Source organism: Myxocyprinus asiaticus, chromosome 45, assembly GCF_019703515.2.
Source record: "Myxocyprinus asiaticus isolate MX2 ecotype Aquarium Trade chromosome 45, UBuf_Myxa_2, whole genome shotgun sequence".
Classification (NCBI taxonomy): domain Eukaryota; kingdom Metazoa; phylum Chordata; class Actinopteri; order Cypriniformes; family Catostomidae; genus Myxocyprinus; species Myxocyprinus asiaticus.
In genome coordinates this window covers 22,495,530-22,622,747 of record NC_059388.1, presented here as the reverse complement: position 1 = coordinate 22,622,747, position 127,218 = coordinate 22,495,530, and the positions used below count along the sequence as shown (strand labels likewise).

The 127,218-nt window shown below is 38.6% G+C and overlaps 1 protein-coding gene and 1 long non-coding RNA gene across 4 annotated transcripts; both read left to right on the top strand.

The window, feature by feature from the left end:
- Positions 1–15,444: 15,444 nt before the first annotated feature.
- LOC127435490 (uncharacterized) lies at positions 15,445–46,938 on the top strand. 2 transcript variants are annotated; one of them, XR_007896238.1, is made up of 4 exons: positions 15,445–15,519; positions 31,873–32,024; positions 44,839–44,880; positions 44,973–46,938. It is a non-coding gene; the product is annotated as an uncharacterized LOC127435490 (long non-coding RNA). The 2 variants fall into 2 exon arrangements; XR_007896237.1 differs by lacking the exon at positions 15,445–15,519 and adding an exon at positions 28,177–28,324.
- Positions 46,939–53,922: 6,984 nt separating this feature from the next.
- LOC127435162 (neuroepithelial cell-transforming gene 1 protein-like) lies at positions 53,923–88,706 on the top strand. Of its 2 annotated transcripts, XM_051688392.1 has the most exons (11): positions 53,923–54,179; positions 64,776–64,842; positions 72,648–72,710; positions 83,895–84,170; positions 84,676–84,738; positions 84,926–85,022; positions 85,103–85,179; positions 85,271–85,528; positions 85,630–85,800; positions 86,123–86,309; positions 86,585–88,706. In XM_051688392.1, the coding sequence occupies exons 1-11, from the start codon at positions 54,058–54,060 to the stop codon at positions 87,013–87,015; spliced, it is 1,812 nt and encodes a 603-aa protein (XP_051544352.1). In that variant the 5' UTR covers positions 53,923–54,057; the 3' UTR covers positions 87,016–88,706. The 2 variants fall into 2 exon arrangements, with proteins under 2 accessions (XP_051544352.1, XP_051544354.1); XM_051688394.1 differs by lacking the exons at positions 53,923–54,179; positions 64,776–64,842; positions 72,648–72,710 and adding an exon at positions 80,898–81,162.
- The last annotated feature ends 38,512 nt before the right edge of the window (positions 88,707–127,218 follow it).

The following is a 127,218-nucleotide window of genomic DNA, read 5'->3' as shown; positions in this document are numbered from 1 at the left end:
TAACCATGTCATTTTGAAAGTCCTTAGTCATGGTGACTATTAAGTAGCTCAGTAGATCAGCCCTCGTTCTACATTTCTGGCTGGCAGAGATTATCCTCAGGCAAGCTTTAACTAGAATTTGAATACCGTGCTGCGATTTTCCAAAACCTAATGTCACCTTATGTATGATTTGCTTAAAGGGCCATATTTGTGTGGCTCCATTCTATTCTAATGAATAAGTGCGTCAAGAACAGGCTTCTCTGTGACAGGCTGACATTGAGTGATGTAACGAGCGAGTGCTGGGGGTCATTTAAGTTTGTCTGAAAGAGGCCATCTCCACAGTGTAGCATCTCCATGGCAACTTCATGGAGGTCTGTGTCTGGAAAGATTAGCATGAATCATTTTTTATTCTAAATGTCCTGTATTGTAAATTCCTATAATGATCGCAAACATGGGTGAACTAACAGGTTGTATTGGGACAAAGAAGAAAAATACTTAAAGTAAAATCATTATTTGTGTGTGTGTAACATACAAATAGACATGCTTTAAACTTGCACTCTTAAGTTTACAGTTCAAGTGGAATCCTTGACCTTTGGCCTGCAGTATATCAAAACCAGAAGCAGTGTATATGTTATCAAAATTTAAAGGAATCAATTCACTGAAATAATTAGACTTCCCAATGCCACTTGAGAGAGAGTGAGAAACATTCTGGAGGAGCGAGTTTTTGTGAGGGAATGTGTATTTTAGATTCTGATATATATATATATATATATATATATATATATATATATATATATATATATATATATATATATATAAAGATTCTAACAGCATTTTGTCATGCAACACTGCTATTTTATTTGAAAACAGCTGAATTACTGTCATACTACTGAAAAATGCACAGTAATTAAGTTTGTAGTTTCGCCACTTTTAGTTGGCTACCCCCAAACTGGTAGTAAACCAAAGATTAGGACGTTTAACTTGCTCAGAGAGAGGGTGTGCAATATCAGTAATAATACGTCTTTTAGCTGGTTTCGCAGTGGAAAACATAAATTGTTAAGATGTTTTTCATCACACTGCCCTCTGGCTTCTGAAGACGCAGTGATGTGTCTTTTCTCTTTCTCCAGAATCCTCCAGAGGCTGCTGTACATTAGCTGTGAATGAAAATGAGTCGTGACAGCAGAGAGGGGAAGTGACCGTATAATGTGACTCACAGCCAGTCAACACCCATTTTACACAGTCTACATAAAGTTATTCCATAAATCCCCCCCTTCTTACCTTCTGTTGCGCACACTCTCTCTCTCTCTCCCTCTCGCTATAATTTTATGCTGTTCAGTTGATCTAAAGTCACCATCCTTCCTGGAATAAAAATGGCTTGATGGTTTAATTTAACCAGCTGGGGAATTTCCAACAGCTAGATTCGATTACAAATCATTAACTTGACCTCTGAAACACTGTACACCAGAGCTCATTAATTTTGTGTTGTAAATAATAGCCGACACCCCCCGTTCGGAAAGGACACGATTTTGAAGCTTAGTACAGTGGTACAGTTTGGAGACTGCTCCTATTTTAGAAGCTGTAACAGATCAAACAGATTTTTGGACCATTCAACAGGCAGACATGGGACAATGGTAATCAGTACATAGATTCAGAATTTATAATGTATAGTTTTATTTTAACATGGTTGACAGTGATTGGATGATGCTGGCCATTACTTTGAAACAGAATTAATTGTGCTAATTTCTGATGTAATGTATTTAATGTCTCAAAAACATGAATAACCAACACTCCTGGAAACATAATAAACAATTTGATTAAAAAAAAATCTTTCTATAGCTTGTAATTATTTCAAATTTCACAACTTAGTCCTGCTGTCCACATTTTTTGCATAGGTGCTATAAGTTACAAATCAAAAAGGGAAATGTAAAATGCACACAGCTGTCACACTCGAGTCTCAGGAGGTTAAGATCAAATAAGAATTAAGATTATCATCATGACCTGCATTGGCCCTACAATACGTAAAATTATGTACTATTATGCATATGACTATTGGGTGAATAGAAAAGTTTAAAATTTAGTGACAAAGTGTGATTTACCAGCCTAAAACAAGGAACAAACACTGGGGAAAATGTTATATTAGTATTAACCATATTACCAAGTGACTTGCTCCAAAATACCACAGAGTTTAAATTGGACACAAAACCTTTGACGTCAACAACAACAGATGTGCAAAGTGTTTTCTCCTCCCTTTAAAAAGTTGATAAGCCTGTTTGTGGCAGACAAGCCTCTTGTTCATCGGGAAAGGAGGAAGCAGGAACCACAATTAACAAGACTTTAATTATAATATAAAACACTGAACTGGAAAATAACAACAGACGTCGATGACACACACCATGTGTGTGTGTGTGTCTCTCTCTCTCACTGGCATCCCCGACTCCTCCTCTTATCTCTCTCCCACTGATTGGGCTACTCAGCACCAGACATGCACCCTCATGGCCCGTCCATGCCCTCCTCCTCATCACATACACCCACATATGCCGAGGAAAGCTCCGGACTGACTTACTCTCCCCTGGAGGGGAGGAGTTGCCCCTTCGGCCATGTCCTCACCAGCTGGTTTTCCCCGCCTCCTGGGTACCTGGGTAGGACGAGGGGAGGGGAGAGGAAATGAGGGAGGGAGAGACAGAGAGAGAGAGAGGGAGAGAGAGAGAAAAGAATAAAACCATGCCACCATTCGGTCCTTGGCCAGTTGGGCAGCGGTTCTCCGCGACGCCGGGCGATGGCACTGGACCTCGCCTCCTTGCGGATGGCAGCGAGCTCCCCTGCCTCCTGGCAGACATCAGCGGCTGCTTCACTTCCTGGCGGACGGCGGTGAGCTCCTACGCCCCCGGTGGACGGTAGCGGCTCCTCCGGCTTCTCCACTTCTTGGCGGACAGCAGCAGCTCCTTCGTCTCCTGGCAGATGGCAGCGGGCTCCTCCACCTTTGGGCGAACCGCTGGAGTACCACCATAACATACCTCCTCGGCGTCGCGATCCTCCATCAGTGGCGAGGTCTCTCTGATGGCGCGTCTTCCTCCATTCCTGCGTTTCGGCACCAGTGTGGCAGACTAGTCTTGTTTATCAGGAAAGGAGGAAGCAGGAACCGGATTCACAATTAACAAGACTTTAATTATAACATAAGACACTGAACTGGAACATAACAACAGATGTCGACGACACACACACACAGCTCCGTGTGTGTGTCTCTCTCTCACTGGCATCCCCGGCTCCTCCTCTTATCTCTCTCCCACTGATTGGGCTTCTCAGCGCCAGGCATGTACCCTCATGGCCCGGCCACGCTCTCCTCCTCGTCACACTGTTTAATTTGGTATCCTAACAAGACTCAATTAGATTGTTAGTTGCATTTCATTACTTGCATTTACTATTATTTTTGCCCTGCTGTCTACAATCCTATCAGAACAGACCTGCGATGCATTTTTGGGTCACAACCCACAATTTTGAATAACTACACTCTTGTTTACAGGGATTAAATGGGCACTCCTTATCTTTCTTCCATTCTAAACACTTAAGTGAACAGGTTGTCATGGAGATGAAGTGAATGTATAAAGTTCCTGTCTGTATGATTCATTAATCAGAGGCCATTGATCAGACTGCATGCGTATGAATGTGTGTATATGTGTGTTGCCACGGTTACACTTTAAAAAAAATCCTGTTAAATTTATGGTAAAAAAACTGGCAGCTGTGGTTGCCAGAAATTCACTGTAAAAAATACGGTAACCACGCTTTACGGGATTTAATTTTGATGCCTGTATATTTTACGGTGCATTATCGTTTATATTATTAAATTATATAAATGTAATACTTTAACCTTCTGAAACTGTAAAAATCTGCTTTTCACTGTGTAATGTATTGTTACTCACCGTAGTATTTACTGAAAACACATGTTAACATAAAGTTCATCAATAGTGGCCTTTCCTAGAGTAATGACCAATAAACATGTAGAGACAGTGCTCAGTGTCACTCACACAACACTAACACCATCAGGGTAACACATGTGAAATTTAAATAATGCAGTAAACATTAACTAAACTACATAAGATATAACACAGAACACCCCAATATAGATCAGTGATATTAAAAATAAGAAGAAACATAACTATTCACATTAAATATGATGAAATGTATTGGGTCATGCAGGCAATTCTGGGAATGCCCGATTATTGTTTTTTACCGTAATTTTAACAGTAATTTACCATAAAAAGTACATGTACTCTGTTGATAAACATAATATAAATTTACCATTAATTATACGGTAAAATCTTACTTTTCACATCTAAAAAAATAAATGTTTACAACATTTTACTGTAAAATTACATGTATTGTCTTTTTAAATATATTATCATTTTTACCGTATATTTTAAGGTAACTACCCATTTAACAATTAACATTTTTTACTGTAACATTTTTACAGTGTAGAAATAATTTGCCATAAATGGTAAGTTGCAACTGGTTTGAAAGACAGTCTGCTCTCATTTCAAGCAAGCTGACAGCATTAAATAGATGCAGCCTGATGTTAACTGTGGAACCCCCTTTGGACGGTTGTTGAGAGACTCAATAAGAAACCTGTCGAGTCAACACACTCAAACCAAGACATCAACTGTCAAATCAGTGTGGCTTTATGTGACATTGTGGATGGTTTCTCGGTATGTATCAGAAAGTAGATGTCGACTAAATAAGGATTGGCTGCATGATTTGAGTGGTGTTTGCTAAGGCAAGTGTCACTATTACTGTTGCCCAACCCTAAGTACTGCATTAAACTTAAAATTCATAACATAATTCATTGCTTCCTTTTGTGCTACAGATACATGAATTGTACCTGAAATTGTATAATTTATTGAGGAGAGTTTTCAAAGCAATCTGGCTTTTGCTTAGCAGATGGGTGGGGGAAAAATCATATAGACTTCCATTAAAGGAGGGACCCGAGCTATATCTGGGGACTAGAATGGAAGTTATCTCTTTTGACTTGTGCCAGTTAGCAACCACCAAGCAACCATAACACCATAACAACTGACAAGCAACACCCTGGCAACTGTCAACAATACCCTAGTGTCATGGCAGTGAGTTGTGCATGGGCAAGTAACACATTTGCTTCAGAAATGAAAGAAAGAAAGAAAGAAAGAAAGATCTCCAACAGATCTAAGAATAGCTGTGAATAGAAATGTCACAATCATTTCTAGAACCCGATTTGGCTGGTTTAGTGTTGATTAACGTGTGAAGATTGCAGTGTGGGCTGTGGTAATTGAACATACAGGGATTTTACAAAGCCAGTCATATCTTAGGCGTAATGAAAAGAGTGGTCAGCATGATGGATTTTTTTGCAGCAGTGTGTAGCTGTTAAAGTTGTGGGTTTACTAATATTTTTTTTTTTCACATTGTGTGTACCAATTCTTATTTATGACCATTTGACAGAATTATGGGTGTGTTTGTTAAGAACAATAGTAAATCTCACATCGAGCACCATTAGCACCATTCTGAGTAAACTTTAGAGACTGTTGTGTGTGAAAATCCCAGAAGATCAGCAGTTAGAGAAATACTCAAACCAGCCCATCTGGCACCAACAATCATGCCACGGTCGAATTCACTGAGATCACATTTTTTCCTCATTCTGTGAACATTAAAGGTGTCATGCATAGAATTTTGTTCACTAAGGTACACTTATAATGTTAGCAAGATTTTTTCATAAAAAATAGTCATAATTTAGAAATAATTGTCCATTTTCTATCCTGTTTTTTGGCCCTCTGATTAAAATGCTTTTGGGTCGTGTCTCCTTTAAGACTTCAGTGTAAATGCCCACTGCTATGATTGGGTAACATCTTTGCAAATAAAATAAGTGTCAACACCCCTGCCTTTACGTGTGTGAAAATGTTTTTAAAAGTTTGTAAGTGGTAAGCGTGGTAAGTAATCACTCTAATGTATATTTATTCCTTGTCTATTTGTGTAATAGGTATTACTTTTTATTCTCGTTTAAACAAAGATGCGACATAACGGTGTTTATCTTGTTACATAGTTGGAGCATTTTCCAATGGTGAAACATTTCCATGTTTTACAAATGCTTTGTAACTCATGACAGTGCCAACTAAAGTTTAAACACTCAGTGCTAGCACATTTATAACTGTCAAAGGATATACTTAACGGTGCAACATGTAAACGTATACAGGATAAAACTTACTGGTGTTTGTTGCACTGTCATTCTTCATATATTCATCGTTCATCATATATTTAGTGTAGTGACAAATGCATACGATGTTCATTACAATGAGTCATGTTTTCATTAAAAAGTAAAGAGATTGTCTAAATAGATTGCTATCAATACTCTATAGGTGCATCTGTAGCACCCTGAAAGCAATATTTAAGTAAAACAATGAGAACATGCTACAGGCAATTATTATTGAAAGCTTAAAACTAATACACATGTTCGACTGAAATCACTAGGATCAAATCAAAAGAAAACTAAACAACCTAAATCCAGCGAATAGATTCCCATGAATAGTTCTAATATGAATTTAGGACATTTTGGTGAAAACGTTCAAATACTCAGTACATATTTAACAGTCTGTAACATATGAAGCAATACAATTAATATGGATACTCACACTTCTCTGTTGTGACATTACTGTCAGGTCCAATATAGTTGGCACTGCATCAACTTAATTTAAGTCTCTCTGCAAAGCCTGCGTTGAACTATATCTTGTTGGAAATAGAATCCACAGTAAAATGAAGCAAACAAACAAACACTGTCTTACTGAAGCGATCTGGGACTTCATTAAAAATAAACGTCATCCCCTCATTCCTAATGTTAGGATTATTAGGAATAAAATGCAAAGAGTCTATTTTTCCACAGCCTGGCACTGCACAACATTTTGAAAACTTTGCAGGCATCTTGAACCTCTTGTTGCTCCAATAATCCCTGTGTTTATCCCTGCCGTGCCGACTCCCGTCTCATCACCGCTCTAACCGCAAACCTGTGGGTGGGCCAAAGAGGCAATGATGAAGAAGTATTGACCTGTTTATGCAGAGGCAGACTTGTGCTGATGTATTCATCTCTATTACGTAATACAGACGAGGAAGTAGAAAACGAGTCGTTTAGAAATATTGGTTTCAATAAAGCCTTTTTTTGGACTAACGAATACGTTTTTGAGTTCTGAAACTTACAGTATGTTTTTATAGTACTATGACCTCTTATATGTCAAAAGATCAAGGAAAATTAGATTTCTCAACTCATGACCCCTTTAACTGAAGGTCCTGACCCATATCTGTATGATTTTATGCATTGCACTGCTGCCACACGATTGGCTGATTAGATAATTGCATGAATAAGTAGGTGTACAGGTCTTTCAAATAAAGTGCTCAGTGAGTGTATATGTATGTGTGTGTGAAGATATTTATGACCATTTGACAGAATTATGTGTGTGTTGTGAAGAACAGTAGTAAATCTCTTATCACTGCTAACAAGTCAAACTTTGAAACACATAGGTCCTATTCACAAATATGTGATGTGGAACCTAACATATGCGCCACTTGTAGAGATTTATAACTTTCTCTGTTGTGTAATATTGTATATCAGAATTAGTATGAAATATCTGGGTTGAGGTTGAACCTTGAAGTCAAATTTAAATCCTCATGTTTATTAAACGAATGTGCTGTGTTGAATACAACTTTAGCTCTTTGACAGCATCTGTGACACACAGAAAATAATTTCTATCAGGAAGACTCGCAGACTTGAGTAAAGTTTTAGATGACATTTATTTGATGAATATGAAACAGGAATTGTAATGACTCTCTTTGGCGTAAGCCCTGTCTGGCGGTCCGAAGAAGTTGTACTCGGAACCAACAGATCCTGCCGGAGATAGGAGGCAGGGGTGAGGAGCCTACCCCCGTGCTGGACGGGACTCAACTGGTGGTGGTGGGGTGGTGGAGGTTGCCGTGTTAGCACATTGAAACAGCAATGTGATAGACTGTGAGCAGACTTCCAAAGCAATGGCTGACGTGATTGGCTAGGAGCTACCAAGCTAATTGTGCGATGATGTACAGCTGCTAGTCTTCCTGCTAGAACTACGCTGCACTTACATTTAGTCTCATCATTCAGTTTGTAAAAACAAGCAAAAGTATTATGTTTAGTAATGCACTTACATACTGTAGGAAGGACTACTGATCCAGGCAGACAAACTTCTGGTTTTTGTATTTTTGTTATATGTGCTTGTGTGTATGTCTGCTGTCTACATCACAAATTGCCTCTTGAGGACAATAAAGCTTGAACTTGAACTTGCATGAAAGTTGCCAAATTTATTGGCATTTCATAAGCAAATTGTGTCATGTATACATTTCAGGTCTTGTGGCTATACACAGTGGTGTACAGTGTGTATTTTAACGTTTTTGCTGGTGCAGTATGTTGCCCAATTGGCTTCCAAGCATTAAAAGCATTAATGCAAATATGATTTTTGCTTGTTTTTACAAATTGAGGGAAGAGGCCACTTTGAGACAGAAGAGACATATGTTACAGATGCTGTTGATAGAGCTTAAATTGTTTTGAACCCGGAACATTCCTTTGACATATCCATTATGATCCTAACTGTGAAACAGTGTAAATACCCTTCGTCAAGTAATAAGGCTGAATATGAGCACAGAAAGTTCCTAAAAACTTTCTTAGAATGCCCTTCTCGAATTTTGTTTTCCCTCTTTGACTGTTGTTGTTGTTTAAACATGACATTAGATTGCATCACCCTGTCCCAAAACCAACATATTGGCCAATATGAATCAGAATCAAATTACTCTCCAAACTCTTATGCCATCACATCCGATTCTATCCCACGCCACACATTCGAGTCTAAACACACAAACAAGACTGAGGAAGTTTCAACATCTGTGGATCGCTCCTGTCTTATGTTTGCCAGGTAAACCAGCTGAAGCAGGCTCAGAGATTAGGGGCTGTAGGGAGGGAGGTTGATTCAGACAGTCTGTCAGTTTTCAGGATGTTGAAACTCTTGATGCCTGATGGTATTTGGTATTTGTGTGTGATGCAGGCTGGTTTGTGATTTTCTGTCCTAAATGAATTTGTCTTGTTTTTCAGTAAAAATATTTAAACATCCTTAAAACAAGGACAACATTATTGAGAAGCAAAATCATATCAAATAGAAGAAGAGGAAGAATCGAGAATCTTGAATTAAGTTTGTTTTTCTTACCCCATTGAGAAATGGTTTTTTATCTTGTTCTAAGCACAACCATTTCTTTTTATTTATTTTTTTATGCTTACAACAAGTAAAAGTATAATATGAAAACAAGTCTTAATATGTTTTTTTTATTATTTTTATGTATCTTGGTTTAAAGATGTTCAGATTTATTAACAAGACAAGAATTATTATTAGTTTTTTTTTTGCTGATTAAACAGAGGTTCCTCCTTCATAGCTCAGGAGACTTTTCAGATGTTTCTCCCACAATTCCATAGGAGAAATAAAAATAAAAACATATGAGACCATTATTAACTTAGGCTCTATTTTCGTGAGTGCGCAAAGCACAGCGCAATGCACTACGATCGTACGCAACGTCTTATCCAATTTTCGTGACAGCACAAAGCACGAATGGGTATGGGTGGGAGTGATAGCGCTACTGTGGGTGTAGGTGCGCTGTGGGTGTACTGTATGTAAATGAAGTGGCGCAAAGCACAATTTGCTATTCTCCTAAGAATTTGGTTGTTGCACTTAGACGTTTCAGTACCACCTCTTATTTCAGCACAAAATCCAAATTCAGTTCCTGCATTTGCAGTTTGGAAATTTCAACAGCAAGCGGTAATAAAGTTCATGTCCAAATTCTGAAAGTACAGAACATCAAATAATGTCCTTGACAATCACTGTTGAAGCCGTTTGTTGAATCAAAAAATTATGAGATTTGTTTTACATTTTCTAGAGGTCATGGTTTATTTTTTCAATTATTATTATTGTTATGTTTAAGTCACTGCAAAAGGTTCCGATGGAAGAAGGAGAGAGTTAAATGTTTGGATTTGGTATGATTTTTATGACCACTTCGTTATTTTGATTATATTTTTGTTTTGTTTGAAGTGTAATTTGAATTTAGAAATATGTTTGGTTTAATTTTTTCACGTATCAATAAACTAATTTAATTCTTCAAAATCAATGTCGACCGGTAGATGTGAAGTGCATGCCGATACATTCACTGTTAATACTTGCCAAGATTTGTGTTTCAGTAGATGAAAATGATTCATAATACTTACATTCTTTGTAATTTAACGGAGCGTACATCCATATCCTGAACCACATTTTCCATGCGTATAAAAGGAACGTGTCCCATTTAACAAGGATGCACAAAATAATGTAAATCCATATTTTTATTCTTCTAATTAATTGCATACAGTCCATTTACACTACCAACTTCTTATGAATGTACTGTCTTTGTTTATATTGCTGGTGCTTGACAGGGAATGGACTGTATAAAAGGACATAGACGGTGCTGGAGAAGAACCTCCATTGACCCGATTAGCACCATTCATGTGTGATTTCGCCAAACCCACTTGCGCCTACACTTAGCGCACGCTTGCACGAAAATACCAATACTTCATGGCCATTGACTTTGTGCTTATGAGTTAAGGCATTGTGCTGCGCATAGCACTTGCATGCTTAAAATAGGGCCCACAATGTAAGATAAATTAATAATAAAATTAGAAAGAATTTGATGAGAAATGTTTGATTTCATAAAGCAATACTGTTGATTGCAGACTGGTATTAAATTTGAGCACAAATTGTGACACTGTTAAGATATTTTCTGAAACTCTGGAAGAGACACGTGATAATCGTCTTGGTTACTTTCGTAACCTCCGTTCCCTGATGGAGGGAACGAGACGTTGTGTCGATGTAGTGACACTAGGGGTCACTCTTGGGAGCCCCAAACACCTCTGCTTTTTTGAAAAAAGGCCAATGAGAATTGGTGAGTGGAATTTGCATGCCACTCCCCCGGACATACAGGTATATAAGGAGCTGGTATGCAACCACTCATTCAGGTTTTGTGCTGAGGAGCCGAGACCAGGTCCCGGCCATTTCAGCGGGTAGTTAAGCATTGTGGCAAGAGGGACACAACGTCTCGTTCCCTCCATCAGGGAACGGAGGTTATGAAAGTAACCAGGACTTTCCCTATCTGTCACTCACTCGACTTTGTCGATGTAGTGACACTAGGGTTCCCTATACAAAACGCCACAACTAGCTGAACTGTATTACGTGAACTGGCGGTGTGTGACGGGCAGACTGCTGTGTGCCCCGTAGCCAGCGCACCAGGCCATCACGTAACCTCCCCCAACGCTCTTATGAGCGTCGAACGGTCCAACAGGAACAAGTCGACTGCCCAACTACAGGGACAGGCTAGCCTAGCCGAGGCCTCTTTTCCCACTCTTTTCTCCCCAAAAAGAATAGAATTTGTTAACTGACTGGGAGCCATAAGTGTTTGCGTTGGGGGTGTCCCTCCCAAGGGGAAGACACCCCGGAGACCACACCCCACCCAAAAGGGGGGGGTATTTTGAGTGGAATACATCACATGGTCTTACCGAGTTTTGTCGGAAGTATGTCATGTGGAGTGGTCCCATGGTAGGAGGAGTTTCTACAAAGCATTGCGACCAGGGGCAGAGAGGCCTCTGCCCAAGGAAGACGCAGTTTACTGACAGGGAAACGATTTTGTGGAAGATATCACATGGGGTCACCTTCGGGGAACCAGCACATGTGTAGCACCTACCTCAGTACAGGGGCTCATTAGCGCCCGTACTGGGCTGGTCAGCGAGTTTCTCCACAAACTCAACTGCCAGAGGGCTAAGGAGGAATGTCATCCAGGGATTACAGTCTGTGAACACGACTGGGAGTCAAGAGCGCACGTCTTCACCTCAAGAGAGGGGAAAGGTGCTATTTGCAAGCAGTACACCCGGCCAGTTGTCCCGGAACTTACCTGCTTGTGCCTGCCAATACACGGGACGAGACCGGCACAACCCAGAGATTGTAGAACCTCGCAAAGGTGTTGGGTGTTGCCCAGCCTGCTGCTCTGCAGATGTCTGCCAAAGAGGTGCCACTGGCTAGGGCCCAGGAGGCCGCCACACTCCTGGTGGAGTGGGCTCGTAACCCTGCAGGGGGTGGCAAGTCCTGAGCCTGATATGCCATCGTGATGGTGTCGATGACCCAGTGGAAGTATGGGTCATCCCTGCGGACGCCCACTTCCCTTAGTGGGGCAAGGGCAGCCTCTGCGACCTTCGTGAAGACGTGAGGGGATAGGGACAGGCCAAAGGGGAGGACCTTGTACTGGTATGCCTGGCCTTCAGAGGCAAACCGCAGGAAGGGTCTGTGTCAAGGTAAGACCGAGATGTGAAAGTACGCATCCTTCAGGTCTACCGCCGAGAACCAATCTTGATGCCAGACGCTCGCTAGAATGCGTTTTTGTGTCAGCATCTTGAACAGGAGTCTGTGCAAAGCCCGGTTCAGTACTCGCAGGTCCAGGATTGGTCGCAACCCACTGCCTTTCTTCGGTACGAAGTAAGGGCCGTAGAACCCTTTCTTCATCTCGGCTGGAGGGACAGGCTCTATCGCGCCCTTGCGCAGAAGGGTAGCGATCTCCGCATGCAAGGTAGCGACGTTCTCGCCCTTCACCAAGGTGAAGTGGATGCCGCTGAACCTGGGCGGGCGCCTGGCGTACTGAATTGCGTAGCCGAGTCGGACGGTCTGGGTCAGCCACCGCAACAGGTTGTAAAGCGTGAGCCACACGGCCAAACTCCGGGCAAGGGGGACCAAGGGAATGATCACGTCAGACGTACTGGCAGGTGGGGCCTCGCGGCGGGGCGGAGCTCGAGGTGCCACGTCGAGGGGATTCGAGCCCCGTGGCCGTGCTGAGTCCAGGGACATCAAAGCACTTACCTGACTCCTACTGCCCACCATAAGATTGGCCAAGGAGGGGGGAGGAGGAGTCTTGTCCCCGTAGTCCACCGGACCCAATCCCATGTGGCTGTGTTTGTGCCACAGCTGGGCGCACAGGGGTGGGTGGACCACTGCTGGAGCACCATACCTGAAAAGATGGGACGGTGGTCGTGACGACAGCCGTGCGCCCCAAACATGTGACCCAGGGAACAAGAAAACTGCTCTTTTGTTGAATTTTTGGGTACCACAGCCTCTTAGATATGCGGCGAAATTAAATGAAAACGAAACAAAAGATTATCCTCCCGGCCCTCCACTGGGGGATGAAGTGGTTTGCTCACCAGCTCCGGAGAAGCGGGTCTCCTTGCCCCTGGGTTGCCCATCTCAGGGGCGCTTCGAAACCTTCCTCGGGTTCTTGGCGGCCGGCCGTGAGACGGGTGGCACCTGCTTCCTGTGCTGGGCTCCACGCCGGGGCCGGGCCATGGGGGTGGGCTGCGACGGAGCCGGTATTGTAGTTGCAGAAGGACACCATTGGCGACGAGCAGACAGGGTGTGGGGTCTTGAGCTGCGCCGGGGCAGGATGTGTTGTATGGCATTTGTCTGCTGCTTCACCGCCGAGAACTGCTGGGCAAAGTCCTCGATGGTGTCGCCGAATAGGCCAACCTGGGAGATGGGGGCGTCAAGGAACCGTGCCTTGTCAGCCTCGTGCATCTCAACCAAGTTGAGCCAAAGGTGGCACTCCTGGACCACCAGGGTGGACATCGCCTACCAGAGAGACCGCGCCGTGACCTTCATCGCCCGGAGAGCGAGGTCGGTTGCCGAGTGTAGTTCCTGCATCAATCCCGGGTCAGAACTACCCTCATGCAGTTCTTTTAGCGCCTTGGCTTGGTGTACTTGCAGGAGAGCCATGGCGTGCAGGGCGGAGGCGGATTGTCCAGCAGCACCGTAGGCTCTAGCCGTCAGGAAAGACGTAAACCTACAGGCCCTGGATGGGAGTTGCACAAGTGCACTGCGAGTGCCTTATCCACCTGGGGGATCACCGAATACCCCCTGGCCGCTCCGCCATCGAGGGTAGCGAGAGCGGGGGAGCTGAAAGACCAGGACCAGGCAGTAAAAGGTGCCTCCCACGATCTTGACAGCTCCTCATGCACTTCCAGGAAGAAAGGAACGGGGGCGGGGCATGGCCGTGGGCAGCAACCTGAGCCCAGGAACCAATCGTTGAGCCGCGAGGGTTCAGGGGAGAGTGGAGGGTTCCACTCTAGCCTGACGCTCGCGGCCGCCTGGGAAAGCATGTCCATCATTTCCGCGTGGTCGGCCTGGGACTGGGCGACCATTCCCGAAGGAGGAAGCCCATTCGAAGCCTCTGCGTCCAACTGGACAAGCCCGCTCTCCGATGCTGCGCTCGATAACTCGTCTTCTTCCCGGGCTCCGAACGAGATGTCGAACTCGCCCTGAGACGAGCCAGAGATGTCGTCTGTGTGCCCGATTGGGGCAAGTGAGCGTGCTGGGGAATGGGAGGTCCGTGGAGGGATGCCCAGCGGAGGTGGTCCCATTGAGGTCCCCAAATCGCCCCCAGTGCTAACCGGCATGGCCTCATACCCGTAGGTAGAAGGGCCGAGGTAGGGAGCTGCTGGGGTGGCTTGCTTTCTTACGAATACAAGCCGTGACCGCAACGTTGCCATGGTCATGTTCTCGCAATGAGGACAAGACCCATCCACGAACGATGTCACCGCATGGGCAGCGCCCAGACACGTAAGACAGCGATCGTGGCCGTCAGAAGCGGAGAGATAACAACCACAACCAGGAATAACACACAAACAGAAAGGCATCTTTAAAAAGATCTTTCGTGTGTGCCGCTCTTTTAGAAGGAAAATATACTCTTTTTAGAATATACTCTTTTAGTTGTTTCTAAACATTGACACAACATCAAGTGAGTGACAGATAGGGAACTCATTGCTGTAGAAACAATTGAGATATTAAAAGCGATATCATTGGTGATTCTTCTCTCTCTTTTTGTCTCTAACACACCTTTTCTTGCTTTCTCTATCTTCTAACTTTTCCATCTTTCTGTCTGTGTAGGAGTAAAGTGACCCATCGTCATGCTTACCGTTGTATGGGTTTGTGTGTACAGTATATGTGTGTGTCAAGGTGTGTATCTCTGTGCTTTGCCTGGTTGTGCAACTAGCGTGAATCACAGTGCCACAGGTCATTAAATAGTTACTCAAAGTACAACAACGCAGACACTGGACTTTGGAGATTACAAGAGAGGTTGCACAGCTGTACCATTGGCTGTGGGTGTATGTGTGTGTCATGCATTGGATAGTTTCATTACCGGGAGAAATAGATACAAAATGGTCAGTTCACAACTGAAACAGAGAGAGAAAGAGAGAGAGAGAGAGAGAGAGAGAGAGAGAGAGAGAGAGAGAGAGAGAGAGAGAGAGAGAGAGAGATGTGAGAGCTCCTTTGAAGAAGGGAAACAGTAACACACACTTGTATCCTCTTTATTCTCTCTTTCTAGCACCTGTTCTTCAGTGTGTCTAGATAGTTTGAGAGAGAGAGAGAGTCAGAGCCAGAGAGAGAGAGAGAGAGAGAGGTGAGTACACATCGTTTGCACACATTGTTTTGGTTGGCCGGTCTGTTTTTTCCATCTAAACTTTATATTTGCTTTTGTTGTAGTGTTTATATGTCTGGGACATTTACATGGGTCGACACTCCTGGCTTCCTTGAGGGATTTTTGTCTTTAGACACAATAATTGTATTGAAAATAAATAGATTTGTGCAAGTATACAAACTGCTCAAGTTGGCAAAAGTGTTGCTTTCCTTCGACTCTTTGGGGCTTGGGACAGATTTTTTTGTTTTGTAATGTTTGTGTATTATGTAAAATAGGATTTTATTATACTCTGTTGAGTCATACAAAAGTTTCCTGGACTTCAGAGCTCATGAAAGACTTCATGACCATTGTGACATTGTATTCCTGGTTATGTCATATATCAAGTTATGTCATGTTTACATATTAACCAGCTGTTGAAAGCTGATAAAAATAAAAAATAAACATAAAGATTTGAAAACATTATTTATCCACTGGTAAGAAAAAACACCAATTTGACTTCTCAATTACATGAAGTACAAATGGAGATTTTTGCTGAAGTTTTGATTATATTTTTAGATCTTTCTGCTTAGATTTTTCTCCTGATAAAAAGACTTGTAATCTATGCAAGTCTCCTCTTGAGTTTTAGAAGAGATCTAAACATCACAAAGGGTGATAAGATTTGCAAAGATATCAAAGTATGCAATCAAACGTCAGAGATTTCAATACGAACTCGTGATCAAATTATTCCGAAACCAAATTATTTGGACTGTCCTAGCCACATTCATTTTAAAGCAAAATGTTTTTATTGTATGTCGAAAATTGTATTATTTGTTTCTATTTTTATTTCTCTTTAGGACTGAGAAATAAACCCAGTCATAATTGTCCTAGTAGCTCACAATGAATGTTCTTATAAATATGTAGTGGAGTAGATAACATCACCACTATATGTGTGTGTGTGTGTGTGTGTGTGTGTGTGTGTGTGTGTGTGTGTGTGTGTGTGTGTGTGTGTGTGTGTGTTTAGGACAGCATGCACAGTCAGAATGGCAGAGGAAGGGTTGTGACAAGAGTACTTCTGAAATTAACATATAGCACTTCTGAAGTCACAATAGGCTGGCTCCTGGATGACTGAGTAAAATGACTGGCTGATTGACATGTCTGTCAAAGTTATTTAGTTTTTGGTAGGACAGCTGGTCCTTGGCTGACTGCCAGACCTCCTGCGGGGATTTTACTGCTTTCTTAGGAAAGAGTTGTGCTGCCTGGGGTTTCCGGGGGACTGGCCTCACTACAGTTGTGCGAAAGAATTGCTTTTGAATCTCGCTGCACGTTACGAAAATGTCCCACACTCAAAACCAGATCAGAGGTTTTAAAAGCTGTGACACATTTAGTCAAAAAGATATATATATTTCACTTTTATCTTTCTGAAGGGTTTTGAATTGAGTTTTTAAAGATAAATGAAAACTGCAAAGAAGTTGCAAAGGTGAGGTGCTTTGCGGTGAAGAAAAGTGGTCCACAGCAGGAAGAAATAGATATGAACAAAGTGAAAACATTGAATGAAGTAGAGCGAGCGGAAAGAGAGATAATATGGATCATGAATAGATATGGATATGAATCTTCAGAGAAAAAGTTATGAGATACTAATTATATTATTATGATATTATTAGTGGTTCTTGTTAAAGTGCACTAAAAAATATTTCTCATTAAAAAAAGTTGTACTCCTTAAGATTTAAATAGCAGTTTTGAAACGTATGTGTAAAATCATGACCACACATGAGATGAAAACTCCAGTCATATCAGTAACCTTATAAAAGCTGTTTTATTCCACATGGAGAGGATCCCCTCATGGGGACCGCCATGTTAGAATCACATGACCAGCTGAATACTGCTAGCTTAATCTCAGTAACAGTCCTGTTATTTGACACTTTCACCCACTGATTAAATTAATCATGGCTGACTGTTAATAGTGAATTTATTCATTGGCATCGGTAACTGAGAACTTTTGCATTTGAATGATGCTGCATCCACGCCACTAGGTGCCAGTGTAAGTCCAAGACGATATGCCTAAAGAAATTACTGAGTGCACTTTTAAGGCAAGCATCAATATTACTGTTGCTCAGATTTAGGGTTTGGGATTTTTCAAATTTACTGCTGTTACTTTTCTCTGACTTGGGCTGCAAGCAATCCCCTAGCAACCACTCAGAACACCTTAGCAACCACCTAGCAACACCTTAGCAACCATGAACAACACAGTAACAATGCCCTAGAAACCACTTATATTTCCACATACTGGGAAAGTTATCAGGCCAATTCCAGCATTGTGATGGCGAGTTTTACGCTGGATATCACTTTCAGAGAATATAAAAATGTCGTTTTTATAGATATAAGGGAAAGAAGCAGATAAGAGAGGAATAAGGAAAGAAAGATGGAAGCCAAGAAGATAAAAGAAAACAAATAGTGACGAAGGGGACACCAAAAAAGAACATTCTTTGGCCAGGCTAATGGTTGTTGTAAAAAGATCTTCAAGAACACAATGTTCAGCTCTCTGTTTGCCAAGAGGCACAGCGATATTAAACAAGGATTGCATGTGTATGGAAAATGTCACTGAGATCCTCCAAAAAATGGTTCATTTCCTGTTATACACTCTTATTTTGTGATTGACTCCTTCTGTGGCCGCTATGTGACAGCAGTGCCACCTCAGGTCGTGAACTGTCACACAAGATGTGTCTGGCTTGTAGTCTAGACTGACTAGCACAATTTTACAGCAAGCCACAGTATCAGTCTTCAGACTAGAGACTTAAAGGGATAGTTCACCCCAAAATGAAATCTCACATCATTTACTCACACTCATATTGTTCTAAACCAGAATGACTTACTTTCTTCCATGGAACACAAAAGGATATGTTAGGCAGAATTTAACCACAGTCACCATTCACTTTTATTTTATTTTTTGCCATACAATGAAAGTGAATGGTGACTGAGGCTAACATTCTGACTATCATCTCCAATTACATTAAGGGAGGGACATGAGCCTAGTTTTTAATGTTATGTAATTTTTTTTACTGACCACAAGATGGTAGTGTTAGCACTCTGTCAGGCTCTGTTTCCTAAAACTGCCACTTAAAACTGTGCAATTATGTTCCTCAAACTAACTCTGGTGAGTTCCCGACCAAAATCATTAATTTAGGACCTGCAGGCTGCTCAAACCCAAACGTATTCATGCTGTTTGCATTTCCAAACTCTAGAACAAAAAGTTCAGACAGTTTCTGAGACTTAATGCCAGTGAGAGTGACAAAAAATTTATTTAAAAGAAAACATGATGGTGGGCATGTCTGTGTGTGATCTACTGCTGCAGTGTCATTACCTAGAGCTGGGGGACCATTCAGCAGTGGCAGGCTTTTTAATGAGGCTATTAAGAAAACAGCGAAGACCAGGCTAACAGCGGATACAGCACGCCCTGGGGAGTGGCTACTTTTGGCAGGCATGCAGGGTTGGTGAGGGTATGTGGATTGGATGTGTGGTTGGTTGGTTCGGTCATAGGTGGTTACAACTGGCATCTCATCAGCATACATGCACACACAGAAACAAGATGGGCGTTTTCTGTGGCTGTGGTTTGGTAATTGCTTGGAACACCAAAAATGTTGTTTTACAACCATCTGGCACTGGCTGGGCAATTCAGTTAACCACTCGTGTGGGCTTTATGTCAGCAAAGTCATAGGCTCTGTTTTTAAACCTAATGAGCTGCCTCGCTGCCTACTGCCTACACAAGCAGCTGCCTTCAGGCAGGATCCTAACACTATAGACAGCAACTTGACATGCAACTTGACTCCTCACTTGAAATGCACAGGAGATTTGACACACAATTATGTTAGAACTGGGTAAAAATATAGATTTTCCAATGACTTGCGATACTTATTCCTAAATCCCAAGATCAATCTTTCACCCTATGCAGAAACCCTCAACAATGCGAGTAATGCAACCTACAATGCGACCAAATTTTGTGCTATGCGACTAAATATGTCTGTGATTAGCCACTAGCTAGTCCACGTTTCGAGATCCACACAATCCATTTGTCATTGAATAATGGATCTTTATATATGTAATATTAATGTATATATATATGCAATTTCAAGACATATTTATTGATGGAATTCATGGACTTTTACATCTTTAAAAAGCTAAAATGCGACAATTATAATGAAAAACTATTAATTTTACAAATTATATTTTATCACTAATGTACATAGTTTGAAGGCCCCTGAATAATTAACAGCATTAGCTGAAATATAATTTTATATATTATTATATCATAGATACAGTTGTGCTCAAAAGTTTGCATATTCTTGGAGAATTGGTAATATATGTACTATTTTTAAAGAAAACATGAGTGAGCAGGCAAACACATTTCTTTTATTTCTTATGGGATTCATATTCAACTGTAGGTTATAACAGAATGGCACAATCATAAAACAAAACATAGCAACAATGAAAGAAATGAAATGACCCCTGTTCAAAAGTCTGCATACCCTTAGTTCTTAATACTGTGTATTTCCCCCTTTAGCATCAATGACAGCGTGCAGTCTTTTGTAATAGTTGTCTATGAGGCCCCAAATTCTTGCAGGTGGTATAGCTCCCCATTCATCTTGGCAAAATGCCTCCAGGTCATGCAAAGTCTTTGGTCGTCTTGCATGAACCACACGTTTGAGGTCTCCCCAGAGTGGCTCGATGATATTAAGGTCAGGAGACTGTGATGGCCACTCCAGAACCTTCACCTTTTTCTGCTGTAACCACTGGAGGGTCAACTTGGCCTTGTGCTTAGGGTCATTGTCATGCTGGAAAGTCCAAGAGCGTCCCATGTGCAGCTTTCTTGCAGAAGAATGCAAATTGTCTGCCGGTATTTTCTGATAACATGCTACATTCATCCTGCCATCAATTTTCACAAGATTCCCCGTGCCTTTAGAGCTCACACACCCCCAAAACATCAGTGAGCCACCACCATGCTTCACAGTGGGGATGGTATTCTTTTCACTATAGGCCTTGTTGACCCCTCTCCAAACAAAAATCCATTTTGGTCTCGTCACTCCAAATTACAGTGTGCCAGAAGCTGTGAGGCATGTCAAGGTGTTGTCGGGTATATTGTAACTGGGCTTTTTTGTGGCATTGGCGCAGTAAAAGCTTCTTTCTGGCAGCTCGACCATGCAGCTCATTTTTCTTCAAGTATCGTCATATTGTGCTCCTTGAAAAAACCACACTGTCTTTTTCCAGAGCAGCCTGTATTTCTCCTGAGGTTACCTGTGGGTTTTTCTTTGTATCCCAAACAATTCTTCCGGCAGTTGTGGCTGAAATCTTTCTTGGTCTACCTGACCTTGGCTTGGTATCAAGAGATCCCTGAATTTTCCACTTCGTAATAAGTGATTGAACAGTGCTGACTGGCATTTTCAAGGCTTTGGATATCTTTTTATATCCTTTTCCATCTTTATAAATTTCCATTATCTTGTTACTCAGGTCTTTTGACAGTTCTTTTCTGCTCCACATGGCTCAGTATCTAACCTGCTCAGTGCATCCATGTGAGAGCTAACAAACTCATTGACTATTTATACACAGGCACTAATTGCAATTTAAAAAGCCACAGGTGTGGGAAATTAACCTTTAATTGCCATTTAAACCTGTGTGTGTCTGTAACAAGGCCAAACATTCAAGGGTATGTAAACTTTTGATCAGGGCCATTTGAGTGATTTCTGTTATCATTATGATTTAAAAAGGAGCCATAGAACTAAGTGATGATAAATGGCTTCATATGATCACTAGCCTTAAATAAAAGACAGTTATTTTGCATGATCAGCCATATTTTCAAAATCAATGCCAAAATTTCACAATTTCTGCCAGGGTATGCAAACTTTTGAGCACAACTGTATACTACATATTCTAGCAGATGTCACTTAACCAATCTGCTTTATAAAATTCAAGTTGTAATAAATTCTGTGTGCTTAATATTTATATTATGAAGTAATCATTTTATAAAAGCAATTATGCTCATGAGGCCTTTCTATATTGTGTACATAGTCAGCTGCATGTCCAAGAAAGCCCTTAATTTGTGACTATATTCACAATATTAAACAAGCATAAGCTGGTCTTAGCTAGTTTAAGGTGGTCTGTCAACTTGGAGAAAATGGTCTAACTGGTCTCCCAGCTTGACCAGCTAAAAAGTGCCCAAACCCATCTAAAACCAGCAAACTGGCCAAGCTGTAAGACCAAGCTGGTTTAAGCCTGTCTTAACGGGTTTAAGGTGGTCTGCCAGCTTCACCAAGCTGTTCTATCTGGTTTTCCAGCCTGACCAATTAAAAAAATCTAACTGGTTTTCCAGCCTGACCAATTAAAAAATGCCCAAACCCATCTAAAACCAGCAAACTGAGCTGCCTGACCTGGCTGCGAAATCAGCAAACCTGCGTAAACTTGTCAAAACTTCAAAAGAACTTTCTTGAGAATTCTGCAGTCATTCCGTGCAGGTTTAGTCATTTTTAATAATCTACATTGATGCATTCCTCATGATTAAATCTCATAAATATTGCCTAATGCATTTAACTCATTAATACTGTGAAGTTTATTATGAGTCTCCGGGGGTCTCGCATTTGCAGAGATGAATACCGATTGCATTGGTCAATCCATATTTAGTAATATCTTTTGATCTCGTATTGACTCTGCATCCTCAGAAATAATGTCTTGACTAAGCGACGCAGCGACCAAATGATACTGAGAAATGTGAAGGGGGAAGGTGTGGAGATTATCTACAGTGGGACGTTCATTAGGTAAACTCATCGAAATGGTGACAGATTGCCATGGTGATGAGACACTGATTCATCACATTTATGGGACTCAGCAGCACAATGGAAAGAGTTGGCCTCTTGGGAGGAGAGCCATTCATATTACTGTATGTCAAGTGCAAGTCTTTGCAAGATACAATATGTGTGTGACTGAATTTGTTCACACATGTGGAACGGCAAGGTGCACTGTTGCATATTAAAGTATGACTGACATTTTAATAATAACTCAGATTACACAGCATTGATGCTCATAAACGGCAGAAGAGCATTAAAATTACAGCTTACACACAGTGGCGGGTTACTTGTAAATCTGAAATGGGGGGGTTGTAGTTATGTGTTTGTATGTTTTTGCACCAAACATAATTGCAGTTATTATTAGTGGTGCTAGCTAAGGCAAACCTCACTATGCTTATATATTTTTCAAAACCCCTAACCCTCAGTGTTAAACTTTGGCATGTAACTCATCTTACACTGTTTGTGCTACAGATGTGAATGATACCTTAAATCTTGTGGCTTCTTGAGGAGAGATGTGGTATTATTTTTCAAAGCAATCAGACTAAAGATTTTCGATTTTAAAACGAGGACATTTTGAAAGAGGGACTAGAATATCATAGAGATTTGGAGTTGGGCTTTTTTTTTTTGGGTGAGTAAACACAACCAAGAACACTCAAGGAACGCCCAAGTAGACACCTACAACACCCTTGCATTGTAGCATTACTTTTGCACAGCTGAGCACCACTCACTTTTTCTTCTGAAAATGTAAAAATATATTTTTTTCTCTAGCTTGTCTTTTCAACATTGTGAAGGACAGGTGTTTGAGAGCTCCTTTGTTAGATCATGAAGATTTGCTTTAGTCTTGGTGGTTTAATATGCTGCTGAAATTCTAACGTATTCAAAAATATATCTCATACTTCACTGTCATTTTAAATTATGCATATTCGTATGCCTTTATCTCTATGGTAACAGATGGTTAAACATCTCAAAGCCTAAATTTTTAAACAAAAGAATATCTAGAAGGTTATCTGATGTTATGTTATGTGAGTTATGTAATCTCTTGGATAATAAATGTCCTGGATCTTTGACACAGGAAATATTTAAATATTGCCTTTCAGACAAGAGTGTTTCTCAGTTAGAAGTGGAGGTTTACGTCTGTGAAAATATATTGAAAGAATAGTGCACACACAAAAACGAAAATTCGAAAAATCATTAACTCACCGTATTGTCGTTCCAACCTTGTAAGACTTTGTTTCTTCTGTGGAACACAAAAGAGATGGTAGGCAGAATGTCAGAGACTGCCACCATACACTTTTATTGTACAGAAAAAAGATGCAATGAAATCAAATGGTGACTGAGGTTAATGTTCTGCTGAACAGCTCCTTTTGTGTTCCACATAAGAAAGTAAAAGCAAGTTCAATTTTTGGGTGAACTATTCTTTAAGGTAAATGTTTAATCAATGCTAATAGTAGTTTGTCAAATAGCTTGTTTGGCAAGGTAAATTATGCGTGAATGCAGTGTGTGTGTGTGTAATGGCTGAAATTTAATGTGCTTGATGTTAATCGTGATCTATGGGGTCAAGGGTCACTGTGTAGTGTGTCGCGTGGGTGATTCTAACAGTACCTCTGCCAACAGTGATGATAAATGCCCCTCTTACATGCATCTGTTCAAAGTCATCTTTGTTTACCTGGCATGGGGAATGTTAGGAATGTGTGTGTGTGGGCGAGTGTTTGCGTGATGGTACATGTTGTGAAACCTGGCCAAAAAGGTTTCTGTCCCACACCACACATACCGCACTGAACGTTACCTCTAATGAACAGCAGTTGAGAGAGTACCAAGAGCCGACAGAAAATTTCTACTGATCTGGGTCTTGCTCTATCACATAACCTTAAGAGGGCGACGTTTTCAAAAATAAGAGCTGAACTGATCTCAGAACAGATCATTGATGCATTTGCCGTTTCCTTAGTCAAGATACACTATATTGCCAAAAGTATTCGCTCACCCATCCAAATAATTGAATTCAGGTGTTCCAATCACTTCCATGGCCACAGGTGTATAAAATGAAGCACCTAGGCATGCAGACTGCTTCTACAAACATTTGTGAAAGAATGGGCCGCTCTCAGGAGCTCAGTGAATTCCAGCGTGGTAATGTGATAGGATGCCACCTGTGCAACAAGTCCAGTCGTGAAATTTCCTCGCTACTAAATATTCCACAGTCAACTGTCAGTGGTATTATAACAAAGTGGAAGCAATTGGGAATGACAGCAACTCAGCCACGAAGTGGTAGGCCACGTAAAATGAGCGGGGTCAGCGGATGCTGAGGCGCATAGTGCGCAGAGGACGCCAACTTTCTGCAGAGTCAATCGCTACAGACCTCCAAAGTTCATGTGGCCTTCAGATTAGCTCAAGAACAGTGTGTAGAGAGCTTCATGGAATGGGTTTCCATGGCCAAGCAGCTGCATCCAAGCCATACATCACCAAGTGCAATGCAAAGCGTCGGATGCAGTGGTGTAAAGCATGCCGCCACTGGACTCTAGAGCAGTGGAGACGCATTCTCTGGAGTGACGAATCACGCTTCTCCATCTGGCAATCTGATGGACGAGTCTGGGTTTGGCGGTTGCCAGGAGAACGGTACTTGTCTGACTGCATTGTGCCAACTGTGAAGTTTGGTGGAGGGGGGATTATGGTGTGGGGTTGTTTTTCAGGAGCTGGGCTTGGCCCCTTAGTTCCAGTGAAAGGAACTCAGAATGCTTCAGCATACCAAGAGATTTTGGACAATTCCATGCTCCCAATTTTGTGGGAACAGTTTGGGGATGGCCCCTTCCTGTTCCAACATGACTGCACACCAGTGCACAAAGCAAGGTCCATAAAGACATGGATGAGCGAGTTTGGTGTGGAAGAACTTGACTGGCCTGCACAGAGTCCTGACCTCAACCCGATAGAGCACCTTTGGGATGAATTAGAGCGAAGACTGGGAGCCAGGCCTTCTCGTCCAACATCAGTGTCTGACCTCACAAATGCGCTTCTGGAAGAATGGTCAAAAATTCCCATAAACACACTCCTAAACCTTGTGGAAAGCCTTCCCAGAAGAGTTGAAGCTGTTATAGCTGCAAAGTGTGGGCCGACGTCATATTAAACCCTATGGATTAAGAATGGGATGTCACTTAAGTTCATATGCGTGTAAAGGCAGATGAGCGAATACTTTTGGCAATATAGTGTATGTTATATCTTGCAATATGCTGTTCAAATTATAAGAGGGCACAAATTTTCAGAGTTGAACTGTTTTTAACTTGACACGCATGTGTAGCCCATCAATTGAAAAATAGCACAGGTAGAAGGCAAAAACATGTTCTGCGTGAATGGCCCATAATGGAGATAGAACGATAGTTGACCAAGGTTTAGCGATAAAGTCAGACATCAACAAAGATCAATTGACATAGTAGAAGACAAACGGTGCAAAGTCTAAGATTACAAAAGACTTTAAATTGTAAGTTACATTAGATGAAAAGCTATGGACAAGTGTATATTTTCCAATAAGCAGGTTAAATGGATTATTTTCTATTTCAAATCGATTTCAGGGGGAACGACACAAAGGAAATGTCCTTTTATGTCCAGATGTCATTGACTACAGTGAAACTGAAAATGGTTTGGGATCAGCAGGTGACATTTATGCACATTTCTGTGGGAGGTCTTTTTGTGATAAAAGCGTGTCGAGATGAGGGCTGGTTAAAGAGCAGGAGGACTGAAGGAAGTGGCCATTTTTGGCAGATTCCTACAGAGAGAGTTGCTGGTGGGATGTGGGTAGTGACTGACAAATAAAGGGTGAGTGAAATTGAAGGATCAAGTGACTCTCTTGCTTGTGAAGGGATGCAGTACTAGGTGAAGGGTCAGTAAAGGGAGTGTAGAGGAGTGTATAACACGCTAACACACACTCTTGAGTTACTTACCCTCACATTCTTGTGTAATGAGTAAAATGAACATAGTATGAGTCCACTGTCCAAGCCTGTGATCTCGTCGCAGTGTGGCGCCAGTGTTGACTCCGTCTGCCCTTGTGTGTATGTCTGTGTGAGGTCTGCCTATGAATTCCTATGCACTGAGTGGAAAAGGGCACCTGTAACAGTGGCTCCCATCACTAGATCTATTTTGTGGTTGTGATGAGCACATGTGGAATTCCCCTGAATAACAAAAGAGTCAGAGACAAAGTGAAAGAGTTGGACTCCTTCATGTATACAGCTATTAGACTTTCAGTTTCACTCTTAGAAATAGTTTTGCTAGGGCATTTGTGTTTGTTCATCTGCTTCGCATTATTGGTTGTAATTAAGTTTGTTTTGAGTTGCATTTTTGCAGGGTTTCACTATATACATGTGATATGAGTAAGTATTGTACTTGTGTAACCAGCGAGCAGTAAAATCTCTCTCTTCAGATGTAAATCTAAGGTCACATCCACACTAATTCGTTTTTGTTTGAAAACTCTGTTTTCGGTTTCCTAACATTTTCGTTCATGTTGCGGTAATAGAAAACATTTTTGAAACGGTCAATTTTTGGTGGAGAAAAACTGTGTTCTGGTGTTGATGAGAGATGTAAACGTAGCTAAATTAATGCATTTTCGAATAAAATGTATTAGTATGGACATGGCCTATGGTTTTATCCCAACTAACTGTGACCGCAGCAAGCAATGAGCAAAATAATATTTTGCCAGTCGCTTTTTGATGTTAAAATACTTTCTCTTATACCTTAATGTGTGGCAACAACTCTTAAGTAAGCCATTTGTAGGTTGATTTCCCCAAAAAAGTGACTCCAAAAAATTGCTCTGTTTGTTTGAAAATCCCGACCAGCCCGACACAGAAACATTGGCTCAACCATTGACGATAGTTTGGGGAAGATCAGGGCAGTGTTCAGAAGGCCTGTTTGCAAAACGTTTATTTGGTGATGCTAGTGGTGCAAAAATGTCTTTAAACATCAAATATGTTCTGATTTGCAACGATTATTTCGCGTCAGGCTTTTTATGTTGCGTCAAGCATTTTAGCATTTTTTGTGAGGACAGACAAATTATTTGTTGCTAGAAACTTGTCTCATCGTGCTTGGTAAGAAAATGTTTGTAGCTTTTTGTCTTTTGAAATTTCGGTATTGTAAGCTAGCCTATATTTTCAAATATGTATTGTGAGTCTCAGCATGGCCACAGTAAATGCGTGCATTTTGGGTATCACAGACACATTTTTTTTTTTTTACAAGAATGTATGCTTGTTATCCTCGGAACTACAGCTCATTTGGTTTTACTGAAGCAGTGATGTTTATCTTTGAACTATTTTGGGCAGAAATCTCCCTCGCACCGTCCAGATGATTACAAGATGCACGCAGTGTGAATAAAAAACAGAATTTTTCTTCAAAACATCTGTTGCGGTGACAAGTTGTTTTTTTATTGAGCTCATCCACTTCAGTTGGCCCTCCCTTTTCCTCTCAGCACAACCTCAAAACAACGTATCCGCAACCACGAAACAACACTCCAGCGTAACCACCGCTCCTGATGCATCTTGTTTTTGAAATGGCCTGAATTGTTCGAAACAGCACAGCCAAGTGGTCACATTAACAGCACAGTTAAGGATGACTCAGTGCCTGATAGATGACACATGAAGCATTTACTGAAAGAGAGGCTGTGAAAAGAAGGGGAGGTAGAAAGGGGAGAGAGAGAGAGAGAGAGAGAGAGAGAGAGAGAGAGAGAGAGAGAGAGAGAGAGAGAGAGAGAGAGAGAGAGAAGACTCACTTGGCAGGAGTCACTTGACTGGATGTGTTGTGTATGACTGTGCAAAACACACTCACACACATACACACAGCACACACACATACACCATCAGTGAAAAGTAAAAGGAGACGCTGCTCTGGATCACTCTGTTCGGGAAAGTAGTACAGCAAGGTTCCCTTGCTCAGGATTGTTTTGAATTCTCAGGAGTTGAGAAAGTCAGGAAGGGTGGTCTATGAAGTCAGGAGATTTCGGCATGACAGTGAGTGTTACATTTGTCTGTAAATCATTAATCTGTGATTCTGAACCTGTGAATTTTACTGAGATGTGTGAGAGTGTCCGTTTCTGCCCAGCCAGTGTCAACACAGTGTTTCTCAAGGAAATGAAAGCCTTCAGCACACAGGTGTACTGGCATTTGAGTAAGTAGCTCTCCTGCGTTTACAACTACTGGATAAATAGAACATTTTGAATCAAATTGAAATTGATTTATGTACCATGCACTTTTATCCGAAGCAACTTACAGTTCATTCAAGGTATACATTTAACAATATTGTGTTTCAGGGAAATCAAATCTATGATCTTAGTGCTGTTAGTGCCATGCTTTAGCAGGTGAGCTACAAGAATACAAATTGAAAATGCTAGAATGTTTGGATGTTTGTAATCTACAGAATGTGACTTTTAATGTTAATAACTTGTCTGAACGACCAAACTTATTAAACATTATTTTGACACAAGTCATTTTATTGTATGGGGAATATAGCTTGGTTAACCCTAACCATTGTGAACAGGTAGTAGTTCACAAAGTCTAATTTAAGAAGTATGAATGGTGTACATTCCCATAGCCTAAACACTTTCAAGCACTGTACAAATTTTAAATACAATTTATGGCTTGGAATGATTCCACCAAGACTGCTGAATCACTTTCATTTTTACATCTCTGTTGCTCTGTTTGTTCCCTTTTGTCTTGTCATGCAAACAACTGCATTTTATTCATTATATCTGTTTATTGTTTTGTTTTTTGTCTGTATTGTTCACCCACACTTTGGCTCTTGGTTAATGCAGCTGAAAGAAATGGGTGTGGCTGCGGCGCACCTTGACCTATTACATCCAACTGCCCACTTGTTAATCTTTATCACCTTTATTACCATCTTTATCACCCACCCACATATATTTCATTTTGTGTGTACATCAGAATAGATTGTTCTGCAACTATCCCTGTTGAAAGACTAGTATTGCTGGTCCCCAGCATGGGATGCTGGTATCCCTACCAGGCTTCTTAAAAGGATAGTTCAGCCAAAAATGAAAATTCTCTCATCATTTACGCACCCCCATGCCATCCCAGATGCGTATGACTTACTTTCTTCTGCTGACACAAACAAAGATTTTTGGAAGAATATCTCAGCTCTGTAGGTCCATACAATGCAAGTTAACAGGGACCAAAACTTTAAAGCTAAAAAAAAAAATCAGCAGCATAAAAGTAATCTTTAAAGGGATAGTTCACCTAAAAATGACAACTGTGTCATCATTTACTCACCTTCATGTTGTTCCAAAACCGTATGACTTTCCTACTTCCGTGGAACACAAAAGTAGAAGTTAGGCAGAATGTTAGCCTCAGTCACCATTCACTTTAATTGCATCTTTTTTCCATATAATGAAAATAAATGGTGACTCAGACTGAATATTCTGCCAGACATCACATTTTGAGCTCCAAGGAAGGAAGTAGGAAAGTCATACAGGTTTGAATCAACATGAGGGTGAGCAAATGAGTTCAGAATTTTCATTTTTGGATGAACTATCACCTAAATATCCCCTTCATGTATCAACATACAGTGCTCAGTTTATTGTCAAACTCGGTGAGTGTGCTAGTGTGACTGCGCAGTTGAAAGTGTGTGTTTGTGTGTGTGTTTGTTTGCATATTTCCATACAGTAGGTTTGTGTGCGTTTGCATTCTTGAAGGCCTTATTCTGTTCTCTGGTGCTGATTCATGGCAGGAGGATTTGAAAAGTTCACACTCATTAGCACCACGTTAGCTCATCCTTTAACGTTACTATGCTTCCTAATCAGCGCCAGCTCTAATGAGGCTCGCACTGACGCAGACAGGTGATGTCACAGCCCCTGAAATATTCTAGGTCAGGCCCGAGATTAATCAATAATAGTTTTAATCTTGCAAGATCTGGATGAATATGTTGCAGGTCAGTGATTTTCCACTGTACATGGAATATGTATGTCAGTTTAAAGGGATAGTTCACTCAAAAATGAAGATTTTGTCATCATTTACTTACCCTCATGTTGCTCCAAACCCATTTGAACACAAAAGGAGATGTTAGGCCTCAGTCGCCACTCAATTTCATTGCATTTTCCCCCCCTCATAAAACGGAAGTGAATAGTTACTCAGGGCTAACATTTTGCCTAACATCTCCCTTTTGTTTTCTAAAGAAGAAAGAAAGTCATAGGTGTTTGGAACATCATAAGAGTGAGTAAATGATGACAGAATTTTCATTTTTGGGTGAACTATCCCTTTAATACAAGTTAAAAGTTAGGGTCAAGTGTGTGTGTGTGTGTGTGTGTGTGTGTGTGTGTGCACAGTTGGATGGAAGAGGGTTGCCCGGGATAAGGGGTGAATCAGACTTCCTCTCCTCCTCGGTCTCCACGGTAACAGGTCTGGCCACCACACATACAGTTACTCAATGTTTGAGTGTCAATGGAGTGTGTGACCAGGTCGACATTTAAGCACTGGGATGTTTCTCAGCATTCAAAGCTGAATGACTTTCAGGAATAAAAGGGTGAATTTCTCATATGACAATTTATTGCTAAGAGGTTGCTCTTCCATAGCTCGGGAGACTCAGTTGTTACATTTAAGTATCAACTTAATCTCAGTTCTTTAGGAGAAGACAAACAGACACAAATTAGACACGTGTTGACATGCAGTAAGAGTGAAGAGCTATAAAACTAACAATGAATGCATCCCGCTAAAAAAAAAAAATCTTAAAATAGCCTAAGCTGCTTTGCTGGCCTCCCAGTCTGGTCAGGCTGGTCTGTTGGCTGGTTTTAGAGGGGTTTTGCACACTTTTCAGCTGGTCAGGCACAGAGACTAACTTAAATCAGATAAGACCAGCAACCATCTTAGACTGTTAAAGCTATTTATTTATATTTTCAGCAGGGATAAACTGGCCTTGGAGGAATTTCAAAATAAATGTTTGAGTTCATATTAAAATCTCTGACTTTTGATTGCATACTTGGTATCTTGGTTACTCTGAGCACAGTTTGAGACTCTGCTAATATACTCGATGAGACCCATGTGAGATTACTGGGGTCCTTTTCTCTTTAAGCAAATGTCTATTTGCTTTCCAGTCAATGAGAAACAATTGCGATATTAAAGAGATCTCATTTGTGATTTTTCTTTCCAATTGTCATCTGAAAGCGTAGGAGCTGAAATGAGGGTCTTGTCGAAGCTGATCTGACTGTTGTAAAAAAAAGCATGAGTTGCTTTTGCCCAAATGTAGGCCTAAAATCTCCCTTTATTCACACACACACAAATGTAGCCCTCCTCTTGGCTACACACCTTAAAGTAAAGTTGACACCATGAACTCTTGGATTTTGCATGGTGTTTGTGCAGGTGTATATGTTAGTATGAAACGTGTACCACTACCAGAGAGAGGACTCTCACTAGGAGCACCAGGTTTCTGATTTTCTTTCTCAAGGATGTGCACTTCCTTTTTCATTTTTGTGTGTGATTGGGAGGGCTTACATTCACACACCCTCTGTTTTAGAGCAAGATCTTCATTTGCATACTCTTTACCTCTTTTCCAGTAGTGCTGTATTGGTGGTCCCGGGACAGGTGTGGTTGTAGGTTTGGAGGGATACCTGTACATCATTAAATGCAGCTCTGCAGTCCAGGAAGAGCAGTCAAAGTGGTCTTCACTGTGAACAAGCACTGTCTAGGGTACATTATCCAAATTAAGGTAAGCTGTAATCCTAAACTGACAGGTATTACCAATATGAACCATATGCTGTTGTAAGCAGTGTTTCTAGAGGTACAGCCTATTTATTTATGCGAGTGTCTGAAAATTTTCTTTGGCTCTGCTCCAAAACCTGTGAGCCGCCTCGCTGTCTGCTGCCCACATAGGGAGCTGCAGTCTAAGGCAGCATCCTAACTTAAATAAAACCTCATAAGTGATTTGGAATGCTCTGTGTGACACATAAATAGCCACACAGATCAATCTACTTAAAAAATGGATGATTTCACCTAATATTTCTAGATGCTCACATCATTAGCATAGCAACATGCTAACATCAAATGCTATATCCTCACATGGAATGCTTGGGACTTGACTCACAATTGACAGCATTATAGTTATGTTGCTAAGCTAATGATGTGATACTTTACAGGCATAAAAATACATAGCATTTAAAAATATTGGGTAAAATCTTAAACTTCTTTATAAGATTGAACTGTTTTGGTGATATTTTTAATATTGAATGAAATTCATTTGCCAAATTGAGGTACCTTTTGAAACAGCCTTTGCGTTGGGAGCGCACCATTGCTGCTCACTAGGTTTAGAATGGAGCTACTGTATTGTGTGTTGGAGAAAAGAGCTTGAAAGTGTATTTATGTGTGTCTGTGTGAGAGAGAGAAACAGAAACTGAGAGCTGCAAGTACGTCAAAAGGAAGGTAACTCAATCTGGGCAGCTGTGGACCATTCCACTGCAGTGCCACGTCTCAGTGGATTGACGTAGAGAGAATACCTGCTTCGGCTGTACACTTTTGTGTGACAGCAGAAATAGTGAAGGCTAAACATCATGCCAGTCCCATATGAAGGTGAATAAAACTGATCCAAGGTGTAAAGCTGTGAGATAGAAAGAAAAAATGAAAAACATTATCACAGTCTTTGACGTACGTGCACAGTTTGAAAAGATCAATGTGCCAAACCTCTGCTCCCATGTGCTCTTGGGCAAATAGTAGTGAATGTTTGTGCCCTGCGGTGCAGACAAATCGCGCCCCCGGGAAGATCTGGGTTTCCTGGTAGCTATGGTATGCCACAGGTGGAGGCTCCAGGCTTTAGCTCTGTATGTCTGGCAATCCTACTGAAGAACATGGAGGATTACAGCACAAATATAGTAAAAAATGTAGTATACATTCCAATTACAAACTTACTGTGTGCATCTTATTTCCATGTTTGTTTTTGTGCCAGAACATTTAGGCTATTGATTATGCATAACTAAAGTTTTTATGTGACCTCCAAAACATGGACTTATCTTGTTTAAGGGGATGTTTTGTAATCACTTGATGTTAAAATACTATCTCCAAAAGTATAAGTAAGCCATTGGTAGGTTTATTCCCTATTGCACTGTTTGCTTGCATCTTGACCAGCCAGACATAGAAATATTGGCTCAACCAATGGCATTAGTTTAGGGCAGCCAATCAGCCAATCAGAACATTTTATGTTCAATAGAGCGCAACATTCTGGTTCCGGAAGTAGAAATCCCATAAATGTTTTCCATAGGGGAATTTATTTTTAACAATAACTTATAAACCTTTAAAGACAGACAGAGAAAGACAGACCAAGAAAGACAGAGAAAGATCCACTAATGGGAGAACTGCAGCAAACAAATGATGCACTGTGAAGGATGCAATTCAGCCAGTCTCCCTACACTATCAAACTACTTTAAATATTTGTATATATCTGAATATTTTGCAATAAATGTAAAAAATAAAAATACTATCATCATTTACTGGATGTGTAAGATTTTCTTTCTTCTGCACAACAACACAAACAGTGATTTTTAGAAGAATATTACAGCTCTATAGGTCCATACTATGCGAGAGAATGGAAGCCAGAACATTGAAGTTTCAAAAAGCACATAAAGGCAGCATAAAAGTAATCCATATGACTCCAGTGGTTACTCTTCAGAAGTGATATGATAGGTGTGGGTACAAATCAGATCAATAGTAAGTCCATTTTGACTATAATTTCTCCTCACTGCCCAGTAGGTGGTGATATGCACGAAAAATACGAATCACCAAAAACAAAAGAAGAATGTGGAAGTGAAAGTAAAAGTAGAGATTTATAGTAAAAAAGGACTTAAATATCTATCTGTTTCTCACCCACACATATCATATTGCTTCTGAAGATATGGATTTAACCACTGGAGTAGTATGGATAACTTTTTTGCTGCCTTCATCCGCTTTTTGGACCTTCACAGTTCTGGCCATAATTTACTTGCATTGTATGGACCACAGAGCTGAAATATTCTTCTAAAAATCTCTGTTTGCGTTCAGCAGAAGAAAGAAATTCATACACATCTGGGATGGCATGAGGGTGAGTAAATGAGTAGAGAATTTATTTTTGGGTGAACTATCCCTTTACAGTACACAGTCTTGTACCTTTGTCTTTTTGTCCAGTTTTCAAATACTTATGTAATCAAATGAAAGCTTATAATCTTGTGATTCACCTCAGAGCTGGTTGGTTTGGTTCGTGGCTTAGAACGCCTTTATGAAGACTTTTATGAAAACCCTATGGGAAAAATTAATGGGAAAAACACTGACACACTCTGTTGTGCTCTATATATGTATTTATGTGGAGCGGAATTTTGTACCAATGAGATTTCACTGTGGTCGGGGCGGCCCAATGCAACACCATAGAAAAACAAGCATCCAGATTTGATAGATGTTATCGCTTGTTGTGTCACACCTGGTAGGACACAGTGTTTATTTGTGAAACACACCCTGTGGAGGTCAGTAGGTAGCTGGGACAAGAGTGGGTTTGGTTTGTTCAAACCTTCACTGAGGTTAATATTGGCCATATCAAACCATGACATCATTGTTCTCAGGCATGTTGAAGGCTATAGAGATAGATAGAAATACAATCATAATTTAATCTTGGAAACAGCCAACACATTCTTGTTGTCATTTTGGACTTAATGCCAAATTTTGTCCTAGTTTGCAATGGTTTTAGTGATATTTCATGTCTCATTCGATAAGTTCCACAATGAAAGACTTTGCCCCCTCATAATAACATTCAGTTATACATAACATTTAGGAAATTTTGTTTTAACATGCACATTACGTGCCAATGGATAAGTACATTACAGTGACAGTCCATGGTTGGCATGGTGCCCATGCTTTCTTAGGAAAGCTATAATAATTTGTTTGCCATTACAGATCTCCTTCTCTCTCTGCTTAGATTGTTCAAGCAGTTTTAAATAATTTGGGTGGTTTTACATTTAGCACAGACATACTCTGCTTTCTAACACACAACATTTACAATCATTAAACAACCTCACATTCATTTATTGCAGGGAAGAGGTATTGAAAAACTGACCTGTTTCATGGCGCTATTGATTCTGTAAAATCATACGGCTGTAAAGTTGTTGAAGCAAGACATAATAGTGGGACTTGGCGCTGAAAGAAATCACTTAGAAAAAAAGAAAGCAGGGGAGGACTATCTAAAACTAAGACTCATCATCACTCTAGAGGATTAAAGACAGGTTTCAATTATCCAGAACGAAATAATGGTTCAGGTGGTCATTCTGTTTTATATTACATGTCTCTGATCTTGTGTATCCCTGGCAGATTTTGTTTCATACAAGCTTGGGAGATTGTCAGGCAGTAGTAATGTAACATGAGGTAGGTGGTAAGCTAATGCACAAAAATACCCAGCAGCATCATCATGTCAGAACTGTTTTGGGCTTTCAAGCACTATTTAACAAGAGTTTCTAACTGGAGAACAGTCGCATTGGCATTCAATTCTCAGTATTTAAGAGACTGACAGGCTGGAACTGTCTTAATGGTTAATATTGGTTTGGATAAGATACACGATGGAACAATTGCAGTAACTGAAGCATACTTGAGTTACGAACCATTAAGTAGTTTCGCACACTTGCATACTCAAGAGTTTAAAGCAATAATTTGGCCAAAAATGGAAATCTTGTAATTTGATCACCCTTTAGTCTTTCCAAACCCAATTTGATGTTCTTTCCTCCCTGTAATGCAAAAGGAGAGATATTTTGAACAATGTTAATGCTGCTCTTGTCAATAAATGAAAAGCATATAGTGACCAGGGGATGTCAAGCTCAAAAACAACAAAAAAAGCACCATAAAAGATAACATAAAATTAAGTCCTCATACAGAAATCTGATATATGGCCTTATATGAATATATACAGTATATAATTATAGTCCATATATGTGGGCATATATGTACATATTTCCAATTTCACTGTTTGCTTGTGACTTATAATATAAAAGTACATGTGGAACCATGAATTGGACAACATGCTTTTTATATTTTTAATATTTGTAAATATTACATGTAATTATTGTAACATTTTAAAATATATGTTGCATATGTATAAAGAAGTTACATTTTTTATGTCAGTGAAATACGTAACTCCCCCCCCCCCAATAATCAAAACAAGCAAGTACAACCCCCCCATTATTTATACCATGATCAATGGAAACATGGGTAAATGCTTCACGCTGCAACGTCCCCCCCCCCCACCACCACCCATATGATTTGTGCACTATATTCCACGTTTTCCAAAGCCATAACTTAGCTTTTTGTGAGGAACAGACTGAAATTTAAGTCGTTTTTCACTAATTAAGTCATTTAATCAAGTCTTGCCCTCTGCCATAGGTCTCAAATCTCATTTGCATTTCTACATATTCAATTTTTTTTTTTTTTTAATTACAAGACATACAAGAAACAGTGGTGTTTGTTGTCAAGTCATATGGGTTTAAAACAACATAAGGGTAATTCTTATTATTAGGTGAACTATTCATTGATTTGCATGGGTTTCCACACACAATAATAAGCTTGACTGAGCTTACATTCTGCCCTCAATCATACAATATAACTCTTTGTACAATATATCTGGTGTGTGTGCTGGACCATAACGTCACCCAGGACTCACACAGGGTTTCTGGGAACAAGAGTCACGTTTACTGTAAAACTTTTGTTTTTTCTAAAGCACTTCCACTATTGGGAAGCAGCCTTGGCCCCCCTCTGTGAAGGGATCTCTGCTTTATGACTCGCTCCTGCGGTTAGCTAGGAGGCCAAGCCCATGCCGCTGACAAGCCATCAAAGCAAAGATTGTGTGACCAACATGCAGCTGACTGCAGTAGAGTTATTTTCTTCCTTCCTGTTAATCGCCGCAGAGATGGGGCTCTGACAGATGATTTGATTCAAGGCCTGTTTGCGGCGTGAGTCAGAGGAAGTGTAGTTCAGCGCAAATGCAATGAAATTAGGAACAAATATGCTTTCCAAGGGAGGGGATTAATGGAACGCAGACATCTCTATGGGTTGGGGGGGGGGTGACTCACGCAGACATTAGCTAGCGGCTAAATGCGAGTCAGCTAAGACTCATGCTACTTTTTCAGTTATGCATACAGTACAGTAATATTAGTTGCTATAAGACTTCCAAGGAGCTATTCCCTCGTAAACAGGAATGTGTCATTTCTGTTTACACTACTCTTTTTATTTATTTATTTATTTATTTTTTATCCCCTTTTCTCCCGAATTCCCACTACTTAGTAGGTCTTTGTGGTGGCGCGGTTACTCACCTCAATCTGGGTGGTGGAAGACAAGTCTCAGTTGCCTCCGCTTCTGAGACAGTCAATCTGCGGTTCTTATCATGTGGTTTGTGACTTACCACACTCCCCACTGAGAGTGAGAACCCCTAATTGTGACCACGAGGAGGTTACCCCATGTGACTCTACCCTCCCTAGCAACCGGGCCAATTTGGTTGCTTAGGAAACCTGGCTGGAGTCACTCAGCATGCCTTGGATTCGAACTTGCGACTGCAGGGGTGGTAGTCAGCATCAATCCTCGCTGAGCTACCCAGACCCTACACTACTCTTTTCTATACAATGAAAGTAAATGGGGACAGAGCTCCTAAAATGACCAAAAAAACACACCATAAAAGTAACACATATGACTTGTGCACGATATTACAAATCCGTTGAAGCCAATTCATAGCTTTTTGTGAGGGACAGACTGAAATTTAAGTTCTCACAGACAATCTCCCCTTCTGCCATGGTGCTTTTAAAATCTCATTCGCACTTTAGTATATTCAAACATGCCATGCTTCAACCAATGCTGTTTGGCATCATTGACGTCAAACATGTCTCAATGTGTCCTCATGTGCCATAATAAATAAACACAAAAACAAATATCCACTTTCATTGTACAGAAAAGAGCAGTGTGTTCCTTTTGTGTTCCAGAGAAAAGAAAGACGTCATAATGTACATGTATTTAAATCACATGATGGTGAGTTAAGGTTGCACTAGGGCAATTGTACCTGTAATAAGTGTACTTTAAGTCACTTTGGATAAAAGTGTCTGAAAAACAGTTGCTTATCTTTTTACTAGTACAGCTCTGCAATGGTATCAGTGTGTTCTGTATGAGCAGACAGCAGGTGCAACAGTGGTTTAGAGGTTATCAGAGAACGGACATGCGTAATATGCTGCACACTGCAGTGAGGAAATTTAGAATTACTGTATTGCGCAGTGATGTTTCTGTTGGCAAGCCCATTCCTGATGAATACAGTTTGGGTTTCACCGGGAGTGCTTCTCAGAACTGCTCATTTAGTTTGGGACTTTATTTTGTAGTCACAGGTCAATGTAATTTCCATCCTTTGTTACAAGCCACTTGGTAAAATCACTTGTTATTTGTAAGGTTCTGCTGAAGCGGTATACTTTAATAAACTAACACTTATCATAGTACTGTGGACAACAATATAAACAGGCTCTTGCCCAGTGTTTAGTATGACTCAGGTTAGCGTCACATTGCCTCAATCAGTCCACTCACATCATAGTGTATATTAATAAAACCTTCAGAGGATAGATCTACTGGTCCTTTAAAACAGTGGTTCTCAACTGGTTTTACTTCAGGGCCCAAATTTTACAAGCAGTGACCCAACACTGTACCAAAATTGGTTATTGTTAAAAGTAACAAAAATGTCAACTCTGTAATGTATTATCACATGACATTGGCTGAATAGTAAAATTGACAATTTTGTGAATGCTTAAAGGGATAGATCACCCAAAAATGAAAATTCTCTCATCATTTACTCACCCTCATGCCATTCCAGGTGTGTATTCCTTCTGCTGAACACAAACAAAGATTTTTAGAAGTATATTTCAGCTCTGTAGGTCCATACAATGCAAGTGAATGGTGGCCAGAACTTCAAAAAGCACATAAATGCAGCATAAAAGTAATCCATATGCCTCCAGTGGTTAAATCCATATCTTCAGAAGCAATATGATAGGTGTTGTTGAGAAACAGATCAAAGCATATAAAAGCAGCATAAAAGTAATCCACATGACACCAGTGGTGAGAAACAGATCAATATGCAAGTCCTTTTTTCATATAAATTCTCCTCCCTGCCAGTAGGTGGCAGTATGCACAAAGAATGCAAATGGCCAAATACAAAATTAGAATGTTAATGTGAAAGGGGAGATTTATAGTAAAAAAAGACATATATTGTTCTGTTTCTCACCCACACCTGTCATATCGCTTCTGAAAATATGGATTTAACCGCTGGACTCATATGGATCACTTTTATGCTGCCTTTATGTGAAATTTCTGGCCACCATTCACTTGCACTGTCAAATTCTGAGTTAGTATTAGCTATATTAGCAAGTGACTGGTGAATTGTGTCCAATCAAAACAGAGTTTGATTGGACACATGGCCTTTGACGTCAACAACAAAAGATATGGGAAATGCCTGTTTACTTTGCTATTCTAATGATGTATGATTATACGGTTTGTTTCATTTTATTATTTGCATTTAGCATTGTTTTTTTAACCTGTTGACCAGGACCTTACCAGAACAGACCTTCGATCCATTTTTGTTTAGCAACCCACTAATTGAGAACCACTCCTTTAAAAAAAAACCTCATTTGTCTGTCTTTCCCTCATTCCCTCTATCTTTTCCTCTCTTTCCTTTCTGTTTTCGTAAGGTGTTTACTCAGGCTCTAAGTTTAGCACACCCATCTGACAGGGTAGTTATGATTGTTTATCTGTTTTTGTCCAGAAAAGAACATTCTCCTGTGGCTATGTCACACTGCGCATGCTCAAGTGGGCCAAAGTTCAGCCTTTTCTCGTAAATAGATCAAAAGAAACAGCCAGATGTCTTAAATTCCCTACAAATTCTCCAGAAATTCTGGACAACTTGCACATCAAGATCGATACACTGCCAAAAGTGCTGTGGATAATGCCAGGGGATAAAGAGGGAAAAACATAGTTTGGTTATTATGAAAGAAATATGCCGTGTTATGTATGCTTTGTGTGGGGACGGGTTTGCTTGTGCATGTACATATAATGCTTCTGTAGAAATGTACAGTGGGATCATTCAAAATCTAAAAAGTTGCAGGATTTTAAGTATTTTAAAACAAATATACATTATGACAATGTTGTAATTGAAAAAATGAATACATTAGGAATGTAAATAGAGACATTTTCCCACTTCTTGCATGTTTGTTTGTGAAAAGATTAGTTCATGCAAAAATCTTCTGCTGAACACAAAGATTTTTAGAAGAGTATCTCAGCTCTGTTGGTCCATTTAATGCAAGTGAATGGTGGGCAGAACTTTGAAGCTCCAAAAAGCACATAAATGCAGCATAAAATTAATCCATACTAATCCAGTGGTTAAATTCATGTCTTCAGAAGCAATATGATGGGTGTGCGTAAGAAACATATCAATATTTAAGTCCTTTTTTACTGTAAATCTCAGTAAAAGAGAGTTTTTGTTATATAAAATATTATTTTAGTTTTTATTGTTTATATTAATGAATATAACATCAAGTTGAACATATACAGCAAATTTATACTTAAATATGTTCAACTTGATTTCACCCTAATTTGTTTATTGCCAGCCTTATTGAACGTATAACTATCAGGTGCTGTTATTTAATATTTTTAATATTTTCTTCGTTAAATTGCTTTAATGTAGTTAGCTACTTTTTGCTAGTAACTTGTAAAAAAATAAAAAATAAAAAAAAATCAGTGCAGAAAAAGTGAGAAAAAGACACAGACATATAGACCAGCTTATACAGTAGTTTTCTGTTACCCATCATGTCTTTAACCAGCATTGCTCTGCTCTCATCTAAGTTAGCTGCTGTTCCAGGTAGTGTACTATTTAATTGAAGGAACCATTTAAGACCCATTTACAGGAATTAATAAATGCTATGGCATCAGTAAATTATTGTTTGTGCCTGTGTGAATTTGTGTTTTTACTGGACTTGTGTACATGTCACAGTTTGACGGGATTAAAATAAAACACCTTGCCTCTTATGATTCACATCTGACTCATCAGGTAAAATATTCATCCGTACAAACCTCCTTCTCCATCTCCCCCCTCCCTCCTGAACTCTTTCCCTGATAGTACCATGCCACATTAAAGTTAATTTAAAAAAAGGGTAAATCAGCTGTCCCATGAAGGAATGAGACCGGGAAATAGAGCCGTAATGAGGACAAGGAAGGACAACACTTGTTCCTGTATGATGGTATGTGTTACAAGAACAGTACTGAACAGTGTCACAGCAGTGAAGTGTAGCACTTATTTATGGCAGACTCAGTGTGTGTAATAGAAGTGTTAAATATGTTTCTATGAGCTGCAGATGTGATGAGTCACTATCCCCGAGGGCAGTAAACAGATTTGGGTTTTAAATGTTTGATGGAGAAATAACTACACTTCCATTGAATTTGTTTCGGTGCACTTTATATATTTATAAATGAGAAATGAGTCCTGTTTAGTGGTGGGCAGATTCTTGTGATATTCCAATCTCCCATCCTATACCACCCCTTTGACGCACATACAAATAATGTGACTGTTTCCGTCCCTCCTGCTTCTCACCTTTTTTATTTTTTCTTCTATCAGCCATGCATTTTCAAACCACAGTTCAGTCTCTTTAATATACTGTAAAAATGTCAGGTAACCTAATGTGCTTCAGTTAAAGGTGAAGTGAGTCATTTTTTCCATGCTTACTTTTATACCTGCTTAATATGAGACCGCTATAAGAAAGCCATTTGATAGTTAATTTTCCTGTAAATTGTAAACACTGTGGCGCTATCAATACATTTCTCTGTTTGTTTGAGCATCCAGAACAGCCCGACAGAGCAACACTGGCTAAACAAGTGGTGTGCATTTTGGGCAGGACTATCTGTTTATCCAACCAATGGCAGAAGCCAGGCAAAAACAGGCGAAGCAAACAATATTATCGGAGTGACTATTTGCACTAGGTGTAAACAGCACCTGCCACACAGCACAGCTATTTAATAGTCTGGTGGAAACAGAGAAATTATAGACAAACTGCGCCCACAAGTGTTTCTGTAGTGGCATGGGGTGTAATGACGGTGTGCATGTGCTTTTCTCATGCAGACGACCCTGGTTAGATTGCATCTTTTGTCCCACTTTTTTCCGTCCTGTTTCCTGTTAAAACTCTAAATGTTTCCTTCAAAACTACTACTACTAGGGGAATTGAGAGAAAGGTTTAATCCAGGTCAAATTAACAACAGTTTACTATAGTAATATTGTTTTTTTTTTTTTTTTTTTTTCAGAAGTCATACTTTTAATGCAGTTAACCATGGTGTTACTACAGTCATATGGTGTTAATATAATTTTGTGGTTACTATGATTGTACTACAAAATAACATGTTGATACTATAGTTACTGTAGTAAAACCAAGTTAAATTTTTGTAAGGGAATGTTAGGGTTAGGTTTATGGTTACGGCTTGGTTAAGGGTGTCTGTGGGACTATAAATAAACACATTAAACATGCCTTAAAGAAGCACTATACTCAGTAGCGGATTTAGGCATGGGCGACATGTGCAGTTGCCCAGGGCGGCATCTTGCGGGGGGGTGGCGGCCTCTTGCAGGAGGGTGGCACGAGGCACCCACACAGACCCCCCTCCCCGTCAACAACTCTGGGGGCGTGTTGAAACGGGTTTCGCACAGGGCGCCATACAAGCTAGAACCGCCACTGACTATACTGTATTTTAGTATTTAAAGGGATAGAACCCCAAAAAATGAAAATTCTCTTATCATTTACTCTTCCTCATACCATCCTAGATGTGAATGACATTCTTTCTTCTGCTGAACGCAAACAAAGATTTTTAGAAAAATATCTCAGCTTTGTAGGTCCATACAATGCAAGTGAATGGTGGACAGAACTTTGAAAGTCCAAAAAACACAAAGGCAGCATTAAAGTAATCCATAAAACTCCAGTGGTTTAATCTATATCTTCGGAAGCGATATGATAAGTGTGGGTGAGAAACAAATAAATGTTTAAGTCCTTTTTTACTATAAATCTCCAAATTCACTTTCACATTATCTTCTTTTGTTTTTGGCTGTTTGCATTCTTTGAGATTATTTCCACCTTCTTGGCATGAAGGAGAATTTATAGTAAAAAAGGACTTAAATATTGATCTGTTTCTCACCACTGGAGTCGTGTGGATTACTTTTGTGCTGCCTTTATATGCTTTCTTGATCTTAAAAGTTCTGAAAGAAAGAAAGAAAGAAAGACATACACATCTGGAATGGCATGAGGGTGAGTAAATGATGAGAGAATTTCATTTTTTTTTTTTTTGGTGAACTATCCCTTTTATTAGGGATGCAAGCAGCCTCTGCCTAATGTTACTCTACAGGCTTGGTTTAGTTTTATATACACACACACACACACACACACACACACACACACCGATCAGCCACAACATTAAAACCACATGCCTAATATTGTGTAAGTCCCCCTCGTGCTGCCAAAACAGCGCCAACCCGCATCTCAGAATAGCATTCTGAGATGATATTTTTCTCACCACAATTGTACAGAGCGGTTATCTGAGTTACCGTAGACTTTGTCAGTTTGAACCAGTCTGGCCATTCTCTGTTGACCTTTCTCATCAACAAGGTGTTTCCATCTGCAGAATTGCCACTCACTGGATGTTTTTTGTTTTAAATAGGGTAATTTTTTATTTCATGTTGAATTTAAGCCTCATCTCATGTAGGAATAGCTCCTTAGGGTACCAGCTGCACTTTTTATAGTGTGCACAGTTAGCAATCTTGAGGGTTAATACTATTATCATAATAAAGAAACATCACACCGCCTCTCTAAGAGACACAGTAGCGATACAAAAACACTCACATGGCTGGACATAATATTCGCTGTCATTACAAAGCTCAAGCCACGCAGCCAAATAGGATAGGTGAATGTTTCAGTTCGCCTACACTACAAAACATTTACCTACCATTATACCTTGGCAGCTTGGCCAGGAAAATTATACAGATAACATTAAAACAAAAGAAAAACAAGAGAGATAGGTCAAGCGATCAGCCAGAAGGGAGTGAGTACTGAAAGCAGGTTATGTAAATATCAGCTCTCGTCATTCTCTCTTTAAAAATCAGGCCGAGGAGGCAGCGGGCGGGAGGGGGTGATGTCATCACTGGTAGCGACGAGCAATCATGCAGTCCATTCATTTTTGTGTGTTTGTGTGTACTTGTATGTGTATGCATGAGTTTCTGTCCTCTGCATGGCACTTCCTGGGATTGAATAGATTAGGAAATGGAGTGACAGGGCGCAAAGAACAACACCTCTGTGGTGGGCTTTTCGCACACACACACCAGAGAGCAGACTCACATGCGTGTTTGTGTATTCAGAGTTGGCAGGAGTCCCTCCAGCTCTGCCCTGTTTTAGCTGGTTGATTGTAACTTGCTGTGTTTCAGTGCAGTGGCTAAATGAGATTTACAACTGAAATACTGCCCTCTTCTATTTCTTTTTCAGAATTAAAGAAATGTCTGGCGCCTGGTTGTCTAATTGAATCTGGTAAGTTGGAGTTTGATTAGTCAACCTGATAGGGCAAATGTTTCAGGGATGCTTTTGCATATGACTAATCATTTTTATTCTCTCATTTTCAGGAAAACTTACTTAAAGGGATAATCCACCAAAAAAAAAGAAAAAAAAAAAAAAAAAGAAAAGAAAAAAATTATGTAATTATTTACTCACCATCATGTTGTTCCAAACGTAACTTTATTTCTGTGGAACACAAAAGGTGCATTTTTGAAGAATATCCTGGCCTCTCTTTTCGATATAATGAAAGTGACAAGGGTCTAAGGCTGTCAAGAATTTTAGTTTTTGGCTGAACTATTTCTACAAACATTCCATTGTGTAAGAACCGTGACTCCGATCAGTTTGATCAGATATAGCAACCTGAGTCAGAACAGGCTGAAGGACTGTGCCAAATTTGGTCAAGCCAACATAAGTTGCTTAAAGGTTCTTTAATAATATTTGCAGGCTGATAATGTGGTGCTATTTTCATTGTTGTATGCTCTAATTCATTGATGTTTTCCATCTAATTGAACTGACAAATCAAACACATTATACTTGCCAAAGCTTGGCCTAAAGGGTTAACAGGTAACGTTAACTGTCATTTCGTGTGAAAATCAAGGCTGCATTTTTCTCCTTATAGCGCTCGGCGACCATTAAATCAGACACCTGCTCACAGCACAATCTCTTCTCTCCTGCCTGTACATGGTGGGATTGTGTACCAAGGTGCAAGCAACAGACAATAAAGTGTGTAATAACACACGGTAAGCCGGATCTGTATAGGCTTTTCAGCATTCAGAGCAGACCTTATACAAGTTGGTAAAAGAAGGTAAGAATCACAGCGGTGTACTGCACTCTGCTGCAGGCCATCTTGATTGTTCATAGTAAGAAATTACAGGAAAATTTTGTGGAAAACTGTCTCTGAAAACAGCCCTTTAGATAAAACAGTCGGAGACATATTTGATAAATATAGCCAAAGCCAAAAATTAACATTCATGTCACCCTCATGTTACTTATGTCTGATTTTCTTCCGTGGAACACAAAATGAGCATTTAGACAAAGTTCACATTGCTCTTTTCCATAAAATGAAACTAAATGTGGACGGGGGCTGTCGAGCTACTAAAATGACAAAAAGCGCTAAAAAGTCGTCTATACAACTAATGCACATACAAGTCATTCAAATTGTTCAATGCTTTGTTTTTGGAACAGATGAAAATTTAAGCCGTTATTTACTGAAAATATTGCCCTCGGCCATAGCTTTTAAATATCATTTGCATTTGCATATATTCAAATATGGAACGGGAAGATGCATCGTGGTAGGTTTGTCATCAATGATGCCAAACATGATTGTCATGTCTTGTTATCAATGACAACGTGCCAGTTTGAATTTATGTAAGTGCAAATGAGTTATGAGAGCTACTGTAGAGAGGATTTTCAGTTAATAACAGCTTAAATTTTGGCCTGTTCCTTAAACAAAGCTGTTGAATGGCTTCAGAAGTCTGGAAAAACAGCGCACAAATTGGCCTGATGCAACGCTACGTCATCGCTGTGTTGGTGGTGAGTATGTGAGTTGGCAAGCCTGAAGGACCCTCAGTGGCCCAGGTACAGGTGAGTGACCAAACCTGTTCTTGTTAGAAAATCTATTTTGAATTATGACATTGTTTAGAGAGGTCGTAGTGACTCATATTTTCCATCTGCTGCCAGTTCTCCTTTGTACAAGGGCTGACGTCACCCTCCCTTGGCCAAAATTGATGCAAGGATTCTTTCTAGGCAATCAGGGTCTATTTATACACAGATAAACACGCAATACTTCAAAGTACATTGTCTGTTATGCAATAAGATGTGGTCACTTCTTTGTATTTCCATTCTCCCCAACCAATCAACCATAGCTTTGAGTCTGGTATCAGTGGAGGAAAGTGGACGTCAATATTCAAAACCGCAATTCTATGGCCGTGCCATTTTTTAAGCCCACTGCTATTTCAACTTTTTGCCTTTCCTGTTGTGTTAATCATCAACCTTAGCCACTGACATAAAGACTGCTGATGGGGCCACTTCCATGAGTCACTTCTGGATGCTTCCTCCAGATGCTGGTTTCATATGGTGGTTTAGATGTGTTCTACCAGTGTCTAGCACCATTTGAAATCAGTGTTCTTGTGGAGGAATTTCAAGCTGGATTAAGTTTCACAGCAATGAACTATCCCATAAGTCAAAGGACTTTGCCTTAGTGGGTGGAGTAGTTTTTAAGAGGGGTGTGGAGAGAAATCTCTTGAATTTGAGACTAGAGACTGGCTGTTGCAGCATAGAAGGACCTGATACCACTCATTACTTGCCTTAAAGGAATATTCTGGGTTCAATACAAGTTCAGTCAACAGCAGTTGTGGGATAATGTTTATTACCACAAAAAATAATTTTGACTCGCCCATCCTTTTCTTTAAAAAAAAAAAAAAAGCAAAAATCGAAGTTACAGTGAGGCACTTACAATGGAAGTGAATGGGCCAGTTTTTGTGGGGTTTAAAGGCAGAAATGTGAAGATTTAATGTCACTATATCTATGTTTATCCACATACCATCAAAATGTTGCTCTGGTAATGTTTTAACCTTGTTTCGAAGGATTCAATAAGGCCTTATCTTTAAGATGTTATCATGTGTTTGAATGATGCCATCGTGCCTTGGAGTGATGCAGAATTCCGGAAGAATGGACAAAAGCGATGTGTCACAATATTTTCATTACGTCAAGTCAAATTTATTTGTATAGCGCTTTTCACAACAGGCGTTGTTTCAAAGCAGCTGTGCATTAAATTATGCTATAACAGAAAATGAATGAATATAATGCCAATATTAATTATTTATATTTAGAACTATTAGTGGTTAAAATTAGTAAACTAAGTAAGTGTTGTGGGTCAATGATTAAACAAATCGATTTTATACGAACTATAAGTTTTAGTCCTTGAAGTCATCCCGAATTAACTGAGGAATTACAATTCTGTATTAATGACTCACGTTTGTGCTGGTTCTGAATCCGAAGCAAAGTCAAATATAGCAAGTAAACACGCAAATGCATAGAAAGTAAGTTAACAAATGTGAATTGACACGATGAGTCACATGTCAAATGTAACAGGATGATACTATTCACATAGTTTATAGACCACATTATTGTATATGAATGTTTGGGTTTTGTGTGTTTTGATACATGTCTGTGTCTTGCCGTCTTTACATAAGGTGTGTTTATTTGTGTTTGTTTTTCCTTCCCTCATTTGAACTATTACCATTGGCTGAGAGGTCTAGTAAAGAGAGAGACTGTGTACTCCCTTGCACTTTCTTCCTCTCTGGCTATTCCTGTCCCCATCTCTCCCCAGCAAAGGATAACTGATTTCCTTTGGTGCTTAGAGTCCCTTCTGTCATCTAGCACCATATGAAATCGGTTATAATGACTGGGGATCAATTCTTCGGCTTCCCATTGTGCTCAAAGAGCTACCAGTGTCCTTTCCGTATGTACTGTGGATGAGCCTCAAGTTTTTGAAGAGGTTACTGTAACTTTGTGAATAAAAAATAAAATAAAATAAATTAGTCATTTCTTCTGCTGTGAGTGAGTTTGAATTGCTACATTTAAGCATCCTAAGTCTTAAAGGCTCTACTTGAGTCTCTAATAGAGAATACATACTCTAAATCTGACTGCTCTGTTTCGTAACATTCTGTCCTCTGTTGGCTGAAAGAATGCACTATATGCTAAACTCTAATTTGGAAGTTTCATATTATGTAGTGATGAATAATATCTAAAAATCTAGATAGATGGCAGTTTGAATTTCTTTGTAAAATCAGGTGAAATTAATGTCTTTGAACATGTAATAGTAAGGGAAAGCTGTCTCAAAGCTCTGCTTTTGATGTACTGATCTCAGTTTATTTATTCATTCAATACTTTGTTGCTATGTTGGCAAAAAATAAGCTTGTAAAGATACATTTCTGCATACCTCATGACCTCATACTTTATTTAATTTGCCCTTATAGCAAATTGAGTCAGTCTGAAATAAAAGAGGGCAAAAAAAACCCTGTTAGGTTACCACGACTCAAACACCTATTATCAATGTCTCTCCATCATGGTGTACACTTAGAGGATTATTAACCATCAAATCCCCATGATGTTATGAAATGCACAAGCATATATTGATCACACACATACAGTATATCTCACACTCAGCTGAACCAAAGGCTCTCAATGGAAACTATTCGGACAATTAAAATTTTGCAATGAACATGCTAAACATACAGCTAAACAATTTTGTAATGCATGTCATCCATGGCAGTTGCTAATAAATAGACCTACTGTACATCAGGTTGATCAATGCCATATTGGCCTTCACAGGTGAATCCAACCTCTACAGAAGGCAGTTTAAATTTATAATTTAAGCATCCACAAATATTGAATAAAGTTACAATATTACACCGAAGTACCATGATATAAAATTTGGTTTCATGATATTTTGTACAAATGAGAAGGGATAGAGTCAACTTCATTTTGTTTTACCACATCATATTAACCCTTAAATGTATGGGAATTTTACCAAACACTCTTGGGTCTTTAGAGCACTGGCATGTACAGTACTGTGCAAAAGTCTTAGGCACATAAGATGTTTCACAAAAATATTTGTGAACATTTTGGTTATTTATATTTTCAGTTTTAGTGTGTCAATAGGAAATATACATTTTAGACTCCCAAACATTTCTTTTGCAAATAGAATAGAATATAATAGAAGAACAGGGAGCCCTGCAACAGATGACAAGGTCCCCACAGAGCCCCCCACTGAAAATCATGTCAGTCTGAGATTACATGAAGAAACAGAAGCAGTTGAGACAGGCGAAATAGATAGAAGAACTGTGGCAAATTCTCCAAGAAGCTTGGAACATCCTATCTGCCAACAACCAAGAAAAACTGTATCCAGGTGTACCTAGGAGAATTGGTGCTGTTTTGAAGGCAAAGGTGGTCACACCAAATATCTATTTAGCTTTTTCTATGTTTACTGGACTTTGTATGATGTTAATTGATAAATGAAAACTATTTATGGCATTATTTTTAAAGACATCCTCACTATGCAACATTTTTCCCAAGTGCCTAAAACTTTTGCACAGTACTGTATGTCTATTACAAATGGATCTACAAAATGCCCAGATAGTGTAAATAATATAAAGAACAAAATATATTTTTATTTTTTATTTTTCATGTATCAAAGAGATAATGCAACAAATCAGGACAAATCTAAAACTGGATTAATTACTTTCACAATGAAATTTTATAAGACGCAACTGGCTGTCAAACACATATTGAGTTACACAAAACACATAGTCTACACAGCAGCTACACATACAGTACTGTACAAATGTCTTAGGCACATAAGATGCTTCACAAAAACATTTGTCTTAAGATGGTTATTTATATTTTCAACTTTAGTGTGTCAATAGGAAATATACATTTTAGACTCCCAAACATTTCTTTTGCAAATAGAATAGAATAGAAAAACAGGGAGCCCTGCAACAGATGGCATGGTCCCCACAGAGCCCCCCACTGAACACTGAGTCAGTCTGGGATTACAGGAAGAGGCAGAAGCAATTGAGACAGCCGAAATAGATAGAAGAACTGTGGCAAATTCTCCAAGAAGCTTGGAACATTCTATCTGCCAACAACCAAGACAAACTGTATCCAGGTGTATCTAGGAGATTTGGTGCTGTTTTGAAGGTAAAGGTGGTCACACCAAATACTGATTTAGCTTTTTTTTAATGTTTACTGGACTTTGTATGACATTAATTGATAAATGAAAACTATTTATTGCATTATTTTTGAAGACATCCTCACTATGCAACATTTTTCCTAAGTGCATAAAACTTTTGCACAGTACTGTATTTTCTCAGGCACTTACTGAGTCTAAATAGATGCACAACTTACATAATTTCAGTAGCACACCCAAATGACAATAGTCATATCATATTGTTCATGTGTTGTACTTGCTATAGTTTACTTCAATGTTGCTTCTTCATCAAATAACCATCAAATGTACTGTAAATCAAGTCAATCACTGAAACATCAGCACCAGTAAGAAATAACATGTATGTGAACACGCATATGGAATAATGATAATTCACCATTATTGAACAGAAAATCAATGTGATATAGTATTTATTTGTATGAACATAGTACTAATTTCTCTTATAATAAACAAAGAAATAGATATCCTGTGACAGTAAACTTTATGAAATAATCATAAAATATAATTTATGGAAGTGCAAAACAACAACAAAAACAACAACAACACTACATACTACACTACATACTGACCCTACACACTTAAGACATTATTTATATTATATCAGAAATAATAATAATAATACTAATTTTGCCTTTTTATTATTTTATTTTTTTTCTGTGTGTGTGTGTGTTACACTAAGTGGTGTGGGCACAATTTCAAAACATTGGTAAGGTACAGGGGGTGGAATGAGGTCCTGGGTCACTAAAGACCCGAGGTATGCGTTTAAGAGTTAATTTTGCAGGAACGCCATATGGGAGTGAAATGTGTTGACATAAATTGGCTATTAATAAAATAAATTGAAAAACAACTAAACACGTATTCATTATTACATAATAATGAATAATAACAATGTAACTGCACCCCCCAAAAATGATTATAATGTATCATTATGTAGCATAATTTTTATCGAGTAAGCATGAGCAGGCCACTATCAGTTCAGGAATCTTCAAAATAAATAAATAAATAAATAGGGATACATTGGGTTTACTTGTAAACTCATATTTACACAGTTGAAGAAGCATTCAAATTGAAAAATCTAAACTCTGAATCTAAAGTCTGTTCTTTATAGTTATTCAAAGTAAACAAGTTAAATAATTCCCTTTTTAATGGTTTGGACTCTAATAATGTCAATCAGCCTCCAGACTGACCAATGGCTCTGCTTTATCAAGGTATGTTGAGCTTTAAATATATCACATAAAAGAATCATTTCTATGGTGTAACATCCCCTATTTGGGATCTGTCTCTATTAACTCAGTTTGCTATTTTTTTTGTAAAATATTGATAAATAAAAATCATTAAAAAAAAGGCTAATTTCTTTGAACACGTTAAGTTAAATTAAAACAATGGCACACACACACATATAGATAAAGTTGTGGCCAAAAATATTGGCACCATTAGGTAAATATGAGCAAATGAGGCTGTGAAAAACAATCTGCATTGTTTATCCTTTTGATCTTTCATTCAAAAAAATCACAAAAATCTAACCTTTAATTGAAGTAAAACAATTAAAACAGAGGAAATATCTAATTATTAAATACATATTTTTCTCCAAAACGCATTGGCCATAATTATTGGCACTCTTTTATTCAATACTTTTTGCAACCTCCCTTTGCCAACATAACAGCTCTGAGTCTTCTCCTATAATGCCTAATGAGGTTGGAGAACACCTGGCAAGGGATCTGAGACCATTCCTCCATACAGAATCTCTTCAGATCCTTCAAATTCAGAGGTCCATGTTGGTGGACTCTCCTCTTCAGTTCACCCCACAAATTTTCTATGGGGTTCAGGTCAGGGGACTGGGATGGCCATGGCAGAACCTTGATTTTGTGGTCAGTGAACCATTTTTGTTTTGATTTTGATGTTCATTTTGGATCATTGTCCTGCTGGAAGATCCAACCAGGGCCCATTGTAAGCTTTCTGACAGAGGCAGTCAGGTTTAGATTTTTTATCTCTTAGTATTTGATAGAGTCCGTGATGCCATGTATCCGAACAAGTTGTCCAGGACCTCTGGCAGAAAAACATCCGTACAACATTAAAGATCCAGCACCATATTCAGCTGTGGGTATTGGGTACTTCTTCATCTCTGTGTGTGCCAAACCCATCTCTGGTGTTTGCTGCCAAAAAGCTCTTTTTTTTTTTTTTTCATCTGACCATAGAACCCAGTCACATTTGATGTTCCAGTAGTGGCTGGCAAACTGAAGATGCTTGAGTTTGTTGTTGGATGAGAGCAGAGGCTTTTTTCTTGAAACCCTCCCAAACAACTTGTGGTGATGTAGGTGATGTCTGATATTGTTTTTCTTTTTTAGACTTTCTGACCCCAAGACCCAACTAATTTCTGCAATTCTCCAGCTGTGATCCTTGGAGATTCTTTGGCCAATTGAATCATCCTCCTCACTGTGCATGGAGACAATATAGACACATGTCCTTTTTCAGGCCAATTATTAAGATCTCCAGTTAACTGGAACTTGTTAATTATTGCCCTGATGGTGGAAATGGGCATTTTCAATGCTTTGGCTATTTTCTTATAGCCACTTCCCATTTTGTGAAGCTCAACAACCTTTTGCCGCACATCAGAACTATATTCTTTAGTCTAACCCACTGTGATTTATGATTAAGGGAATTTGGCTTGTGTGTTACCTTATATTTATACCCCTATGAAACAGGAAGTCATGGCTGAACAATTTCATGTTCCTAGTCACCCAGGTACACTAAAACATTTAAAATATAAATGGGAATATATTTCAGATATATTTTACTCCTAAGAATTTCTAGGGGTGCCAATATTTGTGGCCAAGGTGTTTTGGAGATAAATATTTATTTGATTAATGAGATATTTCCCCTCTTTCAATTGTTTTACTTCAATTAAAGGTTAGATTTTTGTGCATTTTTTGAATGAAAGATCAAAAGGATAAACAAAGCAGATTTTTTTTCACAGCCTCATTTGCTCACATTTACCAAGGGTGCCAATATTTTTGGCCACCACTGTAGGTAGATAGATAGATAGATAGATAGATAGATAGATAGATAGATAGATAGATAGATAGATAGATAGATAGAGTTTATAAATGGCTCTTTAATATTATTAGAATTTGTCTCTTTAATAAAATGAAATCCTGTATCAAACAGAGCGGTGACGCGCTCAGTGTTTCGTCACCAAAATCCATCCCACGCTCACTCGTGTCATAGCAACCGTGCCCCTTGCTCTTTCCTGATTGGCCGCGATACCACATTTCCGCCATATTCAAATTCCGTCCCTAGCGTTTGAATTCTGCTCACGTTTCACCCATTACTATTCACCCCCCGTTTATAACAAGTTTAAATTTGTTACGTTTTGTTTATACATACATTTTGCAACAGCCTGTTCCAGGTCCAGTTTTTTTTCAATGGAGGAAACCGACGAATTTCAAGCGCCGATGACAGAGGCGACGAATGAAAGACCGAAGAGAAATAAGAGAAAGTCGTTGGTGGCGGATATGGATGCGTCCCCCGAGCGCATTTTTAAACGGTGAGGAAAATGATGTCATAAACACTTCATAAACACTGTTCTATATTCTTTTTACAGATCGCACGGTTGCGGTCTGCGTATCTTGTTGCAGAATATCTCACCCATAGGGTTTAAAATTATGGATTAAACTTTGGTATTAGAAGTGTTTTCGCTGATTCTTATGCATTAAAATGATATGTTGAGGTTTAACCATCCCATTCTGGTTATTATTAGGGGCTTAGTTTGTAATGTAAGACTGTATGGGTTAAGTTGTACTGAGAAACTTATGTTTTCAAAGCGTTAAACTCAACACACTTCCGCAAAATGTCTACGCATGAAAACAAAGGCATGACAGCATAAGAGTACTTGAAATAATGCAATGCTTTTCCCTAACACACGGTGGCGCTATTGTCTCACAAAAAAAAAAAAAAAAAAAAAATGAAACACCACGCCATGAGAAATGTCTGGCCTCAAAATATACATTCTTATATTTACTAAAAATATTCATATATATACAGTATGTGTGTATTGAGAGTAGTTAAGATTTAGACTTGTTTCTGCTAATATTTTAACTGGCTGCACCATAATTGAATATTTTTAGCTAGAATTTATATATATATATATATATATATATATATATATACATACATACATGCATACATATATAAATATACACACACACACATACATACATATATGTATGTGTGTGTGTGTACGTACATATATATATTTGTTAAACAATTCATTTTCTTAAGAAGCTATAATGTAATTAATTCATAACAGCTAGGAATGCATGTATTTTTGCTGTTAAAAAAATAGCATACATTGCACTAATTTGATTTAATTACGATATTTTCATGATATTTAATTTAGCACAACAAAGTTCAATACATCTAAAAAATCCAAAGTGTTGAAGTCTGCAAAGCATTAAAACACATGTACATAATCAGCAAATGTAAGAAGTTATGACAACTCAGCACTGGCCTGAAATTGTCGCATTTTCCCTAAATGTATATAAAGGGTGCTCTAACACAGTGGTTCTGAACCAGGGGGCTGGGGCCCAAAAGGGGGCCTCAGAAAACTTCCAGGAGGGCTTCAAGATAAGATCAAATCAGTTATATGAGATATGATATCTTCATTGAACCTCCTGAGACTCCCGCGTGACTGCTGTGTGCATTTTCCGTTTCCGTTTTTGATTTGTAACTAGTAGCACCGAATAAAAGAAGCAAAAAACAACAACAACAAAAAAATCCTAAAAATGTATGTCCACATATGTGGACAGCGAGACTAGGTTGTGAAATTTTAAATAACACTAAGCTATAGAAAGTCAGATTTTTTTCGTCAAATTATTTACTATGTTTTCAGGAGTGTTGGTTATTCATGTTTTTGAGACATTACAGACATTACAGCTGATTTTCTGTAAAGCTGAATAAATAATTCTTATTCAAAGTAAAGTCCAGCATCATCCAATCACTACCAACCATGTTAAAATAAAATGTTGCATTATAAAATTCTGAATGTATGTACTGATTACCACTGTTCCATATCTGCCAAACATGTTGAGTGGTCCAAACATCATCTGCAGCCTGAAACTGAACTTTTGGTTGGATTTTAGGATTGAATGCACTTAGCTGTATAGAAAGCTATAAGATGCTCCCTTGCTCCCTATTTAGTGAATGACTTAACCTCCAGTGTGCTGTCTGTCTTCACTGGTCTCAGAACAGATTGAAATGCACCTTATTTTCATCCTAACTCCATATGAGGCCTCTGAAAGCAAAATTTTTCAGCTTTTGGATGAACCCATTTATTCTCGATGTGAAAATGCACAATGTATAGGAATACATTTACTAATGTTAATGAATAGAATTGTATTGCACAGTGTTAACAAAATAAAATATAACAAAATGTATATTAAAATGAAGCGAAATGACCCACAGATATGAGTTGAAATTTATTCAAAATAACATGTTTTTTTTCTACTTATGAGGACATGCGGTACGAGTTTCCACATACGTGGACATCATGTTTATCAGGGCGCTGACGCGCAAAAAATGAACAGATTTTTTATTGCTGCATATCAAACGAAACTAGAGACTCCTCTTTTCAACCAAACAGTTTTCAATGAAAAAACTTAGAGATTTCTTACCAGAGGCACTTTTGTTGGCGCTGCGTCCGTAGGAGCGCTTCAAGGAAATCAGCGGCATGCTGTTGTGTCACTTGACTTGGTGCGGCAGAAGTTAACCTTTAAATGACAGTATAAAGTATTGTGAACAGTATTCAGTCAGGTTTTATTCATTTATGCGTTGCATATAGCGAAGTCAAAATACAACGTCAGCGCATGTGGACGCGGAGTCGCACGAGGTTAAATGCTGAAATAATTTAACATCATGATGGAAGCCTACAGCATATCCAACTACATGGCACCCATGGTGTCTTGATGCTGCCTGTCCCAGGACATTGGTGACCTCATTCAATGTTTTATCTTGTGTAGCAGAGTGCATGCTGTGTTGAAGAAGTTGTTTGTCTCTATAGAACATGTCCATATCGATAGCACAGATTACCTAGCTTATCATAAAGACTTTGCACTGCTTATGTGCTATATGAACCATCACATTTAAGAAAAGTTTTGAATAGGATTCCTCTTTCATCTATTCTTTTGGATGGAATAAGTAGAATTTTTCTGTCAAATCCTGACCCGGTACATACATGCACTAATAATAACATTTCCTGATGTATTGAGGACATCTGATCATTTGTGTCCGAAGTAGTACCTCATCTAAATATATAGTGCAAAATATATCCAACAAATATCCTAAAATAAGCCCTGAGAAAGAAGCCAGGCTGATTTAGATCATCAGAACATGCTTTTATCACTGACAAAAACGACAACTGTGTTTACTTTGGCAAAAGCGGTCTGTTTACTTTCTTTAGTGCCAAGGCTTGTGCCTTCAGTTGCCTGATTGGAACACCAGGGAATATGTGACCCTGTTTATTTCTAATTTATAAGGAAAACCAGCCTAAAAGAATGGAATTGAAAACAAGAATTGTATATTTTCTAAAGAAAGTGGGAGTGGTGTATGCCCTTGCAAAAGTTGCCACCATGATGCTAGGGTGTTCCAGGTGGATCGAGGTGACTTCTTTAATTCCAATTAAAGAAATCCAAGTTTAATATCCAAGTCAAAATAGCCTGTCCTCAAGTCTCAGTGATATTATGGTCCCTAGATATGGGTTGTGTCCCTTCTTCAATGTGTGGCATTTTTTATCATCCACCAGCAGGCAAAAATTGCAAGTCTGATTGCTTAGAAAAGTATCTGCACACCTCTCCACAACAAGCTGCTCGATTTCAGGTATCAGTTATGCTATACAATTTCACAGATATAATTTAGGGTGAGGGGTTTGTTCCCAAACACTAATACTATACCGATATACTTCCAGAGAAGTTATTTTTTGCTCTTCATTCAGGTGTAAAAAGAAATTCGAAACAGCCGAGCAGCAGTATACTGTTTGCGAACATTCAGACACCCGCCACACCACTGTGGGAGGTGTTTAGAAGTGCATTTAAATATGAGGATGCTCAAGACTACATGTAAAACTTAAACTAATGTGACATAAAAACATGCTAATGTGACTTTATGCCTCATTCTATGAAAATAATTCACATAAGGGCAGTAAAAGAAGCTGTTTTAACCTCTCGATGATGATTTAAGTAATACAGTATACACTGGTGGCCAAAAGTTTAGAATAATGTACAGATTTTGCTGTTTCGGAAGGAAATTGTTACTTTAATTCACCATAATGGCATTCAACTGATTACAAAGTATAGTCAGGACATTACTGATGTAAAAAACAGCACCATCACTATTTGAAAAAAGTCATTTTTGATCAAATCTAGACAGGCCCCATTTCCAGCAGCCATCATTTCAACATCTTATCCTTGAGTAATCATGCTAAATTGCTAATTTGGTACTAGAAAATCACTTGCCATTATATCAAACACTGCTAAAAGCTATTTGGTTCATTAAATGAAGCTTAACATTGTCTGTGTTTGTTTTTGAGTTGCCACAGTATGCAATAGACTGGCATGTCTTAAGGTCAATATTAGGTCAAAAATGGCAAAAAAGAAACAGCTTTCTCTAGAAACTCGTCAGTCAATCATTGTTTTGAGGAATGAAGGCTGTACAATGCTTGGAATTGCCAAAAAACCGAAGATTTCATACAAAGGTGTACACTACACTCTTCAAAGACAAAGGACAACTGGCTCTAACAAGGACAGAAAGAGATGTGGAAGGCTAGATGTACAACTAAACAAGAGGATCAGTACATCAGAGTCTCTAGTTTGAGAAATAGACGCCTCACATGTTCTCAGCTGACAGCTTCATTGAATTCTACCCGCTCAACACCAGTTTAATTTACAACAGTAAAGAGAAGACTCAGGGGTGCAGGCCTTATGGGAAGAATTGCAATGAAAAAGCCACTTTTGAAACAGAAAATCAAAAAGAAAAGGTGGGCCACAAAATCAATGTGTTCTTAGGACAGTGGGCAAAGAAACAGACATTGGACAACAGATAATTGGAAAAGAGTGTTATGGATCTTAACCCCATTGAGCTTTTGTGGGATCAGCTAGACTGTAAGGTGCATGAGAAGTGCCCGACAAGACAGCCACATCTATGGCATGTGCTACAGGAAGCGTGGGGTGAAATGTCACCTGAGTATCTGGACAAACTGACAGCTAGAATGCCAAGGATCTGCAAAGCTGTCATTGCTGCACTTGGAGGATTTTTTGATGAGAACTCTTTGAAGTAGTTTAAGAAGTTCTGATTTTTTTTTTTTTTCAAATTGTAATAGTAATTTTTGTTATTAATGTACTGACTATACATTGTGATCAGTTACAATCAGTACAATTTCTTTCCATAAGAGCAAAATCTGTACATTATTCCAAACTTTTGGCTGCCAGTGTATATGCAGTAGATAATGTGCAATTTGTCTTGTTTACATTCTGAATTCATGGAGCTATTGAGCAAACACGCTATACATGGACATAATATGCGCCGATTACTCTCTGTTATTGTAATTTATGATGACACTGATACTACTGCAAAGATTAGTGTATAAAAGAGTGTTAATGTGTAGAATACAGACAAAAGAATGATGATAAAAGAGGCATATCTTAGTTTGCACAGATGTGTGAATGGCTTTCACTGCAGTTGGCACATGAGTAAATGGGCACTTGAGAGTATTTGAGTAGATTTGATTCCTTTTGTAGACTAATAATAAAAAAAACGCCTGACATGGTCTTGGAAAATGTCTCTATACGCAAACGAGATGGAGGTAAATTTGCACCAGCTCACTGTGTTCATGTTGACTGATCTTGATTGACTGAACAACATAAATGGAATTGGCTATCACCTCAAAGTAGGAGGTGCTTCTGGTCTTACCTACCGATGACATGGACCAATAGCAGTAAGGTGTTTAGCAGCTGGTAAGAAGTTTCCCTAAAAGTTTGCCCAGCAATATTTTACAAACCATCGAAACGAACGCAAAAACACCTTATTTTTGGCCAGATTTAGTTATTTTGTTCGTTCTTCGATTTCGTAGGAAGTATGCAGAGGCTCAGCAAGCAACACTATTTATGACTTCCATATTATTTCCACATATTATTTCTTAGAGGCAAATAATGACCTGAATTATGGCCTGCCATAAATTTTGACATTGTGAAGTGTCATGGAAAAGTACAAAATAAAAGTGAAACTCTTTTTTTAATGTCTTGTTTCTGTTCAGTGCAGCCAAACAGGTTTTAGTCAGTTATCCCCTAAGATTTAGTTTAAACAACAACTTTCAGTTTAAACTCACTCAAAAGTTGTAAGCCAGATAAAGTTGAAATAAGAGCACAACGTCATGCCTTTAGACATAGTGGGGTGTCATTGGTATTGAAGGCAACCATTATCCAATTTCAGATCATCTAAAAATTGAGCTGTTTTGACACGGAATCCCTTTTGTGATGCTATATGTGGCCTTTTACAGGTTTTCTTAAATATGATGTGTCATATTTGACCGTGAAACCCACAACAAAGAGCTTTTGAAGCCCTTTTAGAGTGATCTGGATGAGTAAGTGACATATAATTTCTCTAAAGTCTCTCCTTTGTTTGCCACGTAAAGCGCAGTGAAACCAATCTACGCTGGCTTAACCCCAATCCCCTGTAGTGTTTTCCCACCTTAATATCAGCTGGGATTTCTCTTATGGATAGTACTTGGAACCAACTGTGAACATTTACTTAACATAATGAGAGCATTTTGTGGATTACGCACCATGACTACTTTGGAAGTCCAACAGGTGGATAGCCAAAACTTAAGTTCGAAACAGGAAGTGTAATTGTGTTTATTTACATTTTGTTTTCAATGAGAGGAACCATCATTCTGACCGAACAGCCATTGTTTCCAAGTACGTTCAACTTGTTTAATGTAAGAAATACAGTGTAATCTAAAATAATCAAGGCATGGTTTCCGCACTGTTTTTCACTATATGAACACAAGGAAGAATGATACGCAATTATTTATATGCCGCAAAATTCTCTCACTGAGCACTTTATAAGGAACACCTGTACACCTACTTATTTATGCGATTATCTAATCAGCCAATCGTGTGGCAGCAGCGCAATGCATAAAATCATGCAGATATGATTTTTTCATGTACAACAGTCTCTAGCATTTACTCAGAATGGTGCCAAAAACATCCAGTCAGTGGCAGTTCTGCGGACCGATGCGCCTTGTTGATGACAGTGGCCAACGGAGAATGGCCAGACTGGTTCAAGCTGACAGAAAGGCTCTGTTAACTCTTTTCAACCAATTTTGTGAAGGCAGATTTTAGCTAAAAGGTTTAAAAGTATGTATTGAAAAGTCTATGTAGAATATTCAATATATATCTAAAAGTAAACTACAAATCATCTGCTCCCTCGCACACAATTTTGCTTAGTTTTATATCGGCTGAAAAATCAATGCATAGTTGTGAATATTCAATAGATATTTCCAAGCCCTAGGTGTGTGGGCTGATGTAACCATCATGAGATATGTGTATGTCCTAAGAACACATTGATTTTGTGGTCCATATTTGCCATACCAATGTCCAGAGTCTCATCCAACACCTCTGCATTCCGAACAAGTTTTAGTGGCAGTATATCAGACATCTTCCAACCCTGTGTAATACACACTCACAGAAAGGCTGCTGCCTTAAGGGGATTTTTACACAACATGGTTATGGGACATGGGTGTGTTATTGTACCATAAAGCCATTACCACCAACATTCTGAACACATTTTATCTTTAACAAAAACAATCTCATTCACTTCTAATTGTTACAATTGTATGTACTTCTGTTCACAGGATAGATTCTCTCACAAAATTTCTGCTTGATTCACAACAGGGGCGTACATACATTTGTTCTTATCTATTTTTTTAAAGTGTGTGCACTCAAAATCGGCTCTTTGGTATCAAGACAAAAATGTATGTAGTATTATGTCATTATTATGTCCTTAATTGCGCACTATTTTACTACACACCCAAATGCTTGTATTTTCCCATCAACAGCGGAGCACATACTTTTAGTGCATAGTTGACAGTATGCAAATTGCAACAGCCAGGCTTGTTTTCATCCGTGTCAAATTAAACATGCTGTCTAGTCTAACTAAGGTCTAATCTCTATCGGGGTGGGATGGAGACCACTCCATCATGGTATTGGCAGCATTATTTGACCTACATATTTAGGCCCTTGTTGTCTTTAGCTGTTAAGACCACCCACAGTTTGGTCTTTTTTTGCTTTCCAGACACTGATATAACTTCTATACTCAGCACACACTGGTATAATGTCACATCCATGATCGCCTAGCTTCTTACATATTCTGCCCACAATATCATCACATTTCTTACACTGAATTGTTCTTTAAAATCAGATAAACCTGTATAATTTGCCTGTTTTTGCACACAAAATTCAAATGCAACAACACACCAATTAAATGACTCACATTTGAAATAGCCTTTGAGAATCCTCCCGCTCATCTTCTCCCACTTTCCACTCAAATTCTTTATCTGTATATTTATTTTACTCTTATTACCCATTATGTGACTCACAGACAGTCTCAGACCACATACAAACACACACACACCACTGATTGCATTCCTTCTTTCGTGCCCTCCTCTACATGCCACCTGCACTCATTCCCAAGTGACGGAATAATAAACGGAGAAGTGTGATGAGTGTGAGAGAAAAGACCTCTGCAGAAACCCCAAAAGTATGTTTTATAGCCCTTCTATCTCTTACAACATGGATTTGCACCTTTTTATCATAAATGGAGGTTGTCAGACCTTCAGTCATTTAAAGATAGCATGAAAGAGCATTTGCAATGCATTTAACTTTCATGAAGTGACATATTTCAGAATATTTACAAAACTTGATTTATCCATTTGAATTTGATTGGATCGCGCATGTTAGGTTATTAAATTATTAGTCATATTTTTATTTTTAACACAGCCTTAATTACATCGTCAGAAATGTAATTTCAGAGGAGGAGAAAGTAATGGGGTTTCTGGGTTATTAAAAAAATACTTTTAAAATTTTTGTTAATACATTTTCTGAAGAAAGACAAACATAAATGATGATAAAGACAAAATATTAAATGCCAGTTTTCACTTATGATTTGGGAGCAAAACCACGGGTCAAAAAAATAACCTTCAGCACCACTTGTTGCATTATACTGTATGTATGCATTATATAGAGAGAGAGAGAGAGAGAAATGGAAGAACGTTTGTTTTTCCAAAGTAAAGTGCCTATAACTCCAGAAGTTTTAAATACTGTAGCCTTTCTGTCAGATCGAACCAGTCTGTCCATTCCCTGTTGACCTCTCATCAACAAGGCATTTCCGTCCGCAGAACTGACGCTCACTGGATGTTTATTTTTGGCACCATTCTGAGCAAACTCTAGAGACTGTTGTGTGTGAATTTCCCAGGAGATCAGCAGTTACACAAATACTCAAACCAGCCCATCTGGCACCAACAATCATGCCACGGTCGAATTCACTGATATCAAATTTTTCTTCCCCATTCGGATGGTTGATGTGAACATAAACTGAAGCTCCTTACCCGTATCTGCATGATTTTATGCATTGCACTGTTGCCACACGATTGGTTGATTAAATTATTAGTAGTGTATAAGCAGGTGTACAGGTGTTCCTAATAAAGTGCTTTGTGAGTGTGCAGTATATCTTAATATCCTTTTAGATTTTGGTTTAGAATAAACTTTTGTTTTTGTATCTTAATGTTTTTATAACCCTATATGGTTAAACCTCAGAGATATGTATCTCCCAATGTGGCTCCATCCATAAATTGTAACATTTTACCCATTTTCAATGGTTGAAAACCAAATGTGGATCTCAGGGTATGAAGATGGTTTTTCTTGACCAGTGAAACAAAGTAGCTTACAAATAATGTTAAAACTTGAAATGTATATTAATTTGTAAACAGAAAAACAATAATGTTAAAATGTCCATTGTCTCCATGTTTTTCCAAACCTACAAAGCCTTGATTACATCGAAAAAGTCATTTCAGAGGTGGAGAACGTTATCACATTTTAATGAAAGATTATGAAAACAACTGCATGCACTGATGAATCATGCACAATAAATCCAGGGACATTTAAGTAAATCTGATCAATTTTGATTTCATGTTGTCTCTAATAATGATGCAATCACAGATCTGTAGATAAATTAAATTTGTGAGAAATTGTCAAAGGCTTTCTAGAAAATATTTGGCGGGGCAGCCCCATTAGCATGGCTGAAATAAGAACCAGCTCCCCTAAAAAAAGGAACCTGGGTATAGCTGCAAACATGACCTTGCAAAGACAGTTGTCACCAGCCCCCAAATAAGGGCAGTATATTTGTGACTGTGTGAGTTAAAGAGGACATGATGGATGGAGACTGACGGAGAGGCACGTGGGTTAAAAACAGCAGAAACAAGTGTATTGGTGTGAGTTAGAGAGATCGGGGCTGAGTGACGCTCTCTCTTTGTATATCTCTCTCTATCTCTGGATTGGTTTTGCAGAGGAAGATGCATCGTCATGGGAGACAGAGCTACACCAGGCTTGGTGTGTGGTATGTACTGGATGTATGTGGGAAATGTGTATGGGGAGGACTCATGTTTATGTGGTTTTCTTGTGGCTGGGCACCCATTGCTGGGTTATTTTTCTGTATCTCATCTGGTAAAGCATGATGCTGGCAATGCCAGGGTCATGGGTTTAATTCCCAGGGAACGCTATAAAATGTATGCCTTGAATGGATTGAAAGTCACTAGATAAAAGGGTCTGCCAAATATAGAAATGTAAATGTAATGACTATGTGTTCTATTTGGTTTGGTGGGTTGGCATACAAATACAGGGTTTGGCTGCACTGTCTATGTCCTTACTGCACAACCAGAGCTCAGAGTCTGGTTGGATGCTTAGTATTCGTCCAGTTGTCTGTAAGAAGAGTAGATAGATAAAAAAAAATGAGTGGTTTCAAGGTGTGTCACACTAAAGTTCAGTCTTTTGAAATTTAACTGGGAATCATATATTTCTTTGTCTCTCTCTCCCTATAGGCCGTCTTTGAGAAGAGGAAGTTCTTTCACCTTTTTGACACCTGGACCCCAGTGGGACTTCACTCTGGTGAGTAGATTATGACGTCAATATGTGTAACTCTCAGGCATACAGAAATGTGCAATAGCTTTGTTACAAAACCTAGTGAGCTGCTTCGCTGTCTACATAGAAAGCTACCTTCTAAAGGGATGTTCACAAAGGGCACTTGTTCCATTGCACTCTCACGCCATTAAGCCGCCATAAAAAATCATCCTAGCAGACATATAACAGGTGAACCTTGTCTTTTAAATGACGTAAAGGCTACCTTATTAGCGGTGCTTTGCTACGGTTCATGACTTTCCATGCTTCAGAAACTCTAATACTATAGCCATAAGGTCAGCTTTGTAACACCTTGCATCCTTTTCCTCTCCGTAACGTTCCCCTTGCCCTTTACAGAAACATTGGCATATATTGTTTTCCACTTAACCATCATGCTGTCGCCACCTGATGACATAAACAGGTCATCTTAATCCTCTCATGACATCGCGTGCCTCTGGTCCAGCTGATGCAGAAACCGCCACCCTAATAATCCCCTAAGATTGCATCTCTCCCCCTAAATTTCCATGATACTGGACCCAACATAGTGCCCATTCCTAAGGGATCAGTTAAGCGCTTTTTGCAGTAAATGCAAACTAGATTGTGATTGAAAACAGAAAGCCCGATTAGGAAGGCCCAGGGCATTCCACAGTTTATGAAGGCCAAGCGAAACTCAATCCATCACTCATCTAAGGAAAATGGGGGGGGGGTACAAAGACGGGAAAGAAGATGCTTTATCCCTTGCCAATGAGTTCCTTTGAAATGTAATTTTTTTCATGAATGCACACACATTAGCTCATAGAGCAGGCACACGGGGCTCATTAAGCTTCTAGCTTGAGCTCTATTATCTCACCTTTAAAACCCCCACCGAAGTGAGTATTTCTCCCTCATCTTATCCCTTAAAGTCCTGAAACATTAAGTAGAGAAATCTTTTGGGCAAATTCACTAAATATTTTCACCACTTTTGTATGCTACTTATTTTTCGTGTCTCACTCTTTTATTTGTTCTTTGGTTAAGTTTGTATAACTGGAAATGTTGTTTTGTTTACCGCATTACCAGACCTGTTTTTGTGTCTGTGTATAGAGTACGGGCGGTAAGAAAAATCGGGCTGTATGCTGACGTTTTGACAAAATTTACGTTGCGTGCCCTGTTGGCAAATGCAAGCGTACGTGTAAAAACAGTATAAAAAAGTATATTTTGGGATTAAAAAGCAGCCTTTTCCGGTTTAGTAATCGCACAAGGCCATATAGCGATTTCAATCTTAATTCAATCAATCATGCAGCCTTAATGGATACCATGCATACAGATATTTCAGAGGTCAATGTCTGCAGGTTTCAAAGCATTTTGAAAGCATGTTAATTTTGTCATAAGTTCATGTGGGCTAAACAAAAACAAAAAACATGCTTTAGACAAAAACATTTCTGATGTTTAGACTGATTTGCAGGGGTTTATTATTATACATATAAATGGTTTGATATACTGGTAACAAGTAATTTTAAGATAAACTTGATAATTTGTAGATATTGGTTCTGTTTTAAAACCTAGTGAGCTTCCTTCGGAGGCAGCATTTTAAGGCATAGGCGCGCTCCCAATGCAAAGGCTGTTTCAAAAGGTAGGTATCTTAATTATGCTGCCTCATATAATATCTTGTTTATCATATGTATCCTTCCTCGGGTAGGCGATCCCATAATGCACTGCAATGAGCTCGGTAGAAAAATAAATTCAAGATGGAGGACGAAGCAAGAGATTTTCCATTATAAATGTACTTATTATCCATTCAATCCTGAAAGTATTGTTAGAAAATGGTTTAGTATCATAGAAAACTGACTATTTTACCCAAAATGTGTATGTACTGTACATATTTATGCTCATTAGAGTATGGCATCATTCATCTCGTTGTGCGTGAGGATGCGTTTACTAAGTTTTGGAGCAGACCCATTGATTTCTAGAAAAAATAATACCTACATTGTCTAAAATCTATGTTGCCGTTTTCTTGTGTTATTTCTGAATATCTGTCTTATTTTTGAGACAGGTTTGCACAATATTTGCCTTCATATTTCATGCATCTTTTTTTTGCTAAGATATTAAACAAATGTACAAATTGTACATTTACACTATGTTGACAACTTCCTATTTTGTGATCCTTTTTTTTTTTTTTTTTTTTTTGCATTTTTCTTGCATACCTATTTTCAATAATGAATAGAGCTACGATTTCTCTAACCAGATTGTCTTTCGTTTTAATAAAGAAAATACTATTTGAATCATGTTGTAGTTACTTTTTTTAGTTGACTGGAATTAATAGTAAAAAAAACAAGTCGTGTTTTTTTTTTTTTTTTTTACTTTTAATTGCAGACAAACAACGTCAAATGTGAATCGTTAAAAAAAAAAAAAAAAAGACCAGACCTATTGTGTTCATTTTCGATTGATCATGGCAGTTAATGTTGGAGAACTGCATTATAAACATCCAAATAAAGACGAGCCAGGTAGTCAAGTGGAATTTCTGCATTCAGGTCTCTAGATTTGTGGAATGATGTTGTACAGTTCCAGTTATTACCGTATAGTCTGCTGCATTGTCCACAACCTATCACTGAAAGCGGCCTGGAAGAATGGGAATTGTGGCTTGCAAATTTTGTTCAACACAAAATGTTGGCTGTTTTCACCGATAACTGATTTGCATAATTCCTTTAGTAAATTACATTCTAAAATAATGCAGAGTGTGTGCTTATAATGATAGAATTAATTCTTAGTGACCTCCCCCCTTTGTTTTCTAACTAGAGGAAGGCTACTTCATCTGCCCAAATTCAAGCTGTCTGTATGGCTGCACGGTGATCATGGTGGTGCACATACTAGCAGAACAAGATTGCACAGGAAATGCCATGCAGACCTCAGTGACACTGCCAGATTAGATTTTGCCAGTGTTACATGCATCAAAATGTGAGGATGACTGGAATAGACCTGTCTCTGGCATGTTCAAACTTCTGTTTCCATTGTCTTCCAGTATGTGATTTCCAAACAAAATTATTTGTTACATAAGTTCTCATGGAATCCTGAGGTTTCTAATGTGTCTCTGTTTTACATAATTATCCTGTTATATTTTAAAAGTACTAAGTATGACAAATCACCTGTTTAAATATGTGATGTGGCGTTAGGTGTTCCAACAAAAATTCTCACCACAAACCACAGTGTGCTTTCCAGTGTAGCATTTGGAATTGGCAGCACAACGCGAGTCATACACAGATTGCAGAAGACACAGGAAAATATTTAGACAGCTGGAATGTGTACTTGTATTTTTAAGATAGATGCAAATTTTCTTTTTCAGTCTTAAAGGTAAACTTTATTTTTAATGTTAAAATACTTTCTCAGTTCCTAGTTTAACATGATATAAGTTGTCCATTTGAAGGTTTAGTTCCTGAAGGGTCCATACAAAGTGGTTCTGCTTTGAGAAAATTTCTTTTTGCATCTGTCATTAGTAACACTGCGTGTCAAGTTAAAAATAGTTAAACTTTTAAAAATGCGTTTCGAGACCCCTGCATTGTTCCATTCTGTTGCGCTTCGTCCAGATGTTTTTGAACAAGTGTAGAGTTTTGATGCAACTGTACCCCCTTTTATCAATCAGGCCACAGAATACCACCCTAAATACTAGCATAACAACTCAAATAATAAAAATAAGGGCTCCATTTTGGCACATTTGCATATAGGCCTAGCTGTTACTGAACTTTGATTGGTGTGAAATGTTTTAAAGTCAGAAAAACAATTATGTTACGCAATTAGGATAACGTGTTTTCGTGATCGATCATTCATTGCTGTCCCTTCCGTGTACACATACCTATAGTTTGTGGGGGAGTATTTTAGAATTGAGTTTGGAAACAATCATTATATTTGCAATTCTTTTTGGTTACACTACTGCCGCAGAAATTAAACAGTTCATCAGAAAGTCTTTATTAAATTTGTTTGGACTTTAAAGATCTGATCACTAATCAGTGTTCTATGTCTAAAAAAGGACTAAAGGACTTTTTGATTCCAGATCTGTCAAATAAATATTCAAAGCACTGTCCTGGCCATAATGGGTCCACAATCACACAACACCTCACTCCAAATCTTACTCTCCCAAAAAACGTGACTTTGATCAAACGTGTTTTTAACAGTCAATTTTTTTCAGTTCCAGCAGCTGTTTGGTCTCAATTTCAATGTATGGTTTGTCCACTAAGAGAGCATTAATTTTGGTAATCTTGAGCCAAAACATACACGGCCTGTATCTATCACTTTGACCCCCTCTTCTCGTGGTTCTGCTCTGTTTATTAGTCTTATTCTGGTGAAAATTTTGTTTTTAGGTCTAGTGTGTTCAATAACTGTCAGATCCATTCAACTTGACCCAGAAACAATTATTCTGCCCGCACTGTGTTTTTCATCTTTTGAGTAATTGTTTGGCCTTCCAGTCTTGAATTAACTTGCATCCCCCACAACCTTGAACTTGGAACCGACCAGCAAGATGAGGAATTGTGCTGCGCAAATTGCACACGGATAGTTTTTTTTTGGGGGGGGGGGGGTTGTTTATGCAGTTTCCTTTGCATAATCCCTTTAGTGAATCGAGCGCTAGAACTATGCAAATAAACAACTAGATTTCCCCTTTGTATTTAATTTTATCAAAATCTACTGGCTATACTCTTTGCCACATGTAAAAACCACAGACCGTTGGCTAAAACATGATGTGCTTTTCCCCAATCTCAGATAACATGAGCAGCCACTTGTCTGCGTTATCCATTAAAATGTTCAAATCCAAACACCTCGAGTGACCTGTGATTTACTCAGTAGCTTGGCAGTTGATTGGCCGTCTTTCATTACTGCCAACCCTCCAATCAGTGTCTTGATTTATTCCTCCCATTGTCTCTGAATGGGGATTAGCTAAATTACAACTTGTCATTTATTGTTGTACTCTGTTTGCTTACTTGTTCGCTGTGTATGGGTGTGATGTTAATTTAACCTAATCTACTCATTGCTTCAACCAGACTCAAGGTGTGCTGGCTGCAGTGTGTTTGGTTTTGATCACATGGTAGACTTAAATGTCCTTTCACCCTATAAGAAACAAAGAGCTGATTAGTTCTATTAGTGGTGGTGACATCGTGTTTTTCAATTTATTCTAGTCTTGCATTCTAAAAAAAAACCTTAAGTGACCAACAAACTGCCCTTTTTGACTTTCAGCCACATCAGTGATTGTTGCGAATAAGGTAATATGCAGATTATGGGCACATAAGTGTTAAAAGTAACACCCTTTTTTAAATATCGGTATGTTGCCTACTTGTGCAGTATTCAAAGCTAATTCTGGGTGAGTTTTTATTAGCCAAGGTTTGTTAGCATTCAAACGCCCCTCATTAATAAAGTTCTATACTTCATCCTGGACTTATGTGTTTATGAAATATTTTGGCTTTTGCTCATACTATGGGTCAGTGATATGAACAAACCCCTAACCCTAAGTAGTAAACTTCGGCAATAATCTTCAAATCATCTTGCTTGTTGAGGAGTGATCTAAGTGATCAGACATACAATTTTTGCCTGCCGGAAATGGGCTCCTAGACGTACTTTTAAGGAGGGACCTGAGCCATATCTAAGGCATAGAGTATAGAGGGCTCATGTATAGAGCACAACAGTGCCCGGTCATTTTTTCAGCCGTCTGGGTTCTGAAAGTATTCTCATTTCTTCCATAGACTTTTTATAAAATCCTTCATAAAACCAACCAGCTCCAAGGAGAATCATAACATCACAAACTTTGTTTTGAGTCAAAAATATTTTTTGAAAATCAGACATAAAGACAAAGGTACAAAGCTGTGTACTTACCGTCTTTCACGAGGGCACAAACTATAATCCCTTAAAGCACTGGGAATCATGTCATTGAATAAAAAAATATGGGACTGTATAAAACTATTGATTTTAGGTTAGGGTTAGGTTGTTGATTTATAAGTATAGACACAATATATTTAGCATTTATTGCAAAATATTCCGATATGTACAAATATTTAAGTAGTTTAAGTGTGAAGGGAGACCAGCTCGATTACATTATTCACAGTGCATCATGGGAGCATGCAGTCGCTCCGAGGCATGTTTTCATGGGTTTTGTGTTGGCTGTGCTTCTCTGATTAGTGGCTCTTTCTCTGCTATACCATGGGTAATGTAGTTGTTGACCATGAATTCCGCTATCAAACACGACTTTTAAACAATGAAGTTGAAATAACACGGACGGCTTCAACAGAAGCATATACAATCGATGAACAACCTTGTAGCTCTGTCTTTAAAGATATACATGTTATTTGTCTATGGGATAAATGAATGGGATTTTTACTTCTGGAACTAGACTGTTGCGCTCCATTTGTACTTGTGAATCCTATCATATCTGTTTAGTAACCATGGTGATTTCACTTAGGATCTAATTTCTTAAGATAGGTAGTTTCTATAAAACAGCCCCAGAATATCATAGAGACTTGGGGGTGGGCTCTTTTGACTTGGGCAGGTAAGCAACAATGCTAAAAATCACTCCAAACACCATAGCAACCTAATTGCAATACCCTACTATCGCAGCAGCAACCTTTGCACAGGCCAGCACCGCTCACATTTTCTTTTAGTTTGAAAATAGTAAAAGTGCAGAAAATATGAAAAAATATATGTAGACCTAGTTATATGGAGGGAGAGATGTCTACTTGGGAGGTTCCCAAAGCTATAATTCAGCCACCACCGAAACTGACATTAACGCCCTAAATGGAGACCGGTTTTGTGGAGTGGTTTCTTGTGGAAAAACCAAGAACAGAACACACACCCCAATAATAGAGACCCTGAGGGCTCTCTGTGGCCACCGCAGTGCAGCCGAAATGTTTATGACCCCTTCATACCCTACAAACACTCCACAGGTAGAATGTTTACTAGCCAGATGCCACACCGGACCCCAAATCTCTCTCCACACACACACACACACACACACACACACAGAGGTGCTAAAAGGCCCCGGGGATAATGATGTACTTCCTGTGTCTAACTGGGCCTCCTTACGAGCCATTGTAACCTGTAATAATACCAACTTTTGGGGCAGTACTTTACATACTCTCTGCTCTTTAGGAAACAAAAGAAAAAGTGTAGAGAAGTCAACAAAAGAAGTTTTGCTTGGTCTTTATACTAGTTCTTCAGAGCTGGTCTGAAAGAACTAGTATAAAGTAAACAGAGTGTGATGAAGTAAAGTGCACTGTGCGGGTGAATCTCACAAATCCTTTCAACAACACATCAATAAAGACAATAAAGCCTTTTTGGACCAATAAAACCCATTTTTGCATTCTACATTATTTTCATATTTATACATCATGGTAGTATTTTGTATATGGCCTGATTTTAACACAAAAATAATTTGTGTTTTCAGTCTGTAATAAAGTAAAAATACTGTATTATAGTAATGAGAATCTAATAGAAATCATAAATGAGAATAATGAACAAGAACTTTGTCAAGTAAGATGTCCAGACGCATTACGCTATTAATAATTTGGGTGAAAATTTACTTAATTGTCATGACATTGTCCCAATGCAAGAAATCGTATTGGTTCTAAAATATTCTTTTTTTTCTATATGCAATATATTTATTCATTGTTGATTGATTTTGTGGTGAAATATGACCCAGGCATGTTTTCGTCAGATTCACCTATAGTTTTTAAGTTTGTGTCCTGATATGATACGTCCTGATGGTAACATTTTTATTTTTTGTGTCCCTTTTTAGATTAGATGAATATTTGTGCTATAGATTCTTAAAAATTGTTTTCTTTTTGCAGAAACGCAAACGCAGAGAGAAAGATGATGCAGATGCAGTCAGCCTGTGCAGCTTTGACTTTAAGGTAAGGAAACAAGCTAAATCAGGTTTTGCCACAAGAGACTTGCCACAACAGCTTTATCTATGTACAAATCAAGAGGTCTTGCTTTCAAAGTACTCCCTGCTTTAAAACAACATTTAAAGCCTCATTATAACATCAAGAATGAACTAAATACAAACTGCCCCCCACTGTTTGTCAGCAAAATCAAAATAATCTGCCAAAGCATACCCCACAAGAATATTAGATGAAATCATGTGTGTTTGATGCAGAAATCGAAGCCTGTCATTATAAACTTCAGCTTGTGGAATTTAATCAAAAAGGTAATCTCTCAGAAATTGGAAACTCGACGTGATTACCCCCAGTAATTATCCTCGGAAAGTTATTTAGGAAAGGATGTAATTGAGACGTGTGACTTGGTAAACTAACAGAAGTGGCATAGTTGTGTCTTTTCATGTCACACTGACCTCAACTCCTCTCTCGTTTATTTTGGTATTTTTCTCCATCTGACTGAGAACTTTGTCTTATTAATACACTTCCATGGCAACTGAACATGTTATTACAGTTAAGTAAAAGTTTGCACTTAGCACACCCAGATGCTCATTACTTGGTAAGATGGGTGAACAATATAACAGCAGAATGGCTTTCATCATTCTTGTGATTAAGAGATGAGACAGCTCTGATTCACTACAAATGCCTTAAGGAATGGAAAAAATTGCTCTGTTTTCATACAAAAAATGTATATCTTTTTTTTTTTTTTTTTTTTTATGTTTTTGATTCAGTTTTCAATTTCTGTCCAACATTAGCAGCAAAGATATGTATTGTTAGACTACATTAGAAATCTTTTGCTTACACTGTTAGAGAAAATTGGTTTACTGGGCTTAGTGTAGCTTCTAATTTAAAAACTTAAATGGAATATTCCAGATGAAATACATGAAATCTTGTCTGAAAGTTTAAATTATAACAGTATTTCTCAAAGGAATAGATAGATAGATAGAATCAACCACTGTTAACCCAAATAAGTTAGTAAAACTGAAATAATTGGAGGTAATCACTTGCATAAGTTACATAAGTTAATAAACTCCAATTTTAAGTTTCAGATTTAGATTTTACACATCCATGTTAATTGCTCTTAACTTAAAATATTCAGTAAGCTAACTCATACATTTTGATGGCACTTAACTTTTAATTAACATAATTGAAATGAGTAAACAACTAAATTAGATATGTTAAATTAACTGAAATTAATCTCTTTACATTATAAATAAACTAGTAAAATGAATGTTAGCGTGCTCAATGCATTTTAATGGAAAATACTGTGATTGCATAGACTGAATTTGATTAGCACAGCAATTGCTCAATTGCCCAAAGCTCCAACATAACAGAAACTCTTCTTAATCTCAACTCAACAAAACATTAAACAATAACAAGGATCCCCTTTATAGTCATCTTACACAGACACATTATATAACACTTAATTTTAACATTTACTCTCCCTATTGAGTAGGAATTAGAAATCCCCTGCCCAGTTTCTGTTAACCAAAAAAAAAAAAAAAAAAGTTAAATTGAGATTAATTGGACAATTTAAGTTCATGTAAATTTAAAGAGACAAGCTTATTAAACTCAAAACAATAGAACAATTCAGGTTACTTAAAAGGTGTCAGTTTTGTGAACTCAATTACAATTAATTTAGTACAATTAATTACTTTGAGCATTAGGGTTTACAGTGCAGACAGACAGACAGATAGAGGAATAGATCATTTGCAGTCATTGATCAAATAAAAAACTATTATGTTGAAGACTGGGTTGGTTTGTATTTTACCCAGAACGAGGCTTCAATTCACATCTTTGAAAGGCTTCAGTCACCTGTCCACTTTAACCCAGACTATTCCGAAAGGAAACTTGTTTTGCCAGACTGTGCAGTAAACAACAGCCCCAATACCGTTCCTCACAGCACATATTTGACAATGCATACTGGGGGTAGGGTAGCTTTGAAAAATCACCTGTCCTGCAAGTACCCCTTTTGTTGCCCCCACTTCCTCCAGGGCCATGTTCTGATGAAATGACATGATCTTCTCGAGTCAAATTGAGGCTAATCAAAATGATACCTCAGTTTTACAGTCAGTGATCAAAAACCCACGTCTTTGAACAGATGCTGCATTAGTTTTTGAAATGTTGAATTTGCACAATCAGGCTGGGAACGGTTATAATAACTCCCTAAATGGTCACAAGTTCCCCAAATGGTATGATTAATTTAACCTACGTAGCTAGAAGTCTGACCGAACACTTAAGGCAAGTGTGTGAGAAAGATACTGTACATTTAGATGGAGGTGTACAGTCTGTGTTATGTGTCTGATTGAAGGGGTGTGTTGTTAGTTACCTGCTCTGTTTGGTGGCAACCATCTCTGTTGAGGCGTGCGTTGACTTACTCAGGAATCAGATTAACTTGTGGGATGTGTGTGATTTTATCTACAGTATTTCCTGCAGTTGTTGATGTTCGGTATCTGGAGTTTTAGTTCCACACCAGAGTAAGAAATTTTAGGTTCAGAACTACTAGGTAACCCACTAACAATGTAGCTGTGAAGTTGATGTTCCAAAACAGTTGATGTGACAAGTAATGTTTCACTATAAATCATTATGATTGACACAAGTTATGGCTTATCAATCTCAGCTTTCATGATCAGCTGCTTTCAGTTTCTTAATTTATAAAAGGATGTTGCAAAGGTGAGTTCTAGGGAACTGAGAAGCATTTTCAATGCATGAATGTTAGTAAATACCCTTGCCCACATCAACAGCCTCATGTCTGTTCAAACCTTAAGTCATTATTTTTTTATTTTTTTCGTATTAACAGATTTTTATATATATATATATATATAATATATTTTAAATAAAATCTGTTAATACGAAAAAAAAGATATATATTTTTTTAATCTATTATATAATATATATATATTTTTTTAAATCTGTTAATACAAAAAAATAAAAGAAATTTGTTCAAATATATTATATATATAATATATTTTTAAAGAATCTGTTAATACGAAAAAAATAAAAGAATTATGACTTAAGGTTTGAACAGACATGTGGCTGTTGATGTGGGCAATTCATGCATTGAAAATGCTTCTCAGTTCCCTAGAACTCATATTTGCAGCATCTTTTTATAAATTAAGAAACTGAAAGCGGCTGATCATGAAAGCTGAGGACTTGCCATAACTTGGCTTATCATCACCACGCACGCACGCACACACACACACACACACACACACACACACACATATATATATATGAGCTGTCAAAATGAATGCATTAACAAGTGTTAATTTTTCTAAAATCACAATTAACATATTTACCGTTAATACAGCATTAACCAGCATAAACATTGGTCAGAAGGGTGGAACCTTTGCAATGTGTCTGCTGGAGTCATTACACTGACGCACACACTGCAAAGACTCACAGTAGTGATTCAGTGTCAGTGATAAAGAGATGGGGAAAGAAGCTCTTAACGCTTTTTGTTTTACAAAACACACCTAGATGGAACTTGTGAAAGAAATAAAGTATTTTTCAGAATCAGAATCAGCTTCATTTTTCAGCCTACGCCACATTTTACAGAAGTTCGCAAAGTCTTAACTGCAAAATGCAGAATAAGGCATTTTTGTCCCCTAGCGCTTTTCATTTGGAGTTCAAAGTGGCGCTTCACGGTTGCTGTAACAAAGCGAATATTTTCAATATTGTGGAGGATGAGAGTAAGAGATTTAATGCCCATTGTAATGAATATGCAACCTATGGGGAGACTAGTTCTTTCAATTAGTCAAACTCCTGCTTAGACTTTGGGAAACATTTAATGTTACCTGAATTGGTGCTATTTTAGTGCATTTCTGTCTTTATTATGTGGAAGGCTTTGTTTGTTTGACAGATGTTAATGACGCATTATATTGTTACATATTGTTTTGCTTTCTGTCCTAAGAAGGAAATAAATGCATTTTGACAGGAAAATAAGTATATTTCAGTAAAATTTCAGAACTTTCTAAATCTACCATTAACTACGAAAATGTATGCGATTTAAAATTTTAATAGACTGATAGCACAAACATACAGTATGTATATTAGTGCTGTGATTAATCACGATTAAAAAATGTAATAGACTTACAGCACTAATATATACAGTATGTATAAGTGCTGTCAGTCGATAAATTTTTTTAATCACGATTAATCACATAATTTATATTAGTGCTGTCAGTTATTAATATAAGTGCCGTCAGTCGATTAAATTTATTGCGATTGATCGCATAATTTTTTGTAGTTAATTACGATTAATCGCAGATTTTGAAAGTGCTGAAATTTGCCACGATATATACTTTTCTCATCAAAATGCATTTATTTTCATCTTAGGAAAGAATATGTAACAATATAATTCTTTGTTAACATTTTCCAAACAAAGCCTTCCACACGAAATGCACTAAAATAGCACCAATTTGAGTAACATTAAACATTTCCCAAAGTCTAAGTGGGAGGTTGACTAATTGAAAGAAATAGTTTCCCCATAGGTTGCATTTTCTTTAAAATGCATATTAAATCTCTTAAACTCTCATTCTCTGCAATATTAATCTGATGGTAGACTGTGGCTGTCCCCTTTTTTCAGCAATCATGAAGCTGCTTTCATGATTTGCGTCAGGGTGTCAGGCCATCAGCGCAGCTTTGAATTCACCATGAAAAGCGCTTCCAGACAAAAACGTCTCATTCTGCATTTTGGTGACAGTTAAGACTTGACTTGCTTCTGTGCTAATTAAAATGCACCTTACAAGTCCTATCTGGGCTTGTTTTGTACATCATAAAGCGCTAAGAGCTCCTTTCTCCGTAATTTTATCACTGACAAGGGAAGCGCGGTCAGAGATTCTTTTATTTACTGAGATAACAACCTCCGCGGCTCTATCATAGGAGAGTATTACGACAGTACCACCCATAGAATGTCAATGAGACCGCCGTGTTATGTTATTTTATGCTAAGCTTGTAGGCTCATCTTGGTAGAAGGGCTCTGGTGCTGTGGCTTGTGCGTCAGTGTAATGACTCCGTGTGGACATATTACAAAGATTCCGCCATTCACACAAGTGTTAATGCCGTATTAACTGTAAATGCGTTAATCGCGATTAAGAAAAATTAACGCATTAAACTTTTTAAATTAATCGCATGTGTTAATGCGTTAATTCTGACAGCTCAAATGTTTTTAAAAAAAATCTTAAATCATGCGAAATTCATGGAAATTTATTTGTCAAAAAGTGTGGAAACGCTTTGTCATAATTTTCTTTTTATTTTATTTTTTTTATTTTTTTTTTATCCAATACACTCCACTTTCTTTTGTATAGACATAACAGCTTCTAAGCACAGAATGGATATCACTGAAAAATATATCATGGAAAGATAAAGACAGATGAAATCAGAAAGGGAGGATGGCTAAATGTGGGATGAGCCATGAAATGAAGATAGCTATGATACAAAGGGATCCTGAAGAAAAACACTATACAGTTTGTCTTCCTGTGATGATGCACACCCACACACTGAGTCACCCATACACAGGCTATACCCCGTACAGGCTTGTTTCCTAATGACATCTTTGTTACAGGGGATGAATGCTTGGCACCTTTACAGATTCACCATTAAAGGTAAACTGGTAGGTTTCAATGAATGTGCACTTGAGCGGAAGTCAGTGACTGGACGTTTTTGTCTTGTCAGTTGCGTTTTTGTGTTTCTGGAGATTATAGTGTCACTCCTTACAATAGGAAGGCATTCTTTATGCTACTAATTAGTATTCACAAGTAAATATGATGCAGCCTGAGGCATTTGTCCACAAATGGATAAAATTTTAAGTACATGACAGCAGTGTGAGAAATATACTTTTTTTTATTAAGAGTTAATATTTGCCCCCTGGAATTGTACTTCAGGGAAATTTTTTACCTATATGAGGGAAATGTTTTTCCTAAGCATAAAAGAAAATTGGGGAGGATAAAATATTTAATGTTATATAATGAATAAAGCACAATAGAGAGAATAGGGGCATTTTTTATATATATTTGGGCCATTTTTGCCGCATTCTGTGGCATTTTTGCCACAAGCCTTGGTTCATTTCTGACCTTGCATGACAGTTACTCTGACTGCAGTATCAATGCATCATCCACCAAGGGGCAGCACTATGTTCCACACTGCTCCGTTTCACACCATTTCCCTCAAAGCACATTTAACAGGTTCCACATCAGATCAGAAAGCAAGTTAGCTCACATTTTCCCCGTCGGGAAAGCTCACTCAAGGCCCACATGAAGTAAGTCACTCTTGTGTGATGGTGTTTAGCACTAAAGTAGGAGGGCTGTGTTTGTGCTTTACGCCCAGCTGTCCAGCTGTCATGTGTGTCAAGGTGTTAGCCCGCAGGGGGTTCAGGCTGAGCCACGCTCTCATGCAATATGGCTACCACACCTCTCATCAAAACACACAGAGAGCAGTATGATAGTGTCTGCCCACGGCATGAGTAATAAACGAAAGCCATGTTATTGAGTGAACACCTTTGCAAAAACTGAAACTGATTTTAAGCCATTCACGTTCTCACTTTTGATTAAAGCTAATTAAAGAGAATTACGTGATTTAACTCATTACCACTGCTTTACCACTGATGATTAACATCTGTCAAAGATGGCACAAAAATAGTAAACAAATTAGGCAAAAGGTGATAGATAGACAGATAGATAGATATGCTGTTCTATGTTCTGATAATCAGAATTCACAAGTAAATATTGATTCATGCTGAGGCATCAGGGCACAAAAGCATAACATTTCAAATATGTCAAATTATTTGCCCCCTGGGATTTGTTTTCAGAGACATTTTTTACATTGAGATCTTTTTTTCTAAACAGTGTCAACATATCAAATACAAATTGAATCCCATGCTTATATGTAATAATAAAAGTTTAAACTGCATTGAATATTCTGTAATGTAATATGCTGAATAATATAATTTTAGAGTAATATAAATAAACTAAACTCTAAAATAAGTAAACTGAATGCTGATCCAAACTGACTAATGCATATGGTCTGTTTCACACTGTTGTATTGACACAGAGTAGTGAGCTTACAGCCTGCACATCGTTCATCTCCATTTGCTTGGCAAGCAACCCAACCCTTTTTAACACTTTTTTTAAACACAAATCTCTTAAACGCACTGACAATGTGCTGTTCCAGTTGGGCAGCTTAAGTTAGTATCAGTGGTGACAGCGTCAGAAGGTAGCAGTAAAGATTTGGGTCCATAGTGCAACGTGCTCATTTTGGTCACCCAAATGTAGAGTTAAACTGCCTGTGCAGTTTTGTGTACACTGAGAAATATAGACAAAGAGAGAGAAAATTAGCTTTTGTTAAGCTAGATTTGTTTACGGCGTGGTCCGGGTCAGTTTCTGGTTCTGAGTGGTGAAACTCTCTGACTCATCAGACCCCCATATCTCCCAGTACACAGAGTCCCACCAGCCCTGTATGTGTGTATTTGTGTGACCCCTCAGCACTGATTGATACTGTAATTGACCATCCCCCTCCCCTGCTGATCAGAGGGTGATAGCGACCCTGTTCTTCATTAGGCAGATCTGAAAGCAAATATGCCTGCACTTTACACCCTTCATGCAACTGAAAGAGACACATAAACCAATCCACATTGCAAACAGAAACAGACTTGCTTTCACCCACCACAAAGCTGGACTTTTCACTTATCTAACTTGTAAAGTAAACTGTGGGTCGTGTGACTTTTGCATAAATATATATATATATATATATATATATTTTGCCCAACGTAGACTTGAAGTCTAAAATTACTCTTAGGTTCAAATCATATTGATAAAGTTTTAAAGGCAGAAAAAGTAGTTAGTACAGACCATTTTTCATACAAGCTCTAAAACAAAGTATTTAAAAAATATTAAATATTAAATGGTTTTCGTGCTTGTGGACAGAAAAATGCCTTCTTTTGATAACATTTGTACAATTTGGTGATACCCAATAGATAAAATTTTCCAGTGTTGATCTGTGGTAACAGACAAAAAGGCCACTAGGTTTCTCAGACTGTCTGCTCGAGTCATTTGCATATCCCCTCCCCCTCCATGTCACTGGTGGGTTTACACTATTGACTCCACCTTTTCAAAACTCTATATAAGCTTTCCCTGCCTTTCACCTCCCTAGAGCAAAGTTAGAGATTGTTACAGCGCACACCAAGAGTGTGTTTAGAAGTTAGAAAGCTCCGCTCAGGCGGACAGGAGTTACATGGGATGTTAAGTTATGTTACAACAAATATTTATTTAAGAATCACTTGTGGATTATCGCCGACCCTTTGGAAATAACAGAAATTAACTAGTGGATTTTATTGAAAGAAATGGTGGCTTACGATGAACCTTGTGTGGTACCTATCAAACGGACTTTACAGAAGATAGACCACCTGAACCAGACTTACAAAGAACTAGAGGTGAGACTCCAAAGCAAATACTACTGTTATTCTGCCCTGTTGTGTCTTTGCCTGTCTGTTTTGAGTGATAAAAGCTTGTTTGAGTTCTTTATCAGCCATGTCAGAACCTTGTCCTGTTGTAATCTTGTATGCTCACTGCCCTTTATAGGAATAAGCCACAGGTGTGTGAGTGGGGGTGAGACATGAGTGTGTGAATGCTCAGCAAGTCAAACAGGGTAAAGGTCTTTAGTCATTGAGTTAATGGATTATGTTTTAACTCTTTTCCCAGGTTTTTTGAAATTCTGTCACCCATTCTGGCAACCCAGGAAGTTTAAAATTTGTCTGTTTGGCTACACACCTGAGCAGGAGCTTTTAGAAGTATATTAATGGTCTGAGCGTCCCCTCAGGGCTGTTTTGAGGTGTGAGAACATGCAGGAATGAAGAGCATTCCTGCAGTCTGTAACCAATCACTGCCCATTGCCCAGGTGTGCTGTTTGGGCCCTGCTGAGAGCATTTAGAGATGTCTGATGCTACAGGAAGAGGCTTTCATTTTACTTCTCTTGAGCAGGCTGCTATTTCTCTTTGTGGTTTCTACTTTGATTCGGAAGTGGGCAGAGAAATGGTTTAGTTGTCGGGAATGTTAAAGCAGTAGTAAATTATTAATGAATCAGGAGTTAAGGAACTTGTGGCTAAATGCTGCTGGACATTGCCTTAGTCACAACAATTGTTTATTTGCTTCCCCAATAAATTTTTATTAGTTTACTAACACTTTATTTTTATAGGCAGTTAATTATTTATTTTGATTGTAAGGTTTCAGTGCTCCATCTGTTTTTGAGGACAAGAACAACAATATAAAGGGATAAATGAGGACATACCATAGATTATTTTATATAAAACCAATTTACTTTAGTTACAACAGACGAACACAAATCTAACCCCTATCCCTAAAAGGAAACTCTTTGCATTCTTAGAATATCATTTTGAGGACGCTGCTAAAGGTAGGTTTTGTCAGATTTAGCCAACTTCTGGGGGCAGTCTTGTTCTCAAAGTATAGCTAAGTAAACACAAATGTGTTGTTACACAGCAGTAGTCTAAACTGTAGATCCTGTGGGGGAGGCTTCTCCCTGCTAAATTCTCCCAATGCGACTCTCCCAGTGAGTCAGGTAAAATCAACACAGTCAAAAATAGTTGCTCTGTCAGCCTATCTGTCTGCTTTCATGTTGCTCTTTCCACTAGATAATCTACAGTTGTAAAAAAACAAGGTATTTGTTATTGCAGGGCTTTCCTAACCTGCAGGAAGAATGCAATGGGCAGCAGTAACGCTGCAATCTTTTGCTTAAAGCCAGCAATGGTTTACACAGGTACTGCTGTATTCATATGGTCTTTTGAATTTTGTTAAGCTACACACTGAAGCTTTTCAACCAGACTGCTTCCTCTGCGGTCATTCTTTAGACCGCATCTTGTGTTTTTGGCCACTGGTGGAGAAGGTTCAGATGTGGTCTTCGTGTTTATTTGCATGATATGCTACAGCAGAGGAAAGGCAAGGCCGACTGGCAGATCTGGGTGGCCAAGTCCAGTTAGGCCACAATTGCCGTTCCTGCTTAAACTGAAGTCACAGATCTGTTCGGCAGCTGTCTGCACTGGTGGAATGGTTCCCCCATTTCATTCTGCCAAGATGAGAACAACACATCTCTTTTTATATACTCCCGGCTGGTGGAAAACCAATTGAAATGTGCATTTTTAAAAGTGCAAGCACATAGTGGTTTTTGTTCCGACCGCCTGAAAGACACAAAGATCACATTGTTATTGGTTTGGTTGGAGAAGTTTTTCAGTCAGATCTCTAGAGTGTAGAATCAACCTCTCAGATCTGCTTTGCTTTGATTTTTTTTTTTTTTTCGCTCTCAGGTCTGTTGAGGTTGGCTACAGGCCCAGTCATTATGGATGTAAGGTTTGAGATTGTTTGCCTCCCCCTCTTCTAGGGGGTTCAGGTGTGCCTGTCTCTCATGCGAGGGCTACAGGGCCTGCTTCAACATGAAGCCATAAACAGCCCTTAATGGAGTAGAGAAGGGTAGAGGGGAGTAGAGTGCTCCCTGTTTACAAGGCCTGGGTCAAATCTGTATCTCACTGTGTTGGTCCTCTGACATACATAAATACAACCAATGGCTCTCAAACATCCTTTTGAGAGAGCAAATTTATCTCAGCTAAGTGGCTGAACAACTTCTGATTAGGGGGTCTGTTTGCTATAGTTGGGCTACTATGCCAAAAGGGTGTGTATTTCTGTGTGGGTCATCAGTGTGGGACAGCTGACAGAGGAGTCTCCTACATTCCAAACATGCCTCTTGAACCCCTGGTCTCTAGGGTTGCAGTCAGAGAGGGGTCTTTGTCTGTGTATGCATGTGTGCATGTATATAATTTTTTTGCTGAGAGGGTCACTCTCACATGATGGACATAGCAGCTGGTGACTCCAGAGGCTGGAGCTTCTGCCTAGATGTCTGTAGTCCAGGAAACACCAATCAACCTGACCTCCAGTTGACCCCTTCACACCCGCTCCAGTCATACACTGGAAAGTCTGTGTATGCTGTGTCTTGTGCCTCTGTTTGTGCGAGATGGCAACTTTAGAGTGGTCTATTCTGAACTTTAGCTAAATTGTCTTGGCAGTTATACAGTTAATGAAGCGCAAAGGAATTTATTGTGGTCAGAAGGGGGTCTGTGGGGTGGTTAAGTTTTAACGTTTATTTCCATGTGTCTCGTAGGAACCTTGTACTAAGCGTGTGCGGCCGCTGGGCAGAGTGACCTCGCTGGCGAACCTCATCTCTCCCGTGAAGAATGGGGCCGTACGACGCTTCGGCCAGACCCTCCAGGCCTCCTTCCGGGGCGATGGGCGGTCTCCGGGCGTGCCCCAACAGAAGCCCTGCAGCAAGGCCGCGGCCCCTACACCACCAAAGCGCCGTAACAGCACGCTCTGGTCCGAGACCCTGGACGTCCACCAGAAAGGAAACTTTTCCACCAAGGAGATTAAGAGACAGGAGGTGAGTACAGCCTGAACTATGGAATCCAGACAGAATTGAAAAAGCCAGACTATTAAATCCACTCACAGTCCCCCTGCCAGACGCTACTGAATTAGGCCTGTGTGACTAATTAAACCCAAAGGGCCAGAGGCTTGGAAAGCACCCTGTTCTTCCTCTCGCTCTGTTTTTATTCTCCCTGGCTCTACCTTACTGGGTCTGGCTGAATTTATTTGGCGTACTTTCTTGGCACACAGTGGAATGGAGACTACATTCTGGAGTCTCGGAGTCAGAAATACAGTGCTAACACAGACTGACCTGTCTGATACACAAGCCTCTAACTCTCATTCACAACCAGCCCTTGTAATCAGACATCACAGCAAACTGTGAGCCCCTCAAATATTTCCCACCAAAGAGAGAAATCAGAATGATACACGGGGTCTCAAATTTCTCAATGATTTCCTTTGCTTATTAACAACAGTTCGAAAGAGTTCCTATGTGACCTTTTATATATATTCTTTCTCTCAAGGCAATTTTTGAGCTGTCTCGAGGTGAACAAGACCTGATTGAAGACCTGAAGCTTGCTCGAAAGGTTTGTCCGTTTTTACTTTTTCAGAATATTTATTCAAACTAAACAGCCTAAAGGCTCTTGGCTGTTTTCACAGCTGAACGCAGTAGCTTGCTTACTTCCTCCATTTATAGCCAAAAATTGCTCTCTCAGTAATATTAGAAGCTGTACCTATTTCCTTTTATTTACCCATCTCATTTTGTGTGTCCAGGCGTACCATGACCCAATGCTGAAACTTTCTATCATGTCTGAGGAGGAGTTGACCGCCATCTTTGGAGACTTAGATGCTTATATTCCTCTTCATGAAGGTGAATATCACGCACACATCTTTTTTTTAACTTGGTGGATTTGATGACCAGCAGTGCTAAATTGTGATTTATCCAATCAGATCTTCTTGCTCAGCTGGCCAAAGCTACAGGCCAGGATGGGACAGTGGGACAGATCGGCAAGATTGTTGTGGACTGGGTGAGTGTCAAACTTTCACTTTATTCTTGTTATTATAAAAGATAGTTATACAGTTGAGACAGAGCGTTTTAAGACTCATTCTCCTCCACAGCTGCCAAGGTTAAACGCATACAGGGCATATTGCAGTAACCAGCTGGCCGCAAAAGCCTTGTTAGACCAGAAGAAACAAGACCCAAGGGTGCAGGACTTCCTGCAGCGCTGTCTAGAGTCGCCTTTCAGCAGGAAGCTGGACCTGTGGAGCTTCCTGGACATCCCTCGCTCACGACTTGTCAAATACCCCCTTCTTCTGAAAGAGATCCTCAGACATACACCACCAGATCACCCAGACACAGCCAGCCTTGAGCAAGCGGTAAGTACCAACAAATGTGTAGGCTTTTAAGGTGCGTAGTTTGTGTTAGCCATTTGGAGTAGGCATTTGGTGTTAATGCGATTTTTGTTCCTCATCTCCAGATAAGCATTATTCAGGCCGTGTTGGCTGACATAAACATGAAGAAAGGAGAGTCTGAGTGCCAATACTATATCGATAAGCTGGAATATCTGGACGACAGACAGAAAGATCCACGCATAGATCTGTGCAAGAGCCTGCTTTGCCATGGGGAACTCCGCAACAAAAGCGGCACGGTAAGTTTGTCTCCCACATAAAGGTACATACCCCCATGGCAGGCAAAACTGTCAGGGGCAAATCACTTCAGTCTTTTTTGTCTGGAATATAAACACAAAAACACACCAATATCCAAATATGGTCATTAGAGGGAAGAAATTGGCTGCCTTTGTGTCTCAAACACATGACACAATGACAGGGGAATCTTTGTGATGATAATCTCAGCGCCAGGGGAGAAAACTGTTAATGTCTGAGCATCTACAAATCAGTCTAATGTTCAAACAACATGTCAATAACCAGATCTGTTTATCCTTTTTCCCCATTTCTCCATTTTTCTTGCAGAAGTTGCACGTGTTCCTCTTCACAGAGGTTCTGGTCTTGACGCGGCCTGTAACACGGAATGATCGCCATTGTTACCAGGTGTATCGCCAGCCAATTCCAGTGCAGGATCTTGTATTGGAAGACCTGCAGGATGGAGATGTGCGCATGGGTGGTTCATTCAGAGGGGCCTTTAGTAACGCAGATAAAGGTATGATTGACCCCTATCTGTGGTCCTGTCCCAAACGGCATCGTCAACCCTTGTGGTTGACATCATAGACTACACTTTGCAGCATGGGATGTTTTTATTTTAGTTTTTTATTTCCATTTAATTTTCAGTTTGGCCCAGAGACCGCAGGTCCACATCAAAATAGCCATTTGAGACAGGGCCTATTCTGAAATGTAATGAGTTAATTGCTTTATCTTCTTTTATTTTTTTTAAGTCCTTTGCTAATAAACGTTCATGTTTTTATTGTACTTTTCTAGCTAAGAATATTTTCCGGGTGCGCTTCCAGGACTCAGCTCAGGGTCAGTCCCACACACTCCAGGTCAATGACATCTTTCACAAGCAGCAGTGGCTGAACTGCCTCCGCACCGCCATGTCCACCCAGAAAGACTTGGCAATCCCAGAGAACGACTCCCCGTCCACTCCCACCACTGCAGAAGTGTGCATCAAACGCCGCTCATCCTCCATCTCCGCCATCATGCATATGGAAGAGTCAGATGAGAACTGTCCACAGGGTGCAGTCTCTGCCCCCTCCTCCCCTGGCTCTGAGTCACCCCCCAGCCCCACACCTTCCACAACCTCCACCCTCTCATCCTCATCCTTGTCTTCCGCCCCCTCCCTGCCCCGCAAATCCAAAAAGGACAAGCATTCACTCTGCTCATTAGGCAAGAGAAAGGAGACTATGGTGTAAAGACAGACTCGTAAGAGGACTGAGCTATCCCAGGTGCAGTAATGGAGCTGCACAATACGGAGGACTTGTATTTATGTGTGTGTATGGACTGTGTGTTGCTACAGCAGTGTTTCTGTGTTACTGTCCACAATGGCAGCTATTATTACCATATCCCATCCCAAGTCCCTCCCTGGTCCACTTGGGCCAAACCAGTACCAGAAAGACAGTATTTGTGAGGCGAATGTGTGGATCTCAAGGGATCGAAGATGGAAGACACATCCCGCACACTTTAAATTACAATCGATGTTAATTTGTGTGAATACATAAGATCGCACATCTAGTCTTGTTTACTGTTAGTTTGGTCATATTTTGTTATTTTATTATTAATATTAATTTTTTATGTAATAAAAAGGTTTACTACTTTTTTTTTTTTTTTTTACTTCTCAAGATATTTACTGTAGCTCTTTTTGTTTTTATTAAAAGCACTGTGGTTAGCTTTTAGCTGAAGAGTTTATAATATGACAGAAGAGACAAATTCCCACTGAGAAAAGTGATTAAATATCCAAAGCAATGAATTCTTTGTAAAAGCCTGATTCATTGCTTTACTGGAAGGCAAGTCTTACAAATACATTCCCATTTGACCAGCTCCATTTTATATTTTAATTAGATGGCATTATTTTTCTCTATAGAAAATGGAAAAACTAGCTATGTTTAGTAGCATTATGATTTTAAATGTCCAAATGGAAAATTAGCTTACTCGTACAAAATTAAACCTGAGCCATGTTTTTTTTTTTTTTTTTTACCCTACCAAAAATGAAATGGACAGATATTCAAATGTAGCATCTTGCATGGAGCTTTACTTGTTGAGTCCTGCCTGCATTATTATGAGGGCCCAGTGCATGTACATGCTTGTCAAAGCAGAAGTTTACGTAGAAAGGACCGTCACATAGAAGAATAGTTGTATGTTGAATAAGGGCTTGAGAAATGAAGTGAAACAAGAAAGAAACTTCAGAGTTGAATTGGATAAGACTAGATGGACTTGATTGGCACTACTAGAGATTAGCAACCATTCATAAACTTTGGTTTGCTGTTATTTCATTTTTGTAGTGTCTGCATGAAGTAGAAAGGTTTGATAGACTGGTATAAAGCCAGTAGGAATGTTTTTGAAAAAGAAAGATGAAAAAGTATGTTGAGGAGAAATTGTTGAAGGTTAAAGAATGTCATGACCACTTCATAATGTAAGTTTGTGAAAATAAGTTTGTAACAGAGACAGAAGGGATTGTACATTATTGAGGACTGCAGTGGCCTGTATATATGTGATGTAAAAAAAAAAAAAAACTTTTAAATGATCAATAAAGGTCTGTGTAAGATTTGCATCTGACAAATGATTCTGATTTGAATTTTTGTTCTAAATAATACAAATGAAAGTATAAATGTATTTTTTTCATAAGTCTTCCAGAAACAACTGTGGCCAAGTACATAGTGCAAAGGTTTGGGAGTGAATCCCCTAGATTATTATGTGTGTATAAAAAACAAGGTTCAGTACTGAAATTGAAATGATGACAGCACAACATCCATAACAATGTTTTGGCATCTCACAATTGTAAACAAGGTACATGCATGCCAACAGACAATTTATCCCATTAGCTAAATTTAACGGAAGAGTGGCCGGAGATGTTTCAACAATGTTTAATAAATTACTGTCAACAAGAGGTGATGTGTTTTGTTTATGCTGCTGTTTTTAAATAGCGTGCTGTAAATGTGTTTTTTACTACCTGAATTTTTCAGGAGTGAAAATGGTTATAGATTGTGGTTGTCATTTTCATAACCAGACTCTTGTGAAGAGTTCTGATTAAGCAATCAGAAAAGGAGTGAGCCATATTTGAAGGCAGTGCGGATATAGCCTTTGAAACGGTTACGCAATCTAAATGTATAACACATACCTAATTACAGGTAAGCTAGAGCCTCAATTCTGAGTTTTTAAATTCCAGGTAGACAGATAATAAGGAGACAGACTTGCAAACTCATCCAAATCAATTAGTTCTATTTTAGATAAACTGCTTTGTTGTTTTTGTTAGTTGACAATGAAACATTCAAACACGCTTGACACAAATCTCCACGTGGGCGATGTGCCCAAAACATTTCCATTTTTAGTATATGCTGATTTTATTCTAAATCTGTCTCATCCACCTCTACTGCCCTAAACCCTTCTCAATTTCATCTAGAACTTGGCAGCTGTATAAAGAACGAAAGTCTATTAAACAAATACCTTCATTTATCTCCGCAAACCCCCTCGCTGATGGTATTTACCTCTGGTAATCTCTTTAGTGGGAGGCCCCGAAATGAATGGCCTGTCAAAAGTCACTTAGCACGTCCAGTGACACGCTTTGAGGTCTGGATTCATATGACACATGATTGCTTTGAGGCTGATGATCAATCCGAGGTTTTGTGTAAAATCTGACGAAGATTCTAAAGAATGCAATCAGTTCTTGTTTAAAGCATCACAAGCTGGGCTGATTTTGCTTTAATGGTTTTGCCTCTCGAATAGCCAAATTGGCCTCTCTGCGCTTGGCAAGACTACTTTTAAGGGGGTTCAGTTTTTATGGAGAAATTGCCTCATGTCTGCCTTTTAGGGATAACGGAATTCTCAGAACATTCGCTCATTTTGCTTGGGGAGCCTGTCTGTTGTTGCCGATTTACCTTAATAAACTGTAATAAAGGGGTAATGTTGGCAAGCATACTCTCTCCAGGGTCAGTCAATGGACCCGAGCATTTACAAGCGAGTTGGGTCATCATAAAGGGGTTTTTATTGTGAGGCAACACTCTTGACATTGTTCCTCATCTAAAGTAGTCAACTTAGAGGTAGTCAAACAAACAGATGATGATGGTAATTTTACAACTGCAAACAGACTGGTGATAGGTATTTACTGATACTAGATATTTACTGGTAATTGAGTGCATTTTGTGGGGGTTTGGGAGAGAACAACCATTTTATAGAAGCATCCCCAATATAGCAAAATATTTTTGGATCTCATTTTGTTTCTAGTAAACATTACAGCAACAAGGTTCATGCAGGGCTCAATAACAAGAATGGCCGCTGGCCTGTGGCCAGTGTGAGAGTTTCAGGCCAGTTGCAGTTTTGTCTGATGATCACGTACAAGTGTTTTTATGGCTTGAAAATGAAATCATATGGATTTCTGTGATGTATTTAACATTGTTATTGTGAATTGTGCTGATCTGAATATATAGTATATCAGCAAGGTAATATTATCTACAGTACCTGGCTGAAATAGACGAGTATTCGTTTAAATTGTGAGAATTACTTTTGACAGTCTTAGAAGCTTCAGTTAAAATGTTCGGTCCCAGTTTATATTGTCTTTAATTACTATGTACTAACATTAAAATACACACAATACAATGTACTTATTGTGTAACTATGTTGTTCTGCAAAATTCTCACAAGTTTCACATTTACTGCTACTGACTTTGAAGTTTGGGTAGGCTTAGGTTTTAGATCAGGGTTAGGTTTAGGGTAAGGTTTAGCGTTAAATTTAGGGTTGCCACCCATTGCGTCAAATATGTGATCATCCCTTATTTAAAGATGAAATGATGCGTCCTGTATCGAATCAGTATGGGACACGATTTGTCCATATTTAAGCTGGTCTGATGACGTCACTGCATTAATTTAGCCTTGATATTCATTGGAAAATGTGCATACCGTGGGTAAGGGACCATCTCAAAAGTCCTCACATTGTACTAAAACTGTGAAGGGTGTGGTAAGGGAACATCTTACAACTCTAGAGAGAGTGTCCCATATTTTATATCTTAAAAAGTGGCAACACTAGGTAAGGTTAACAGTGTAACTACAGATGTAATTAAATGCAGGTTCTTTAAATGTAAGTATACATTTATTAACAGCATAGTTAAAGGCACCTAATATAAAGTGTGTCTGAATATTCAACAAATCGGTAATGTAATGTTTTGCACTGAGTGATATTGCTGTCCAGCAAAAATGTATTCATGAATTTATAGCTGTCAGTTACACAAGTTATTTTTTTAAATGTTTTTAAACTTGACATTTAAAAAAATATATCCTTTTTTTCTAACTCATATAACAATTTTGTGCAAAAAATATTTAGCTATTCATTATATTTGTGCCGGGGCAAGTGGAAAAGTAGACAGGATAAGTTAAAATTTGAAATACTGGCCCAACCAGTATGGGTCAACACAAAAATTCCTTATTGTTGAGCCCTACGCTGCAGAGAGATGATGTTCTCTAAAAAACTATTCAAACATTTGCTGAATTTAGCACTTTACCCCCTTGCATCTGTAAACAAGCATAAAGACTCTTGGCTCTAAAATGTGAAAACTACTAAATCATAGTAATTACATAACTGAATGTGTCTTCACTGTGTACCTCTTAAATGACTGGGGTTATGTAACATTTTACAAAGACTTAATGACATTTAATCTTGTAAATATGAAGCTATTAGGTCAGTGAGTGTCCTTACATTGTTGTAGGTAGTGACAGAGTGACGCAAACCTTGGCATTATAGATCTTTGGTAAACATTACACTTGTTATGTCCGACACCTGAAAAGTGCGGCTTTCGCAGGCAGTATCCAGAGGTAGGAAGGCATTAAGTCCAAATTCAATGTTTTTTTTTAACATCCCATATATTTAGTCTACTAAACTCATTCATCATTTTTTCAGCTTATGATTCATTTTCTACTCAGAAAAGGCATTGTATTCACTTAATACTTGTTTGGTTGTTTCTAAAGCTGTCTGTTAATTCAGTGAATGACTGGGGAGCTATTCAGACACAGTTACGGTACACTAATGAATGGGTCTTTTTGCAGTATCTTGAACATTGTCTAGCATTCATTTCATGTGTTATTGTAGTTTAGCTAAAATGACACAGATCAATGCTTATGGCACTATATTTCACATGCTTTGCAGTTATGTAAGCTTTCCTGTCCAATAATAAGAATGCCAATTCAGGGTCAGTTTTGATCCCCAAAAATGATGGTCCCTCCAGGAATCAAATGCCCTGCCGATGTTCACTGTAGTTTTCGCTTGACCATGATCACGTTCCCGCTTAGCCAGACAGGATTCAGTAGCGTGAATGTTAATGTTTTTTTTTTTTTTTTTGGGCTTACTCAGAGTTTGTGAAGGGGTCGGTGTTGTGCTGGGAGCCGGACGTTTGCTGGATTCATCTTGAAGATAACATTACCTAGTGTTGCAGTTTGTTGTCGCTGTTGAATAGCGGAAGAGAAACTATTACTGTCTGAGGCAAGGCTCTCAGGAGTGCGCATAAACATCACATCCTTTGGAGTTTCCCAGCAAAAGCGACCTGCTCCCTTCGCATGAAAATCAGTCTACAGCCTTTAATAGGCAACTTAGGAAGTCCGGGAAGGGCACATTTTTTAAGTTGCGTTACAAGCCATTCACATAGTGGCAAAAAAAAAAATGTTTGTTCCCAAATTTTTCTTCATGCCAAAATTTGATATTTCTTTTCAGGCAATGGTGACTGTAAATGAGTGGAAGTTCTAATGTTTGTGAATTTTTCAGCTTGTGCAAAAGGATCTATTCCTGACAGCGTAGAGTCAATTCTGTCAGCGAGGCCGACACTGTTGTCACAATTCCACGGAATCTCCCATTTTCCAGCTCTTCCTGCTTACAAAATGATTGCAACATCACATATACATATGGTTTCACTTCCATGCCTTCTAGAATATTACATTTTTTTTACTGTAAGCCTCTTACACAATGCTGTACCATGCAACCACAACACAACAGGAATGCACCAAATATACTTGTAACTTATGCAAATAAATGTATGATGCCATTGTTATGTAATTAGCAGTCAGTATAATTCAGTCACAGCTACCAGTAAATGTGCATATTAGCTTGCCAAGATGCTAGCTATTCTCGGTTAAATGCCTGCACAATCGCTACCTTAAACAATGGCTAAAATATGCTCACTGAGCACTTTATTAAGAACACTATGGTCCTAATAAAGTGCCCGACGTGGTCTTCTGCTGTTGTAGCCCATCCGCATCAAGGTTAGATTGTGTTGTGCATTTTGGGATCCTATTCTGCTCACTGCAATTGTACAGAGTGATCATCTGAGTTACCGTAGCTTTTCTGTCAGCTCGAACATGTCTGGCCATTCTACGTTCACCTCTCTCATCAACAAGGCATTTCTGTTCGCGGAACTGCTGCTCACTGGATGTTTTTTGGTGTTTTTGGCACCATTCTGAGTAAACTCTAGAGACTGTTTTGCATGAAAATCCCAGGAGATCAGCAGTTAAAGAAATATTCAAACCAGCCTGTCTGTCACCAAAAATCACACCATTGTCGAAATCACTGAGATCACATTTTTTCCCCATACTGATGGTTGATGTGAACATTAACTGAAGCTCCTGACCCGTATCTGCATAATGTTATGCATTGCACTGCTGCCACACAATTGGCTGATTAGATAATCGCATGAACAAGTATGTGTTCAGGTGTTCCTAATAGAGTGCTCATCGAGTGTATATGTGTTTGATTGGTAAAGGTGTGAAACTGAGCAGTTTGTGGGCTGGTTGACTTGTTGAAGGCTTGCATGAGTTATGATTGTTAATCTATATTAATTTAAAATACATTAAAACCCTGGGTCAATAAAATAACCATTGACAGTCTTTAGAGTTTTTTTCAGGAACTTATAGGTAAGTTCCCCAATGAACTGCCCTTTTTGAGGTCTAGATGCCTAGAGGTTCTCCAGAGAGTTCCACCAGTGTGGCAATATGTGAAACTCCAAATGGGACCTCATTAACAGTGTTTTCCAAATTCCAAATACTGAGATGTGTGTAAACCAACCAACCAACCAACCTACCTATTTATCTATCATTAATGTTTCCTGTAATCAATTTAAAAATCTACATTTCCACTCCTTCAGGGTCATTAATTCCAGATGGGAAAGGGTACTCAGCAGACTCCATTAACAGACCACATAAAGTGTCAGTAGGCTTAGCTACATTAAACTATTCCCACCAATCCACGTATATTTAGCGTTAAATAAGATTTATTGAAACATTCTGACATAACTTCTGTATATAGTATTATCCTTTTGTTTTCCTTTAGTTAGGTAAACTCAACTCTAACTTGTGCCTGTTCTGACTGAATTTAGCAGTATGATGTCACTTGGTACGGCTCCATTATGAGGAAGGATAGCATTTTGATTTAGTAATTCATCATTCTGTGCACGCTACTGTGCAAAAAACAATGTTCCGTGGCTTCTGTCGAGAGAATTATGCTTTTTATTACAAAAGTAACCAGAGAATACACTGCTTTAATTTCCTTCCCAAAGGCCTGAAGGCTTAGGAGAATTTAAAGATGCAGCTTTAGTTGTGAGGTTGTTCTAAGGTCTTATTCTATGGTTTTGTTTTTATCTACCATCAGTTACACAGCTAAGTCCCTCTATGCACATACACTAACAGTCGGACCAACAGTCTTTATCTAAAATAACAAAGTGCACATAGCCAATGTCTTGCACACTATCTGCCCCTGAATTTTAGCTTTGCCTTATGTAATGTTCTGCTCATATTTTGACTGTGTTTGCTAGCTAGTTCACAGTGCACTGGTTTGCATGCCTTAGTGTATGTGTTGTAAGTTTGGTCAGTTACATAAAAAAAATATACTTCAGCATTTGTGAAATTTAAAGGTAAGTTGGGAGGCTCACTTAAACATATAAGATGCTAAAAGAGACAGTGTTGGTGTGTGCAATTAAAATCAGTGGAAAGTCTTTGTATTAATCAAGAAGGTTACCAAGTGGTTTTCTCCAATTTAAGCACACACACACTTACTGACAGAGAAAAGGATGGACACTTTAAGGTCCACAGATTTTGTCACATTCCCTTTGAATTCAAGTGACGCCCTGCTCCAGCATACAGTTATTTGCACAGGTAGGACACTGGTCTGCAAACAACATCTACTCACATAAATGTATGAGTGCAGCGAAATTTATGCGAACATTTTGTGTCAGTTTCATGACTGTGTAAATGTAAGGTCAGGACTGAATGCCTCACCTCATAAACAAGAAAGCAATGTGCCTCCAATTTACAGCTGTAGCCATTTTACTCCTCTTAAATGCACTTTTGGCACAAAAACACATATATACACATACATTTATACATGCAGCTCTTAAAACACCCTTGACAGGCCAAAAAGCTTCTACTTACATCATGTTTACTCTATAAAAGTCTGCACATGATAACTATGATAGTTACTAGACCACCCATACAAATTCCAGAGTATTCCTCAATAATCACATTTAAAAAAACCCCATCATGAATAAAGCGATTTCCTGAGACAAACAGACATAAAGAGACAAATTTAGAACATAGAGATGAAGCACTTTAGATCGTCAATGTCGGGGGAATTCACCAAAAATTAATTGCACCGGTTGATAATGTTGTGTAATTGCATACACTGTCTGCATTTTTTTAAGTGCCCAATTCAAGGAATTAAGCAAATCAGGCAAAATTAGCACTGTTAGCAATTTGCACAGCACCATCCCTCACTTTACTCGACAGTTCTGAGTCCTAGATTGTGGAGGATATGGCAAACTACCATAATCTGGCATACTGTATGGTAACAGACACCTGAATCAGCTCTTTAAAATGCTGAAAGAGGACAGTTCAGTGAATTCGCCCTGTGTGTGGAGAGGTGAGGGAACCAGGGACTGGGTGGAGTTGAAAAGTAGAGATAGCAGCTGAGTGAACCAGGTCCAAATCAAACACACACAGCACTGGGGGGGTCTGTTTTCCCAGTAAGAGAATCATTCTAGCTTCCTGTTGAAACAGATTTAGAGCTTTAGATGGTGATGAAGACCCTGGACTATTGTTCTCCTGTGACCTCAGCATCCACTGACTCCAACCTGTCTGTACTGAGGGCCCCGAGGGCCTACAAAATCCAGGAACATGAAGAGAAATCTCACAGTTATCATTGTTTCTTCAACTGGGCACTTTTGGACCTTTCCACGATTAAAACACTTTTCACACTCTCACTATTTAATTTGTCCACTAAAACATGTTGTCTATGCACATGCATCACAGGAGAAATCCATCAGATTTCAATGGGACAGTCTATATATATATGTATGTATACACACACACAGTGTATATGTATACTGTATAAAAGATTTTCATATTTTAAGATTGAAAGTCTGCTCTGGGACAAGGCTCGTGATTGTGTATGTTTCTGCTTTTTAAATATTTCCGATCAAGCGGTTATTTCCTTTTAAAGCCGCTCATAAACGGCAATGTTTAAACTCTTGTTTTAGCGCAGGTGAGGGTTGGCGCTTCACTGCTACCGGGATGTATACAGGACAGATTAGCGTTTACACCTCAAATGCAATGTGGACACGTGTGTTTTTGACCACATTCCTATATGGTTTCTGTGATCCGATCACAGAAGCTCTGAGACCCCCTTTAGACCTGTGTTTAGGGCTGACCACATGTGATCGGATCACCCGAAACACATTTTAATACCAGGTGGAAACAGGGTCTCCTTCAGAAACACTGTTTTGTTGCTGCTTCTCCTTTAAGACTTGACAGTAAACACCCGCTGTTGTGACTGGCTCTCTGCTCTTGATGGACCTGCTCTCTTCTTGCCATTTCACTGCTCACCGCTACTGGGCGGGCTACGGTAGTGACTAAAGGTAAAGTAGACATTGATGTGTTGTCGTGGAAGAGTTCAGATGCAAATATCTACCACAGTGTCTACCACATCACAATGTGGAGGAGGTAGAAAACTAGTCATTTTGGCAGCTTGGTTCCGACAAATGCTTTTTTTGCAGCGAGGAAAAAGTTTTGAGTTCTGAAACTTACAGTATGTTTTTATAGTACAATGACCTCTTATATGTCAAAAGATCAAGGAAATTTTGATTCCTCAAGACCCCTTTAAGTCTCATTAAAAGCTTCAAATTCTTAAAAAGAGCAATGTTGGCCTGAGTAGTGCTGAATAGTCTATTATTTCTTTAAAAAAAATAAAAAAATAAATAAAATAAAGCAATGAAAATTATTATTTTATTGAAAATATTATTCATATAAGAAAAACGTATGTCATTTGGTGTAACCAACACATAGGTTGCCATTTTGTTGTCATGTGACAAAAACAAAAAACAGAGAAGACCCCTTTAGTCTCTCAAGACTGTGTGTGAAGTAATAATAAAATACTGTATCGAAATTGACATTTTAATGAAAAGGCATATTTTTACCTTGAAAAATATATTTGAAACCTTTCTTAAATTAATGATTAGGCTGTTTTTCAAAAAAGTATGAAATTCAAATCGGGAACAAAGATTACATTTTTACAAACTTGTCATGTGTGTTTTAAACTAGATCTTTAAAAGATTTTATAATTTGTATCACCTCTTGACAACTTGATTTGTCAATGACTCATACAGCAAAAAATGTAATCTATACATAAAAGGTATTTGAGTAGTAGTAAAAATAAATGAAGGTCTGATCAAAATAAAAAATACAGTTATTTTTGTTTCTAATACAGTTATGGAACCTTGATAAAAATAAATAAAAACCTGTTTTAATAAAAATCTACCCCTAGGACATGTGTGCCTGTAGACACACCCTTATACACTGTCAGGGAATTTCTTTGGAAACTCAAAGAAATCTCTCTCAAAGCTCAGTGTACTCCTGTTAAGGCCAGAAAGTTGTGTTATACAAGTGGTCATAAGCCTCTTCCAGGCCAATACTTTCAAACCCTATCTCTCAGAAAACATCAAAGAGAGAAGAATTATTCCTGAAGCTCAAATTATGTGTTCCTGACATGACTGCAGTACGAACAAAGACAAGACTGAACAACTCTCAGCTGTCTCGGCAGGTGCTCAGCTCTCTCAAATGTTTTGGCTCTGGTGTGTCTGTATATTTGAGTCTCTTAATATTTTTCCCTAGCATCAAGCATTCTATTAAATCATCAATCACATTGTCCAAATCTGTCTCCATTTCTTTTTATTCATTTATTTATTTATGTATTTTTTGGTGCCATGATCCCTTCACCATTCACGGGACCAGCTGTTCATGGTGCTGTGAGGTCCCTGGGAACATGCTTTGAAAGTGTGAACATAAAGCAACAGCTGGCCATCTAGATTGCGGAGATATTTGCTACCTGTTCAGAGTGAGAAATATTATGCTTTCTATGTTGCTAAGAATAATGTGTCTGTGATCTAGCTGGCCAGAACATTGTGAATTTATGTCCTCTGTGTTTGTGAGAGTGTGAAAAGAGACAGACAGAGAGATGGAGAGAAAGAGGTTACGCTGAGCTGTCAGTGTGGTGAGGTGTGGACTCATTCGCTGTGTTTGTGTCCATGTGTTTGTGTGAAAGTGAGCGTTGTGTCTGTGGTCAGCAGTCGCTGAGCTGAACTGCAGACTCATCTCCTATGCTCTGAAAAGTTTTGGCCTACAGCAGTGATTCCCAGAAAACCTCACATCATGCCGCTTCAGTGCTGGGAAGACAGATAAGATTCATGATTTCTGTTGCTGAATCAATGAGCACAGCAAAGCTGTGTGAGAATGGTGAAAGATCAGAGAGACACAAAGAAAACCAAGAGAGAGAGAGACTGAACAACAAAGAACAAGATTTATTAAGATAGTGGAGATTTAAGAGAGGTAAAAAACATCAGTGATTAAAAGCAGATTTAATAGATCTGTTATTAAATGTATTATTATACATGTTAAAAGTAACATAATATAGGTTTGTAAATAGATTTATAAATGACAACAATTTAGAATGGATGCGAACGTGCAACCCAAACTAATTCCTATGTAAATAGTTCACAAATCCATTCTTTCTTATTTATTTATTTATTTATTTATTGCATTGAATTGGATAAATGCATGATGTATGACATTCCTTGGCACCCAGTACGGCTTTCCAGGGTTGCGTGTGAAAGGTTTACCTCACTGGACCACTGCCATGGCTCGGAGCACAGTTCTACCTTACTTACCTGTTGAGTCAGCCAGTCACTCAATCTCCAATTTCACTTCACACTGAGACCAGACAAAAGACAAACAAAGAAATATAGAGACAGAGACAATGAGAGAGTGCGAAACACCACAAAAAAAGTGTGAGAGCTAAAAGAGTGACTATGAAAAGAGTGATATGGCCTCAGAAACAGCACAGAGAGAGAACGTTAGATGCTGTTTCTAGATTACCACAGCAAAACTGTTTTAAGGGGTAGTTTACCCCAAAATTAAAATGCTGTCAACATTTACTCAGCATCATGTAGTTCCAAACTCTTTCTTTCTTTGTGGAACACAGTAAAATATTCAACCTAGTCTTATAAAATTAACGTAACTATAAATGTTTTTTTTTTTGCAAACTGACTTTTACATGCCAAATTCTACGTTTTGCTACAGTTTCCTGGTGAAAGTAACGTAAGAGGCGCTACAACAACTGTGTGTTTTATTTACTTTCACACAAATCACGAATACAACGGCTGAGTGTGACTTTATAAACACTTATTTTTTGCTCTATTACTCATAAACTGCTGTTATGACATCAAAACACTTTTACTGTAATGCATCATTTGAAAAACTATAAATGAACGCTTGTATCACAGACCCACCTACATTTACACATCTATTCCAAAGTGATTAGCTTGCATGCTAGCTCACCTGATAGAGTGTTGGACTTTGAACTCGAAGACCAAGGTTTGAGCCCAGCCAAGCACACAAGCTGACACAGAAGCAGAAAATGTCATAGAAGTGACACAAAATCATGCCTTATTTCATTATACAACACTCTCGGTAAGATTTAAGCATTGGTTTAGGGTAAGGATGTCTTGTTCACCTCTGATTTGCTTTTTTAAAACACTATTGATTAGGTTTGGGTTAAATTCTTGGGTTAGGGAAGTACATTTTACTCATTAAAACCCCCGACTAATATTCAACTGAAAAACCTTATCTGGTTATGACACCATTTAACTCGCTTCTGGCACCCCCTGCTGGATATTTTACTAGGAAACTGCAGCTAAACGTGTAATGAAGCACAAAATTTCGTTTTGCAAAAATTTTGCCACAGTCATGTAATGTTCATAAGAACAGGCTGAAAATATTTGGCAGAATGTAAGGCTCAGTCATCATTCACTTTCATTGCATCTTTTTTTCCATACAATGAAAGTGAATGGTGACTGAGACAAAACATTCTGCCTGATATCTCCTTTTGAGAGTCATATGCATTTGTAACAACATGAAGGTGAGAAAATTGTGACAAAATATTCATTTGTGAGTGAACTATCCCTTTAAAACCGTTGGACAACATTGCATAACACCTTCAACAGTTCTCCTGTATGCACACGTGCCCACGCATACAAAGTTTGCGTGAACACTTAAGCATCTGTCCACACAGTAGTGCAATGTGAAGTGTAAACTAGCAGCAGATCATGTTATCTAACTACTCCTCAGAGCTCCAAGAAAAACAATATCCTCTCCATTCTCTGGCTTTTCAATAATACAACAGAGACTTTCTCAGCAACCTTCAGATGTAAACCAGCAGCCAAAACAGTCTGGGAAGCTACCATATTCCATCTGGAGACAAACATGTTTGTAAAGACCTTTTCTCCATGTTACTGGCATGTCACCTTGAAAGATGGATTTAATGGTAACACTTTAGGTTGCATATGCTAAAATTAGTTAATACAATAGTTAACTTGATCTAACAAACATTTTTACAACATTTATTAATTTTGGTAAATGTTCATTTCTAAATTATTATTATTATTGTTTTTACATTTTTTTTTATAAAGTTGTACATATTAACATTAGTTAATGCATTATGAACTTGTGCTAAAATGAACAATAGAAATAATATTATAAATTAACAATAACCAAGATTAAAAAAGTCATTGTTCATTGTTAGTTCATAATTCCTAATGCATTAACTCATATTAAAGAATAGAACCTTATTGTAAAGTTTACTGGTAACACTACAATAAGGTTCCATATTGTCACTGTCTGATGAAAAAGAGCATGGAAAATCTCTCATAAACAATCTTACAAGATACTTGTTAAACAGCCTGATTAAACATCTTTTCATTGGTCATTTCGATGCACAATTCAAACAGTAGGAAGAGGTCATTCAGCGCATTCTGTCTATGGTAAAAAGTCACAATTGCCAAAAGTGGAGATGCAGGTTTTTCAATGGACAGCAACAACATATTAACATTAATTAATATGAACTAACAATGAATGATACTTGAGCATTTATTAATCTATGTTAGTGTTAATTTCAACATATAGTAATATAAAAAAATACAAAAGTTGTATTTATTAACATTAATACAGTATGAACTTAATTGAATTACATTTTACTTATTCAATAATTGTGTGGTGAATGCTCTGTGTATCCAGAAAGACAAAAATAAACTTATTCTGCACCAAAAATATAAATAAAAGTGGTGATAGAGTGTCAAATAAAACATCAAAAGAAGGGGATCTGCAAAGTCGAAGAAACATGAGGCTTAAATGCATTTTGTGTGCCATGTACACCTTTCGAATTATCATGTGTGTATTTAAATTTATTTTTTATTTTTTATAATAATATAATAAATATTTATATTTATAATGAATCTATCTGATCTTGAATCGTGGACTCAAAGCCTCATGTTCTTTGAATTGGCAACTTCTTTTTATTTTTTGACTAGGTATGCAAATTCCCTTTATTTAAACACTAGTTTTTCCATGACTCCTTTTAAGAAATACTTATGTTTGTTATTATTGCTTGGGACAGTTACATAAAAATATGGCAATTGCATCTGATTACATTACATTTTTGCTTCTAGTTTCCCCCCTACAAGGTAAACAACATTGCACAGCTGTAGAATCACTTAGATTTGACCAAACTTATGCAAGTTACAGACCTGCTATCTGCTATTTCCTATCTAGTTTAGCTAAGTATTTAAACAGTTTAGTATTTTCCATCTATATTATGGCCCATAACCAGAGGCCACTCTGAACTTTTTATTGTTCTGTGTGTAAAATGCAGACATACAATAGGCAATTCACAAACAGTCTCATTCCACCAACAAACTACCTTATTTTATGTAGACATACTTGTTCTAATGATGTTTATGTATAGATTTCACATGGGCCATGGGATGAGGTAATATAATGCAAGTTGTATGAACAGGACATGCAGCTAAACTCTCAACATAACAGTGACCATAATGGTGTATACTTAGAGAAATATTCCCACCTGTAAGGGTGGCTGTGTGTAATTTCAGCTGAAGGGACTTTTGCCCTGCGTGCTAAGAGGGTTCTGCTCCCCATTGCAGAGAAAAGGCAGGGGATACTGTGACCTGGCTTCTCAGCTCTTAATTTCAAGCGTGATTGCTCAACCTCAACTGTGTTCAGGTCTGTTTGTGCACCCAAAGTGATCTATGTCTTCACAATGCAACATCTGCAAGATCTCAAAACAATTGTGTAAACACCGGTTTGTCAATACGGGTCCATGAGGATCTGATATTTTGACTTTGAAAAATTCTGATGTGAAAAGACATTTTCTGAGAAATATCAAAAGACAATGAAGTCTAAATACAGTACATAGTGCAAAACACTAACTAGATACAAAGTCATTTAAAGAGACATCCTTATTTCTGAAATGAAAATAAATCTTTTGGTTTAACAATTGACCAAAAGAAGTTCCTACAGAATTCCATTTAGGAGCAGCAACAAACCCAAAATAGCAACAATGTTTGAGATAATGAAATATGTTTTGCTTTAACAGTAATGATTACATCCTGAACCACGTGTCGATAAAAGATCTAGCGCTCTTTTCCTGTTTCCAAATCGATGTTTAGACTACAGTCATATTAGCTTCTGTACTTCACTCTCCTAAAACCAAATGTAAACAGTGATGGTATGTTACAGTCTATGAAAACAAGATATTTAATAGTTAGTTTGGGCAGTGAACCAAAGGGGTTCCAGGATTAAATCAAGTTTTTTGGTCACTACATCATATACACAAGTGTAACAGAGAGTGCAAACTTGGGTGCATGGTCCATCAACATTGCATACATGTAGTGATAAGACATTACACAGACAACATAAGGTGTACAGAATACACAATATACTCACTATGCACATTACATAATTCACAATATTCTCATTAGACACATAATATGGGCAACACACAACATAGACATATAAGACATGCTTTACAATATAAACAGCATATTAAGTGTACATATAAATCGATCATAAATGTTGCAGTTTTAAGACCCAAACACTGAACTGGAGAGGTTCTGGAATCACAGTCCTGCTTTATTACAACTGTGCCCTTGGGCAAGGCTCTTAAAATATTTTCAAAAGAAAGATCACTACATAAAAAGTTTGTTAAATAGCAAGTAACTTGGATAAACCAACAAGACCCCCCAACACACACACACCCACAAGTAAACCCAAAGAACAATGCATCATTCTGTGTTCAAGCTTATCAGAGTTTCAGGAATCTCAAGTTTAAACAGAGGCATATTGGGCCTCCCACTGTCCTTGATGGGTGCAACACTTCGCCCTGTACTGGTAGAATAAAAACAATAACAACGTGTTGCCATGAACACCGAACCAGCAATAGAGAGAGAGAGAGAGAGAGAGAGAGACAGAGAGAGAGAGAGAGAGAGAGAGAGAGAGAGAAAATATGACTTAATGACTCATTTGAATTTTTGAAATGTCCCCACATTACTAACACATTACAATGTTCTTTATTGCAGCTACTAATCAGTTGATAAGTGTATGTATGCCGAGTATGTGTGTAGAAGATATTCAGTGTTTTGTCTAGATGCCAGATTTATGTTCTCCCATTTCAAGGCCTGAAAAACATTATCCTGCTGGAAACGATTAACTTTAAAACCCTATACTATCTATTAGATTTGGAGTCTTCATCTTGAGGTCTTGGTTTTGAGACCTCTCAAAACCACATAGTCAATGTCTTTGCATGGGTCTAAAAATTTTAAGTCTCACTCCGGATCTGGGACTTGGCTTTTGGTCGTGGTTAAGATCACATTCTATTTTCAAATTTGAAACACTGAAAAAGAGAATTTGAGCGTTTAAAAAAATAATAATGCCGCAATACAGTCAGCATTTCATTTTATGAAATCAAAGTGCTTGGTTCTTAAGCCCAAAGTATACTCTGTTTTGACACGAACGCTTAGCGCCTGCTAACAATCGAACGCAAGCCTTTCAAAGTATAATTCATTTGACCCAGGCGGTTGGTGCATGCACGCTATGACTGATATGAGATACTGGACTAATTTTCCTCAGTAGTTTAGACACAAAGATGTCTTTATATTCTTCAGACTTGAGTTATAAATACAGGTATCTCCTGAATGCATATCCACAGTTGTTGTTTCCTGTTTCCTAGGTTTTTTTGTTTTGTTTTTTTTTACCGGCGATTACATGTTTTAGTGCTAATTTGTGACAGCAATGGCTCAAATGTGAGCATTTCCAACTTGTGGATCCATTAATTAGTGCAAATAATTCCAGGCGCATGTGTATTCTGTACTTTGAAGGATGTGGGGGTAGAAAAGCTCAAAGTATAATTCAGTCAGACGTGATGCAAATCTCGTCATCAGACTGGCACACTGAACATGCAGCCCGATTTTCCTAACCGTGCAGAATGTGCATACACCTGGAATTATTTGCACTAATTAATGGGTTCATAAGGTGGCAACACTCACATTTGAGCTGTTGCTGTCACTAAGATGTAATCGCCGCTAAACATCAGGAGACGAAGATAAAAAAAAACAACAGTGGATATGCAAGTCAGGAGCGCATGTGTGGGGAGGTCAGAAGACACCTGTATTTATATAGCACGAGTCTGAAGGAATATAAAGACATCTTTATCGGTCCAAACTCCTGAAGAGAAATAGTCCGGTGTCTCAAACACCTCTGGCTTGCGTTCCACTATACATAGACACTGAGCGTTTGCGTTTAAATGGAGGTATACAAATAGCTAAAGGCTGCGCTTGTTCAGTGATCGAGCACTCTGTTGATGACTAAATTTGCGTCATGCATCCTATACGCGGATGCTCAGCATTCAAGTCTGACCAAAGTATACTTTGGGCTATAGAACACTAGGTCTTGGGATTACGACTTGGTCTGGAACTGGGGCTTGGGGAGTTTAGTCGTGACTTGAACTCTACCCAATATCTGCCGTAATACATAAAGATCAGAGCTGAAACCGTAAGGTTGTTCGTGCTGCATAAGGAGCGAGCAATGAGTTATCAGCACCAAGTAAGACCCTTAACTTCAGGTAGCTCCAGTGGGATTGTCCCTGTAAGTGTTTTGGAAGGTTTCCACAAAATGACCACTTACAAATCACATTAAGTAATTCCTGTGAACAGCATGAAACTTCATTCAAATGCGTAATGTGGCCAATAAGTCTCGCTTGTTAGCATTAGATAGCATTCTGAAAGAAGTTACACCTTACTAGTATATACAGTTTTACTTTATACCTTTCGCTATAAACAATGAAACCACAAGGCTTGGTAACACAAACAACCAGGTACACATATTTGTCATTATAATGACAGCAGAAGGTGGAATAACAATTTTAAAAATGTATCAGTTTTGACAGGCCCTCAGGTGCAGATCACTATCATTACTAATCACAAGGAATCACAAGGAGAATCAAAGAGAATACATCTTGTCTAAATACTGTACATCAATAGGGTGTTTCTTCAACTTCAGGCACATTTATGTCCCAGGGGTTTATTTTTATTGAAAACAACAAATTTCTTTTCATACCGAACTTTTTCTATTTGTTATATATCAGAGTTGTGAGAGTGTGTTCTAAGGGAATTTAAGTTCAAAAAGTGCCTATATTTTAAGAAAATCCAATAATGACAAGTTATAGAAAACAAATGTACACCCCATCTAACAGTCTACATTGTTTTAACAGCTCGAGTCAATCTCTCTCTCTCACACACACACAAACACACACACAGTTCCAGCTGTTGCCCTAACAGCTGGCGAGTGCATTGCTGCCATCTCAGACACAACAAGCCTCTCAGAGCGAGCTGAAGAGGAAGCCCTTGATTAAAGCACTTTCTGTCTTGCTGCCTGGAGCATGAGAGAGCATTGTGGTATTCGTGGTGTCGACTTTCTTCAAGTGTGAGAGCATATCACCAGATCACCTTCCAGATGTCGTTTATTTGCATAATATGAAACTAGTCTTGCTTATACCACATCTAAGTATTCATGTAGAAACACCGCGGGTTGTACTTAAGAGGCAGGGAACAGTGTAAGAGGACTTTCAAGGACTTCAATACTTTTTTGATTGGCAGATACACCATAAAGCAGACTTTCAACACCAGGGGCGAGGCCACATAAGGGTCAGGGTGGCACTCGTCCACCCAGACTGATGGCTGTTCCACCCAATGCACTTAATGGTTTAGAAATAATGAGAAAAAAAAATACATTTGCCATATGTAAAAAAATAAATAAAAATAATTATTATGTTGTGAAATTAATATGCAAGGTTTCTAGATCACTAAAGCTGACATAATGACTTTTATGTTTTATACTAGATCTTCAACCTGGTGTGCTTTAACCTCCAACAAACAAATCACAATGAAAGACACTCAACTATAGGACAGAGATGCACTTTTAGTTTAGAAACACATGACACATAACTTAAACAGGGCAACAAGCACAACCACACTAGTGCAAATCACGTGGAAACAGTAAAATTAAAGCAGCTGTTTGCACGACACTGGCATGGCTTTTCACCAGATTACCTTACTTATGTTGTTAAGTAGTGTAATATGAAACCAAATATATATAAAAGCTATATAATGGCACAGTGACACAAATTAGGTGTTCTACATGAACTGTGGCCAACATGTGTCTTTCTTATTTTCTTTGTCCCCTTGACTGTACAAGGAGAATGTTTAGGGAGTCTCTGTCTAGTTTTTGATAGCTGTGTCAGTTTTAAATTCTGAGTCACGGTCAGATTGGCAACAGCTGTTCTCACTGCAGAAGTGACTCAAAATCGATATCATAATGTCTGACGGCCTGGAAACCTCGGTCATAATTTTTACACAAAGAGGAATTCCTGCTATCATCATCAGCTAAACGACTCTTCCCTGTCCCTGATTTTTTGCTACATGTATCTGTAAAAAAAAAAAAAATCCATAATTCATCTGGTTTCTTGAGAAAGTAAAATATAGGAGGCAATATTTTGAATCAATGTTTTGAGTGCCACAGAGTCATAGTGTTTACACTTTTCAGGGAAATCAGCCAACAAATAGCTTACTTCTAGTTGTCTCTACATATTAAGCTGGGATACAAGAAAGTATTTTAACATTTAAAAAAAACAAAAAAAAACAAAAAAAAACACACATTGTAGCTTTAAATATTGACAACGCTGGGTCATGTTTATGCTCTGTGTGTGGATCACTAAAATCTAACACGTTTGAATCTAATGCAAAGACAGGGCAGTTTGAGGTCTGCAACCCAACCTGGGCCCGACGGGACCTGAGAACCCGACAGGTTTAGGGCCGGGTTCGGGTTAGTTTTCCAAGTAGGACTTCAGCTTCGGGTTTGTAATTAATGAAACAATAAACAGGCCTACCAAACTTGTTTCGCGCACGTGCTCACTCACACGCAAACGGACAAGTTTTTTTACGCACGTCTGTTCTGTTTTCTGTATTGCAACAGTACTTTCTAGCAGAAGAAATTATAAAGATAGTGAGCGGTTTCGGGTTTGGTCTTATAATCTGATGGTATCTTCCGGGCCGGTTAGGGTCGGGCCACACGGTTTCGGGTACAGGTCGGGTTCGGGTTTCATTTTAAGGCCCGTGCAGACCTCTGCTTTGCATGTACTTTCCAGGACTCAAACATTGTTGAATAACAGAACTAACCCTGAAGGGACAAATACACAGTGTACTATAACCCAAATCAATCAGGCACAGAGAGAGTCTGAAATTTTCAGATGAGAGAGAAAGATATTGACGTATTGGAATGATCTTTGATTGGATGAGGTCACATTAGCTTTTTTTAGACATGCATTACATGATCATGTCTGACTCTGAGCTAGGTTGCTGTGCCATAGGCCTAATTGTAGCTGTACTGTGCAGCTGTTCCAGTAAAGTATGTCATCTTAGGTGAATCATAAATAAACATAACCAGTCCCATGCCTTTGCTAGACATGAACCTCATTTTGCATGGATCTCCAAGCAGGAACCACTCTAGGAAAAATAAAAAATAACCAGCTGACAATGATGCTTTATATTCAGAATCTCTCTGTAACAATGGGCGACTGAGGGACGTGTGCTTTATCTATTTTGACAGTTTCACCTTTGTGACAACATAGGTAAGGCCGTAACCATTTCTTGCACCTTGGGGGGACCAAACCATTTTGGGGGTGAGGGGTCCTGGGTGTTGAGGTCACAAATATAATTGTCCTCTTTGGTCCTTTAAAATAGTAAAGGTGCTGAATACATTCATTTTCTGCATAAAGTCTTGAAATGCGATAAAGACGCAAAATTTTGTAATTTTTGGTTTTAAAAGATTTTTTTTTTTTTCACACAGAAGTTCACAGTACAAGACTACCATAGTGTAAATTGTTAACAATTTGCATGTTTCAGTTATCTTTTCTTTCTTTTTTGTGCTGTATCAAAGAAAATAATGAATATAATTAGAATTTCTTTTCATCATTGATGTATCTGTAAAATGACATGACTGTGTCAGCTGACTAGCAAAAAGAAATTACACAAAATTATTTACTGCCATCAAGTTGTCCCTCATTGTGTTTTTTCCCCCAGTAGAATCTTCACACAATCTTTTCTTCGAGAACCTGAATGCTGCTCTTTTCGATACAAAAACAGTTCATATTGACCACTACTGTCAAGGTCCAAAGAGAGAAAAAAAAAATCATTATAAAAATACCATAAAATAGTCCACACAACACATAGCTGTTGTGTGGCCCCAGAAAGCTTGGAATATAGTGCACAAGTAATATGGACTTATTATGTCTTTATTCTGAACCTTTAATAGTGCTTTATAGTATTTGTCCTTTATGAAGCTTGACAGATCTTGCTCACTAAAAACTGCTATTCTATGGAATAGAGCTGCTTAAAATATCTATTTTTATGCTCCAAGAAAATGTAACAGCATATGGATTTTGAACAACATAAGGGTGAGTAAATGAGTAAAAGTAAATTTTCCATTCTTAGGTGAACTGGCTCATCCTCAAAATAAAATGGTCTCTTTTAAAAGAAGACTCTTAGAAGATGCTGTAACAAATTGAGAATTAAAGACAAATACATTTAGAAAATCTTAAATTGATTTTAAAATTATTACCTAATGATATTTGCATTAAGAATATATGACACTGTTCTTGCCACAACCTAAAAACTAAATTGAAGCCACAAGTCACAGGTCTTACCATGTTCTATTTTTAATCTGAGGGTGAAAACACTATTGTGTTATAGATCATTTTCTAAAAAGTTATTTACTTCAGAAATAGCTACTAGATACTTCAGAAACTTACTAGATAACCACACTGATTCAATTCCTTTACAATATACGCACATTCACTCTTTGTCTTAAGCCTGTTTTGCTTAAAACTGCTCCGTTATAATTTTCACTTTTACAATTATGAATGACATACAAATCACATACTGTACGTGACATATTTTAAATTCAAAACAGCATATTTTAAATTGTCCCCCTCAGTGTATATTGTGGTTACGGCCTTGATCACAGGATTTTCGTTGTGGGTTTGGTCACCCCACAGGACATGCTAATGGATTTTCCCTCCAACCTGTATGGTTGTTTCTCTATTTATTATCAGTTAATTTTTCTGCTGTCTGGCAAAAAACAATGAGCTGTGTTTTTTGTCTGAAGTTTAGCACATACCACAGAAGCTAGCAGGCCTGTAGAGTGCTTTGTTACAGGTTTAGCCCTCATCATTTACTTAAAAAAACAAAAAAACAAACAGGGCTAGCCTGAGGAAAGTAGAGTTTGAGTTCTGTAAACTGTGATCTAAGAGACAAAGCATTTGTTAGCCTGTTTGTTCTGTTATTTGAACATAATGATAAGATACTACACTTAATACAAAAGTTTACTGTTTTCCAACTTGTTTCTCCTCTTTGGAATACTGATAAGATTCACACAAGGTTAAAGCTGCTAGCATGATGACAAAACAGCTAGCAGTGACGTTAACATCCGCTTGACTTTAGCAGAAAGATGGCTTCTCTTGTTCTGTGTTTTGAAGTAATTAGTAATTACCAATACATTCTTCAGAATTTCAAGTTAGTGGTTCTATGTGAATTATCTAAAGCAACCAAATGAGTCGTCTACATTTTCATGTACACCAAAACTCAAACAACTGCTTCGACCTTAAATTGATGAATCTCTCTCGTAAATTTTATGTGCACCTGCAAACTGGTACCACAATTCAGAATAAAATACTACAGTGTGCTACAATACTACAACAATACTACAACTACAGGGTGTGGAATCAAACTTGGGTTCAGACCAAACAATTGAACCTAGTGAAAAAGCACATCTAGATTAAAAAGTATTTGTTTTGGTGAACTCATGCACAGCCGCAACATAGGCTATAATAGACCTACACACAAAGCTGAAAGCTGGATTGGGTACTCAAGACAAAGAGTGTTTTTGTGAAGTGAGATGATGGTGTGGTCAACATTTACCACACCTGGACCCTTTATCAATTAACTGCCTTGCTGATAAATTACTAATATATTTTAACTTCTCCCTATCTATCTCTAGTCTTGGAGGGGCAGGTCTACACAAACATTACAAGGACCAGCCAAAATCAGATTCAGTTGCCTGCATGGCCTCGTGACCTCCACCCTGCAAGAAGCATAATGTTATCTTGAAGCTGAACTGACTCAAAGCTTTCAAGGTTCAGATTAAAAGTAAAAAGATTATCTCAAATGTTGTTTTGGTACAGTTTTTGTTGGTGTAAAATAGACCATACATTACTGTAAAGTCTGTAACTATACTGAGAGGAAGACAATTGAGGGTATTGGCCTTGTTTACAAGGCATCTGACAGACATTAGTATATAGTAATCTAGAGAGCTAATTGATGTGTGTTGCTAGCTCAGGAAAGTGAAGAAAGAGACAAAGATTGAGAATAAAGTAGTCATGATTTTAGAATGTCAGTTTCAAGAATAAAGTCATAGCATTATGATATTAAAGTAGTAATATTTTGTGAATAAAGTAAAAAATACTAAAGTCATAGCATTATGAGATTAATATTTTGAGAATCTAGTCAAAATTACAAGAATAAAGTAATTGCATTATGAGATTAAAGTAGCAATGATTTAAGAAAAGTCAAAATTTCAAGAGTAAAGTCATAGCATTATGAGATTATTGTAATATTTTAATAACAATTACAAGCAGTCATATCATTATGAGATATATAAGTAATATTTTGAGAATGAAGTAAAAATTACGAGAATATAGTCGTAGCATTGAGATTAAAGTAGTAATGCTTTTAGAATGAAGTCAAAGTTTAAAAATAAAGCCATAGCATTGAGATTATAGTAGTCATTTTTTGAGAATAAAGTAAAAATTATGAGAATAAAGTAGCAATATTTTGAGAAGTCAAGGTTTAAAGAACGAAGTTGTTGTATTATGAGATTATAGTAATATTTTGAGAAAAGTAAAAATTACGAAAATTAAGTCATAGCTTTATGAGATTAAAATAATCAAATTTTAAGAATAAAGTGTCAGTCTGGCCTGACTGTGCCTCCTATGACTGTCAGTTTGTCTTGTCAGAGTGTTTTCCTGTGTTGGTTTTGTCTCTCTCTCCCTCTTATGTTTTGCAGGTGCCACGTGGAGAACGGCAGCTCCGTTAGCCGTACAACAGCTCGTTCTCCAGTTCCAATTTATAGTCATCGGCAGAATCTGCTCCCTATCAATCGTTCTCTTCTGAAGCTCCCCTTGTGTTGAGTCCTGTGTCGAATCGTTTGTTGTTCTTGCTATTAAATGTTTGTCCCCAGTTGGTTGGTTCCTGTTATTAACTTCGGTCGGTTTCTGGTTTGAGTTTTTCAAGTTTATCATTCGGTTTCTGTTTTTCCCCCTCACGGGTGTTTTGATTTGTACTTTTTGTTATTGTAAATAAAGCCCATATCCTTGCCTTGCTGCGTTTGGGTACTGCCTTCCTCTCATACTCGTGACAGAAAGACTAGACCAAAAATGGACCCAGCAGAGGCAATGGGCCTTTTTTTGTTTTTTTATCCCGCTCCGGCCCGAATGGAACCGGTCTCTCAAAGTACCGCCTAGCTGAACTCCACCATGGCCAGCTCCCAGAACTTTTGTGGTTTTGGTGTTTACGCTATGTAGCTGGTCAGTGAGCCCCACAGGTGATGCTTTGATGAGACCCAGTTAAAACAGCTCTTATTTTCGGGCTTGGACAATCCTCTTAGCACTGAGGTGCCGAACAAGATTTTGTTTTACCGCCCAGTCTTCTGACCACTGTCCCCTGTGGCCATTGACGTGGCCGTCCTCAAGCCTGACCAGTCCCCTGTGGCCATCGATGTGGCCATCCTCAGGCCAGGCCAGTCCAGTTCCCTGTGGTCATTGACAACTCAGTCCAGTCTCCTGCGGCTGCCAAAGACCAGCTTGTTCTGCCCCTTGCTGAAGCCACAGACCTCGTCCCTGCTCCGAGGCTGCCTGACCTCAGGACTCCTCCCTGGCCACCAGACCCTGTCCTATTCCTGTGGCCTCCACCCTGGCCATCTGAGCCTGTTCCCTTCCTCAGGCCTACTCCCTGCCACCTGACCTTGCTCCTTCCCTCAGATTTCCGCCCTGGTCAGCTGACCCTGTGTCTGTCCTGGGGCTTCCTCGCAGGCCCCTAGGCCTCGCCCCCTTTCTCAGACCTTTGCCCTGGCCACCGGACCTTGCTCCTTCCCTCAGACCTTTGCTCTGGTTGTCTGACCTGGAGTCTTTCCTTAGGCCTCCTCTCAGGCCACCGGACCCCACCCTTTTTCTCAAGCCCCCTTCTGGTCTGCCTGACTCTGCCTCTAACTTAGAGCCACCCTTATGGTTTCCCCCATAGTGTCAGGATCTTGTCATTTTGTCAGTCATGTTTATTGTGGTGACAGGATCCTGACATCCATGTTCTGTGTTTGCGTTGAGCACATGACTCAGTGTTTATTTTCTGGCCTTGTGCTCTATCAGTCTTTGTTTTTGTCTCTGTGTTGGCACACGGCTTCGGGTTTGGTTTACTTGCTGTGCGCTCCTGCGTTTCATGTTCGGAGCATGGTGTCTGACTCTCCTGTCTAGTTCGGTTTCAGTTGTTGTGTCGGGATCCGGACACTCGTGCTCCATGTCTTGTCTTTCTTCCCACCCTCCCTCCCTTGGTTAATCCCTCCTGTGTTGGTGTGTCTGTGTTGGACTCCAGGAGGCATCCGTCAGGGGAGGTGTACTGTCATAGTCTGGCCTTACTTTGCCTACTCTGACTGTCAGTTTGTCTTGTCTGAGTGTTTTCCTGTGTTGGTTTGTCTCTCTCTCCCTCTTGTGTTTTGCAGGTGCCATGTGGAAAATGCCAGCTCTGTTACCCAGATAACAACTTGTTCTCCAATTAATAATCATCGGCGGCACCTGCTCCCTATCAAACCTTCTCTTCTTAAGCTCCCCTTGTGTTGAGTCCTGTGTCTAATAGTTTGTTGTTCTTGCTGTTAAAATATTTGTCTCCAGTCGGTTGGTTCCTGTTATTAACTTCAGTTGGTTTCTGGTTTATTTGAGTTGTTCCAAGTTTATCATTCTGTTTCAGTTTTTCCATCCTCACGAGTGTTTTGGTGTGTACTTTGTTATTGTAAATAAAGCCAATATCCTTGCCTCCAAGCATTTGGGTCCTGGCTTGCTCTCATACTCGTGACATAAAGTAGTAGCATTATGAGATTACATTAGTAATGTTTTGAGAATAAAGTAGAAACTGTTACAAGAATAAAGTCCTAGCTGTTGTAATTAGAGAATGCACAGAGTTGTGCTATGCAATGTATGTTATACTCTATTTAAGTCATTTTTATTTGTATATCGCTTTTCACAACACGCATAGTTTCAAATCAGCTTTACAGAAAATAATGCATTAACAGAAAATGAATGTAATATCTATAAAGTCAGAGTCATCATTGTGTAATTTGATTAAATATGATTGTAAAGTGTATAAAAATAAATAATTAAATCATAATTGTATTTAGAACCCCAGTGAGCAAGCCTGAAGGTGACTGTGGCAAGGAACACAAAACTCCATAAAATGTTGGTTATTGGTGAAAAATAACCTTGGGAGAAACCAGACTCACTGTGGGGGCCAGTTCCCCTCTGGCTAACCAGCATGAATATAATGCCAATTAGTTATTTATGTGCAGTGCAGGTCATTAAAATGAGTAAACGGAGTAAGTGTTAAGGGCCAGTGTTTATACAAAGATTTTGTATGAACTGTAAGATTAATGACTAATGTCTTTGAAGTTCAGCCTAGTTTAACTGCATAAGTTCACGTTTATGCATTGTCCTTTGTTAATTGGCCAATGAAGGCTTTTGTTGGCAAATAATTGAAAGTCTATGTATTCCATTTTAAGAGTGTAGTCCATCATTAGACCAAGGTGATGCAGGTAGAGATCAGTGAGGTGCATTGCAGTTCAACCAGCAGGTAATTTCGGTGAGTTCTATGCTAAATCCAAGGTTCAGGTAGTGGCATATGAAGTATCCCATGTTTTATGGTTGGAGTTGGCATCAGTTCATCCCCTGAAGTCCATCGTAATAGACTGAAGTGATGTCTAGCTGGCACTGGCTTTGTTTAGTTATCATCACTCAGAGACTCATAACAGTGGAGCCTAACACCAAGCAGGTACAGAGGTGGATCTGGCCGGCTCTGGTAACCTCAGGATATGAATCCCGAATAGAATAGAATAGAATAATATTAGCGTAGATGCCGTTATAGAGCATGATAAATGTTTCTGGTTCCGGCAGACCTAACTAAAGCAGCCTAATTGTGAGTTGATGGATAAATTAGATGTATGCCTGGCTAAATAGAAGAGTCTTTAGTCTAGACTTAAACTGAGTGAGTGTGTCTTTGTCCCGAACAGTGTTGGGGAGACTATTCCATAGTTTAGGAGCCAAGTAGAAAATTATCTACCTCCTTTTGTGGATTTTTGTGGTTCTAGGAACTATTAACAGGCCAGAATTTTGTGATTGTAATGAATGTGATGGAATATAGAAGGTCACTTAAGTACTGCAGAGCTAGACCATTCAAAGTTTTGTATGTAGTTAACACATTTTTTTAATTAATATGACATTTAACAGGTAGCCAATGTAACAGTAATAAAATGGGGCTAATATGATCATATTTTTGGTTCTAGTCAGCACTCTGGCTGCTGCATTTTGAACCAACTGAAGTTTATTTATTGAACCTCCCAGTAATGCATTGCAATAATCTAGTTTTGAGGTCATGAACACATTAATTAGTTTTTCGGCATCAGCAACAGAGAGCACATGTCATAACTTAGCAATATTTCTGAGGTGGAAGAATGTGGTTCTACAAACATTGGAATTTTTATTTTCAAAGAATAGATTGGTATTAAATATAACACCTAATTCTTCGATGTAGAAGACGATGTAACAGTACATCCATCGAGAGTCAAAATATATTTTAGTGGCTTATTTAGAGGTTTTTGGTCCAATAATTAATACCTCTGTTTTGTTGGAATTGAGTAGAAGGAAATTTCTTCCAATCTTTGATTTCAATGATACACTCTGCTAATTTGGAGAATTGTGAAATTTCGTCAAGTTTCCAAGAAATATAATGTTGGGTATCGTCGGCATAACAGTGGAAATTTATTCCACGATTCCTGATATATATGCTCCCCCTGGGAGATATTAAGGAGAAAAGCAGAGGCCCAAAAACTGATCCCTATGGCACTCCATACTTTTGTTTGATTTGACAATTCCTCGTTTACACAGTCAAAGTGGTAGCGGTCTGCTGAATAGGACCTAAACCATGCTAATGCAAGTCCACAAATGCAAACATAATTCTCAAGCCTATTCAAGAGAACGTCGTGATTTATGGTGTTGAAGGCAGCACTAAGATCTGAAAGCACTAGAATAGAAATGCAGCCGTGATCAGATGAAAAGAGCAAGTCATTTGTAACTCTGATAAGTGCAGTCTCTGTACTGTGATGGGGCCTAAATCCTAACTGAAATTGTTCATATGCCATTTATCTGTAGAAATGAACATAGTTGGGAGGACACTACATTTTCTAGTATTTTCGACATAAATAGTAGATTTGACATCAGTCTATAACTAGCCAATTTTCCAGGACCAAGTTGTGGCTTCTTAATAAGTGGTTTGATAACTGCCATTTTTAAGTTCTTGGGATATGTCCTAAAGATAGGAGGAATTAATAATATTAAGAAGAGGTTCCTGAGATTACAGGGACTCTCTTTTAAAAGCTTAGTTGGTATTGGATCTAACATACATGTTGTGGCTTTTGATGTTTCGATAACTTTTGTTAGCTCATCATGACCTATGACAGCGAAGGATATAAGTTACTCATGAGGAAAATTATGAGATACTGTTTTCTGTGGTACTGTGACAGTTCCAATTTTATTTCTGATTATTTCAATTTTATTAGTAAAGAAATTCATGAAGTCATTACTATTGTGCTGCGACGGAATATCTGGTTCAGTCGAAGCTTTATTCCTAACCAATTTAGCCACAGTACTGAATAAACACCTAGGACTGTTGTGGTTATTTTTTATGACTTTGCTTAAGTATGCTGATCTAGCAGCTTTTAGTGCCTGTCTGTAGCTACAGACACTATTCTTCCATGCACCGTGAAATACCTCTAATTTTGTATTCTTCCACTTGCACTCCATTTTCTGAGCTGCTCTATTGAGAGTATGAGTGTGATCATTGTACATGGTGCAGGGCTTTTTTCTTTAATCGACACTATCAAGAGTGCTAAAGAAGACAATTTGGAACGCCCAATTCCCAAAAGTCCTTTAAGTCCTCGTGGTCGCATAGTGATTCGCTTCAATCTGTGTGGCGGAGGACGAATCCCAGCTGCCTCCGCGTCTGAGATAGTCAACCCGCGCATCTTATCACGTGGCTTGTTGAGCGCGTTGCCATGGAGACATAGTGCGTGTGGAGGCTTCACACCATCCACCGCGGCATCCACGCTCAACTCACCACGTGCCCCACCGAGAACGAATCACATTATAGCGACCACGAGGAGTTTACCCCATGTGACTCTACCCTCCCTAGCAACCGGGCCAATTTGGTTGCTTAGGAGACCTGGCTGGAGTCACGCAGCACGATCTGGAAAATATTTGCATAAATTCACATCTTTTCAAAATATATGGAAATAAAAGATAGATATACTGTATATGTGTAAAAATAAAAGATAGATGTACTGTATATGTGTACATATGTATTTCTGTAGATGCAAAAAAGTAAAACATGGAAGATGTCTTGTAAAGAGTGTGACATTCATAACACTGGATCAATCAAATCATGGAAATAGAGATGTATGGCAATAAGAAGTCATGCATATTTTGAAAGATGATTTGAAGTATTTGCCTAGAATTTTCTAATGTTCATTCAGAACTTACAATCCATACATAATTGAATGAAACTGTACATACATGGAAAATATTTGCATAAATTCATATCTTTTCAAAATATATGGAAATTAAAGAAAACACGATGCGTTTGACATTTCCTTCCAAAGCAATAGACACCAAAATGAACTCCAGGGGTGGTAGCCAGCATCTTTCACCACTGAGCTACCCAGGCCCCGCAAGAAGACTGTATTTATATTTTCGGATATTACTTCAAGTTATTCTAGACTTTTTGGCCTACAGAGTATATGAAATAACTCTGGAAGATTATTAGTGAAGCCACCTTTAGTGGTCGAAAGAATAGTTCTACCGGAATGATAGCGTGGTGTAGATTGATTAACATTAGCTGATCGCAGCATACAAGAATCGAGGTAATGATCTGAGATGTCATTGCAGCAGAATTTCTATAGTATTTACTGCTATATGATAACATATACATTTTCAGTTACACATTTGGCAAATGCTTTTATCCAAATTGACTACGGTATAGGCCAACATTTATCCATTTGTGTGTTCCCAGTGAAAAACTGGGATATCCAGTAACCGCAAAGTTACAGTTTAAGCTCACATCTGTTCACAATTGGTGAGAACCTTTAAGCTGCACACAAACACACACGCACGCATGCACGCACGCACACACACACACTTTTCTAATTGTGCATAATCACAGAACAATTCCTCCACTACACTGGCAGGACCTTGAGAAACTCACATGCAAACAGACACAAAGCAAACATTTACATTTATTGAAATCTCCCATGCAAAAGTTATTGTGGTTGTGGTTGGATTGGGCCTCCTCTTAACTGAGTTTAGATCACACGTGCTTCTCGGTCACACGTGTCATCCACTCAGAGACCCTACATTTACATGGATCACAGCTTATGTTTGCCCCAGCCATCGGTAACCCAATACAGCCGCTGCTCTGCAAATGGAAAGCACACAAGCCAGTCTTCTGCATGTTTGCCTTTCATCTTTTGTGTGTGCATCTGACAGGATGTTGTTCATTTGGTTCATGTACAAATGTCTTTGTTGTCTACTTATTGTTTGAATGAAATGCACCCTTTCCCTTTAAATTGTAAATAAATCTTTGCATAAGGAATGTTATCACACACTGTTAAATACAAGGATATCAATTTCACACATACTCTCTGAAATTTAGGGAAAGCAGACTGCAGGGTCAGTATGGGTGTTAACCCATTTTAACATTTGCTTAAGGTCGGTTAGACTCTGTGTCAACATCACCGTTGACAATAGAAGTAAGAGTAATACCTGCTCAGTATTATTATTATTAATAACGAAACAAATGATTACATTGTTAATAAATAAACACTGCAACTAAACTAAAATACACTTTTATGACTCCAAAAATAACAAAAATACAAAATGAACAAAATTAATTTTAGTCTGTTTAATTTTACATTTTATATTACACATTATCAAATGTTTGCAACTCAACTTAGATTTGAAAATGCCATGAGACCGCAATAAGGCTGGGTGGCCCAGAGGAATTTAAATGCCATTTTGGTGGCCCTAAAACACTACAAATAAAAAACTGAAAATACAGTTTATTGAAAAACTAAATCGACACTAGAAACAATGCAAATACTAAAACACTATCATAGTAAAATGTAATGAAAACCAGTCTAAATTGGAATGACAAACTGATAATACATTTTAAGTAACAACTTCATTAAAAATTCAAATAACCCTGGACCAGTTTGAGAATACTTTACAAGAACAAGCATTATGGCCAGGATGAGGTGACATTTCTCAAACCTCATGGGAAAAAATGTATACCCACCGAGGTATGGCTTCAATCCATCAGGTCACAGACACGCGCGCACACGCACACGCACAAACACCAAAAGAGTTTAATCCCGATTTGCTGCAGTCTCACACACACACACAAGAGTGATGTCATTCACGTGTTCTGTGTGTTTGCTGGAACAAAACCCCTTTTGTGCTGCTGCAAACACACACTCTTTCAAAGCTCACGTGAGAGGTGACCTGAATTTAAAAAAAAAAAGTCAGAATTAGACTTTTCATTACCTAATGAGGTGCTTTGTGTGTTTAACATCTTAATACGTTTCTTTTCCTTCAAGGAACTTGCTTTTTTTTTAATGATCATAATTTATCATAATTAACATCATGATAGGCTAAATCTCCTATGCATGTTTTCATGCACATATTTTACTATGTGATATTCAAACGAACTGCTGAACCCAACTGTTGAAACCTATAATTTTCTTTTCTTAAAAAGGAACAGAAATGGATCAACTAGAAAAGATGACCTGAAATTAAAGGTTTTAAACCATAACAGGCATATTACGCTGTAAATCAAGCGCGCAAGTGACGAATGTAGAGTTAGATTGATTAAAAAAAAAAAAAAGAAAAAAAAAAGATTAAATTAAATCTGAGCTGGCTGTTCACACTGTAGGCACAGTGGGAAAAAATCTGATACATATCCAATTTATTTCCACATATGAAAGTGGCCCAGATTGGATTTGAAAATGTCAGATTGTGGCTGTTCACACTGTCATCCAATTAAAAGATCTGCATCACATGTTAGTGAAAAAAAACAAAACAAAAAAAACAGATTTGGGCCACATTCAGCTGCGGTGTGAATGTGGCCTATGACTATACAGTGGCCCCCAAAATTAATAGGACACTTCATGTATGAATTTAATTGCATTGGATACAAAATATCAAAAACCTTGCGTGCATCTGCAAACAAATGATGCTAGATCTTTTCTTAGAACCAACTTTTTGCAATTACTTTTTAACCAACTCGTCATTTTTTGTGGATGTATGAAGTCAGTTCTCAAGTTCATGGTGTCCCAGCAGAGTAACCACAGATGCAGTTCATCACATTAACTAAGGACATGTTTCACTTTTTGCAGTGCTACTGCAATGCCGTTAATTCATTTTTAGATGTGGTTCAACTCTCCAAATACATTAAGGCCACTGTATAATATTATAAATCACAAGTTAAATATACATTTTCATGTCATACTATTGTGTGCGCAAATGTCCTTTTTATTTACAAAACACTTCTGTCTTTATCAGTGCTGTACACCATTGTTAGCTTTAGTCCCACAAGCTCTACTTCCGACACAATAACCAAGACCTTTGACACAGCTCAGTATATCTGCGATTCAGTTTATCACCATAACAGAGTAACATCTTGATTACTATTGCGTACACAGCGTTACGTGCCGTGAAGCACAAATCACAAAAACTCAATGTATCCAAGTTTTTATTTTAACAGAGATTCATTAACGTGTTGTGTTAGTTCTACTTCACTACGTCTACGTCACTTCAGATTGTGCAGACGGACATTCCAGAACATGACATGAACTTTTGTGCAAACCCTTAAAAGATAATTGCCAACCAGACAACTGATAGCAACTTTGATTAAATTATGATCGTTTAAAAAAGTTTATTGCTGTAGTAAACAGATGAGAACAACTGTGCCTAATGGTGGCGTAAAAAATGTTTCGAGAATTACCTTGCAAGACTTGTAAAAGGAATACATCATGTCAGAGTTGTTGTGGCTTCAGAAGGCCAAGATAAAGGTGGCGTCGCTCTGAGAATGTGCGAGTATGTGTATGCGTGTCAAATTGTGTAAATCAAGAAGAGAATATCCAGGCTCCACTGCATGAACATTTAACCTAACCTGCAGCTCAGGAGATGTAGTTAGTAAGCTAGGAGTGCAACGTACAGTATGTGTTAGTTTAGTGGTACAGTTTTCATCTAGAATTCAAACTCCTACCAAATAAAATTTATTTTAACAAGTGTGAAACGTCTCAAGTTTAGTGGTGCAGTTTCTATTTAGCAGCATGCAAGCGGACCTCGGTTCAAATCCCGACCGAATATCTTTTCTTTTTTTTTTTTAAATAAACCAAGCAAAATTTCAACTGAATTTGACAGCCAGTGATACCATGCCTTTCCATTGTATGCAAAAAGAACCAGCTTTGACATTTTTATAATGAAATGAGGTCAGATGATGAAAATGTTTTCAATTTAACAACAAATGATCTACGGAAAATGCGACTCGATTGGATGGATCAGATTTATGCATGTGAATGGATAATTTCTGCCAGTGTTTTAGAAAAACACATTTAACCTACAATAATACAGTAACTTAATTATCAAAGGTTTAGAATCCAAGAGCCATTGAGGCTCAAATCTTTGGGAGAACGTATTTAGTTTCAGTTTGAATTAGCATGATGCTTCTGGCTTAGAGGAAGTGGTCCTGTTTGGGCCAAAGTACAGCAGAATCTCAAGAATCTTGCACTGAGCTCATTTGTTTATTAACTGACTGTTCATTAACTCAAGCCACAAGTCAACTTGGTATCCTAAGGTAAACAAACAATGGCACCTAAAACCATAAATGTCATTCAAAACACTGATATTATGATAATGGTTACAGTATTTGCAAATAAAGATTTACATTTCTTCATTTAGATTTTAACACCTCGCATATTTTTTATAGCTGTGGCTCAGAGTGTTTACAACATGCCTGCACCTGCTTCCTTTCTGGGCTGAAGGTTAATTACTCTGAAAGGGGAGGGTGAACTTAACCAATGCCTTTCTAGCAAGTCAGTCCACTGGCGGCCATCTTTGGAACTCTCCAAGGAAGCTATTTCCAGTCAGGAAAGTGCAGCTCCTATCTACTTGAATGGGGGAAAACAGAAATCTCAAAAACGGTTGGTCAAGATTACGGTCAAAGAACATGTTTCAAATCAGCAGTAAAATCTGACACTGGAATCATAAATTGTGCTTATTTACCTCAGATTACACATTTCCGGCTTGTATAGCTAATGTGCATACGCATTCTCGCGTTATTGACATGCAATGTCTAAAAAAGGTGATTAGCTCTTTTACCTTTAAGGAAGGACTTCCTTTCTACATCTACATCCGCTAACCGTTCCAGTTTCTTCCATTAATTTTAATAGAAGTGCCTCGTCTCTGCTAAATGGTCTCCGACTTAACCAAGTAGCTAAGCAATATTTTTTTCAAACTGTTTCTACGAATTGACATTAGTTAATGACCATAGAAGACAGTGTATGCCAATCATGCCTGCTATAGTGCCCTTTATTTAGCTTACATCGCTAAAAGCAATTGCATTCACACACTTACGTATGTTAGAGGCCTTAAACCTCATAAGACCTGGGGTCACAAAGAGCCATTCTAAGTTTGGGCTATCTGTATTTTAAGCAATCAGACAAGAGCTTTCATCATGTGGTTTGGAAAGTGAGATATGGTGGGGTTTTTTAAGTTACATGGGACAGCAATAGCACTGTGTAGGCATGTGTGAGTATGCTAGTGTCTTAGGGGTTATAAATGCAGTAGCAACAGTGATTTGTTACTGGGCTAGTGGTGCTGCACTGTTACCTATACATGGATAAGTTCTGTGGCACCAAAGAGGAGAGTGGTTTAGCTTGGGGGTGAGAATACATAGCCACATAATACCACACTAATCTAGAACTGTAGACACACTTCACACAAAGAGAGGCCAACATGAACAATTGGGTGGCATCATCTCATGCCCTTCTGAAAAGACCATTGTGAATTTCTATGCTCGTCCAGGCAATTTTTTTATGTAATGAAAGCGAATGGCAATTGAGACTAACATACTACATAACATCTTTTCAACATAAGTTAACATGAGGGTAAATGAAATTTTTTTAATTTGAGTAAACTATCCCTTTAAGAAGACTGGTGGGGACACCAGCAAACAAAACACAACACATGCTAGTGACCATTAATGCATTTTTTTTTTTCTTAACATGGTTAAAGAAATTATAGGAGACTCGCAGTTAAATGCATTAACTTTGTGGAACTGTGTGCGTGATAGACTGTGCATGCTTATTTAAGTATGATATCATGTTGCTGTCACTTGCCCTTTTAGGGTTCCCTCTGCGCTCTCCAGAAGCCTTCTCATTGTTATGTCTGGTCGTGTCAACTCAAACAGAACACCCTCTTCCCTTCCTTGAGTGTTTTGCATCTAAACTGGGAGGATATAGGTGGAGAGAGAGAGAGAGGAGATTTATGATGTTGAACACCTGAAATCTAAGCTCCCCAGTGGAGCCACTGGGCCGGGCCCAAAAGTGTGGCACAGACTGAATTTAAACACAGCCGCAGTGCTTTGGTGGCTCCTGTCAAGCGCAAAGCCACCCATGAAGCATGGTTTGTTTATATGTTGCTTTTAAACATAGGCAGAGTCGAGTTCTATAAAAAAAAATAATAATAATAATAATAATAATAATAAATAAAAAAAATGAAATGGTCATGAAATGGAGGCCAGACCCTGTCAGGAAATGAGTTTCTGCTTTTGACTGGTTTCTCTCAAAAGCACCAGACTACTGAACACACAATATGAAAATTGTGATATTGTGATAAGCAAATGTGAGATGAAAAACAGGTGAGGTTAAGGTTAATGCTCCATCAAGTTTGAAATCAACACGGTAAAAAATAAAAAGTTGAGTAAACTTACAAAAGTAAAGCAACCAGCTGCAAAGCATTTTAGTTTCCTCAACTTCAAGCAAATCATTTGGACCAATGTAAAAATTCAAGATGGACTGTACATTCCATTAACTCAATACAATAATTCAGCAAACTTGAAAATACCAATGATTTTTTACAAGTAGAACGAAGTTTAATAAACTTTTCAAATCAATATTCTTGATATAAAAAGATCACCTTTATTAAGTAGCTCTACATAAGATCATGTGTCAGAACACCAAGATACCACGTACTTGGTACAACTTAAAAAGTGGTGTAGGTAACAATTATTTGAACTTAAGTGAATGTAACCGGTTCTACTCAACCCGCTACGAAAGGGATGCGCCACAGGCATGGGAGGTGGGCATGTTAACGAGGAGGCTAAAGGCTACAGCCACTAGCATCAGTCGCTAGTGCACCTCTTGAGGCCAGGGGAGTGAGGTTTACACACTGCACAGCACGTACCATCTGGCTCCCTTTACACGAACACTAATCATCCTGATGGTGACTAAACAAAACAACTTTTTACAGCAAAACATAATTAAGAACACAGAGATAAAACATCTATTAATTCAAAACAGATTATTTACAAATGACTTCCATGGGGGGCCTGGGTAGCTCAGCGAGTAGTGACGCTGACTACCACACCTGGAGTCGCGAGTTCGAATCCAGGGCATACTGAGCGACTCCAGCCATGTCTCCTAAGCCACCAAATTGGCCCGGTTGCTAGAGATGGTAGAGTCACATGGGGTAACCACCTCGTGGTCGCGATTAGTGGTTCTCGCTCTAATGGGGCGGGTGGTAAGTTGTGCGTGGATCGTGGAGAATAGCATGAGCCTCCACATGCTGCAAGCCTCCGTGGTGTCATGCACAGCAAGCCACATAATAAGATGCTCAGACTTTCCTCAATCCAGGTGGCGGAGGACGAGTAACCGCGTTACCATGAGGACCTACTAAGAAGTGGGAATTGGGCACTCCAACTTGGGGAGAAAAAGGAGATTAAAAAAAAAATAAAAAAAACATCCAAGTCAGCACGCTTTGGCCAAATAAATTCAAGCGCAAGGGATTGTGGGTATTTCGTTCTGCCACAATGCTTTTTTCAGTGGGCATGCTCAGTAGAAGATGCAACAATATGAAGTTCATAGTGCTAAGACTTACAAGGTTCCCACATATTTTGACCCATGAATTTTCAGGACCTTTCCATAACTAAAATCTAACCCACAAATCAATGATCAAACTGAGCATTCTCAAAAGCCTGCAAGTTCTACCTTCACCACCAAACTTGACATTGTGTGTGCTCTCTGTTTAACATTTTAAGTTGCTCTGACTTAAATAAGGCATTTTCAAATTAGTGAAGAGCACAGCAGTTCCCAGTGTTCAGTGATCTGGGTCAAACCGTCAACGAAGTGGGGTTAACCACTTGGAAAGAAAATTGAAGACAAGGAAGCGTGATGGCTGCCTTTGGAGGGAACCGGTCAGCATGTTTGATGTGCCAGTGCACAAAGTATTTGTAACAGGGAGTCACCTCACAGGTTTGAAACTAAAAGCAGCAGAGCAACCTGTGAGCTGTGATTATTTCAACCACAAAGTTCTTTTGCGGTAGAGACTGAAAGCTTGAGCTGAGGAAGCCTTTGATGGGCGTTCATGAGGAAAAGCCTGTCCCTCTGCAACCCGTCTGTCATGGCCACTATTAACACTTCATCTCTGTTCAATGCCCTCGTTCTATTACTCCCGAACTGAGCGGTTTCCTCAGGAAAGGAGGGATTAGGTGGACCCCCCCCCCCCGTTTCTTTCCTGGCACATATTAATGAGGCTATACGAGGCCCAGGACTCTTCTTAGATTACAGTGTTCCAGAGAGAAACAATACTAGCCAGACCAGTCTCTTTCAAACACAGAGACAGAGAAGACTAATCTGCCTTTCTCTTTATCTCTCTCATTCTTCTACAATGCTACAATTAAAATTTAATAAATAAAAGTAATGTCTAAATGTTTCTATTTCGATGCACTTAACACATTCCATCCGTTGTTACTGTCAACCTTTAAATTCTCTCTCAAAACATGTCTACTGCCAAACTTTAAATTCTCTCTCAAAACATGTCTACTGCCAAACTTTATATTCTCTCTCAAAACATGTCAACTTTCAAGTTCCTGATTATTCTTCTCCATTATGTAGGTCAAGTAAACTTTGTTTACTCTGTTCACTCTGCACTTTCTCAGTTAGGCCCTTTAAAAGCCTGAAAACAAAGCACATGTGTTTTGTATGCACTCTTTTCATGGTCGCGACCTCAAACGTGAGAGTTATTAGGAGACGGAACACTCATATAAAAACGAATGGGTCTGATTGTAACGCTTTATACGGTGGCTGTAGGAAGGGAAAAATCCCACTTCAACATGTGTGCATTAACTGGACTAAACTAAAAATTACACACTGGAAGCACAACATATGAGACCTTATTATAAAATGAACAGTTGTGACTCTGAATCTGACTGGATAAGCCACATTTAAAGTCATTGTAAAATTACTATAAACACAGATTCTACACTCACTGAGCACTTTATTAGGAAGACCTGTACACCTACTTATTCATGCGATTATCTAATCAGCCAATCGTGTGGCAGCAGTGCAATGCATAAAACCATGCAGGTATTGGAGCTTCAGTTAATGTTCATATCAACCACCAGATTGGGGGGAAAATGTGATCTCAGTGCTTTCGATCGTGGCATGATTGTTGGTGCCAGACAGGCTGGTTTGAGTATTTCTGTGACTGCTGATCTCCTGGGTTTTTTCACGCACAAGAGTCTCTAGAATTTACTCAGAATGGTGCCAAAAACAAAATATCCAGTAAGTGTTAGTTCTGCGGATGGAAATGCCTTTTTTGATGAGAGAAGTCAACAGAGAATGACCAGACTAGTTCAAGCTTACAGAAAGGCTACGGTAACAAATAATTTACAATTGTAGTGAGCAGAATAGAATCTCCGAATGCACAACACGTCAAACCTCGAGGCAGATGGGCTACAACAGCAGAAGCCCACATTGAGCACTTTATTAGGACTATAG

What these genes read in the sequence shown, in the direction of transcription:
- LOC127435162 (XM_051688392.1), top strand. Translation starts at nt 54,058, where the DNA reads ATGGAGGAAACCGACGAATTTCAAGCGCCGATGACAGAGGCGACGAAT. An exon ending in CCCAGTGGGACTTCACTCTG is followed by an intron (nt 64,843 to 72,647) that starts GTGAGTAGATTA and finishes TTCTTTTTGCAG; the next exon opens with AAACGCAAACGCAGAGAGAA. An exon ending in CTTTAGTAACGCAGATAAAG is followed by an intron (nt 86,310 to 86,584) that starts GTATGATTGACC and finishes GTACTTTTCTAG; the next exon opens with CTAAGAATATTTTCCGGGTG.